The sequence below is a fragment of the Heterocephalus glaber genome, unplaced genomic scaffold (assembly GCF_053883595.1).
Source record: "Heterocephalus glaber isolate CG9 unplaced genomic scaffold, H.glaber_assembly_v1.0 deba00001760, whole genome shotgun sequence".
In the NCBI taxonomy this organism is placed as follows: Eukaryota; Metazoa; Chordata; class Mammalia; order Rodentia; family Bathyergidae; genus Heterocephalus; species Heterocephalus glaber.
In genome coordinates this window covers 1,115,176-1,234,325 of record NW_028258457.1, presented here as the reverse complement: position 1 = coordinate 1,234,325, position 119,150 = coordinate 1,115,176, and the positions used below count along the sequence as shown (strand labels likewise).

The window sequence follows — 119,150 nt, the reverse complement described above, 5'->3', positions numbered from 1 at the left end:
GAGATCTCTCCTTTCTCGCCTTTTTATTTGGTAAGTCATTTAAAGTACATGGGAGTGGACTACAATTCCCATTAAGCTTTACGTGCAGCGCACGCGCAAGGACTACAGCCAGAGAGCGCGACAAATCTTTGGGTTAGATTGACATCTTTTTAGTCGAACCGACAGGCTGGTTTTACAGCCGTAAACCAATCCCGTACACAGAGATCCCACCTCTTTATTATTATAATATCCGCTGCTTCCTTGCGGGACTGACGGGCTTCGCTACCTTTAAGAGTCCAGTTTCGTTTGATGGACATTCCTATCGATGAATCAGAGCACCGGGAAATTAAGAGGGTGTTGAAAAGCGTGAATGGCGACCAATAGTATACCGGAAGGGCTTGGCGTCGTCCAATCAACTCTCCCAGCACCGCCAATCACCCAGAGCCACGCCCCTACGCGTGACGAAAGTAGGGTGGGTAGCAACAGTTGCCCCGGTGAGGGAAACGGAGGCGCCATAGCCACGGTAGTCGTGGCGACCAAGCAACCCGGCAACGCGAGTCAACAACAACAACCGGCCGACCGACCCCCACCCCCACCCCCACCCCCGGCTTGGCCTGGGGACCCTGGCACGTTCCGTTCCCCTCCCCACATCGCCACTGAGGCCTCCGAAAAGCCGTTCCGCGGACAGAAGCGGGTAGAAGCCAAGGTAACCGAGGCAGCCCGGGCGGCTGACGGGACCAGGGGAGGCAGTAGAGTCCAGGCGTTGGGTGTCGCTGTAATCCCAATCCAGGGGGAAGGGGCGAGCGGTCAAAATGGCGGCGGCGACTGTCGGGACCGTGGGGGAGGGGGCCGAGGCCCGGCGGGGCGACACCACCCGCCCCCCCAGCCCCGCGGCCCGTCCCCCGTAAGGGGCGGGCACTGGCAGGCGGCGGCGAGTGGAGGTCCTCAGGCCGGGGCGGGGGGCTTTTATATGTCGGGAAGTGCGAAGGGGCGGGCTTGGGGAGGCTGGGCCAATGGGAGTAAGAGGGACCAGTGGGCGGGACCAAATTGGTGGGCGGGATATCACCCACCCCGCCCCCGGGCGCCCTGGGGAACGGGGTGGGGCGGCCGCCACCTGGCCAACCGGATCCCTGTAGCGGTAGGAGGCTTCCTGTGCCGCGCATCCTTTCAGAGACCCGTAGTTGTCCCCAGGATTCAGCGCGTGGACCAATGCCTACCACGTTGGAGGCCTCAGTTTTCCACTCTGTAAAATGGGAAGAATCGTTGCTCTTTCTCCTTTTCTGCGTTTCTGGGACTTCTGATTCTGTCCAAGAATTTCGGTAGGGCTCCCTTCCTTACCTACTGCCTCGGAATGTGGTTTGATAGATTAAGTCTTAGCCCTGCCCTCCATTGCTACACCGTTTTTCTGGGAGGAGACGAAAGGGCCAAGTTTCACGGGAAACTAGGGTAACAGACGACTGGCCTTTCTTTGGCCTGGAGGAGTTAGTTTGCAGAAATCGAAGCACATGGCAGGGAGGGGCGATCTTAGGAGACAGATTTAGAGGAACTGAAACTTGATTGCTTCTCTCCGTGCCGCTGTCTTTATCCTAGTGTGGTTCCTGGTCTGAGGGGCTTATTCTTCCACTTCGGGACTTTTCTTAGCTGTCCCGCCCACTAAAGTCTCCCCTAATGCAGTGGGAGGCAGATGGCCCCTGAGGAAGTTTCATAGATTCCTTAAGCCACTGCTGTTGGCCAGACACGTTTTTGTGTCAGCTTCGTATCAACAGGGTCATATGTTGTGAGGAGGTACCAGGCTCCAGAGCCACGTGGCTGGAGCCAGTAGCACCCTAAGGGGAAGGGGAAGCTGTCCACATTTGTCAGCAGACAATGTGTGCAACTGCTTTTTGGCCCGACAAGTTCTGCCAGCTTGGGGAAGTCTTTTTTTAATTTTTTGAAATCTTTTAAACTTCTTTTGGGAAGCATTTTAGATATACATAATGATAACATTCATTACAGGGAATCTGTACCTGTGAATGATATATCTTGCTTCTTTTTTCCCCCATTACTCCCACTCCTTTCAACTCCGCTTCTCTTCCTTCTGTACAAAACCTTTGTTCCCACTTTTTCCTTCTGTTCTCTTTTTTGTCCCTTCCTTACTTTTTCCCTCTCCCCTCCTTTGTTCCCCTTCCCACTGGAACATTTTTTGGGGAAGTCTTTTGTTGTTTTTTTTTTAAGGTACCAGCCAGGGCAAGTCAGCTTTGCGTGCTCTGTCTGCTTTTGAGCTTGACATTGGTGTGCAAACTGCAGCCCGTCTCTTTTAAATCAGTTAACAAACTCCCAGGATAAGGATTGGTTCATGCTTTCCCCCAAGAATTTGAGATCAGGCTGGTGGGTGGCTGGGATCCCACCATGCACTAGGTCCTCTTGGAAGAGGGAAGCCAGGACTCCTCCAAAGTTAAAACAGGTGTTTATTCAGTTTCAATAAGAATCTATAAAACCAAATTACACCGGGTGTGGTGGTGCGTGCCTGTAATCTCAGCACTCAGGAGGCTGAGGTAGGAGGATTGCTGTGAGTTTGAGGCCAGGGTGGGCTACACAAGACCAGCCTGGAGTACATAGGGAGACCCTGTCTCAAAAAACTAAAAAACAAAACAATAAAAAACCCCAAAAAAACTAAGTTGCTAAGAAAGATCATCAGCTCTTATGAGGCAGGCCAACTATGAACCAAAAGGGATGGTACTGATTACCTTGATGACTGTCTCAGCCTCCACTCCCCACCAGTAATTTTTCCCAAGCTCACTGACCAGGGAAGGGACCCTGGTTTGGTTTACTGTTCTTGAGTAACCAGTTGCTTTCTAGCTGTGTGCTCTTAGGCGAGTTACCTAACTTCTCTGGGCCTGGTTGGTCTCCTCTAAACTAGGTGCAGGAATCATTTTAATCTCAAATTGCTGTGCAGTGGATCCCATGAAATAATGCACAGGGAGCATCAAACACAGTAATTGCTCAAACCATTTTAGCCTCTGTTGTCATTATAATGCTAGTCACTTCCTGCCCAGCCCTCAGAATTAACCGTTTGTCTTTATTTTTATGGTTTTGAATTGAGGGAGAGCCTTGTGGCTTTAAAGATTGCCTTGCTTGCTAGGCTTCAGTGTCGATGACAAGGATCCAGAAAGCTGGATACTGGGACTCCGATTTCTCTCTCTCTCTGCTTTTGTTTGTTTGTTTGTTGTTTGAGACAGGTCTCGGTATGTAGTGCAGGCTGGCCTTGAACTCAGTATGTAGCCCACCCTGGCCTCAAACTCACAGTGATTCTCCTGCCTCAGCCTGTGCACCATCACGGTGGGGAGGACTCCAGCCTCCGGGGGACAGCATCGGCTCCTCTTGCTGCTGGCTGACCTTGCTCTGGCTTTGGGAGGGAAGCCAGAAAGAGGACTCTTTCCTGGGTCTCAAGATGAACTTAAACTCAGCCTTGTGTTTCCCAGAAGGTGCACTCTATGGGAAACATTGGCCTGAGAAGGGGCTCTCTGCAGGCAAAGCTCTCCCCTTTCTCTGTCACACACCTAGTGTGGAGCAGGGAATGGCCAGCCAGACTCTTCCAGGACCACAGCCTTAGCTAAACAGCTGCACATCATCCCAGCACTTGGGAAGCTGAGGCGGGAGGGTCACTGTGAACTGGAGACCAGCCTGGGCTACGCAGTGAGTTCAAAGACATCCTGAACTATATAGCGACCTTGTCTCAAAAAAACAAAACCAAAAGAAAAGAGAGCAGCTGTACAACGCAGTCTTTCTGACCTAGTGAGGTTTCTCCACCTGGGCCTGGGCTCACGGTGCACCAGGTAGTATCATCCACCCTGTAGCACATGCCTGCTCCAGCTGGAGGCAGTAACTTTCTCACAGTGTCACCAGGTTGCCCTTTTGACACCCACCAGCCCCATGTTCTCCGCCAGTGCATCTCTGCGCATTGGGCTGTAAATAAGAGTTGAGTCCCCAAGGGCTGAGCGGGGCCTTAATGGTGAGTGCTCACCTAGCAGTGCAAGGTCCTGGGTGTTCTATCCCCAGCACTGGAAAAAAAAGAACACCAAAAAGAGTGGCATCCCCGTGCATGTTTGGCAGTGTTGCAGGGGCTAGGGTGGAGGACAGGCGTGGCAGGCCAGGCCTCTGTCCTTTCGAAGCTTACTTTTCCAGTTGGGGAGGGAAGAGCAGGTGTGAATAAGAGAGTAAACAAACAGGGAAATACACTGCTGAAAAGAAAATCAAACTGGACTGTGTGCCTGCCAGACGGGCAGGGTGCCCAAGACCAGGATGCAACATGCCAGCCGAGACCTGAGCAGTAAGAAGGAGCCAGCAGAGCAAGTGGGGCTGGCAGGCAAGAAGAAGCCGAGGTGCAAAGGCCCCAAGGCAGGAAGGGCCGGGGACATCTTGGGCCACGTGCTGGGACACCTGGAGTGTGAAAGGCAGGGATAGGTGGGCCAGGGCCTGCAGGACTTAGGGTCATGAGGAGGATGCCAGGTTTTCTTTCCTCACTGTGATGGGAGCTATGGTGGCTCTGGGCTGAGCTGTGACACCACGTCAGGAGCTGTTTTCAAAGGGCCTTGCAGTCTGTAGGCAGGAGCAGGGACCAGAGCTTCGGGACTGATGGCCTCTCTGACAGCACTGGGGATGGATGCAGAGAGAAGTACCCAGCCACAGGGTTATATTTTGGAGAAATGAACAATAAGTCTTATGAACTAATTAGAAACAGAGTGAGGGAAGCACATGTCATTGCATTTAAGTTTAGTGAACCCATTCTACAGATGAGGAGAGTGAGTTTTTTCCCACTTCCCTAGGAGGCCCTGACCATGATGGGAACCTTTTGGTTATAGAACCTGGCATCTATAACAGCTCAGCTAAGTACAGCCCCTTGCCTGTTTTTGTATATCTCTGACCTAAGAGTGATTTTTATATTTATAAATGATTGGAAACCTGGGCGTGGTAGTACACATCTGATTTCCCAGCACTTGGGAGGCTGACGCAGGAGGGTCTCTGCAAGTTTGGGGACAGCCTGGGCTGCATAATAGGTTCAAGCCTAGCCTGGATTACATAGTAAGATCCCATCTCAAAAAAAAAAATTTTGGAAAAGAAGAAAAGAATGCTATTTTGTGATATGAATCATATCTCATGACATGTGAATTTTTTTTTTTTGGTACCGGGGATCGAACTTGGGACCTTGCACTTGCGAGGCAGGCGGCGGAACCACTGAGCTAAATCCCCAGCCTGACATGTGAAAATTTTATAGAACTCAAATTTGTGTCTGGAAACAAAGTTTTACCAGCCTGCCCATTTGTTTACATGTTGTCTGTGGATTTGTTCATACCACATGGAAGAGTTCAGCACACATAACACACACGGTCTGCCCACTACACCAGACATACTTACCATCCAGCGCTTTTTGTCAATTTGCTAGCCTCCATCTGAAGTCATTGGTTCAGGCCTTCTCTAGAAACTAGCTGTTGGCTGTGGAGTGAGGTGCAGCCACTAGGGCTTTTCTTGGCAGATTCGTTGCCAGGGAACAAGCTTATCCAGCAGTTCTCTTGTTCTGTGTGCTCTGTGCTCAGATACCCCAGAACCCATGTGCTGTGTAGACAGACATGTGTGATTCAAGGTCTGTAAAGGGCACAGCAGCTCTCAGCCCATCACCACCTCCTGTCCATGCCCCTGAGCAAGAGGCTTGCAGCCTCCAGGCTTGGTGTACTTAGGAGACAGCACCAGCCAGGGTGGAGCTTTTAAAGCCCTTTGCCTAGTCAGGTATGGTGGTACATCCCAGCACTCTGGGAAGCTGAGGCAGGAGGATCATAAATTCAAGCCCAGCTTGGGCCACTTAGACCTTGTGTCAGAATTCAAAAAGAAGGGCTCAGTGTTGGAGACCCTGTGTTTGATCCCCAGCACTGCCAAAGAAAAAAAAAAAAAAGAAGAAGAAAAAGAAAAGGAAGGAAGGAGGGAGGGAGAGGCCCTTTCCTTGGGGGAAGGGAGAAGGCGGAGCCAGCTTTCCTAGGGCTGAGAAGGCCAGGGCCAGGCTCTCTCAAACAGTGGCCCCAGAACCACCATCTGGGGATTTGGGGGAGCATCTCAGACCGAACAGTGGGCCCCAGGAATCAGCTCCTAGATAACGACGAGGATTAAACTTGGGTTCCCATTCAGCACCTCCTGAGGGCTGCCCACCTCTGTGCACCCCAGGTATGGCCAGTGTGCCATGTACCTCGCCAGCACTGTCCCCTTGGTCACACAGAGACCCCAGCCCACAGGTTCCCAGCGAGGCCCTCCCCAAAAGCCACCCAGCCAGGAGGAGGCCATATTCAAGTTACACTTGGCCCTGCCCAGGGCTGGGTTCCCATCACCTACCTGCCACCTCTTGAGTTTGGCATCAAAGGCCAGAGCCCATGTCCCGGAGAGGAAGGGACAAAGAGGTAGGATGAACAGGGGAAACTCAGGGCAGCCCTGGAGCCTCCTGGGGTGCCCACTGCTTCCCAGCTGATGCCCTCCCTGGGGTGTGAGCTTGGGGTGGCACTGGGGTCTCCCCCACAGGCAGGACAGGGAGGTGCTGTCTGCTGATGGAGAGGAGTAGATGAGGACCATGCCTGGCATCCCGAGGTGGGCTGGGGCCCAAGAATGGGCATCTGGGGGCACAGTCCCCCCACCCCAGGGGTACGAGGAGGAGGCAACCAGCCCTGGGCTCTAGGCTCCTGGCTTGTCCTCGTCTCCCTTGGAAACCCTGCCCAGATCACCCTGGCCTGGAGGGCTGCCTGCTATGCTTAGCACACAGATGCCAGGGGTCAGCTGCCAGCCTCTGGGGCACAAGTGGGTCAGGGTGGTGGCCAGCTACAGACAAGGCACTCAGACTCAGGACCCCCAAAAGTGCAGGGCTTCAGTGTCTGTCACTGGTTTGTTCCACTGTCCCCCGCGTGCCCTGGAGCTGAGATGGGGCCTGTTAGTGCAGAAGCCCCCGAACTCCCTGCTGAGATGAGGACAAGGGGAGAAAGGCTGGCACTTGGCCATCACCCTGGGCAGGGAGCAAGGCCTTCCACAGGCAGAGAGCCACCCGCAGTCACTGTTCTGCCTGCCGACCTGACCGTCCCCACTGTGGGCTCACAGAGCTGCACCTGCCCCTGGGTAGAGGTCCCACAGCCTCTGAGGCCACAGGAGCCCCAGGGAGGGGGTGGACTCCCAACACCTTCTTGTGTCTGGCACCGCACTGGGAACAAGGCTGGCCCAGAACTCAGCCCAGATGGCGGTGGCCGCCAGGGAACAGCTTTCCCCCGCCAGCTTGCCTTTTCAGCCAGAGCTGACTCCCCTAGGACTCAGGATGCCGGGTTCAGATGGCTCTGCCACTTCCCTGCTGTGTGGCCCAGGGCAGGCACTGGACCTCTCTGAGCTGTGGCTCCTCCTCTGGCTACCCCAGCCCAAGCCCTACAGGGTTGCTGCCCAGTGTGCAATGCACAATGTCAACCAGCAGGAGAGACGACCTGGGGAGCTCAGTCTAGGAAGGGGGCAGAGGAGGGGCAGCCATGGCCTTTGAGCCTGACCTGTGAGACCTGGCCCATTTGTCCCTGGGCGAGGACACAGAGCCACCAGGTTGGCCCAGGGTCCCCCTGGCTCAGGATGCATGACCCCAGGCCTGTGGGGGTTCCCAAGTGCCAGGGGCTGGAAGGAGGGAGCAGAGAGGCTCAGCCTCTGTCTGTGCCCATGTCCCCTGCAGGTCACCTTTATCTGGCCGCCAGCCTCGGGATTTAATTAAGTTAGTGACAAACCCAAACGCATCTCCACAGAGCCAGAGCTGTCCCTGACTTCCTCTGCTTGTAGATTAATTCTTGTTTTTCCTTCTTTTTTTTTTTTTCCTTTCTTCTCCCCTCTCCTCTTTTTTCTTCCCAAGGAAGAGAAGAAAAAAAGTCTTATTTATTATCATTTTCCCCACTGTTGGCATGGCAACCCAGGCATACGTTACAGAGCTACAGGCAGCCTCGAAAGCATCGCAGCCACCTCAGGCCCCACCCCAGGCCCAGCCCCAGCCGCCACCCCCACCACCCCCAGCAGCACCCCAGCCCTCCCAGCCGCCCACTGCTGCCACCACCCCCCAGCCCCAGTATGTCACCGAACTGCAGAGCCCCCAGCCGCAGGCACAGCCCCCAGGTGGCCAGAAGCAGTATGTGACTGAGCTCCCAACTGCCCCTGAGCCCTCGCAGCCAGCCGGAGCACCCACCTCGGCCCCCACGTCACAGCAATACATCGTGGTCACCGTCTCGGGTAAGTGAGCACGTGCACTCAGAGTGGGGGCTCAGGGGCAGCTCAGAGAGGAGTTCGTGGGAGGCCAGCATCCTGGGTGACCCCCACCCACTAGGCTTTTGGTGGTAATTTGGGGGCCTCTGGAGAAAGCGTAGTTAGGCTAAGCAGGAGGCCTGTGTGGCCCCCAAACTCTGTCCCACCAGGCAGCGGTTAGATGTGTTCTTATCTCTGTCGCCAGAAAGGAGGACTGGGTGATGGAGTTCATTTTACAAACAACTGGGGCAGCCAGGCTGATTCCCAGCCCCTTGGCCTCCCTGCCATGGTTTCCCCACCGGTAAGGGGTCATCGTAGCCTTTCACTCTCAGGGTTGTGCGCACTCCCAGCTGGTCCCATCCAAGGCCTTAAGAGAGACTGGCTGGGGCCCCCAAAGTGTTCCTTCTTCCAGGAAAGCAGCCCTGTCCTTTCTGACGGTTGGCTGGGTGAGGGCCACTTCTACCTCCCTGTGGAAATGGCCAAGAAGGTGGGTCATGTGTTCCCAGGGTGCTGTGACCCTCGATGGGTCTCCTGCCAAGCTCCTCCGGAGGATGTGGCAGGGAGGGGGCTCTGAGCGTGGGCTGGGTGCCTTAGTGCTGTTGACAGAGCACTGTGACACGGAGCTGGCTCTAGAGCTGGTCACTGTAGTAGGTAAGGCTGCTGTCCTTGGCCATGAGCAGGTGAGGTGGCCAGCTCCTGCTCAGGGGCATCCTGTCAGGGTGTGGCTAGGACAGCCTGGGTTAGGTTGGGGACCACGGGTCCACAGAGTGTCAAATACACAGCCCTCAGTGTAGTCCCGGGGGCCCAGAATACATGTGGCCGAGGCCCCCGGGGCTTCTGCCAGTGTCTACATGGGAGGTCCAGGGTTCCTGGGCACAGCTGGGGGCAGGGACACCCAGGGGCCCAGGGAGTTGGCTCTGATTGTGGGCTGGCACAAAAGCCAAGCACAGCACATCTAACCTTTGTTCACGTGGCCTGGCCTGGTGAGGTCAGGCCAGGGATGAGGATAGGATCGTCAGGCTCCTCTCGCCCCTCATCTGTGCCTCACCTCTGGCCCAGGCCTGCAGCTGACCTGCAGGGGACAAGGTTCCCACAGAGAGCCCAGCCGACCTGCCAGTCTGCCCACTCCCCCCAGGACTTGTCCTGCTGGCCCTCACCTCATCTCTCTGTCCCTCCTGCAAATCTTTCCCTCCAGACGATAAAGACCAAAGAACCCCTATGGAGGCGGAGGCAGGAAGAGCGCATGTGCAAGGCCAGTCCAGGCAACTTAGCAAGAGCTTGTCTCAAAATAAGAAATAAAAATGGGCTGGAGATGTAGCTGGGGTTTGATGCCCACTACCACCAAAAGAAAAAAGAATCAGCCCCTATTTAAACCAGAACTCTCGCCTGCTTCTTTGCTTCCCTCTTCCCTCAGATTTCGCCTCTGAGTCCTCATCGAGCTCTGTCCTCAGCTACGTGTGCCCTTCTTTCCCATTACTGCACTGGGCCTCTCTCGGCCCCATCTTGTCAGACTCTCAGTCGCAGGGCCTCGGGCTGGTGCCTGGCTGTGGTCTCCTTCCCCTAAGATGCTGTCCTTGCAACTGCCTGGGGCTCCACCCACCCCCTGCTACCTCCCTCTGTCCCCTCCCCTCCCCTTCCAGACCTCAGTAGCAAGGGGGTGCATCCCAGAGTCTCCCAGAATCAGGCCTGGAGCCCCTCTCCTTCCAGGAGCTCCCTCGTGGTGGCCTCATCCTATGTCATAGCTTTTTTTTTTTTTGGTACCGGCGATCGAACTCGGGTCCTTGCGCCTGCAAGGCAGGCGGCAGAACCACTGAGCTAAATCCCCGGTCCTGTATCATAGCTTTTGATGGCCACCTTGATGTCTCCACCCTGAGCCCCAGGGCCCCATGTCCAGCAGCACAGCCTGAGGAATCCTGAACTCCCTCTCCCCTCCTTTGCGATGTGCCCTTCTCCTTCCAGGCCCAGGGGCAGCCCTGACCCCTGTCTTCCTCCAGCCCCATGGACCCAGCTGTCCACTCTGCCCCTTCCAGCAGCGGAGCCACTGTCTACACAGGTCAGTACAGTCTTCTCAGGTCCTGCTCAGCCCAGTGACTCTGGGGCCAGTGTGCCTTAGAACCTCTGCCTTGTCCACCATGAGAGAACCGGTCCCTTGCCTCGCCCTCCGTAAAACAAGGGCTTAAAAGCTCCCCATAACTGCAGTACAGTGTCATACGCCTGTTCTTCAGCAGGCTGAGGCAGGAGGATGGCACTTGTGGCAAGCCTGGGCTATAGCGAGAGACCTAGTCTTACAAAAGTAAAAAAGTTGGCAGTGATGGGGCGCTCCCAGGTTGCAGCCCAGGCACCACAAAAGGAGGGAAAAGAAGCTCCCTGTGGCCTGGACCCTCTCTCACAAATGCTGAGCCTTACCCTACTCGGCCCCAGGTTTCCCACAGCTCTGCAAATCACCAGGCCCTGGCCCTCCTCCTGGCCTTGGCACACCCTGTGCCCGATGCCCAGGGCTCCCTGCCCAGCCCCCTGCCTCTTGGCACTTATCCCCTGCCCTCCTCAGAGGCCACTTCCCTGGCCTACCCACTCCTCACCACTTGGTGTTCACTGTCTTCTCCTTTCACCTTTCTCTCTCTCTCTCTTTTTTTGGTAGCACTGGAGATTGAACTCAGGTCCTTCACACCAAGCTCCACTCCAAGTCCCTTTTTATTTTTTATTTTGAGATATAGTCTCACTTAGTCACTGAGTTGCCCAGGCTTTGCTCAAATTTGTGATCTTCCTACTTCAGCCTCCCAGAGTGGTGGGATGATAGGCCTGCACCACAGCACCGGGCTTGACTTACTCTCTTGACACTCATCGCCACCGGAGGGATGATGCTGATGCCTGTCCGTGTTACCCGTGGGCCAGGGCTTGGTCTCTCGAAGCTCTGTGGGTGGCCAGTGAGTGTGGGCCTGGCCCAGAATAGCCCTGGGGAGAACACCTCCTATCCCCGTCACAGACCTGGGGCGTCCTGTTGGCCCTGGGCCTTTGGCGTGTGAGTTTCTCATGACTTAGGAGTGTGGGGTCTGGGGTAGGCAACCTTCTCCTGGCCCCCAAACACCTCAAGTCCGTCCTCTCTGCCTTGGCTCATGCTGCCCTTCTCTGCACGCCCCAGGGAGGCCCAGTGCTCAGAGATCAAGGCCACTGCATGGTTTCTGTGTCCCACAGACTCAGGCAGGATTCTCACTCCCTGTGGGCTACCATTGGGGTGGTGGCCACCATCCTGCCACCCTGGGGACATGCCATGGTGGGGGGCTCTGTACCCACCACGGTGGGCTGTAGCCAACCAGCTGTCCATGTAACTCCCAGGCCAGCTTCTCTGGCCCGGTGGTGGCTTTGACACCAGTCAAAGTGGCCCTCGGAAATTCATTTCCTTGCTAGTCAGGGTCGGTCCCTGGAAAGGCCACCAGGCAGCACTTCCTGGGTTTGTCCTGAGGAAGGAGAGGAGGGCTCGTGCCCTCCCAGCTTAGTGCCCCTCTATCTTGGACAGCCTGGGCCTTGTGCAATATCCCCCAGGGAAGGGAAACTGATACTGTAATGTGGTTAGGACAGGGAGGCACCTGGGTCAGTTGGAGCTGCCCAGGAGCCCTAGGAGTCCTGGGTCGGGTGCACCTGGACCTGGAGCCCCAGCCAAAGCAGGCAGATGGCATCATAAGGCCTGTCCAGCCTGGGCCCGGTGTGGCTTTGGAGGTGACAGGAAGGAAGCACAAGTTTCCCTGGTAAGGAACAATACTGATCCCTAACCCCATCCTCCGAGACCACCAGACTCTCATCCAAGTTGTAAGGCAGTGGAAGTTGCTGGGGCCCTGGTGGCTGCCATACCTCTCTACTCCCCTTGGCAGTCAGAGAAGGGTTGTATCTAGAGCAGGGAGGTGGAGTGTTTGTCAACACCCTATGTGGAGATGGGTAAACTGAGGTCCAAGTAGACAAGGAGACCTGGACCTGGCCAGGGCAGCAGGGGCCTAGAACACCTCCCACCTCCAGCGACTCCCTACCTTTTCCAGTGGAAGTGTTAGTAAATCTAGACAGGAAGTGAGGGGCAGTCTACACATCACAGCTGCCACCAGGTAAAAGACAGGAAATGGTCCCTGCTTCCTGCCTCGCACCTGGGCAGGCCCTTCTGTCCTCTGCGGGTGCCCCAGGATGACAGCCATAGACAGACAGGTGCTGTTGCTACCCAGCAGATGCCCCCTCTGCTTTCCCTCCCTGAAACAGCAAAGGTGACCCAGAAGTGACAAGGGACACACACAGACAGGAAGCCCTTCGTCCCAAGAGCAGACTCACCCACTCTTCCTCATGCTGGCCTCCAGAGCCACCAGAGAGACAGGAGATGGGGGACAGGACCACTTCCCAGCACAGCATGGTCCCTGGCCTCCCACTGCTAGGGCCTCACTCCAGAATGGGCCCTAGGTGGAGGAGTAAAGGCAGGTAACTGTGCCCCATGCCATCCAGGTGCATTGGGCCTCACATGACTCCAGGCTATCTTGGGTTTCTCCCTGAGGGCTGACTCCAGCCAGTTGAGGGAGGACTTCAGCTGGGTAGGAGTTAGTGCTCCCTGGAATTAGTGTACAGCAGCTGGCCAAGCGGGCCCAGAACTATCCCAGTGCCAGACCCACATGTAGCCACTTCCCTGACACCTCCTCCCTGTCCTCAACCCAAGTGCACTTGCACACTAATGTTCTCTGCCTTGCACTTGGCCTGAGGTCCTAGCCCTGCCCGAGGCTGTCCTCCTGCCAAGCCAAGGCCCTCTTCTGTGTCCCTTGTGCACCTGTGGCTGACCCACCCCAGGATGCTCTGAACTTGGGTTTTCCCTGTGTGAGTCTGCACCCGCTGCTCTTGGGTCTCAGCCCAGCAGGACCATGCCTTCTGGCCCACGGGCTCCCAGCTGGGTGACCTTGAGCAAATCCCTCCCCCTCTGATAGTCTCTTGCCTAATCTGAAAACAGGCAGGAAGGATGTTCCACTGGGCTATCCAGGATAGTCCCATGCAGCTGGAAGCAATATCAGCACCTCCAACACCACCACCTCGATCGAAGTCTTGCTGTGGGCAGGAAACCCCTCTAAGCCCCTCAGGGAAATTCCCCCAGGAAGCTGGGGCTGGGGCCTCAGCTCCTCCTGGCAGCCCAGCGAGAACAGGCATATGTCTGCCCCATCCAGCCTCAGCCTTAGAACTGCAAGGCACAGGGCAGGCCACAGAGAGGAGGCGAGACAGAGGGCATCCCTGCTGGGGTCAGGGTCTCCTGGCCAGTGCCTCTGGGGATGCTGTCCTTCCCTGCCCCCTTGCCACCCCTGCTAATCACTCAGCAAGATGTGCATGAAACCTGACCCGCACACACACCTGATAGCATCTCTGGGCACCAGCCTCCTGCTCCATGCAGCCCCCGCCCGGGGCTGCTTATCCCAGGGGGTGCACAGGAGCTGTGCCTGCGCTGGGGGATTAGCTCCCCAAGGTTGCGGGTATAAAGCCGCCTGTGCAAAGGTGGGCGGAAGCGAGGAGGACTAGCGGGCACCGTGGACGGACAGACGGTGGGCAGGGGAGCAGGCAGGAGGGCACCATGTTCTATGATTGCCTCTTCTTGGCTGCCTGCCAGCGTGAGTACCCACTGCCCAGCTGCAAGCCCTTTGTAGAAGACATGGGTTCCCAACACTGCTCCAGCCCACCAAAGATAGGATAGCTGGAAGGGGACATCTTGTTACAGGCCACTGAGCCTTTCTGGAGCCACTGCTCTGGCTGGGGAAGCGAAAGATCACACCCAGGAAGGAGGCCCAGCCCCTCGTCCTTCCTAGCTGCCAGGCCTCTTGGGCAGGGCCTGTCTGTTGGCTAAAGGCGTTCAGCTTACCACCTCATTGGTATCATCACTTCAGGACAAGGAGGGCTGGGGGGTGATTCCAGATGTTAGGGATCCTGGGTCTTCTCCCCTGCCCTGGGGACCCCTGATGGCATCTTTTAAGAGGCCAGGCCCTGTCTGAGGTCACCCTGTCCCCCAGCATCTGCTCCAGGTGGGCTGGGGCTCAGGGAGGAAGAGGTGGCTGGCAGAGCTGACCTAGCGACCCCTCCCCACAGAAGGTGCCATGCGGGCCAGCGAGACTGTGTCAGAGGCCAGCCCAGGTGCCACGGCCAGCCAGACCGGCGTCCCCACCCAGGTGGTGCAGCAGGTGCAGGGCACCCAGCAGGTAGGATGCAGCCCTCCCTGGGCAGCAGGCAGGGCGGGCATGTAGGGGGCCTCTCCTCCTTCCTGTCCCCCCTCCAGGGCAACCTGCTCACCTGTGCTTATCAAGATGCACAGAGAGGCCTGCCTGGCTCAGGGCCTGTGCCTTCTGCCCTCCAGCAGCTGCTGGTCCAGAGCGTGCAGGCCAAGCCAGGCCATGTGTCCCCGCTCCAGCTCACCAACATCCAGGTGCCCCAGCAGGTAAGGCTTGGACTCTGGGCCACACCCCTACCTAGGCTAGGGAACCAAAGCCCCTGAGGCTGCTTTGATGTCTTTTTTGGGTTTGGGGGGGGGGTTGGCAGTACTAGGAGTTGAACCAGGGGCTTTCTTTACACTGAGCTACATCTTTAGTCCTTTAATTTTAATTTTCTATTTAGTTTTTACTTTGAGATAGTGTCTTGCTAAATCACTGAGTTCCCTAGACTGGGCTCAGACTTGCAGTCCTCCTGCCTCAGCTCCCAGAGTACTGGGATTAAGGTGTATGCCATCGAGCCTGGCTTGGATGTGTCCTTGCCATAATTGAGGACACAACTCCATCCAGTGACTTCCTCTCCTTGAGGCTCTCTAGACACAAAACCTGTCTGTGCCACTTCCTGGCCCCAGGACTTGGACAAGAGCTCTTGTTCCCCTAGCCTGGGTGTCGCCTGTGGTGAAGTGGGTTAATGACTGTGCTGCACAAGACCTGATGGGGGTGAGCTCCAAGAATGCAGCCTGGCACCCAGCTGTCTAGGTGATGATGCCCCTCTTCTGCCCGGCTCCAGGTTCTCCCCACACAGCGTCTGGTGGTACAGAGTGCGGCACCTGGCAGCAAGGGCAGCCAGGTCTCCTTGACAGTGCACGGAACTCAGCAGGTGCACTCGCCCCCAGAGGTAGGTGGGGCCTGCTGGACACCCACCCTGTCCTCTGGTCCTCTGTGGGGTCTGTCTGTTCCCCCATAGCACACTGGGAGCTGCCTGCCCAGCCCACTCCTGAGTCCCCTGCCCTGGTCCAGGAGGCAGGGATGACTTGCCTGCCTGCCTGCTTGGTAAGCACTCCAGCCAAGCAGTTGAGAGCCTTGGTCCCAGAGGAGGGGGCAGCTCCACCCCAGGCCTAGGTAGTGGTCAGTTCCAACTCAGGGAGCTGCATCCTGGATACAGAGTGGGTGGATCCCTCCCTGGGAGCCCTGGGCCACGCAGTGGACTCTGGGAACCCACAGACAGCAGCGAGAGTGTTGGAGGCAGGTGGGCCACAGCTGTCCTGGAGCACAGGGGTGGGGTTAGTGGCCCCAGGTCAGCATGAACCCCACTGAGTGAACACAGAGTGCTGAGCTGCACCTGGTGGGAGCCAGCGGGACCTCATACTGCTGTTGTCATCACTATAGACTCTGAGCATCTGCCCGGGAAGAGCTTAGCGGGGTTCTCTCAGCGCTGCCCCCAGCCTGCCCCCTCATCTCAGGCAGCTCTCCTCTGACGATGGGGTAGCATGAGGCCCCTGAGCCACCTCTGGGCCTGGGGGTGACCAGGCTATTGCCAGAAACAGGCATTTGGCCTGTTACCAGCCTAGGTGGTTGGGACAGGGCCTCCAGCCAGCCCTGATTTGGATCTGCCTCTCCTTTCTTGCAGCGGTCACCGGTGCAGGCCAACAGCTCCTCCAGCAAGACGGCCGGGACCCCCTCGGGCACAGTGCCACAGCCGCTGCAGGTCCATGGCATCCAGCAGAGCGTCTCTGTATCCCAAGAGGTGCCTGGCCAGGGTGGGCTATGGCTGAGGCAGAGGGGCTGGGCCAGGTGGCCTCTGGTTGGTTCAAGTGGAACAGATGGGTCCAACCCCTGCCTGCCACCCAGGCCCCTGGCAGCCTCTCCACTTGGGTTGCCAGGGTGGGGGCTGCTGTGGGGAGGAAGTGCAGACCCCAGGGAAGGGCTGGATACAGAGTTGGCCCTGAAGCTGCCTGTAGAACCCACTGTGGCTGCTGCAGGCTGGCATGCTGGGAGAAAACCCCCAGGTCAGGACACAGTGTACCCCAAGAGTAGAGGGAGCTGGCACTCTAAACCCTCAGCCAGTGCCCAGAGCAGGTTAAGAGGAAAGGGCTGTCCTCGCCCTGGTTGTTAACTGCTCAAGTTGGGGGATTCCTGGTCCCTCAGAGAACCAGATGGAGCCAGGCACGGTAGCATGTGGCTGTAGTCCCAGCTACTGGGGAGGCCAAGACAGGAAGATTATTGGATCCAGCCTGGGCAACATAACCATAGACACTTCCCAAAAGGAACACAGAAATCCCATCCCAGAGGATCCATAAATGTTGTCTACCCAGGGCCAGAGCCCCTCAGAACCTCACAGTTGGGTCCAGTTCAAGTCAGGCCACTGTGCCCTTAGGAGAGCCCGGCATCCCTGCTGGATCATTGCAGTGAGGACTGTTGCCCCAGAAGTGTGGGTACCCAAGATAACTCATGGCACACCCCTGCCAGTTCTCTGTACTCTTGCCGGAGCCTGGAGGGGAGGGCGTGGCTCTGGCAGCTCAGCACCTGGAAGTAGGTGCAGGGACCCTGAAGGCCCCCTGTGCTGCTCTCTCTTGGTGGGGAAGGGCAGCCTTTTTCCTGGAGAGCTGTTCTGGAACTGAGGACAGGTGCTTATGTGGGGCTTACTGCCGCCACTGTTGCAGTGGTTACTGTAGCGCCACCCTTATGCTCCTTTCCTTTCCAGAGGTCGGTGGTCCAGGCCACCCCACAGGCGCCCAAAGCAAGCCCGGTGCAGCAGCTGAGTGTCCAGGGGCTCCAGCCAGTCCACGTGGTCCAAGAGGTGTGTGTCTCTCATGACCCCACAGGCGAGCTGGGGCTGGGGGTAGGGAAGGATTACAGCCCCCATCCGGAGGTCCCTGGAGGCTGAGCCAGGTAGAGTTCAGCCTCATACTGTGGGCTGCTGGCCTGGACATGGCTCCTCCCCTCTGGCAGCACTTGGGAGCCCAGGGCCCAGGCTTTTTTGAGACCTGGGTTCAATCCCACTGCTTTCTGGCTGGGAGGGTCATGTCCTCCCTCCCTCCCTGCCTCTCTCCTTCCTTAGACATCAGGTGGGATCTCCGTCTGGGATGGGCCGGAGACTGCTTGGTGACCCCCTAGTGTCTCTGTTTGTCCTCCAGAGCTCAGGCAGGCAGTGCCCCGCTAGGAAGGCAGATCAGCGAGCGCTCCGCGGCAAGTTCCGCACCAGGCTTCGGGCAGAGCTGGTGGGCGTGCTGCCCCCACGCCTGCTCCTGCCGCCGCCGCAGAGGGTGGTGCTCGAGCCGCTGCCCGGGCTCCTGGCCCAGGCTGGCCCCGACCAGAGTCAGGATTCAGAAAGTCCCCCAGGTGCTAGTGTTGGCCATGGCCGCCACGGCCCTCAAAGTAGGTGGCGGATGCAGGGGGGGCCCGTCCCCAGCCACCCGGTCCAGGGCTCTGACTCCGCCCCTGCAGAAGGGTGGGGGTGGAGTTGGGGTATGCAGCCCCGCCCCTAGGAACCAGCCATCTCAGGCTCCGCCCACAACACAAGGAGTCTGGTGTCCAGGCCCCGCCCCTGTGTCCTATCTATCATTCCAGGCTCCACCCCTGTCATCCTGTGCCAGGTATCTAAGCCTTGCCCCTGGGCTCTGTCCCGTCAGGCCCCAGTCTGCTGGCTGACCCACAGAGGCCTGCACCATCCTTACCTGATAGCTCTTCCTCACTCCCAAGCCCCAGCTGAGGACCCCAGGCCTGATCAGGAGAACCCCGCAGTGACCCTGCCAGGCCCGGGGAGAGCCAGGGGACTCGGCCTGACTCCGGCCACCCTTCCTCCTGCCCAGGTGCAGCAGCTCCAGCAGGTGCCCGTGCCACATGTGTACTCCAGCCAAGTACAGTATGTGGAGGGTGGCGACGCCAGCTACACGGCCAGTGCCATGTAAGTGGGGCATGCAGGGCCTCTCCCCACCCCCACCCCCACCCCACCCCCATCGTAAAGCCTCAGGCATCACCCACGGAGCAGCCAGAAGCCCCAAGGAATGGTGAAGAGGACACTTACGGCTGGGAAAGGCACCCAGCATAGTTTAGGGCTTTGCAATCACATGGGCCTGGGGTTTTTTTTGGTGGGGGGGATATAGATAGATAGGTAGACAGATGTTTAAATTTTTACAAGATAAAATTAGAGGGCCAGGGATTTAGCTCAGTGGTTCTGGTGCTTGCCTCAAAAGTGCAAGGTCCCAAGTTCGATCCCTGGTACCAAAAAAAAAAAAAAAAAAAAAAGGTAAAATTAGATTTCTACACAATAGGAAATGTTAAACAGTGGAAAAGCAGCTCTTTCACTGGAGGGGACACTATGACCCGTTTCCTCCCAACAACGCTCTGAAAATAGAAACTATCCCCTTTCTTCGTTCAGAAATAGAGGCTGTGTACTCCATCCCGTATTTCTCCTCCCAGCCATGGATCGCTCAGATTTCCTGTTAGTCCCCATGACCCCTGTCCCTCTCTCTAACTACTGTGTGATGATACTGCCTGGCCCAATGTGGTGACACACAAGTGGTCCCTGCCCTGGTCCTGCACACTAACCTCCCAGGGTGAAGTAATGCCAAGGCCCATGCCACTGTGCCTGTCCATCCTCCCAGCAGAGATTCTAGCATGGTGGTTGCTACTGTTTTAGTTTCTAGAATTTCCACTTTGTTGTGTGTCTAATTTTTTTCTTTCATCCCTGCCACCTGTCCTTGTGGGCACAGTGCTGGAGTTGGATTAGCTCAGAGAATGGCTCTGTCTTTGGGTCAGGACGCTCTGACTGACCCTGAGGAGTGTGGTCCTGGCATCCGAATTGTCACTGATTCATTTCCAAAGAGGCCTCACCCCCCCAGGGACACAGCTGAATCAGAGCCCAGCTGGCTTCTTCTGCCATCCCTGGAGCTTCCACCTATGCCCTCTGTGGCTGTCCCGTAGGAGGGCACACATTTAGGTTGTCATTTCTGGCCAGTTCTTTATTCCCTGAGGTTCTTCAGGGCCAGTGTTGCTGTCGGTTGTATTTTCTGTTCCTCCCTCTTGGTGGACTATTACAGGGTTCCCAACCCTTGGCCTGTGTGGGCCCAACCCTGGCCCAAACCACACCACCCCTGGGCCTCCATTCTTGGCTTTATCCAGGGTACATCCACAGACACTCTTATTTGTTCATTTAGCAAATAACCTACTGAACAACCTTTCTATTTTGTTTTTTATGTGGCACTGGGCAACATGTGCTACTTTCCCATGCCAGGCAGGCGCTCGCTGCAGAGGGACACCCAGCTTGAGTCTCCGGTTTTGAGATAGGAGTTGCATCCTGGGCCCTGTGGAGGGGCGAGCTGGCTCTGGCACTGGCCGTGGGAGAAGAGGGTGTGTGCTCAGGTCATCTACTCGGGTCACGTGCTCTTGGTGTCACTGCATATGGTGGAGGATGCCTTGATGGTCCCCAGTCAGATCCTGGTACCCAGTGAGCAGATCATGTAACCGTGCCTCCAGGTATCCCACCAGGTCCCCTTCAAGTCCGTCCCTCACCCTCACCTTCTCGTTCAGGGATCTGCTCCAGGGGTTCTTCCTGCACAGTGACCAGCACACAATAGGCTTGTTCGTCCGCGCATGTGTGACCACCTTTGGTTGTTGGGGATGGGCCTTGCACATGCTAGGCAAGCACCCTGTCACTGAGCTGCACCCCTAGCCCTTTTTAGTTTATTTATTTATTTATTTATTTATTTATTTATTCTTTTGGTGTGGGGATCAAACTCAGGACCTTGGACTTTTGACACAGGTGGCGGCACCACTGAGCTAAATCCCTGGCCCTTTTAGTTTTTATTTTGAGGCAGGGTCTCACTAAATTGCCCAGGCTGTCTTCAACTTTGCGATCCTCCTGCCTCAGCCTCTGGAATGTAGCTAGGATTGCAGGCATGCAAGATGGCAGGATTGTTTGTTTTTCTTTTTGTTTTGTGGTGCTAGGGATCAAGCCCAGGGTTATAAATATCTTCTTCGGTTGGGTTTTTGACCGGGGGAAGTATAGCCTATCACAAGTTACCCAACCCTTCCATCTTAGTCTCCTGGCAAGGAGAAGGGAAAAAGTGACTCCTGTGCCACAGGGCTGCATTGATTATTCCATGAAAAGTTGCCCATGAAGCCACCCAGGCTCAATACCACACTCTTGTCATCCTAGCACTTGGGAGGCTGAGGCAGGAAGATCACTACTAGTTTGAGGGCAATTTAGGCTTCATAGTGAATTCAAGGCCTGGGCTACATAGCGAGACCCTGTCTCAAAAAAACAGAAAAGGGCCGGGGATTTAGCTCAGTGGTGCTGCCGCCTGCCTTGCAAGCGCAAGGTCCCAAGTTCGATCCCTGGCACCAAAAACAAACAAAACAAAAACAACAAAAAAGAAAAGAAAGAGAAAAGTTGCCCATCAAGCACCTAGGTGGGTACCAGATCTGTTGAAGGCAAACGGAAGCTGCCCGAAGGGCAGGGCTGCCCCGTCGCCCTAGCTGTCCCCTCCCTGCAGGACTCGCGAAAGTCTCACACCTGGGCCACTCTGTTCTTTCTGCCCTGACTGTTGGCCCACCACTCTTCTCTCCCCCAGCCGCTCCAGCACGTACCCGTACCCCGAGACGCCGCTGTACACACAGACAGGGGGCACCAGCTACTATGAGGCCGCGGGCACGACTGCCCAGGTTAGCACACCCGCCACCTCACAGACGGGGGCCAGCAGCGCTTCTGTGCCCATGTATGCATCCGGCAGCCCAATCGTCGCCAGCTCGACCAGCAGTGCTGGTGGGGCCAGCAGTGGTGGTGGAGGCAGTGGTGGCAGCGGGGGAGGCACTGGCAATGGCAGTGGCAGCGGGAATGGCAGTGGCAGCAGCGGCGGAGCGGGCACCTACGTGATCCAAGGCGGCTACATGCTGGGCAGCACCAGCCAGTCTTATTCCCACACCACCCGTGCCTCACCAGCCACCGTAAGTGCCCAGCCGAGCCCCAGAGCAGGCAGTAGGGAGGTGGGTGGCAAATAGTGGGGACCAGAAGCTAGTGCCTGGTAGTGGTCACTGGCCACCACCAGCAAGAGCCCATGAAACCCAGCTCTCAGTACTCACAGGCAGATAGGATGAAACCCTAACTGTGGCCTTCTGCAGGTAGCCTAGCCTCTCCGAGCACCTTCTGATTTTTATGAAGCTTTTGCAATAGTGCCTGAGATATGTCGTTTAATCTGGTTGTAACTGACGGGAGAGGAGGGATGGTAAACAGAGCAGGCACTGAACGCCCTCCTTCTGGACTGGAGCAGCTAGGGAATCACCTGGGGCCCCTGAGTTCCAGTTCCTCTCAGGCCATGGCCAACATGTGGCCCAGGAGTGGGTCAGGACACGAGTTCTAGGTGGCACCCTGACAGTGATTGACCTAGCTTCTGCCCTTTTGTTTTTTCTTTTTTTTTTTTTTTGTCTGGTTTATAAAATACCAATCGTGACCCACCTAGCTTATTTCATGCTATTGCAGGGTCCTCACCTGCTCAGAAGCACGCTGCACCAGCTAGGTGATAGGGCATTCTCCAGTAAGGAACACAGGTGCTCTCTGGGCTGCTCCGGGTAGCTTTGAGCCCTTCGGATTGGCTGGGGCACTCAGTGACTGAGGGTTTTTAAAAAATTATTTGTTTGGAAATAATTATAGATTCACAAGAAACTTCTGCAGAAAAGTCACTGAGATGCTTGTGGACCCTTCATCCAGGTCTCCTGCCTGGTCCTTTTCCACACCTCTAGCACCTCAGGCAGGCCAGGAGACTGATGCTGTCCCACACGCCTGTGACTTCTGTGTCCACTGTGTGGTGGCTCTTGAGAGACTATTGCCACCATCAGGGTGCAGAACCAAGGCTGGGCCAGTGTTGGGTGGCGCGTGGTTCCCTGGCATGTGCGAGGCCTGGGTTCCTTCTTCAGCACTGGAAAAAGTGGAGCTTATCCCTCTCCTTCCTGTCACCCCACCCAACCCCGCAGTCACTACTTCCCATCTCTGTGATGTTATCCTTTCAGGAATGTTCTACAGCTGGGCACGGTGTCACATGCCTGTAATCCCACCCCTCGGGAAGCTGAGGCAGGAGCATTGCTGAGAGTTTAAGGCCAGCCTGGACTACATAGCAAAACCCTGTCTCAAAAAAAAAGAAGTTTTGGGCTGGGGATTTAGCTCAGTGGTTTCACCGCCTGCTTCACAAGCACAAGGACCCTAGTTCAATCCCTGGTACCAAAAAAAAAAAAAAAAGAAGAAGAAGTTCTACAGATAGGCTCACATCCTTGATCTTGGGAGATTTTTTTTTTCCACTCTGCATAAATTAACATACTTTTCTCTTTTGGTACTGGACATGGAACCCAGATTCTTCACACTGAGCTACAGCTCCAGCCCAGGCTGGGCTTGAACTTGTGATCCTCCTGCCTCAGCCTCCCAGAGTTCCAGGATTACTGGCGAGCACCACCACTTCTGGGTGTAAATTTGTATTTAAATAGCTGTGTGGTGGCCAGCGCATCTCTAAAAAATTGTGCACAATATGGGCGGGCATGGGTACTTTTCCCAGGGAGGATGGGATACAACATGTACCCTGTGCAGTGACCATCCCCATGGGAAGTGGCTACAATGTTGGTGGCGCTTTGCTGCCCCCCCCACCTCCTGCCCCCCAGGTCCAGTGGCTCCTGGACAACTATGAGACGGCGGAGGGCGTGAGCCTGCCACGCAGCACCCTCTACTGCCACTACCTGCTGCACTGCCAGGAGCAGAAGCTGGAGCCCGTTAACGCTGCCTCCTTCGGCAAGCTCATCCGCTCTGTCTTTATGGGTCTGCGGACGCGCCGCCTTGGCACCAGGTGCGCAACCCACCCTTGACCTCTTGGCCCAACCCCAACCCCAGGCTGTCCTGGCTTTAGCTCCTCTGATGCGCCCCATGCTCTTACCCTAGGGGCTTTGTGCAGAACGTACCTTCTGCCTGTGCTCTTTCCCTGGCTCCTCCGTCCTTGCCACCCCGCCTTCCTACTCTGGTTAGTTTTTCTCCTTAGCATCTAGCACCCACTCCCCAGCTCACCTTTCATGTTGCTTATCCCTCTTCTGCTCTGTATGGAACAGACTTACCCTGATGCTGTCAGGGCTGCACAGTTGGTGCTTAATCAGGGCCTGTGGGTCAGTGGCTTCTACCTTCTCACCTTCCATGAATCCCAGCCCCTCCTCCCCCTTTCAACTCCCAGTTCTGGTTCCCAGTGGTGTCACCACCTTGTTCATTCATTCATTCATGCATCACCTTGGGCAAAGTCCTGGATCTCCATGGGCCTGGCTTCCTCATCTGCCCACTGGGATAATATTAGGAGCACCCTTCACAGGGGAGGCTTAGGCAGAATGGTTTCCTGTGCCTGCTCCTCACTAGAATTGGGGTGTGCAGTAGAGCAGCCCCTGGCTTCTCCTTCAGCTCCCTCCCAGGGAAGCGGTGTGGAGTGAGGCCTCAGGACCCTGCCTGGCCCTTACCCCCACTTTCCCCCAGGGGCAACTCCAAGTACCACTACTATGGCCTGCGAATCAAGGCTAGCTCACCCCTGCTGCGGCTCATGGAGGACCAGCAACACATGGCCATGCGGGGTCAGCCCTTTTCCCCGAAGCAGAGGTAGGGGCAGTGCGGAGTGGAGTGCCCTGGGCCGTGCCTCCACTCCAGTCTGCTGCTAGCTGCCCCTTCCCCTGCAGGCTCAAGCCCATCCAGAAGATGGAGGGCATGACCAATGGTGTGGCCGTGGGGCAGCAGCAGCCTGCAGGGCTGTCAGACATCAGCGCGCAGGTCCAACAGTACCAGCAGTTCCTGGGTGAGCACCAGCCAGAGAGGTTGCACAGGGGTGGCTCGCCGGAGAGGTGGACAGGACAGCACTATCTGAGCATAGGGACATTTCCTTCCCCCCTGCCTCTTCAGGGTGGCTTCCTCCTGGAGCTTGCCTGCTGTGTGGCCCATAGGTTCCTGAGGCACTGAGGGAGGTGGGGGGTGGGATGTGACACTTGGAGTAGAACCAAAGGTGTGGGGGTGACTCTCCAGGGCTGGGTCCACCTCAGGGCCTGTAGGGTCTGCACAGTGTCCCTGAGAACCCTGGGCCTTGGGGGCTAAGTTGCCTCTACCCACTGTCCCACCTCCCCAGGGCTGGCCCAGGGCCACCATGTAGCAAGTGAACCAGGGTGATATTCTGTGTCATGGGTGGGTCATGGGGCCTCCCAGGGCCTCATCACCCCCTCTACACTTGGGAAACCTATGCTGGGTGGGATCCCATGGGCAGACTAGGTGTGGCAGGCGGGTGGAGGACGAAAGCTTCATGGTGCCCCCACCCCCAGATGCATCCCGTAGCCTCCCTGACTTCACGGAGCTCGACCTCCAGGGCAAAGTGCTTCCCGAGGGTGTTGGACCAGGGGACATCAAGGCTTTCCAGGTCCTGTACCGGGAACACTGTGAGGTAGGATGGGCAGGCAGGCCAGGGAGTGGGCAGGCAGGGCTCGGCCCTGCTAGGGTAGGCCCAAGCAGCTGCCCCTTGGTCCTGAGTGCATGGCTTCCCCTCCAGGCCATCGTGGATGTCATGGTAAACCTGCAGTTCACACTGGTGGAAACGCTGTGGAAGACCTTCTGGAGGTACAACCTCAGCCAGCCCAGCGAGGCACCACCATTGGCCGTGTGAGTCCACAGGGCACCTGCACCACCTTGGCCATCCATGGGGCCACATGCCCTTGACCCCTGAGTGTGCATGTATATCCACTGATGCTGAGAGCACTGTGCCTGCCCTGGAGGGCAGTGCAGGGTCCCCACTTGAGCTCTGGGGCCTTGGGCCCACAGGAGGTGGGAGTAGCATCCTGACTCCCTAGTGGCAGTGTGTGTTGGGTGCCTGGCCCTTCTGACTCTGGGTGCAGGACCATGGAGCCCCCCTGTGACCGTGGGATTTGGGGCACACCCCCAGGCACGATGAGGCTGAGAAGCGGCTGCCCAAGGCCAGCCTGGTGCTCCTCTCCAAGTTTGAGCCCGTGCTCCAGTGGACCAAGCACTGTGACAACGTGTTATACCAGGGCCTGGTGGAGATCCTCATCCCTGACGTGCTGCGGCCCATCCCCAGTGAGTGCTCGGCCACCCCTCCGCCCCCATATATTACCATCCACCCTGATCCCCTCCCCTCCCCGCCCCCCCCCGCTGCCCACAGGTGCCTTGACCCAAGCGATCCGGAACTTTGCCAAGAGTCTGGAGAGCTGGCTCACCCACGCCATGGTGAACATCCCCGAGGAGATGCTGCGGGTAAAGGTGAGGCCAGAGGGTGGCACCTCCCACAAGTCCCTGATGACAGGCCTGGATGACAGGCCTGCGCCTGGGTGGGTGGGAGGGAGCTGCAGAGAGGAGAGGGCTCAGATGTTGTCTGGCAGAGCAAGTTCCTTGGTGCCCATTTCTGAAATGCAGCCCTGTGCCAACCTGCATTGTCTTTATAGGTGTTCAGCAATAGATAAAACTTTTGTTAACAAGATGACATCTATAAGGAAATAGAGTAACAGCCCTGCCCTTCTATCCTGCTGCATTCTACCTAGATGTGAGGGCTTCATTGGGTTTGTTTTGTTTTGTTTTTGTTTTTGTTTTTTGGCAGTGCTGGAACCCAGGGCCTCATGCATGCTAGGCAAATGCTCTACCCCAGTCTGGAATGGGTGGGTAGGACACAGGGCAGACAGGTGAGGGAGAGAAGTTTAATACAGAAGGGCTAGCAAGACTCATGGATTCATTTGTTCATTCAGTATGTGTTTATTGAGCACCTAATGGATATCCAGCATGGTTCTTAGTGCTGGAAGCACAATAATGAACAAGAGGAACAAAATCCATGCCCTCATGCAGCTGACACTTAAGGGTACAATAATAGAAACAATATAGAAGTTCATCAAAGAAGTGCCCTCCATATGTTCTATTCTTTTGTTGAAAGTAATAATAGTAGGGGCCAGGGATGTAGCTCAGTGGTTCCGGCGCCTGCCTGGTAAGCGCAAGGTCCTGAGTTCGATCCCCAGTACCCGCCTCCCAAAAAAGTAATAATAGTGCCAGGCAGGTATGGTGGCACACACCTGTCATCCGAGCACTCTGGGAGGCTGAGACAGGAGGATCCAAGTTCCACCCCATCCTGGACAACTTAGCTTCTTAGGGAGAGCCTGTCTTAAAAAAAATAATAATGTAAAATAAAGGCTGGGGATGTAGGTCAGCCCAGAGGCGCTAGGTTCAACCCAAATGATCATAAAGTTGTGGGCTGGGTGTGGCTCAGTGGTAGAGCCCCTGCCTGGTATGTTCGTGGCTGAGTTTGGTCCCCAACACCACAAAAACAACAACAGTGCTGGTCAGAGCACAGCAAATGGAGTTTTTGATGCATCTGTTAAGTGGATGCCCCGCATTTGACAAGCCGAACCCCTTGGCCTCCCAAGCAAAGCACCAGGGTGCAACCTTGCTGTTTTAAGAAAAGGCACTGTGGGGCTGGGGACTTAGGCTCAGCGGTTCTGCCGCCTGCCTCTTAAGTGCAAGGACCCGAGTTCGATCCCCAATACCAAAAGAAAGGGGGGGACTGAGGCTTGGGAAGGCTGCAGTGGCGGGGTGGGGCCGGGCGAGTGGTTCCACCCCCGCAGCCTTGTGCCCTCTGTGGTCTGGTGCAGGTGGCGGCGGCAGGTGCCTTCGCGCAGACCCTGCGGCGCTACACGTCACTCAACCACCTGGCGCAAGCAGCGCGTGCCGTGCTGCAGAACACCGCGCAAATCAACCAGATGCTCAGCGACCTCAACCGCGTGGACTTTGCCAACGTGCAGGTGACCAGGGCGGGCCCGGAAGGGCAGGACGCAGCGCCGGGTGGGACGGAGCCAGAGCCTGAGGCAGGGCCCTGCCCATCGTCCCCAGGAGCAGGCCTCATGGGTGTGCCGCTGCGAGGACCGCGTGGTGCAGCGCCTGGAGCAGGACTTCAAGGTGACACTGCAGCAGCAGAACTCCCTAGAACAGTGGGCTGCCTGGCTGGACGGCGTCGTCAGCCAGGTGCTCAAGCCCTACCAGGGCAGCTCCGGCTTCCCCAAGGCCGCCAAACTCTTCCTCCTCAAGTGGTCCTTCTACAGGTTTGTGCCGGCACCAGAGGAGGCCCCGCCCCCACGGGGGAGTGGGCCCGTGGTGGAGCCGAAAAGAGCACCTCCTCCCGGGAGTGGGCGGGGGAAGATAAGGCCACGCCCATAGGGCCATTGCTGGAATCGGCTCCCCCCCAAGAGTGGGTGGGGACAGAAGGCCCCGCCTCTCCACAACTGGCGGCTAGGGAGGAGCAAAGCTCCTCCTCCAGGTAGGTAGGAGATGCTCTAGAAGGCCCCACCCCTGGAGGATTCAACCCTCTGCATTCCACGATGGTGCCCCAGGGAAACCAGTGGGGCTTCCCTCGGCCCCAGGACTAACGGCTCTCCCTCTCCCTCGGCGCTTGTAGCTCCATGGTGATCCGGGACCTGACCCTGCGCAGCGCTGCCAGCTTCGGCTCCTTCCACCTCATCCGGCTGCTGTACGACGAGTACATGTACTATTTGATCGAGCACCGCGTGGCGCAGGCCAAGGGGGAGACCCCGATTGCTGTCATGGGCGAGGTGCGTGGGGCCATGGGCGCAGGGGGCGCGGCGCTGCTGGCGGCGGGCCCTCATCTGTGCTCTTGTCCCCACAGTTTGCCAACCTGGCCACCTCGCTGAACCCCTTGGATGCAGACAAAGGTAGGCAAGTCACGTCCCCAGTAGGGCTGGGCCCAGGGGCGGCGGCAGGGCTGGGGTGTGGGCGCCGGCCATGTGCTGAGCGGCCTGGTCCGTGTGCCCCAGACGAAGAGGAGGAGGAGGAGGAGGAGAGCGAGGACGAGCTGCCACAGGACATCGCGCTGGCAGCCGGCGGCGAGTCGCCCGCGCTGGGCCCTGAGTCGCTGGAGCCGCCGGCCAAGCTGGCGCGCACGGATGCGCGCGGCCTCTTCGTGCAGGCGCTGCCGTCCAGTTAAGCTGCCCGTGGGTGCCCATGCCATCAGGCGGCACAATCATGGGGCCGGGGCCGCCGCCGCTGCAAACTGACCCGATCCACGTGCCTTAAGGAACCCCGGTGCCCAGGCAGCCCGCCGGCCCGCCCCGCCCCGCCGGCTCCGGGCAGTAGGCAGGTCCCTCCCCACGAAACGTTAACTTATTCTGCTCGCCGCCGGCTTTGCACAGCTGCCCGGGCTCCCCACTCTGGCGGGCGGCGCAGGGGCACAGCCCGGGACCCCTCCCCAGCACCCCACTGCTTCTCCCCCTTGGTATAAGTGCAATTAAAGCTGTGGGCGTCGCGTCTTCTCCAGAGCTGAGCCCTGACTCTGACTCGCTCCCTGGCCCTGCAACCTGAGAGGGCGGCCGGCCGGCCTCGGCCTCCCAGTCCAAAGCAGCAGGGCTGTGGGGTGGAAGCGCCCTGCCCGGCTTAGAGAAGCTCAGCCGGAGACTCTCCTGCTCCCCGTGGACCCTGACTATTGTGCGATTTGTGAGCCGCGTGAGCGGAGTTGGTAACTTGTTGGGTTTTTTTCCAACCATCATGGCCTTATCTGTTCCAGTTTTCTCAAGTGTTTTCAACCTGTGAGATAGATGTTTATGGCAAAAAAAGAAAAAAAAAAAATCACAAAAAACAGGAAAATCTAACCTATTGTATAAAAAAATCACTATTTTGTGTGCTCCGCGTGTTACAGCTTTTGGGGTGGCCCTGCCCACTTCCCCGATACCCATGGGGCCTCCCTCTCCCAGCGGTGAAAGTGTCCACGAGTGTGGTAGTTTAGTGTGCCAAGCTGTTTTCTACCTTTTTGTAGTCTTTCTTAAAACAATAAATTCCGCTGTGATAATTGTCTACTGCTACCTCGCCGGACTTTGTGCAGGGTTTGGCCCTGTGACACAATGATGGCACCTCAGGTGGGTTTGGAAATAAAGCATTTATTACATGAAGAGGGACAAAGTGGGGTGCTCATGGGCTCCCCACCACCTGCAGCGCGGTGAGGCTGGGTGGGCAGGGCAGGGGAAGCCAGGACTTATTCATCTCCCCGAGGGTCCCACTGGCAGCAGTGCCCAGGAAAGGGGCAAATGCAGACTAGGTCCGGGCCCACGGCAGGAAGGGGGGCACTCCAGGCTGGGGGGGCAGGGCTCCCCCTCTGCCCCTTCCCAACTTAAATACGCATAAATAAAAAAAGCGTCCAGACTCTCCGGCTGCTGGGCTGACTGCCCAGCCCTTCCTGCAGCCCAACACTACTGTCAACGTCTTGGGCCACCAGTCGGGCAGAGGCCGGCACAGGGGCGGCCAGCTCCAGCTGCGGAGGTAGTTGGCGTCAGTGTCTGGGCAGCTGGGCCCTCACAGCACGATCCATGTGTACCGCTCACTGTCCGCCAGCACCTTCAGCGAGCATCCTGTGGGGAAGGAGACCTGGCCATGAGCCACTGCCTCACTAGCCACAAAGAATCAAGGGACAGGCAGTTTGAGAAGGGGGCGCCCTGACAGCCTCCACCTCAGCCCCCAAGAATATCTCCTGGCTCTGGAGCCCCCTCACGCCACCAGGTTCCCAAGCCCTACCTTTGTGCAGTGACTCGTTGGTCATCCTGTTGACATAGCGGCCGCTGCTCTCAGGCACCAGCCACTTCATGACCATGTCCACGCAGCCCTTGCGATATGAGCTCCAGACACTGCCACTGAGGGGGCTGGGCAGTGAGTGGCTCTGGTGGCCCTGCTGTCCCCGCCCATCCCTCCCCTGCCTGCCTCACCTCGTCTGCCCCTTGACCTCGGTGAGGTCACCCACGCTGACTGTCTCAAAGATGCCCGTGTTGAGGTCCCATGCCACCTTGAGGCTGGTGTGATAGGTCTTTGGTCTGCAGCAGGGCGGGAGGGAGACAAGACAAGGGAGATGCTAACAGGTCCAGCACAGAGACCTAGGCTGCACCAATGGTGGGGTCTGTCACAGAAAGTCCCCGCCCACTCACCGGAGCTGGCCCTCCTCCGTGGGGGACGGGAAGGCCAGCAGCAGCAGGCCAATGTTGATGAGGACGTGGTTGGTCTCTGGGCAGACCTGGGTATGCACAGAAACAGCTGTGGAGGGTGACCCCCAGCTTGGGAGGGTGATCCCCAACTTTGATAGCTCTGCCCACCCAACCTCCCCACCTCCAGAATGACGATGTCATAGTCACTGAAAGAGCAGAACTGGTGGCCCCACGTGGCATCGTGGCGGATGACCTCGTTGATGACGTACTCAAAGTCCAGTGTGAGTTGCTCCACCGTCAGGTACTGGCTCTGGGCAAGGCAGACGGCAAGGGACAATGTTGCTACCACCACCACAGGCCCAACACCCTCACCTTCCCAGCATCCCACATACCTGGATGGCGGTTCGCTCCCGCATGGGACGAAGGTTTCGGCCTCGGAGGTCAGTTACCACAAAGGGCAAGGAGATCTTGTCGTCCTCGAACTCTGGGGAGGCAGAGGGTGGCATGTGGGGGAGGTGGGGGTCCCAGGGCCTCGGCAGCCCAGCCCCAGGCCCTGCCCACTCCCTCACCATCCTCAGGCTCTGCCCCTTCACTGGCCTCCAGCACGTAGTACAGCTTGGTGTAGTTGACATAGCCAGGCTCCAGGGCAGGTGCTGCGGCAGGACTGTCCCTGGGTGCTGCCTCACCACAGAGGCCCGGGAGCTCTGAGGACAGCCGGCACCGGCTGCCTGAGGGCCCAGGGCAGGGAGGAAGCCGGGTGTCCTCAGAAGTCCCGCCCTTTGCCTCCTTGGCCCTGCGGAAGATGTCAGCCACAAACTCCTTGGCTCTGGCGATGGCAGGTGAGGGCTCAGAGGCCCCTGAGGGACAGGCTGGGGCAGCCTCTGGGCAGAGGTTGGGGAGGGTGGGGGGTGTCTCAGGGCTGCAGGGTCCCGGGGGGCTGGACGGGGGCAGCGGAGAGGCTGTGTGGTCATACAGGATCTGACAGAAGCCACTGTCACCTGCAACAGGAGGGACAGAGACTCAATACCGGGCTTCAGGGCAGAACGCTCTCCTGACCTGCATCACTGCCCCCATGGAGGCCTAGCATCCACCTCACTGAGACCTTTCTAGACTTGCAGACCCTGAGATCCGTGTGAAGCACCAGGATGGGAGGGCAACACACATGTGTGCACAGACACGTCCATACAAACAGGCACAGACACATTTATCCGACCCCCTTTTTTCTGTTGTTCTGGGGATTGAACCCAGGGCCCGCACATCAAGCTACATCCCCAGCCCTTTTTTAATTTTTTACTTTGAGCTGGGTCTCACTAGGCACACCAGGCAAAGTCACTAAGTTGCCCTGGCTAGGCTGGAACTCCAGATCCTCCTGCTTCAGCCTACCAGAGTTCCGGGATGACAGGTGTGTGCTGCCACACCCAGCTCAAACCTCATCCTTGTATATCTGTTGTGTGCCACAGGGAGGACACAGGCATGGGGGAGACTCACAGAGACCCCACCCGTGGACAGCTGTCAAGCGGCAGAGAGGATTTATGAAAGCCCCATCGGTAAGCTGGAGCGTTTACCACCCAGCCAGTGTTTTGCCAGCCCAGGGCCTCTAACTCTCCACCTGTCCAGAGACCAGACCCCTGCGGAGCGCTGGGCCCCCACAGCAGCCTGAGAGGGGCCTGTGTTTGAGGCTCAGGGAGGAACCTGACAAACTCACTGAGTCACACCACAGGGTCATGTGATGTGGGCTCCTGCCCATAGCGCACTGGAACTGTGCAGGGGGCAAGGGACAAGGGCTGAGAGGGCTGAGGAGGAAGCAGCCCTCTGCGAAGAGTAGTCCCCTGGGGTAGGAGTTAAACATCAGTGACCAGGACTACCCTTGTCCAGACCTGGAACTGAATCATCTGACAGACTTTCCTGACACAAACCACGGCCTCAAGGGCAGGGCCTCCTCCTACTGAGGCCTGGCACAAAGGGGCTTGCTTGTTCTCAGGCTCAGTTACATACACTGGCCCTGCCCTTCATTCCTCCTTCCCCAGAAGCACCCATCTTAACGGGTATTTACATGGATACATTTTGCTGGGTATGGCAGTACACACCTGTAACCCAGCTACTTGGGAGGCTGAGACAGGAGGACTGCAACTTCAAGGCCAGAGCAGGGAACTTAACCAACTCAGTGAGATCGTCTCAAAGCAGAAAGTAAAAAGGCCTGCGGGTGTAGCTCAGTATGAAGGCCCTGGATTCAATCCCCAGTACCACCGAAAAAAAAAAAGGGTATGTTTTGATGTGACGGAATTCTCACAAAATTAAAATGTACATTTAACATCTATGTGGCTGTGTCTGGTTACGGATTTGCCACCCGCTCTGTGGTGTGCCCTATGGGACTCCTGCTGGTGACCAAAGGGATACCATGGCCACCTACCTCCCCGGTCCTCAAGGAAGGACGCCAGGTGGCCCTAACTCTCCTTCCTCAGCTGAGACTCAGAGGGAAGCTCCCAGAGAAGGGCCCAGGTGCAGGGCAGAGCTGCTGGTCACAATAAGCCACCATGGCCATGCAGCCCCAGGACCTCACCCCAGCCAGTGGCATCAACCTGGTTCCTCACACATCACTCTGTCGAAGGACATCTTGTGATTTTCACTGGCATTTCTCAGATACCAGAGATGTGTAAGAGCAATGTGTCCATTTATTGTTCCCTAAGACAGCCACTCGATGCATAATGACACTTCCTCAGTGAGGGATACTTATGCGGCAGGGTCCGCCATGTATGGCCCAGCAGGTGTGTGGGAGGCTGCTCAGTACCGTCAGCCCACAATGGACTCTCAGAACACGAACCACGAGTACTGCATTAGCTTTTCTTTCTTCCTTCCTTCCTCCCCTGCTTCTTCCTTTCCTTCTTCAGTGCTGGGGATAAATCCCAGGGCTTCATACATGCTACGCAAGTGTGCTACCACTGAGCTGCACCCCAGCCTCTAGCATCTGTCTTTTTTTCTGCGGTACTGGGAAATTGAACCCAGGGCCTTTGGACGGAGTTAAATCCTATCTCCAGCCCCTTTGTATTTTTAATTTTGAGACAAGGTCTTACTAAGTTACTCCCTAGGTAATTGGGGTTTGAACTTGCCATCCTCTTCCTCAGCCTCCCAGAGTGCTGGGATTACAGGTGTGCACCACTGTGCCCAGCTTGCACCTCTAACCCATTTCTTGTTTGCCCTGAAAATTCTCCCGCAATGTTTTTAGGTGCAGTGTTTGTTCACCCTGAGATAACTTGTGGATTGCAGTCCTAACCCTACCCTCAAAACTTCCCCATGAAATATCTCACTTTTATTATCATTTTCACATTGCTCCAGTATATGGATAGTCTTTGGAAACAAAAGGCATTGTTCTATTTATAGCATTCTGTTTCTAGTAGCAGCATTTCCATTTACAAAATATCGTAATTTTCAATACACACAACTTCTCAGTCACTGAAAATTAAATGGACACAGCAGCAAGCTGCTCTGTTTTCTTCTAAAAATGGGAAATGGGCTTAAACGGGAGTATTGCTCTGTTCTTTCAGCCAGGTCACTGCTAGCCACATGTGGCTATATGAACTAAAAGTAACTACAATGACATAAAATTAGAACTTCGGTTCCTGGGTCATATGAGCCCCCTTGCAGTGCCCACTGGAAGTCTCGGGGGACCCACAGCTAGGGGACAGAGTGTTCCCAGGGACAGGCGTAGGCCAGGCCTACCTGCTGCATGCACGGAGACGGCGCAGGCCACCAGGGAGTAGCTGGTGTTCAACAGCACCACCTGGTCTTTCTTGAGCTGAAAGGCAGGCTGGAAGGTGGGGAACGGGTAGACCACCTGGTACTTGGTGTGCAGCATGAAGCCATGTCGCAGGCACTGTGCACTTGGGTCCCCTGGGTGCGCCCGGCTGGCGTCCTGACAGGCAGCACAGCGGCCAGGTGGTGGCACAGCCACGGTACTGATGTAGATGTCACGGTGGTTCTCATCACTCATCATCATCATGTTCATGAGCATGCCGTTGGGTGAGCGGGTGCTGGGGGCCAGTACAGCCTGCTTAGCCACCCCTGGCCTGGCCAGCCCCCTTCCATACCTCCCCTGCCCTTCTGTCCCCCGCCTCACTTGAAGCCAAAGACGATGACCTTGGAGGCATCACTGGGCCATTCACACACGGTTAGGTACAGGTCACTGTAGATCTCCTCATCCTGGAAGAGCCGCACCTGCCGGACCTGAGTGGCCCATTCAGGGGTAGGGGTCGGGGTCAGGGTCAGGGTCAGGGTCAGGAGGGACCCAAGCCAGCAGAGCACCCTGAAGCCTTCCCCCAGCACAGGCAGGCAGCATCCCTCATAGTACGAAAGCCAGCCCCGACACAGCAAAGCCAATGGGAGCCCTGCAGGTGGAGGGGCTATGGTAGGAAATAGGGACCTAAGCCCCGCTCCCCTGGGTGGAATCCTACACTGCTGTGGCCTCCAGTGTGAACAGAGGTAACAGCACCCAGCTGAGGTGGGGTGAGAGGTCAAGGGTCAAGGCTAAAGCCAGGGCAGCACCCTATGTGGTTCTCCCAGAACTGTCTGCTACTTAATTCAAAAGAGGGTATCACAGACTTCTTTCATTTTGGGCAGTACTTAGGGTTGAACCCAGGGACTTCACACTGAGCTCCATCTTCAGTCCTTTTTTCTATTTTATTTTGAGACCAGGTCTTGCTAAGTCACTAGTTTGCCCAGGCTGGGTTAAAACTTGCCATCCTCCTGCTTCAGCTTCCCAGATAGCACAGGCTTTCAATGCCAAGTTGAATCTAATGAAATTGCTACTATTTACCCATCTGGCAACGTCACATGGTTCAATTTAACAGCCTGGGATATCTGGGATATTCCACCCAAGGAAAGGTCTGAGGTTTGGGGGGCGGGGGGGTTGGCTGTGGCCTGCTTGGGTCTACTGTAAGCCTTGGGAGGGCCTGGCCCTACCAGCTTCAGCTTGCTGTGTACGTTGAACTCCCACCAGTAGAGGTGGTAGATGTAGAAGGAGAAGTCGTCATCCCCGCTGCTGCTGGTGTAGGACAGCACATAGCGGCCGCACTTGGAAAAGCCCAGGAAGATGTGCCTGTGGGACACAGAGCAGGGCCAGGTCAGGGCAAGCCCGAGGCCCCTGCCCCGCCACCACATAGCTGCCCTGGCCTTACCCTGCGTAAAGGAAATCCTCGTCCACGATGTTCTTGAGTGACACACAGACCCTCGGCGGCAGCTTCCGGAAGAGGCGAGGCGAGAGCTGCCCACTGATCTGGGAAAGGGTGGCTGGGCTCCTCAGGCACCCATCCTGGTGCAGCCCCAAGCCCCTTACCACGAAGAGAGGGACAGCAGCACACACCAGGGAGCCAGCCCCACACATAAGCCAGCTCCCTGGCCACCATCAAGGCCCCACTGGCCCCAGCTATGGCAGGGGAAACAAGTGGGACAGACAGGGGACACGGAGTCCAGGTAGGCTCCCTCCACCAGGGACCCACACACTGCAGCCTCAGGTTCCCTCAGGCCCAAGCCCGGGGTCACTTCCCCCAGGACGGTGCCTCAGTCACCCTGGCCCATACTGGGCCACCCGAGTCTCTTTCTGAAAGCTGCCATGGGCCACTATGCTGTGAATGTCCTCTACCCAAAGGAGGGTGGGATGAGGGCCATGTTCTCACCTGTTGCTAACCCCCAGCCTACATGGGGATCCCTTGGGGCAAGTCTGCTCTTAGCTGGGACTCTATTGTGCTCCCAGCCAGCGACTGAATTACTGCCTGGTCCTCTCTTCTCAAATTTCACCTTCCAACAGACTCCTACATCCCAAACATGCCACCATAGGACCTCCCCTGATGGGACATTCTAGGGTACCAGGGCCACCCTGTCTGATGGGAAACAGTCCTGTCCTGAGGACTCCCTGAGGGGACAGGGCCGCCTGCCCTCAGGAACATCCCAGTCTGATGAGGACACAGCCCTGTCGAGGAGCCCTGATTGATGGGAGAGACAATCCTTGCCCAGCCAGCTCCCAGGCTGAGGGCGGAACCACTGCCCAGCCCAAGGAGCTCCAGGCTGAGGGCGGACTACTCCGTAGATCCCAGTCTATTGCGGGAGGCTCAGCCCTGCCCTCACAGGGCTGCTGGCCTCGCGGAGCAGGCTCGATCCCCGTCCAAGGAAACAGTCTTGCCCCAGCTGCTCCCCTGCTACCAGCAGATTCCGACCCCTACTCCCACGTAGAGTTCCCCACCGGTCGGGGGAGACACCCGCGGGATCTGGGTCTGATGGGGAAGACACAGCCTGTATCGGGGACGACCTGGACCTATCAGGAGAGGACCCTTCCATTCAATATAGAGGTGGCGGCCCGGGACCAGAACCTCCTAGCTAAGGGGCGGTCGGAGAAGCCACAAGCTGGTGGAAAGGCTACATCGCCGAGGGGCCAGGGGAGCAGGGCTCTGAAAGCCTGGTCCAAACCCGGATCGCGACCCTCCTCCGGATCCGCCAGCGGCTCCGGGGGGGGGGGGGGACCCTCGCCTTGAGCCCGCTCCCCGGGTCCCCGCGCCGGCCCCTCCTACCCAGCCCAGTCCCCGTGGCCGGGCACGGACCGCGGTAACAGCCCCGGCCCAGCCCCGCCCTGCCCCCTCCCCAACCCCTTTCCTGGGCCCCGCCCCCAACCCCTCACCCCGCAAATGCCCGCCCTCCCTCCTCCACCTCCCGCGTTCCTCCTCCCACTCTCCGGCGCGCTCCTCCCAGACTCTAGCCCTCACCTTGACCCGCTCCAGCTGCTTGAGGACGTGCTCCCGCCGCCGCCCGGCTGCTCGCTTCCCCCCGGCTCCCCCGGGGCCGCCACCGCCGCTCCCGGCCCCGCTGTTCCGCTCCGATTTCGAGCTGGGCGCCATTTTCACCCCCTCCCTCCACTTCCGGAGCAACCGGCCCCTTCGCCCCACCCCCACTGACGCCTGATTGGCCCTTTTTCGGGACGGCCGCCCGCCGGTTGGGCGAAGGCCTGCGCTCAGAACCGCTTCCCGCTACACTTGTCCATCAAAGCCATCACGACTCTTGATTGGTAGAGATGGTAATGGCCCCCGCCATCCATCGCCTTATTCCCGCCTCCATTAAGGATGAACCAGTTATAAGCTCCATTTGCTCTCCTGTTCCAAATATCTTTGACCCGATAGGCGAAGATTCCTGTCTGTCTCAGTGTCATCACACCCTCCTGTGGCTGGTGGGTTTCCATGGAGACTGCAGGCGGTCCAGGAGGGCCAGAATCACCAGCCAGGGCTGCCCAGGCCCGGTGAGCAGAGGCCCGAAGAGCCTCCCTGGGCGGCCAGGCTGGGGCAAGGAAAGGGATTTGAAATAACAACAACAACAACGTTTTAAAAACGGGATTCTATTTAAACATCTTTCAGAGGGTAGGCTAGTGCGAAGACGATAGCTTCGATAAGGTATCGCTTAACAAGGGCGTCACATGCTTCTGAGTTTATAATGTCTATGTGTGCGGCCCCCTGTTCTGCCTATTATTCTAATGGTGGGAATAAAAACAACTGTGGAATGTTGGCTTTGTGCATCGACGTGTGCAGCAGTCTTGTAGATAGAGCCTTTATTTTACATGTGAAACTGAAGTTTAAACTGCAGATTTTTTTTTTTTTTTTTTTTTGGTACCGAGGACCGAACTTGGGACCTTGCACTTGCGAGGTAGGCGGCAGAACCACTGAGCTAAATCCCCAGCCCTAAACTGTAGCTCTTCTGACGACCTGACATTTATGTAGCAAAGATGCTGTTGATGCACAGTGTGGTGTTCAATGGGCCTAGACTCTTGTTCTATTCAAAGAATTGGATGGAGACAACCAATGAACATACCAGTTTAATGTTTACTAAACAAAAGGAGAGGAAAGAAAAAAAGAAGAAAGAAACGATGTGTCCTGTACACAGGACAGGCCACTGCAAGAACAAGAGGGCAGTGGTGAGGAAGCCAGAGGGCCCTGTCTTATATATCATGTAGGCGCCTCACTGGCCACAGGCACTGTTACCTGGCACATAGTTGGACCTGGACCAGGGCAGGAATGAGCAAGAGGAAAAATAAGCAAAGAGGCCTGGGAACATAGCAGTGTGGTAAAGAGTTATTTAAAATTCAAGGCCCTGGGTTCCATCCCCAGCAACAAAGAGCAAAAAACTTTAAAAAAAAATCAAAACAAGGTGTAATGGTACATGCCTACAATCCCAGCACTATGGGAGGCTGCGGCAGGAGGACTGCAAATTTGAGCCCAGCCTGGACAACTTAGCAACTTAGCAAGACTCTGTCTCAAAATTTAAAAAGGGCTGGGGCTGTAGCTCACTGTGAAAGTGTGAGGCTTAGGTTCCATCCCCAGTACTGGGGGGGGGGGGGGAGCAAAAGAAACAGATGAATAGTTAGAGAGAGGAGGGAGCTTAGGGCTCTCATAGATAAGTAAAGTACTTAGATTTTACTCTTAAGCATAAAGTGAAGTTTTTTGGAGGTTTTCAAAGGAAAATGAGATTTCTGGGAAGATGGCAGAGTGGTGAACAGTAGGGAAACAGCCTCTCTGCGATTTGGAGTCTGGATGCTGGAATAGAGAGATGTGAGGAAGAGAAGGAGGAAGTGGATCCCTGGGATCTATCAAGGATCTGAATCAAGAATTGAAGCCCACAAGGAGAGAGACTTCAAAGAAGAAGGAGGCAGCAAGTGGCACTCTCTCCCTGAGCCCTCACTCACTGTGGGAAGAGCAACTCCAACCTGCAGACACACTGTGTCTATTGGTGACTCCAGAGGCCTCCACAAAGAAACATACCAGTGGAACAGAGCAGTGGATGCAGTGGACTGCGTGGCTGGTGAGTTATTCAGGTTCAGATGTCCCCTAAGAGAGGGTGATTGGCTGCTAGCCATCTTGAAGAGGGTCCAACTCAGCTCTGAACTCAGCAGCTATGGGCTGACTGCATCAGGGTGAGACGGACCAGAGTTTGGGTAGGCAGGAGGTCAAGGAGCCAAGTTCAAGCCGTCAGGGGGCACACAGTGCTTCAAGCTGATCAAAACGGCTTCCAGCTTCACAGCCAGAAACTAGCCTAAGCTACAGAACTAAAGATGCAGGCTTGCTGGGATTACCCATTACCCTGCTATAAATCTGCAGCTGCCTTGTTAGGATTAATCAACATATATCTGGGCTTTGTCTGCCCACTTTGTCTACCAGTGACAACAGAGATATGCCTTGAAGTGGACTTTTTTCCTCTTATTTTCTTCTTTTTTTCTTTTCTTGTTTTTGTTTTGTTTTGTTCTTCTTTTTATATAAGTGTGAACATTGTTTCTAGTTTTTTGTTTTGGTTTGGTTTGGGTTTTTTTGTAGTACTGGGGATTGACCTCAGGACCTTGCACTTGGGAGGCAGGTGCAATGCCACTTATTTCTAGTTTTTGTTGCTGTTGTTACTGTTGTTGTTCTGTTCTATTCTTGTTTTTATTTCTTCATTCTATATTTCCTTCCTGTCATCTTCACCAGTTTCCCAAAGTTTGTATGATCTTCCTTTGTTCTCCAGCCTTGCTTCTAATCTCTTCCTGTTCTTCTATTCCTCTATTTTTTCCACCTAACCTCTTATAAATTTTCTCCCCCTAGTGTAAAATCACCATATTGAGGCCGTATTTACTGTATACATTTTCTGGTTTGTTTCAGATTTTGTTATATAACCAAAAAGCTAGCTCATAGGGTTTAAGGTGGCAAATTAGTGCTGACAAGATTTGTCATTTTTCTAGGCTGTATTTGATGCTATTGTTGTTGCTGATTGTACTGCTTTAGCCAAGGTGACATAATTGTGCTAATCAATTGTTCTTCCTGGTATGCCAAGACTGAGATTGCCTAAGGGTCATAAACAATACTATAGGCCAGTGCCAAAGAACCAGGGCCTAGGCCAAATAGGCAGCAACTTCTCATTCCCAATAAATTAAAGAGGGTGCTGGGGATGTAGCTCAGCAGTGCAGCACTGCCTGGCAAGCACAAGGTCCTGAGTTTGATCCCCCCACTTAAAAAACCCCAATAAATTAAAGGGGTAGGATCTTGCAACAGACTCAAAACCCAAGAGCTAGCTACACCTAGAAGATATCTCTGAGAAATAGTAATTTCCTAGGGGTTGTGAATACCAGCAATAAAGCTACTCACCATAAGCAATTTACAAGCAACCTTAGCCAACCTTATCCAAAAAAGGAAAGAAAAGACTCAAACCATGCAAGTAGGAATGAAAAAGGTGAAATCACAACAGATCCTGTAGAAATCCAGAAGATCATCACTAATGACTTTGAGAACCTGTATTCTAATAAGATGGAAAATACAGAAGAAATGGACAGATTTCTAGATAGATATGAATTACCAAAGCTGAATCAAGAAGATATAAAAATTCTAAATAAACCAATATTAGTCAATGAAATTGAAGATCTAATTAAAAACCTACCAACAAAGGAAAGCCCAGGCCCTGATGGATGCACTGCTGACTTCTACAAGAAATTTAGAGAAGACCTAATGATGCTCTTCTCAAACTCTTTAGTGAAATTGAAAGGGAAGCAATACTCCCAAATTCATTCCTGGAAGCAATCATTACCCTGATACCCAAACCAGAGAAGAATCCAACCAAAAAAGAGAATTACAGGCTAATCTTCCTAATGAACATAAAAGCAATAATCCTCAATAAGATACTGGCAAACAGAATGCAGCAACTCATCAAGAAGATTAGAGGAAAATGATGGCAACTGATGTGAGATTGAAAATATCATTGTAATCCCAGAATTTAAATACCAGCGAGTCCATACTGATACAAGTAACTGACTGAATACATCAGCAGGGGAAGGAGGGACCAAGACACCTTATAGAAGATACCCAGTGAGTAAAATGTACAAGGAATGAGGAGACTAGGAAACCATCATTAGAGCCCCACATGGGGCTTTCTTACAGGAATGAATTTGGGAGTATTGCTTCCCTTTCAGTTTCATTAAAGAGTTTGTGAAGTAGCAGCATTAGGTCTAATCTAAATTTCTTGTAGAAGTCAGCAGTACATCCATCAGGGCCTGGGTTTTTCTTTGTTGGTAGGTTTTTTTTGTTTTGTTTTTTGGTGTTTTTTTGGTACCAGGGATCGAACTTGGGACCTGGTGCTTGCGAGGCAGGCGCTGGAACCACTGAGCTAAATCCCCGGCCTGGTAAGTTTTTAATTAGTAGTCTCAGCTACTCTGGAGGCTGAGGCAGGAAGATCACTGGAGCCCAAAAGTTTCAAGCCAGACTGGGGAGCATATTGAGATCTTGTCTCAAAAAGAGAGAAAGGGAGGGTCGGGGATTTAGCTCACTGGTTCCGCCGTCTGCCTCAAAAGTGCAAGGACCCAAGTTTGATCCCAGGTACCAAAAAACAAGAGAGAGAGGGGGGGGGGGAGAAGTAAAGGAAGTAAAGAAATCAGGAAAGGAAAGGAAAGGAGAACAGAGGAGAAGTGAATTGTTAGGTAGGCAGGACAGTAATAAAGGTAGTAGGCAATACCTGGGCATGCTAAAATTAGTGTATGAAACTTTAAGGAGAAACAGGACTATGCCTATCCTCTTAAATTGCCTCTTCCAAAACATTAGTAATTATTAAAAATGTTAAACATATACCCACCAATTGTTTCATATTTGTTATCATCGATCTGATTTTACCTCTCTTACACTGTCCCCCAATCCTACAGCTCAAATTGATCTTTCTCTCTTTCTCTCTCTTTTTTGTTTGTTTTCAGACACATTCTCACTGTGTAGTTCAGGCTGGCTTTGAACTCATTTTGTAGTCCAGGCTGGCCTTGAACTCATGATGATTCCCCTGCCTCAGCCTCCTGAACGATGGGATTACAGGTGTGAGTTACCACAGTGAGTGGCTCAAATTCATCTTGAGAAAACATCGGATGTTTTTCTTGTTTTGAGAACATTCCATAAACTACATGAGCAGTGTGTTTCCAAGGTGTCAAAGACATGAAAAATAAGGAAAAATACAGAAACTGTCACCAGTCACAGAGAGTAAGGAAATATGACAGCGAACTGATGTCCTGGCTGAGGTCTTGTACCAGAACAAGGACATCAGAGGGAAAAATGGTGAGACTGAAATTAAGTACTGGGCCTGGTGGCACATGTCTGTAATCCCAGCACTCAGGAGGCTGAGTCAGGAGGATCACCATGAGTCAGAGGCCAGCCTGGTATACATAACAAGACCCTGTCTCAAAATCCCAAATGAATCAAAACAAAAACTTCCCTTGTGACTCCAGATGTAGCGGTGGTGGCAGGCGTTCTCCAAACTGTTTTGTGTTCTTATAAGGAAACAGCAGGTGCTGGATGGCTTTGTGAAGGAAAGGGATTAGCTCAGGGTTCTGAAGGTTCAGGGCCAGCCCTTCTCGCTGGCAGAGTTACCAGGGGGTCAGGGTGTCACCAGGCAAGAAACAGGTAGTGTGCACATGCGGTTCTGCTCCCTGCCTCCTTACAAAGCCAGCTGTACCTTCTAGGCCTCATCTGATCTGTCACTGCCCAAAGGCCGTGCCTTGAACATCATTGGCTGGATTAAGTTCCCACCCCTTTACTACATCACAACAGGGATTAAATTTCAACACATGAAGTTTTGGGAAACACTCAAACCGTATCCAGACCACAGTATAAACTAAGTATGTAATTCTTTGTTTTTTTCTGGGTTTGGGGGCGGTATTATTGGAGGGCGGCTGGCAGTACTAAAGATTGAACCCAAGGCCTCTGTGCTGAACTCTGTGCTGATCCCCAGCCTTTTATTTTTTATTCAAGATAGGGTCTCCCTAAGTCACTAAGTTCCTCAGGCCAGGTTTGAATGGACAGTCCCCCTGCCTCAGCCTCCAAGAGGGCTGACATGACTGGCATGCAGCGCCACCATGCCTGGCTGTCTTGTGCTTTCTCACCCTCCAATGACTGGTGTCCTCTGAGATGAAGGTAAGACACATCAGCACACAAGGGGTGACAGCCATGTGACAGTGATGAAGAGAAGACGCGCTGTGTCTATGAGCCGTGGAAGGCCAAGGAGCCGGCCGCCAATGTGCTTTAGTTTGGCTCTTGAATGTCCCCTGAGACATTTAGGCCCTGTGACCAAACACCTGAAAAAACAACTGAGGGGAGGAAGGACTGATTTTGCTAATTTTGGCTCACGGTTTCAAAGGTCTTATCCTCTGGCTGGGTCCCGAGGGAGGCAGACATCAGGCTACAGGGGTGTGGGAAGGGGATCTGCTCACCTCTTGGCAATCAGGAAGCAGAGAAAGAAATAGGCAGAGAGGAAGGAGCTAGGGACCAGAGAATGTCCCCAAGACCACATGTCCTAGCCCACTACCTTCAGTTCCTCCATCTCCCAGTGGTGGCATCAAATTATGACCTCACCAATGGAATGGCTCTATGCTCTGAGAAAGTCCCTACACCCTAGTCTTCTCTCTAGGCCCACCTCTGTGGGGATCCAGCCCTTGATACACGAGTCTCTGGAGGACACTTCATTCATATCTAAACTGTATCCATGTGTTAAAGACTTGGTCCTCAACCAAATATAGTGGTACACACCTGTAATCCTAGCGCCAAGGAGGCTGAGGCAAGAGGATCACTGCTAGTTCAAAGTTACATAGAAAACCCGGTTTTAAACAAACAAAAAAAGATTAAAGGGGCCAGGGATTTAGCTCAGTGGTTCTGGCGCTTGCCTTGTAATTGCAAGGTCCTGAGTTCGATTCCCGGTACCAAAAAAACAAAACCAAAACCAAAAAAAGATTAAAGACTTGGTCCTGAGGACGGCACTATTGGGAACTGGTGGAACCTTTCAGCTTGGGGTCCAGAGGGGGTCCTTTTTTTTTTTGGTACCAGAGATCGAACTCGGGTCCTTGCGCTTTAGAGGCCGGCAGCAGCCATTGGGGGGTCTTTAGATCAGGGGAGCTGCCATGGAAGGGAACAGCAGGGCCCCACCCCCTCCTCTTTCTCTCTTTTGCTTCCGGGTCACAAGGGGAGCCCTTCTATTCCCCCACGGGCTCCCACCTTGGTGAGCTGCCTTCCAGAGACCTAGAAATTGATCACTGACCATAACCTAAAAATCTATGAGCCAAGTAGCCCTTTCCTTTTTCCTTTCATTCTTTCCTTTTTTTTTTTTTTTCAGTACTGGGTATTGAACCCAGGATCTTTACACTGAGATCCATCCCAGCCTTTTTAAATTATTTTTTATTTTGAGACAGGGTCTCGCCCAGGTTGGATTTGCAATCTTCCTGCCTCAGCCTCCCCAAATCCTGGAGGCCTGCACTACCATGCCCAGATTTTTGTTTTTTGTTTTTGAGACAGGGTCTCACCATGTAGTCTAGGCTGACCTCAACCTCAGAATCCTCCAGCCTCAGCTTCCCAAGTGCTGAGATTTCAGATGTGCATCACTGCACCCAACCAAAACCTTTCCTTATTATAAATTGATGATCTCAGACATTTTGTTGGAGGGATAGAAAGTGAATTTACACCAGAAACTGCCAGAGAGGCATGGAACAAATTATTCCTCAAAGCCACCAGAAATGACCAACCCTGCCAATACCTTGATGTTGGACTTCTGGCCTCTAGAATTGTGAAAATAAATTTCTGCATTTTAAGCCCCTGAGCCTGTAGTAATCTATTATGGCAGCCATGAGAAAGGAATAAAATGACTGTCAGACTAATGAATTCCACAAGAGACAAGGAAAGACTGAGAGACTGTCACAGGCCAGAGGAGACCAAGATGGGCTGAAGTTGTTTTGTTCAAAGAGCTCCTGGGCCAGAAGAATCATCTGTGATGGGCCGAGGATTTAGCTCAGTGGCACTGCACCTGCCTTGCGAGTGCAAGGTCTTGAGTTCGATCCCTGGTAAAAAAAAAAAGGGGGGGGGGCCTGTGGGAGCTCATTTGACCTTTCCACCACATGAAGACACACGAATATGCAGTCACCGTCTATGCACCAGGTTGCAGCTGCATCAGACAGCACATCCTAGAATCCACCAGGCCCTCTAAGACACCCAGCACTAAGATCCAGCTGGGTGTGGTGGTGCTCACTTGCTATCCCAGCACGAAGGGAGGCTGAGGTAGGGAGGATCACCAGTTCCAGCACAGCCTTCCCATTGAACTACATCTACAACCCCTCAAAATTTTTACTTTTGAGACGGGGTCTCGCTAAATTGTCCAAGCTAGAATAACTTTGTGATCCTCTTGCTTAAGCCTCCCAGAGTGCTGGTATGACAGGCGTGTACCACCACACCTGGCTCTTTCCCCACTCTTCAGAGACAACAGGGCACAGAAATGTATCGCATTGATGCCTTCTGGTCATGGATCACAGTCCCAAAGACAATTGTAAGCACCTTCTTTTTTTTTTTTTTGGCTTTTTTGAGACAGGGTCTCACTATATAATTCAGGCTGGCCTTAAACTCACTGTGTGGCCCAGGCTGACCTCAAACTCGTGACAGTCCTCCTGCCTCAGCCTCTGGAGTGCTAGGATTACAGGCGTTCACCACCATGCCCAGTTTAAGCACCCACTCTTCACGTGCATGTGTGTTGGTTTACAAATGACGCAAGCACACATGTGCCCTTAGACCGCACTGTGTACCATGTGAATCACAGACCATACATGGAAAATAGACCCGAGACAGGATGACACAAGCAAATAGAACTAGAAATTACAATTTTCCCCCATACCACTAACTTTTTTTGTTGTTTTTTGTATTTTTGCAGTGCTGGAGATGGAACTCAGGGATTTGCACATACTAGGCAAGCAGTCTACACTAGGCTGCAGGCCCAGCCCTTTTTATTTTTTACTTTGAGACAAAGTCTTGCCGAGTTGCCCAGGCTGGGCTCAAACTGGCAATCCTGCCTCAGCCTCTGGAGTAGCTGAGATTACAGGTCTGGGCTATCATGCTCAACACTGAACCTCGGTTTTTCTATCAATACACTTTCTTCACTTAGTTTTGTTTTTTGAGAGTAGTCCAGGCTGGCCTCGAACTCACAATGATCCTCCTGCCTCAGGGGCACCATGTAACCAGTGTTGGCCAAGGAGATGATGAGTTTCACTAGCAGACCCAAGCAACAAGCAGTTCCTTTGTGAGTCTGGTGCCTTTTTCACTATCCCAGCAGCCTTGGGGACTGCAGTTCTGCACGACTCAGTAACACAAGTGCAGCTCAATGGGAGGAATCACAACTTTCCATAGTCCAACAGGGTCACCGTGGAGGGAAGCAGCTCATTATATGTTTCAAAGTAGCTAGCAGAAGCCAGGTGTGGTGGCACACACCTCTAATTCTAGCACTCAGGAGGCTGAGGTAGGAGGATCTCTATAAGTTTAAGGCCAGCCTGGGCTATATAGTGAGACCCTGCCTCAAAAAAAAAAAAAAAAAAAGTGCTTAGATGGAGCTCAGAGCTCGGTGCGAGTTTCATTTTCAGCACTAAATACACATGCAAAATTTTATTTTATTATTATTTTTTGACTTATCATTTCAGCACTGTGGGAGGCCGAGGGAGGAGGATTGCAAGTTCAAGGCAGCCTGGCCAACTTAGTGAGACCCTGTTTCAAAAAAATAAAAGGGGCCAGGTGTGGTGGTGCATGCCTGTAATCCCAGCACTCAAGAGGCTGAGGCAGGAGGATTGACACAAGTTTGAGGCCAGCTTGGACTACATAGCAAGTTCAAGTCCAGCCTAAGCTACATGGTGAGACCTTGTCTCAAACAACCAAAAAGGAACAAAAAATAAAAGGGCCGAGGATGTTGCTCGGTGCAAAGATATGTTCGATTCCCAGAGTAATAAAAAAAAAAAGAATAAACTGATGTCAATCTCATGTGTCTGGTGTTAGGAGTTGTGTTCAGCCATCTCATATTATTTAAAGTAAGGATCCCTCCTTCACCAAAGGGGTAAAAAGGAAGTGCTCAAAATGCTAGTCGGTTCAAGGGTGGCATGTCCTTTTTTGGTGCTGAGGACCCACTTTGCTTTTATCTTGTTTCTTCACCATTCAAGGCCTCTATTCCCAAAGCAATGTCCAAATGGGTGCTGGAGTTCAGCAATCACATCTACCATTCAATAGCAGGAAGTAGAAAGGCATCCCTTTTCCCTCAAAGTTGTGCATACCACTTCTGCCTACACCTGGTCAGCTAGAACTTAGTCATTTGGCCACATTTCGCTAAAATGGAGGCTGGGGAAATGCAGTTCTTTTTCCAGGAAGCCATATGTCCAGGTAAATATCAGTAATTTAGGGAGTGGACCAGATTGTTAAGAAATTATCAGCCACATGCAGGTGTAATATGTACTAATGCTGGTGACAGCAGGCTCTGCTGGACATTGGGGTTATATTGGTGGCCTGTCCTTCATCAGTGTCTTTGTAGAGAATGCCCTGCAGGAGCCTGACACACTGGCACATGCCTATAATCTCAGCACTGGAGAAGTCAAATCCAGCCTAAGAAAGAGAACCATTTCCTGTTGGGCTGGGAAGGACAGGGCTGGGCAGTGTGAAGGGCGGGTCATGTGCTGCCAGGAGATAAGGCCTGCTGCTTATTTACCAGTGAGTCATGAGGCTCCTAGCCAATCAGCACATTCTTCTATCCCTGGGTGAACATGTGTCCAGAGCTAAGCCAATGAGATTCAAGCTTGGGACTTTCTGCTGAAGTGGGAGTTGTCTGCAGTTTAGGCTGGGTTATTGCAGGGCACAGGGACACCTTAGAGTCCAGAGCTAGAGAGAGAAGCCACCTGGAGAGCATCATTTGAGTTCCTGGTTGCATCTGTGCTTGAAGGACACATTCCACTGCCTTTTCCAGTCAAGCAACAATGAGTGACCTTCGCATTGGCTGGTTCCCTCAGGCTCTCCTCCTGCACAGTTGAAAGAGCCTGCCAGAAACCCAAACCGTCCTTCCCAATTCGTCCTGATGCTTCCTGGGGTCAGGACTAGTGCAGGGGGTCCATCACTCTACTAAGGCCAAGGTGCCCCTGCCCACTGCCCAAGCCAGTGGCCGCTGGTCCCATGGGGAGAGCTTGGTTGGGCTGTGTTGTTCCTTTATGGCCAGATCTAAAAGCTGTCTCCTGTCCTAGCCTATAAGGAGGTTGGTCACCCAGTCCTGGAACAAGTGAGAAAATGATCTTTCCTCCTCTGTAGATGATGCAAGGGTTAAAACAGAGGCTCTCCATTATTATCTCCACATCTTGGAGTCTTTTTGGTTTGTTTTGTGGTGCTGGGGATGGAACCCAGGGGAGCTCTACCACAGCCCCTTTTATTTTGAGACAGGATCTCACTAGGTTGCCAGGCTGGCCTTGAACGTGGAACCCTCTTGCCTCAGCCTCCTGAGAATGCAGGACTATGAGTGTGCGCAAACACTCTGTGAAATAATTCACTGTTTATTGTTGTGCTTTCCCTTCAGGCATCACCAAACCCACAGCAGTTTTCTGAGATTAGCACATTCAAACTCATCTCAAACTCTGCTTCTGGGAGACTCCAGCCTCCTTCACACACTAGCCTGGGCCCAGTCTTGCACCTTCCCTCACTGCCTCAGCTACTGCCAAGCTGAGCCCTCAATGCAGATGCCATTCTTAGGACTTGCTGTCAGGCATGGCAGTGCACTCCTGTAACCCCAGCACTCTGGGAGGCTGAGGCAGAAGGATCACAAGTTGGAGCCCAGCCTGGGAAATTTAGTGACTTAGCAAAACCCTGTCTCAAAACAAAAAACAAACAAGCAAAAAATACTCGGGGATGTAGTTCAGTGTGAAGACCCTGGGTTCAGTCCCCAGTACAACATCAAACTACAAAACCTTTCCACCCAACTCCCTTGTTTGGCTTCCGCCAGCCCTTCGAGGCAGGGTTTTTCTGTTACCCCTGTTTCCCAGGTGGGAAACTTGAGGTCCAGACAGGCAAATGAGTTGGCCTCAGTCATCCTACCGGTAGCGGGGGCTACAGCAGGCACCCAGTCCTGCCCCATGGTGACGTCAGAGATATGTGGCCTTGGGTCCTCATGTGTTATCTCTTTAAAGTTTACATCCCTTCTGGGAGGGAAGGTGGCCATTACTCCACCTTATAGAGAGGGGAACTGAGGCCCAGAGAGGAGGGGAGCCCAGGCTCAAACCAGGCAGGGTGGCACAGAGCCCTTCCCGAAACCACCAGGCTGGTGGCCCCTCTGTGTCATTTTCTCTCAGCAGCTGTGGCTGCTGGGCACTGGGTGTCTGGCTGCCAATGAGGCCATCTGGAGAGAGGAGGAGGGGCCACATGGTGACCTGACCGAGGGCCCCAGGCTGAGCCCAGGCCTCCCTGACCCCAGCTGCTGGCCTCTGCTCCTTGGGGAGCGTCCCAAGCTCCAGAGCCCCTCTCTGTTCCCATCCCTGGGTCTGCGGTCAGCCGGTCGGCCCAAATACCAGACAGGGCAAATCTCAGCTTTGCCTCCAACATTCCTGGTTCCCACAGCCCGGCCAGGCTGGCTGAGGTTACAGAAGCAGAGCTGGGGCGGTGGGGGGAGGCCTAGGGCGACTGAGAGGATGGGCTGGCTTGGCCTCACCACCCCATCCGGCCGCCCACTGCCTTCCCCAGGGCGGGGAAGGGGGTGGGCCAGCTCCCTGGAGCCCAGGAGAAGGGTGTGTGTGGAGGCGGTGACAGCGCTGAGATGGAAGGAGGTGACCGCCTGGCTTGCATTTGGGTGAGAAGGCAGAGCAGGCCTGGCAATGGTAAGGTGGGCAGGGAGGGTCCAAGGGTGGGGCCTGCCTGCTGCCCACTGCACCCCTCCCTGATGGGGGATGCTCTGGTAGCCATGGTGACCCTGTGCCCGGCCAGGCACACACTGAGCCTTCCCTCCACCCCCAGCAGCTGAGCTTACTGTTGCTGCTGCTGCTGCCGCCAGGGCCCCTGCCTGTTCCTGGCATGGAGGACCCCGACTTTCCCCACCCGGGAGAGAGCTCGCAGCCCCCACCCCGGGCCTGTCCCTGGCGCTGCTCCTGTCCCCAGGCTGACGTGGTAGACTGTGCTGGGCTGGACCTGCATGAGTTCCCGGATAATATTACCAGGGAGACCCGGTACCTCTCCCTGCAGGTGGGGCTGAGTAGAGGGGGATCCAGGAGTGACAGGGAGTGGAGGGGGAGGAGTGTAGGAAGTGAGGGGTGGGGGTGCCCACGTGTGGGAGGTGGCCATGGCCAGTGACAGAAATTGGTAAGTGTACGCCTGTCATCCCAACACTCTGGGAGGCTGAAGCAGGAGGATCACAAGTTCAAGCCCAGCCTGGGCAACTCAGCGACTTAGTGACTCTCAAAATAAAAAAAAAAGACAGGGCTGGGGCTGGAGCTCAATGTGAAGGACCAGGGTTCAATTCCCAAGAGTGAAAAAAAATTACAAAAAAAAGAAGTTGGCCTTGCTGTCAGTTTGCAGGTGGGAAGGGAAGGAGTTGGGGGTGAAGATACTAGGTGTGGGAAGGGCTAAGGTTTGGGGTCAACATCGTGGGGTCGTGGAATTGTTTGGGGTCAGTAGGTTTGGGGGTGATTGTTGGGATGTGGGGGATCGATGTATTGGTAGTTGAGGGTTTGGGGCTGATTGTGAGTGATATGGTGTTCAGTCAAGGTGTCAGTGTGCGGGAGGTGACTTAGGGTCAGTGTGGTGAGGCATTTGTACTCTGAAAAGGGAAAGGGAAGCCCAGGGAGCTGGTGGGCAGAGCCCAAGTTCAGACCAGGCAGCTGGCACTGTTGCTAATGGGGGTTTGTGGAGAGGCAGTGTTTCAGAGGAGACAGGGTTTTGTTTTGTTTTGCGTGAGGTACTGGGGATTGAACCCAGAGCCTTTGCCCTGAGCTACATCCTCACCCCTTTTTTTAATTTTTCATTTTGAGACAGGGTTTTGCTAAGTGGCTAAGTTTCCCAGATTGAGTTTGAACTAACTTGTGATCCTCTTGCCTCAGCCTCCCAGAGTGCTGGGATTACAGGCGGCAGTTGCTGTGCCTAGCTAGAGGGTTGTTTTGAGTCGACTGTGCAGTGACAGGGTGTTGTTGAGCTTCAGTGCTTGCCAGTCCCAAGGCTGTCTGGGGCCAGGGTGATGGGATGTTTGGGATGAATGTGGGGTGCTGGGAACGATGGGGAATCCAGCACTGAGGCCCAGGTCTGTGTTCCTGGTGAAAGGTCATCAGGGTCAGGGTGTGACTATCCCCTTCCCTCTAGAACAACCAGCTCCGGGAGCTCCCCTACAATGAGCTGTCCCACCTCAGTGCCCTGCGCACACTCAATCTACACAACAACTTCATCTCTTCCGAGGGTGAGGGCCTGGGGCAGGTGTGTGGGGTGCACGAGGTCCCCTCTACCCTCTGTGTCCCAGGCTTCGGGCAGCTCTGTGGTTCCCAGCAGCAGCCTCTCCTGAGGACAGAAACCTGGGCTGTGGCGGCTGTAGCTCTGAGGAGGGACGGGGCGAAGCACCTCCTTAGGGGCCCAGCTCGAAGCCCTCCAGACCCCTCCCCATACCCACACACCGGGTCCCTCACGGCTGCTGCCCCGCCCCCAGGCCTGCCTGATGAGGCCTTCGAGTCCCTGGGGCAGCTACAGCACCTCTACGTGGCCCACAACCAGGTGAGCCTGTGCCCCCTGTGTACCCCAGGAGGTAGGGGGCTGACATGGCACAGGACTGGCGCTGTTGCTCCCACAGCTCTCAGTGGCCCCCCAGTTCCTGCCACGCTCCCTCCGTGTGGCTGATCTGGCCGCCAATCAAGTGACAGAGATCTTCTCGCTCACCTTTGGGGAGAAGCCCGCCCTCAGGTAGCTCTGGCTCCTACCCTCAACTGTCTGGGGGACCAGGGGGTCACTGAACCTACCCTGGGAGGTGTTGGGAGGGCTGGCCCTGCCCTGGGCAGTGCAGATCTGCACTGGGGGCCGGGGGCTGACAGGGTCCTGTGTGGGGTGGAGAACTCTCAAGCCTGGCTCTAATGCAGGACCCAGGTGTGGCCAGGGAGGGTGGGGCAGCGGGGGCTGGTGGCCGCAGCCTGGGTGCCCTCAGGTCCGTGTACCTCCACAACAACCAGCTGGGCAACGCCGGCCTCCCACCCGACGCCTTCCAAGGCTCTGAGGCCATCACCACCCTCAGCCTCTCCAGCAACCGGCTCAGCTACCTGCCACCCAGCCTGCCCACCTCGCTGGAGCGGCTGCACCTACAGGTACCCACCTTGGACACCCATCCTGTGCCCCAGGCTCTCCCAGGAGGTCCCTTTCCCTTGCCTCCCATCCTTCTGGCACCCCCAGCATTCCAGCAGCAAGAGCTACCTTTCTCAGAAACCCTACTACCTTCCTGGAGGCGAGCTCACTCAGGAGCCATCTGTGCCTTCCTACTGCCCTCTGTTCCAGACCCTCCACATCACTGTCTTCTCTTTTCTCCAGAACAACCTCATTTCCAAGGTGCCCCGAGGAGCCCTGAGCCGCCAGACCCAGCTCCGTGAGTTGTACCTTCAGCACAACCAACTGACAGACAGTGGCCTGGATGCCACTACCTTCAGGTAGTGGGCACAGTTGAAGCTGGGCACTTAATCTGGCTGTGACCATCTTCACCTCCTCCTCTGCATGACGCCTAACAGGCCTTGTTTGTTGAGTGCCTGCATCATACCAAGCTCAACCTGGCACCTGGCAGGGTCTGTGTCCCCTACCAGTCTGCACTGAGGTTTTATGTCACTGGCTACTGAATTCAAGGGTGCTCTACCATTGAGCTACATTCCTAGCCAATTTTATTTTTTTGAGGCAGAGTATCACTAAATTCCCCAGGTGGTACTTGAATTGAGATCCTCCTGCTTCTGCCTTTCTCATGCATTGAGGGTTTTTTTTTTAATCCAGCGTGATAGCTGCCACATGCATTTCTATTTGACCTAGAATTCGTTTGTGGTGACACACACACACAGCTAACCTTCCGGCTGGAGCCTGCCCTGAGCACCCTAAGTTTACCTCCCATCCTGCTCTCAGGCATCACCCCAGCTGAATTGTCTCAGGACCCCTCCCTGTGAGACCTGGCAGCTCCTCTCTCTGGACACCTAGCCTGACGCCCATCTTCTCTCCTGGCAGCAAGCTGCACAGCCTGGAGTACCTGGATTTGTCACACAACCGACTGACCATGGTGCCCGCTGGCCTGCCCAAGACCTTGACCATTCTGCACTTGGGGCGCAACCGCATCCGGCAGGTGGAGGCGGCCCGGCTGCGCGGGGCCAGGGGCCTGCGGTACCTGCTGCTGCAGCACAATGAGCTGGGGGCCACAGGGCTGCCGGCCAGGGCGCTGCGCCCTCTGCGGAACCTGCATGCACTACACCTCTATGGGAACCAGCTGGAACATGTGCCCCCCGCACTGCCACGCCGCCTGTGGGCCTTGCTGATGCCCCACAACCACGTGGCTGCGCTGGGTGCCCGTGACCTGGCCTCCACACCAGGCCTAGCCGAGCTCAACCTGGCCTACAACCGGCTGACCAGTGCCCGCCTGCACCACCGGGCCTTCCACCGCCTGTGCGCCCTGCGCTGCCTCGACCTGGCCGGCAATCAGCTGACCCAGGTGCCCGCGGGCCTGCCTGGAGGCCTGCGCACCCTGCGCCTGCAGTGCAACCAGCTGCACACCCTGGAGCCCGAGTCACTGGCTGGGCTGGGTGAGCTGCAGGAGCTCAGACTGGCGCACAACCGGCTGCGCATCGGTGACATCGGGCCCGGCACGTGGCATGAGCTGCAGGCCCTCCAGGTCAGGAGTTCCCAGGCTGTCCCCACGGCCTCTGCCCACTGTCCCTCCCTCCGATATCTCGCTGCTCCCCAGTGCCTCCATTCCACGGAGAGGGTTTGTAGGTGGCACCATCCTAGCACAGGAAGCAGCTCCCACCCCTCACCCACCCTGGACAGCCTGGCTAGACAGCAAGCCGTCAAGGGCAGGGACATAAGCCAGGGTGTCAGGGTATGGGAGGTCGAGGAGAGCCCTCCTCTGTGACCTATCCAGTCGGGTGAGAACAGGCCTGCCCTGGAAAGAGACTCTGTGCCGTGAAGGGATTTGGCAACTGGGGAGGGGGAGGAGGAAGAGGAGGATGAAAAAGAGGAAGGGGAGGAGGGAGAGGACTTGGCAGTTCAAGTCCCATAATCCTAGTACAGTACTCTAGGAGACCGAGGCAGGAGATTTGCAAGTCTGAGCCCAGCCTGATCAGTTTACTAACTTAGCAAGGTAACTCTCCGATTTTAAAAGGCGGACCAGGAAGGTTCAGTGTTAAGGTCTTGGACTCAATCCCTAGTATGGAAAAAAAAAAAAAAACGGTTAGAGAGGTGGCTGCACTCTGGGGAGCGGGAGGAGTCTTGGGGGCTGGCTGTGCTGGGATGGGCACACGCTGTCTCCCCCACCACCAGGTACTGGACCTGAGCCACAACGAGCTGTCCTTTGTGCCCCCTGATCTGCCTGAGGCCCTGGAGGAGCTGCATCTGCAGGGCAACCGTGTCGGCCACGTGGGACCCGAAGCCTTCCTCAGCACACCACGCCTGCGTGTCCTCATCCTCAGGTGGGGGACTTGCCTCAGGGGCGTGACCAAGGTGTGAGGGCGGGGCACACCCACTGACCCACGCCCACGCCCCTCTGTGCAGGGGCAACCGGCTGCACATGACCAGCATAGCGGAGGAGGCCTTCCTGGGCCTCCCACACCTGCGCGTGGTGGACACGGCTGACAATCTCGAACAGGTCCTGGTCCGGCTGCCATCCACTACCCAGCATCGGCCCCGGGCAGGGGGCTCCTGAGCCTGCAGAACAGCCCCAAGCCCTAGGGCTCAGTGGGGCATGGACTGACGGGGGACAGTGGGGCTCTGGGGCTGCCGCCGCCGAGGGAGAGATGGAGCCAGAGACAATAAAGCCTACCCCTTTCTAGCACTCACCTGGGACCAGCGCCCTTCTCGGGGTTCTGCCCTCTGCCACCTCCCCACACCTTGGAGTCAAACCGGTGAAACAGGCTCTGGATGCCAAGGAGAGCAAGGAGCTGGGTCCAGCATTCCTCTCCAGTGCAGGACTGGACTGGATTCTGAGGTTCTGAGACACGTGGTCACCAAGCAACGTGATCTATGATCCAGCCTCAGAAGCAACCCCCACAATGCCCAAGGCCCCCTGCTGAATCTGTGTACAGACCCCGGCAGCATCCCACAGCGCATGTGCGGCACAAGTCCTCATCCCACCCGCCCCTCCCTGGGGGCTTGGGGTTAAGGCGAGCCCTGTGTGGCCACTGCAGCCCAGAGAGAGAAATAGGACAGAGCTGAACTGGGCGTGACCTCGCTGTTTATTCCATGTCCTGGCCTGTGCAGTCCCAGATGCCAGCCTCAGCAGCTTCTTTGGGGTATGGAGGGCTGTAGGGTTAAGGCCAGAAAGGGACAGGAAGTAAAGTGCTTGCAGAGGCCCTTGGGGCTTGGTCCCTGCCACCCTCCTGCTCAGGGGCAGCAAGGTGGGCACCCAGGGATGTGCAAACAGAACTCTGGCATGGGTGAGGGGTAGAGTCCTTGGGGCCCTGCCAGGGAGGTCTGGCTGGGCTGTGGTCCTGGAGAGGATGAGTCCAGAACCGATTGTCCACTGATTGTCCACTTGTCTTGGGTTGGTGGCCTGTGAGATCCTATGGTTGTCCAGCTGCCCACCCTGCCGGGCCCTCACCTGCGGAGCCGCTGCAGCTAGAAACGATATGGGGCAGGGGTCAGGGGCCGAGACCGTAGCAGAACCCACTGCCCACCTCCAGGCAGCTCACCTCACTCTCAACCAGGTTCCGCCGGTAGAGCGCCTCCTTCGCGGCCTCCTGGGGAGACAGAGAGGTCACAGTGGTCAGCAGGGCATCCCCACCGGCCACTCCATCCCACCCTGTTGCCCCAGGGGCCCCCACTTACCCTGCTGCCATCATTGCCCAGGCGCCGGGCGGCCTCTGTGTAGAACTGCAGCTGCCGCTCCAGCTGGGCCGTGTACTCTGGGGTGGGGGTAGGAAACAAGGCTGCTGCCCTCCACACTGGCTGGCCCAGCCTCTGCCCCTTGGATCCGTCTTGAGCCCCTGACAATCTAGATGCCCATCCCCGAGGCCCTAACTTTCTGGATGCCTGTCCCCAGGCACCTAAACTTCTAGATGCCTGTCCTAAGCCCCTGATCTTCTAGATGTCCATCCCCAAACCCCTACCTCTCCGGATGCCAGCTCCCCCCTGCTCTAGCTGGGCCCTCTGCCACTGGCTGCGCTGCACGACGTCTTGGTACTGCTGGGCCACCTCCGGGGGCACTGGCCGACGCGCCTGCCTTAGAGCCAGGATCTAGGGACACAGAGAGGGGTGTGAGCTCCTGGTCCAGGGGCGCAGACACCTAGGCCCACTGTGCCAAGCCCAGTTGGGGGGGCACCCACCTTCCGCTCCAGCCGCTCCTGGTCAAAGGCCAGTACACTGAGGCTGTGCAGGGGCCGGGCTGACCTGTGGGGTGGCAAGAGAGATGCGGGACAGCACGGACTCCCCCTGCCTGACCTCATTATTCAACGGACATGCTGGGTACTGAGACACAGGGAAAACAAGTGAGGTCCACCCCAGTGTTGCAGAGGCCACAGCCTGGGGGGTGGTGCTGGCTGCATACCCAGGCCACCGTGATGCCTGGGGTGGTCAGGAAGTGCTTCCTGGAGGAGGTGACAGCCAACCTGGGATCCAGAGGACAAGGAGGGAAGGGGAGAGGGGCAGAGGGAGTCAGAACACAGAGAAGCCAGGAGGGCAATGAAAACTAGATGTAGCCATGAATCAACAAGAGGGAGCGAGGAAAGAGAAGTCTGGATAGATTGACAATGGTTAGATCACAAAAGATCTTAAAGATCAAGCTGAAAAGTTTAAACTGGATCCTCCAGGAGAAGGGCGCAGGACAAGTCTGGGAGTAGGATAGGGCCACAGTCCAGTTTGTGCCTGACGGGAAACTGTCCTGGAAGGGCTGTGAGACAGAGAGGGAATCCCCTCCCGTGGCTTGACCCAGCCTCCTACCTGTTCCCTGCCTCCCTAGAAGGCGCAGGCATAGGAGGTCCTTTTCCTTTGGGCGCAGCAACCTGCTTCAGAGGAGAGACCCAGGCCTGTGAGTATTGGGTCGGCACCGTGCTCCCTCCCTGGGCAGGCAGCAGGCACTCACCGTGGGCACAGCTGCAGGCAGGGGGTCTATGACCAGCCACCTCTCTGTGGTGGTCTCCAGCTGCTGGGCTGTCAGCGGCTCCCGGATCCTCACCATCACCTCCAGCCGCCCCCCTGTGGGCCGGCGACCATCCAGGACCTGGGTGGGGAGCAACAGGAGTCCTGGGCATCCAGGAGCCCAGGAGTGGCTGGGTCAGCAGGGAGGGTAGGGTCTGCTCACCTCCAGGATCTCGTGGACCTCGCACGCCGTCTCCAGCATGTCCAGCTTCAGCTGCGCTGTCCCCAGCACCCGGTCAGTCTTGAACAGCCCCCTGGGGGCGTGGGGCACAGTGGTTGGTCTGGGCGGCCCTGCGACCAACCCCCACCTGCGCCTGCGGCCCTGCTCACCCCTTGTGGACCACTTCGAACTTGATGCCCTTGGTCTGCAGGGCCCTGCGGAAGCCTCGGTGGCTGCGACTGATGCAGAGTTTGAACTGCTCCTTGAACTCTAGGCGGCAGCAAGGAGGAAAGACAGTGGGGTCAGGCCTGCTCACAGGCTCCTTCCCTGCTGCGGGGCCATGTGGGGTGCCCCTGCCCCACTCACCAGGGGAGTCTGTGTTCTTGATCACGCTGGTCTTGTCTTTCTGAGCTTCCTCCTGTGTCGCCAGAGGCAGGATATAGCAGAGCCCAGCACATGGCCTGGGATCCCATCCTGGCCCGCCCTCCTTGGCTCCCCACGTACCACGTTGGGGTAGGGGAAGTCGAAGCGCACGAAGACATCCAGGTCACCAGGGGACAGTCCTACGGGCAAGCCAAGGTCAGAGCTGAGCGGAGGGAGGGAGTCTCCAAGGGCCCCCCCATTGCCTCCCCGCCACCTCACCTGGGGGTGTGGGCAGGTTGATGCCCTTCACGATGAACAGGAGCATGTCGTTGCTGCTGAGTTCTGGGAAGATCCTGCAGGGCGGGCAGGAAGGAAACAGAGCCCTCAGCCCCACCCCACCTGCCTTCCCACCCTCCTTGGGCATACGCATAGAACCCTCCCTGGCCTCTAGGCTTTCGAATCAGATAGACAAGAGTTCTGTGTTCAGGTCCGCCACTGCTGAGCTTCTGGGTCCTTTCTTCAAAGGTGGTTTTTGTATTTTTCTTTCTTTTTTTGGGGGGGGTCCTTTCTTCAATGTGGACACATTTCATACCTACCATGCACTGCCCAATAGGCTTGCTGCTGTAAGCATTTCCCACTCTGGCTTTTTTTCAGTACTAGGGACTGAACCCAGGGGCATTCTACCACTAAGCCACATCCTCAGCCTTTTTTATTTTTTGGTTTAAGACAGGGCCTCACTAAGTTACCCAGGTTGGCCTTGAACTTGTGATCCTCCTGCCTCAGCCTCCTGAGTACCTGGGATTACAGGCATGTGCCACTGCACCTGGCAGGAATCTCCTTTTCTTTAGCAATATTTCTTGAGTTCCCTACTATTCACTGATCACTGGTCTTGCTGCTGGGACTTTCCTTTCATTGGACAATCTTTCTTGAGAACCTATCATGGGCTGGCTGGTACCTTAACGACTATGGGACTTCCCATAATATTCCTACAAACACAGGCCAGTGCTCTTGCCAATGTGAAGGGGCCTTCTTGAGCACCTACTGTGCGCTTGGCAGTGTCTTAGCTGTTGTACAAACTTCCTTTCCCTTAATATCTTGAGTCCTATTAAGTGCTAGCCAGAGCCCTCACTGCTGGGGGACCTTCCTTTCATTTGACTATTTTTCTTTTTTTCTTGGAGACAGGGTCTTGCTATAGAGTTTAGGCTGGACTTGAACTCACTATGTAGCCCCGAGGCTTCTAACTCGAGGTAATCCTCCCACCTCAGTCTTCCAAGTGCTGGGATTACAGGTGTCACCCACACATGGCTCTTGACAGTATTTCTTCAGCATCTCCACTGTCATAACCAGTGCCAGGGCTGCTGTAGGACCTCCCTTCACTTAATATTCCTTGAGTCCTACTAAGCACCAGCCAGTGCCCAGCTAATGGGGACAGAGAGTGAACCGAAAGACCCAAGCCTGTGCTTGGGAACTGCTACTGCTGCAAAGACAGATGCCCACCAAATGCACAGATGGGAAAACTGCAACTCTGACAAGAATTCAAATAGTGCAGGGTGCATAGGAGGGAGTGCTTTACACAGTGGTCACGGAGGGCCCCTCAGGAGGTGACAGCATAAGTGACACCCAAAGACAGACTTGCCACAGGAGCCCTGGAACAGAAGGCCTGGGCAGAGGAAGCAGCAGATACAAAGGCCCTGAGTGGCAGAGGTCTGCATCACAGCAGGGAAAAGAGAGAGCCCTGTGCCTAGGGGGCCAAGGAAAGTGAGGTAAGCGGGGAAGGAAGAAGGGGCAGGAGCCAGGATGAGATGTGTGGGTCATCCTAAGTGGGGCAGGAGTCTCTGAAGGCCCAGCTGCTGTACCCAGTCTCATGTAGAGACACCATCCTGATCCTCAGGGCATGGGACACCTTAGCAGGAGCCAGGCCCAGTGACCACCAGTGACGTGCATCGCCAGTCCCAGTGGGGTTACTGGGCCACTGGAACTAGATATATCCTCACCCTCACCACATCTTCTCTGTTGCATTTCCAGATGTCTGTGCCCAGCCCACTGTGACCTGTGGCTTGCACCTCATGCCCACCTCAGGGCCTTTGCACATTCTGTGCTCCCAGCATCCTCCCAACTTTCTAGCAGAGGCAGATCCTGCACACTTCCAGGAGCATGGAACCCCAGGGAGTACCAGTGTCTTACTTGATGACACTGAAAGTTCTCTGCTCGAAGCGGGCGACAGGGGTGGGCAGACCTCGGGTGAAGGCCTGCTTCAGGGTGTCCATGCTCCGCCTGCAGTCCTCTGCCAGCTTCTCGAACCTGAAAGGAGGGTGGCTCAGATCCTGGCATAAGGGTGGGCTAGGGGCACACAGGCAGGTGGGGTGGGGCCCTTACTTGCTGGTCTCAGAGATGTTCCCCAGGTGGGTGAACTGGTTCGAGTGGTTCAGACACATCTGTGGGATGGACAGCAGGCAGTGAGGCCAGGCATCGGGCTGGAGCCCGGGGATGGTGGCTGACGCAGCTGGGCCTCACCTCATGCTGCTGCCTGAGCAGCTTAGTCAGCTCCCCATAGCGTCGGGCAGCCTCCTGTGACAGGCCTGGGCCGGGCCGCTGGACCAGGGCAAAGTCATCCTTGTTTATGGGGGCGGGCGGGACCTGGGGAGGATGAGATTGGTTGGGAGGGCCCTGCACATGGCTCTGCAAAGATGCCACTATCCTCTGTACTTGGGCCTTCCACTGTGCGACATAGCAAGCCGCCTATCGGCCAGCTGTGCCATCTTTATGGAACCCCTCCTGTGCGTGCAGGCTGTGTTCCAGGGCTGGGCATGCAGCAGGGAATAAGAGATGCAAATCCTTGTGGGGCTGACATTCTCTTGAGCTAAACAGGCAACATCCTTAAGAAATAAGTAAACCAATAAGAAGTGGTGGCACCTGTAATCCTAGCACTGTTGGAGGCTGAGGCAGGAGGATCACAAGACTGAGTCTAGCCTGAGCAATTTAACAACTCAAACTAAAAAGAATTTTAGGGCCAGGGATTTAGCTCAGTGGTTCTGCTGCCTGCCTTGCAAGTGCAAGGACCTGAGTTCGATCCCTGGTACAAAAAAAAAAAATACTAAAAAGAATTTTAAAAAGGACTGGGGATGTAGCTCAGTGCGAAGGCAATTCCCAGTAGCACAGAACAAACAAACAAAAACCCAAGTAAGCTGTATGACATAGTAGGAAGTGATCAATACTATGGAGAAAGAAAAGATGGGGAGGGAAGGCAGAAGGTTCTGGGTTAAAGGGAGGGATTTTTTTTGGGGGGGGGCGGTCCCGATATATTGTTCTGGCTGGCCTTGAACTCACTATGCAGTCCAGGCTGGCCTCAAACTTGAGGTGATCTCATGCCTCAGCCTCCCAAGTGTTGGGATTACAAGTGTGTGCCACCACATCCAGTGGGAGGGATCTTAGGAGGCTGGAGCAGGGCTCACGAAAATGGCATGAGTGGAGACTGAAGGAAAGGGGAAGTGAGACAAGCAGGCATCTGGGGGACAGTGTTTCGGGGTTAGAATAACATGTGCAAAAAGCCTTGCAAGTCTCCATATGCAGAGAGGAGGTCGCATGACATGGGGAGAGGGAAGAGGAGATGAACAAAGGGGACAAAAGGGAGGTGATAGGGCAAATTATGCAGGGCCTCATGGGCCATAATGATAGGCCTGCATTGTGTGATTTTGGGGTCTTCCTAGCTAGAATGTCTGCTCTGTGCAGGTGGGAGTTTTATCTGTTTTTCTCAAGGCTACATCCTCTGTGCCCAGCTCAGACAGGGCTGGACATCCAGTACATGCTCCATGAATGCTTTCTACTGGTCTGTCATTCCATCACACAAGGAGTCCAGGCTGATCTGTGAGGTGCAGGTCACTGTCACTACTTCCCCAAGAAAAAAAGTGATGTTCTGGGTGAATGGTACAGCCCAAACTTGCAGAATCAGTTAAATGTCCTCCCACATTGCATCCTCTTCCCTGGTAATGGGTTTCTGGCTGGGTACACAGCAGCCCAGCAATAGTCTACATTGTCCCAGGCTCCTTTGCAGCTAGGTATGGTAACTTAGTTCTGGCCAATGAGAGGCAACCAAAAGTGATGTCACTTCCTTTAAAGGGAACTGGTCTGCACTTTTCTTTCTCACTCCTTCCCAAGGGCTGGAGCAGATACAGCAGTGATCTGCTTGGATCATGTGGGCAAGGACCACCCCTTAGGAAGGGCAGAGCCATGCAATGGAAGGAACCTGGGCCCTGAAAGACCTCCCATTGCAGAGCACAGCCTGCCAAGTGCTATATGAAAGAAACATGCATGTCTGTCTCCTTTTTGCTGTCTTAGGAGGGCCTACTTGTTACAGTGGCTTAGCCTAAGCCTGACTGATACACCCCAGGTCCACCTGACCTGGAGGGCTCACCTTGGCAATGTCCACAGGCAGCCCATTGCGGGAGGCCTCCAGCATGGGCTCCAGCCCCTTGGCCTGGCGCAGGTGCATCTTGGCACCTTCTACATCATTCTTCTGCTTGGCATGCAGCGCGGCCTGCAACAGCTGCTTCTTGCGGCCCTCCAGGAAGGCCAGCTGCTGCTGGGCTGTGGGCAGAGGGGCCTCTGCAGGGGCTGCCCCGGCTATCACACCAGGACGGTAGGCAACATGGGTGGGAGGAGACACTCACCTCTGGTGGACGTGCCCTTAGGGGCTGCTTTGGCTGCTGGGGCTGCCCCGGTATGGGGGGCCCTTGAGGGCAGGGCCTTGGCCTGGGCTGTGGGGGCTGCAGGGCTGTTGAGCTGCAGAGGGACAGAGAATCCAGGGCTCTCCCTGGGCCTGCACTGACCCCCTCCTCAGGTCAGAGTGCACCGTAACAAGGACCACCTCAGTGGAGACCCCTACATCCACTGTCGCTGATTCTTGTAACAGCTCTGGAGGAAGGACTGGCCCTATGTCTGCTTTCCGGACCAGAGCACTGGGGCTCAGGCAGATGCCCTTCCTGTGGCCTGTGGCCCAGAAGTGCAGGGCTGGATGTGTGGCTGGTTCTCCCCAGCTTAAGTGTGGACTTTCAAGACCCTATGTCGCCACCCTCTAGGCCCCTGCCTTAGCCCAGGCCCAGCTGCTCCCACCTTTTTAGATGCCTCGTCGTCATCATCATCCTCTGGCCCTTCATCCTGGTTGGCCAGCTTCATGGCGGTCTCCAGGACCCCGACCAGGCTCTGCTGGGTAGCCTCAGGGGCCTCTAGGCCCTGGATGGGGGGAAAGCCTGGGAGGCGGTTGGGGTGAGGTCAAACCAGCAGCAACCACACAGGGAGGCACAGTTGCTTTCCACCTAGGCGTCCTGAGCCCTGAGTCTACTTTGAACCCAGAGACAGGCTGGCTGGTGGTCCGAGGTCAGTCCTAGGCTATTCCCCACCACCCTCCAGCTTCTTGAGGCTTCTCTCTTTGGGTCTCAGGCCTTGACTAGACTCTTTAACACACAAGTCCTGGGGTGGCCTCTGTGAGGACCCTGGCCTGGACAGATCCCGGGAGTCATGGAAGTCCAAGAGCAAAGAGAAAAATGCTCATGGGGGACACTGAGGCAGCTCTGAGGCCCTGAAGACAGCTCCCAACCCACCTAGGGGCTAGTGGAGGCTGAGTGTCTGGAAAGCCAAGGCCTGATGACTGGGAAGGGGTAAATCAAACAAAGAATGGAGAGAGATGGCAATGGGCAGACAGATTTTCCAGAAACTAACCTACTTGCCAGGCGTGGTGGTGCACACCTGTAATCTCAGCCACTGGGAGGCTGAAACAGGACTGTGAGGGCAAGGCTAACCCAGGCAGCTTAGAGAAGCTCTGTCTCAGAATGAAATCTCACAAGAGGGCTGGAGGTGCAGCTCAGAGGTACAGTGCTTGCCCAGCAGGTGTGAAGCCCTGGGTTCCATCTCCATTGTCACAAGCCAAAGAACAACAAAAACCCCACTAACTTTGAGTGTCTGCCAATTTTCCTGGTGTAAAGACTTCCATCATGATGGAGTTAGTGCTATAGGCTGTGTGACAAACTTGCAAAATCCCTGCCTGTGTAGTGTGGGTGGCCTGCCCTGCACCATGAGCAGGATCGGTTCCCCAGAGGCCCCAAGGCTGGTGCACAGGTGTATAGGGGCGTGGCCCATGGGGGTGGGGGGACACAGGGGCAGGGCCTACCTGGGGGCACAGGCAGCTCCGCCACCTCCACTGCTCGGCCAGCTTTGTGGGCCCGGATGGCATCTTGGTATTGCTGCGGGGCACATGGGTGTCAAGGTGACAGGGGCAAGGTCTCAGGGTCCCCCACATTGGCCCCACACACACCTTGACAATGCGCTCGTGCATTCGCGCCTTCCGCTGGTCACCCTTGGCCTTGGCTTGGGCTGCAGCCACCTGGTACCGCTCCATGCGCTGCTCCAGTGCCTCCAGGAAGGTTCTCGGGGCTGGGGGAACCTCTGGGTCAGAAGGGGCAGGGTTGGGTTGGGTCCAGGAAAGGGGATTTGGTGCTCCCCAGCCTGTTTATCCCAGAGGGCTTTGGTAGCTCACCTGGCATGGCGGGGGCCGTGGGAAGAGCTGGAGGCTGCAGTGTTTGGGATGGTAGCTCTGGAGTCAGCTGGTCTGGGGTCAAAGAGGTCCAGGGTGATGAGGGGCTTGCCTGACCAGTCTGGCTTGCAGGGGACCTTGGGCCTAGCCCATGGGCAGCAGTGGGGGCAGGAGGGGTGCTCACCAGGTGGAGGGGGCAGGCAGGACAGGTCCACAGGCTCCCCTCGGCTCAGGGCCTCCAGGACAGCATCAAAGCTCTAGAAGAGGGAGGAGAGCAGGGCACGGGGAGCTGCAGCTGAGGGGCCAGGACCTCAAAAGCAGCAACCCCACACTGTCCTTCCCCTTCCACCACTGCTGGGGATGGAACCCAGGGGCTTCACGTTGTGCTACATCCCCGGCCTTTTTCAACTCTCTATTCTGAGATAGGGTCTCATTGAGTTGCCTGGAGTGGGCTCCAACTTTCCATCCTCCCGCCTCAATCTACCAGCATGCTGGGATTGCATGTGTGTGTCACGACTCCTGGCTTCCCTGTGTCATCTTATTCCATCTGCTTTTGACACTTATGCCCTTTTGCAGAGGAGGTAAACTGAGGCTCCAAGAGGTAAGGTGAACAAGAGCTAGGGAGTGGCTGAACTGGGATTCAACCTTGGGTCTGCCCGCCTCGATGTTGGCGGCACTGTGCCCACTCCTCAGCCCTGTCCCTCAGTCTGGACACACCTTGGCCACGCGGAAGTGTCTGGTGGCAGCCACGGTATCTCCCTGCTGCTTGGCGTGGAGGGCAGCCAGTTTGTAATCCCGCTGGCGGCTCTGTAACTGGGCCAGCAGACCAGAGCCACAGGGACCTGGGAGGGAGAATGAGGTACAAGGAACCACACAAACCATTTCTGCCTGGGTCTCATCAAGCCAGTTCTGAGCCCATTTTTAAATTAATAGATTGATTGACTGATTTATAGTTATTTTGAGACAGAGTCTCACTACATAGTGCAGCTGACTTTGAACTAAGTAGCCCAGGCTGTGTGAACTCACAGTGATCTCCTGCCTCAGCCTCTTGAGTGCTGGGATTAGAGGTGTGTGCCACCATGCCTGGCCTGAGTCCATTTTAGAGATGCAAAAACTAAGGCTGGTGGTGCAGCTCAGTAGTGAGCACTGGCCTAGCATGCGTGAGGCCCTGGGTTCCATCCCCAGCACCATAAAAACAAACAAACAAACAAACAAACAAACAAAAAGTAAAAAGAAAAAGTAAAACCTGAGGCTGAGAGTGAGGAGGCTGCCTTCTTAAGATTACACAGCTATGGGCCGGGGATTTAGCTCAGTGGTTCCGCTGCCTGCCTTGCAAGCGCAAGGACCCGAGTTTGATCCCCGGTACCAAAAAAAAAAGATTACACAGCTTGGGGCCGGGGATTTAGCTCAGTAGTTCCAGTGCTGGCCTCACAAGCGCAAGGTCCCGAGTTCGATCCCCGGTACCAAAAAAAAAAAAAAATTACACAGCTTGAAGGTGGTGCTGTATGGACTCATCCCCAGGCCTGGAAGGCTGTGAGCCACTGTTGTTTTGATCCCAGGATTCCCGAAAACTTTACGGATACTTACATATCTTCAAGTTGACATTTGTCATTTTTCATCTTAAGATTAAAAAGTGGTTGAGGCTGTCACTCGGAGTGTCTTCCAAATATTGGTATTTTAAAGAGAACTGTTAAACCACTCTTTTGTGGTTGGGGGGTGCCTTTTTTTGGGTTGTAGGGCTGGAACTCAGGGCTGGGTATATGCTAAGCACATGCTCTACCACTGGGCCACACACCCTGAAGCCGGGGCTTTCACACCGAGCTACATTCTCCCCCGCTTTTTTTAGGTTTTCATTTTTTTTGTACTGGGGATCAAACTTGGAACCTTGTGCTTGCGAGGCAGGCGGTGGAACCACTGAGCTAAATCCCCAGCCGTAGGTTTTCATTTTGCGACAGGGTCTCACTAAGATGCTAAGGCTTGAACTTGCACTCCTCCTGCTTCAGCCTCCCAGAGTGCTGGGATGACAGGTGGGCACCATCACAACTAATTAAAGTATTTTAACTTTAAACTTTTTTTTTTTTTTCCGGTACCAGGGATCAAACTCAGGACTTTGAGCTTGCCAGGCAGGTGGCACACTACTGAGCTACATCCCCGGCTTTTAAACTTTGAACTGTAGAAAAAAAAAGTTATATAATCAACTTTTAACTTAGTAGCCTGTTATTTGGATTTTTTTGTTTTTGCTTTTTTTTTGTACCAGGGATCAAACTCAGGACCTTGCACTTGCAAGGCAGCAGCGGTACCACTGAGCTAAACATCCCTGGCCCAATAGCCTGTTTTAAATTTTTTTCTGGTGATTTGAAACTCACCAACATTCTCTCCTTATTTTGTTTTATTTTATAAGCTACAGTAAAATATATATAACATAAGTCACATCATCTTAACCGTTTCTGAGTGTAAAATTCAGTGGCATTAACTACATCCACGTCGCTGTGTAGCCGTCACCACCATCCATCTCCACGATTTTCTCACCTTCCCCCAACAGCACCTCTGTCCCCCTCTGCACAGCCTCCCTGTCCCTTCTCCTGCCCTAGCACCCACCATTCTACCTTCTGCCTCTATAACTGAGCTCTAGGCCACCTCCTATAAACAGAATCACGTAGTGATACTACCCTTTATGACTAGCTTATTTCACCCACTACACTATCCCCAGGTTCACTTATGTTATAGCATTTGCCCAAATTTCCTTCCTTTTGAAGGCTAAGTAATATTCCATGGCATGGATGGACCATATTTTGTGCACCCTTCCCACAGATAGCCTGTGTCATCCTGGCCCTGTTCACCACCTACCTGGGGCCAACTGGGGCTTAGCAGAGCCCAAGGACGAAGCAGGGGTGGCAGACAGGGAGCCCTCCAGGTTGGCCCTGGGATCTGAGGCTGGTAGGTTGGCAGGGCTGGGCGGGGGAGGTTCGGGGTTGTGGCTGGTCGCTGGGCCCTTCCCTACAGCCACAGGTGGTGGGATGTCCTCCTCATTGATGGTGTTGCCCTTTTGCACAGAGGCCAGCAGGTTTTCCAGTGTCTGGGACAAGAGAAAAGGGTGAATTTGGTAGAGGCCGGGGCATGGCATCTGTGCTGGGTTCTTAGCCCTGTGCCCACCACTCACTTTCAGCCCCCGGTCGTAGCGCCGCATCTTGGCACTGTCCCCAGCCTGCTGGGCACTTTCCATCGCCAGCTGGTAGAGGGTCAGCCTCTCCTGCAAAGTGGCCTCCAACCCAGGGTGGGGGGCTGAGGGCTTCGGCTGCAGGAGGGGCGGGAAGACAGTCGGGGCAGTGACATGGGCCATGCCTGCTGCCCCTGCCCAGCACTACTGTGTGTCACCCCCGGGCCAGCCACCCCCACCCCAGCAGGGCCAAAACTGTGGTCTCTGTGGGGGAAACTGGGGCTCTCAGGTGTCATGTCACCTGCCTGAGATCACACGGCTGAAAGTGGACAGGAGTGACCCTCGAACCCTAGGCCGTCTCTGGGGCTGTACCTGGGCCATGGGTGGCGGGGGGTCCGAGGCCTTCTGCTCCGCTCCGAGGACCTCATTTAACTCTGCCTGTGGGTGGGACATACGGCCGGAGTGGGACATGAGAGCCTGCCAGATGGAGACAATGGGACGAGAGGCTGCCCCTTCCCGGAGTGCTCACCAGCAGGTCATCATCGGCCTCTATGTCATCCTCATCTGTTCCTTCCTCCTCCTCCTCATCTGGGTCCTGCATGCACAACCTGGCCATCTTCTCAATGGCCTCCATGGGGAGGGGACCTGGTGGCAAGGGGAGGGTCCAGCTAGAACAGCATCCTGCCAGTAGACCCACCTCCCATCCGCCCAGCAGGGCCCTTCCTCACCCTTCCATAGCACCCCACTGTCCCAAGTGCTCCCTGCATGGTGTCACCCCCACCCTGCCTGCCCAGACTCCTCTAGTCCTATCCAGCCTCAGCTCTGCAGCTGGATGACCTGCTTTCTCACTGAGCATCTCTGGGCAAGTTGCTTTAGCTCTTTGGGCTTCAGTTTCCCACTTCGTTGCACGGGGATAACCTTGTTTTATGTGTAGCTCTGTTTAAAGACACCTTTAGCCTGTAACCTCAGCACTGGGAAGGCTGAGGCAAGAGAATCAGTGTGAGTTCGAGGCCAGACTGGGCTACACAGGGGGTTCAAGACCAGACTATATTATATAGCGAGCCCCTGTCTCAAGGAACCAAAAAGAGGGGGAAAAAAGGCATCTTATTTAATATATACCGTTGATGCATTAACAGTGTATTCTCAGCCAGCGTACCGTGAACAGGGAAATCACCAACAAAGAGCACAAAAATGAGAAACTGTGGCAGTAAACCGACAGGGAAAAGGACCCTGGTTTATTTTATTTTATTTTATTTTATTTTATTTTATTTTATTTTATTTTTTTGGTACCAGGGATCGAACTCAGGTCCTTGCACTTGCACAGCAGGAGGCGAAACCACTGAGCTAAATTCCTGGCCCAGGACCCTGGTTTATAACACAAGAGCTGAAACAGGAAGGCAGTGTCACCTGGTGCCACCCACCTCATGCCACTCAAACTTCACCATTTTAAGTTCTGTGCATGACCACAAATCACTGTAAGTACTGATTTGGGAGTTACAAGGAAATTCTTGCAAGTAGGCAAATTCATAAATGTGAAATTCACAAATAACAAGGGGTTGACCATATTAGCTATAATGTTTAAACGCTTCATTTGGCCTCTGGCTCTGAGTACACTCAACTACTGTAGAGTCTTCCACTCCCTGGCACCCACCATAGGGCCTTGGCACCTTCCACAACCCCTTCTAGGGTTCCCAACGCATAACCTGCCCTCTGTGTCTTGGATCATTCCTTCAAGAATCCTGCCCTGACACACAGGCCCTCCACGGCTCTGTACTTCCGCCATGCCAGGCCTCATCACAGAATGGCAGGTTGCACATTGGGACTGAAGACAGCATGAATTCATCATGTGTCAGGCAGCCTCGGAAGTACTTTATGAATCCTAGATTAACTCCTGTGATATAAGCAGTTATTAGTCCCACTTTAAAATTGTATTTATTTAAGACAAAGTCTCACTATGTAGCTCAGATTGGACTTGAATTCACTATGTAGCCCAGGCTGGCCTCAAACTTGTGGAGATCCTCCTGCCTCAGCCTTCCAAGTGATGGAATTACAAGCATGTGCCACCATGCTAGGCTTATTATTTGAATTTTACAGATGGGAAAACCAAGGTCAACACAGGTGATAAGATGAACAAGTGGCAGAGCTGGGATTCAAACCCTCAGTCTGTGTCCAGAGTTAACTGCTGACCCTCTCAGCCGAACTATGGGCTCTTGAAAGGCAGAGACTTTCTGTTTTCCTTCTCCTTTCTACCTAGTGTCCAGCTCTGAGACTAGCCCATGGTCAGAAATCTAAAAACATTCAGAAGTCCATTAAACATCTCACCTTTGCCTTTGAGCTTCCCCAGGGCTGCAGGCTGGCTACCCACCAAGGTCAAGAACTCAGCCTCCAGTTCCTCATTGTTAACTCCATCCTCGGGGATCATCAGGCCATCTGGGGAGAAGTCAACCAGCAGCCCAAGCTGTGGGAACAGTATGGGTCCAGTTAGACCTTATAACGTACCATGAATATGGCCAGAGGCAGCCATAATGGATCCCAAGTCCCCAGTGGAAGGAAGGAACCAAAGTCTCCTGGAACAAGCTGTTTCCCTGGGGAATGCCAGGAGGCTGGATCAAGCCAAGAATACAACAGGTGCCCCAACATGGGGCTGGCCCTTTGGCACAGATTAAATGAGGCAAAAGGCAAGCAGAGAGACTCAGCTCCCTACTGGGAGCCTGCACCTAAGATGTACTGCTAGCTAAATTCACTGGGGAAAGCAGGCCCACACCTGCCTAAGCCAGAGCCAGTCTGCACACTTGGGCTTTTCCTCCCAGCACCCTCTATGGCCCGTGGCCCAGCAGGAAGGTGGGGCATCAAGTGCAATTAAGAGTCCCCAACAACATGTAGAAGTTGAAAGTAGGTCATGGCTGTGTTGATCTACCTTCCTCATGATGTGATAATATTAAGTCGAACTATGTGAAATTGTAGTCAGGTGTCCAAGGTGATAAGGCCAAGAGGGAACACATAAGTCTCATATCTGAGCACTAAGCTATACTGTAGGCTCCCTTCATCAAAGCTACAAGGGAAGGAACCGAGCCACAGTCCTCTGGGCTTATGGATGCAGGCTTGGATTTCCTCTGGTCAGGTTGTTAATCCCTATGACCTTGGGCTGATGTCTTCACCTCTCTTGAGGCTCAGTGTCTTCATGTGTACAGTGGGAATAAGATCGGAATTGGCCCTGCCAATCCAAGGGTCTAATTGCTACCATTCCCTTCCTGTAGCTGCTGCGACAACAGGTGGCCCTGGAAAGGGGGCGGGACGCCAGGAGCTGGGGAGGCGGGCAGGACCCCTTGGCCGCACCTAGGGGAGCAAGGCTCACTTAGGGGGCGGAGATTTGGCGTCGCGGGGGGGGGGGGGGGCTTCCCCGAGCGTGTATACGAGGGTGGGGAGGAGCTCCCCGTGGGTCCGTGAGGGCGCACACTCACCTGGCGGGCGGCAGCGGCGCCTCGGCCTGGGGGTCCCGGGGGTCCCTTCCTCTTGTGCATTTTCCAGCCTGGATGCCCGGACCACCGGCCCCCGGCGCCTGGCCTTGCCCTACCTCTTCACCCTGAGACTGTCGCCGCACACACACCCCTCCCGAGTCCTGGGCCCCCCTTCAGTGTCCCGCGCCCGTCAACCCTGCGCCCTTGTTTCCCGGGGCGGCCGCCCGACTTCCGTCTCGGCCTTTAGGCGCTGCCGCACCGGAGCGCGCCACCCACCCTTGGACTCGCCGGGCCCGCCTCGTCGAAACTACATCTCCCGACAGGCGGTGCGTGGGAGCGCATGCGCCTGGTGGAGGTGCGACGGGCGCTGCCAAGGGTTGCGCGAAAAGGAAATGGAGCATGCGCAGGTGTGAGCGGCCCGACCTGGTATTGCGCGTGCGCGGGGCGGGAGGTCCTGGTGCGCGGAAAAGAGGCCGGTTGCGTGTAGGTGTGAGGGGCCCAGGTGTTCCGAGATTCTCACAGCGCGTGGCCGCGCACTGCCTCGGGCCTTGGTTGGGCTTTTGGGCCGGGGAATCCGCACTTTTCGGTGGCCATAGTGTTAGTGTGGGGCTGGTCACTAGGACCTGGGTCCGCAGTTATGGGCTTCTAGAGGTCACCACGGTCCTCGAGGACCAGTGTTACCATTTTCTGGAAGAAAGAAAAAAGTAATAGTAATTTACAGTAATTTAAGCGACTTATTCCTCAGCAGATCCATGCAAACCTCATTCCTGCTAAGGACAGAGGGACTTGGACGACTTCTGTGGGCCAGGTCGGTTGGGGCTCCTCTGGTCCCCAAGGCAGGAAGAACCCAGCCACTGGAGACCCCCGTCTCCCAAAGGCCCGGGCACCCCCAGTGGATCCTGAGGTCCCCAAGTAGCTTCTCAAAAGGAGTCCTCACATGTCCCCAGAAGGACCCAGGACACCCCAGCCTGGGGAAGGGGTCATCCCCTGGCCTGCACCCTGACTCAGCAACCGAGCCGGGGTCCCCAGGGTGGCCCACAGTATGGAGGGATGTGCCCTGTGTCCTGTCTTGTGTCCCTGGGTCCACTGACCCCTGGGGGCAGCCACACGGAGCTGGCGCAGGAGGTGATGCTTCTGTCCTCAGCCAAGGCCGCTGACAGGGACAGGGACTGCTTCTCGTAATAGAGATTCTGTTGTTTTCAGATTTCTCCAGGGAGAGATAGAATGAGTAAGAGGAAGAAACTTCGGACCGCAGGTATTTGGTTATTTAAGTTGACATTTTTTCTTTCCTTTTTTTTGATGATGTGGATGGAACTGGAGGCCTCTCTTAGGCTTAGGCAGTGGCTTTATCATGGAGCTGGACCCCTAGCCTCAAGTTGGTACTTTTTTTATTGTTATTTTTTAAAGAGACAGGGTCTCACTATGCTGGCTCAGGTTGGCCTTGAACTTCTGGGCTCCAGTGATCTTCCTGCCTCACCTTCCTGAGTAAGACAGGCACAAGCTGACTTAGGTCGGCGCTTATCTATTGCTGTGTCTGCTCATAGGAGGGATGTGGGCTTATATGTTGTAGAAATGCTGACATGACTGCCTCAATGTCCCTAAAAGAAAATGAAGATTTATTTATTTTTATTTTTTTTTGGTACCGGTGATCGAACTCGGGTCCTTGCACTCATGAGACAGGCCGCGGAACAACTGAGCTAAATCCCCCGGCCCCCAAAATGAAGATTTAATACAGGCTACTAGAAAAAATAGAAATTATAGACAAGGGCATGCAGTGAAAAGTGGAAGTTTTTCTTTCACCAGCCTCTGGTGGGGTCCCAGATGCACACTCGCAGGAACCATCCTATAGTAGATCTTGATGAGCTTCAAGGCAGTCTGCTGTGTGGCTAAGTGTTTCATTCTAGAGCCAAAAATTTTTGTTTATCCCAACTCAGCTCACTTTTTTTTTCTTTTGCAATATTGGGGATCGATTCCAGGGCCTTTGTACTTCCCTAGCCAATTTTTATTTTTTATCTTGAGAAAGTATTTCAAGTTCCTAAATTACCTAGGCTGGAGTTCAACTTGGCATCCACCTACCTCCGCCTCCTAGAGTGCTGGGATTCCCAGTGTGTGCCACCCCCATCGGGTGGATGTAATTTTTTCCCCAGATATTTTCTGTCTGTGGTTGGGTACATCTGTGGATAGGAACCCATTTACACAGAGAGCTGGTCAAATGTAGAGCAAGTGTTTTTATCAGAAAATGGAATGTTCACATACGGTAATCTGCACCTTGCATTTTTTACTTGTTAGTGTATCGCAATCAGTTTTATTTGTTAATGTACTGTATGTGTAGAATTTCTTGAGGACCAGGCTACAGCTCAGTGGTGAGTGCTTGCCTAGCATGTGCAAGGCCCTGGATTCCACCCCCAGCCCTGCCAAAAAAAATCTTGAACACCTAGTATTTCCTAGGGTGATTCAATGGTTTCCCTCTATGTCATCCTCTAAGGTAATTTAAATGCCTTAAAGAAGTAGAAATAATTTCTTTACTGGCGGGGGTGTGGAGAGAAAGGAACCCTTCTCCATTGTTGGTGGGAGTGCAGACTGGTGCAACCACTGTGGAAATCCGTATGGAGATACCTCAAAAAACCAGGTCCCATTTGATCCAGCTATTCCCCTCCTGGGAATCTTCCCAAAAGAATTAAAAGAATCATACCACAGCGATATATGTGCACCCATGTTTATAGTGGCACAGTTTGTAATAGCTAAAGCTTGGAAACAGCCCAGGTGCCCATCAACTGGAAACTGGATAAAGAAGATGTGGTTTTTTTATAAAATGAAGTATTACTCAGCCATAAAAAATGAGAAACTAGAGTCATTTATAGCTAAATGGATGCATATCGAGGCCGTACTCTTAAGTGAAATAAATAGGACACACATGAGTAAATACTGAATAGTATCTCTAGTGTGAGAAACTGAAAGTAAATAAGGATGAAAATGATTAAAACTAATAATTGATAATTTGAAATAGGAAAAGGTCCAAAGGTGGAGGGGTGGTGGGAGGGGAAGGGGAAGAAAGGAAAGGAAAAATTATGAGAAAGAAAAAAAATGGAAAGAAAGTCTATGTAAATAGGGAAGGTTGGTGGGGGTGAAGGGTGCATAGGTAATGGGGAAAAAATAAGAACTAAGATACATCATGTTCAGGTACAAACACCCAATGATAAATGGAAATGTATTGCATACCTAAAACGTACCAATTAATATATAAATAAAAAGAAATAACTTCTTTACTTAGCAAGTAATGGATTTAAAGTGCTGCTTCTGTTTTCTCTAAGATATGGAACAGAAGAAATAACCGATTAAACATGTTTTGTGCAGAGGTGAGGAACAGGCTGCCTGAGATGCAGGATGGGCTGGAGATAGCCAGGCCCACTCATGACAGGTCTTCTGGGGCCTCTCTTGGCGGCAGGCCCCCAGCTTGGCGGATTGTGGGCTGGCCCTTGACCGCTCTGTGGGTCCACAGATGGGCTAGAAGGAGGCCTTTTCCTTCCTTGTCTTTAGCCTTTGGTGTTGAACACAAGGTTCTGCCTTATTTTTCCCTAAATTAGTCCTATGGGGACAGATCACAGGAAGGAAATGGGCACTCTGCTGTGTCGATATTTTTATTTGATACAAATAACCCTGACCCTGACCCTGACCCTGACCCTAACCCTAAAACCCTAACAACCCTAACCCTAACCCTAACCCTAACCCGCCAAGCAAGCTAGTGTTTGGGGATCAATCTTAAGGAGCCAAGTAAACAGAGCTGCTCCTTTCTTTTTGTCTTTTTCTAGCAGACCACCAGGTGGAAAGCTGTTGCATAAGAAGGGCCTGGGATTTAACTCAGTGGTTCTGGCGCCTGCCTTGCAAGTGAAAGGTTTAGAGTTCAGATCCCCGGTACCACCGGAAAAAAAAAAAAAAAAAAGATCCACGGAGCACTGCCTGGGAGCACAGTGCTTGTTGGCTGTAGGCTGTCAGGCAGAGCAAGGGTAAATAAAGGGTGCAGGAGCCTTGGTTCCAGCCCTGGAGCCACTCGAGGTCCATTTTAGGGGGAAGGAAGATGCTTCTCATGAAGACAACTAGCCAAGTAGTCACTGGTTGGGGACAGTTCTAAGTGGGCACACAGGAACGGAGCAGTCAGAATTGGAAATGACCAAGGGCTGGAGGTATAGCTCAGCTGCCATCCCTGCTACTCCAGAGGCTGAGGCAGTAGGATCGGAAGTTTGAGGCCATCCTGGCCAACTTAGTGAGACCCTGTCTCAAAATAAATAAAAAGGGCTTTGGGAGTATAGCACAGTGGTAGAGTGCTTACCTAGCATGTGTGAGAGCCTGGTTCTATCTCAGTGCACACACAAACACACAGATGTTTTAAGTTCATACAAGGCTAAGGTTGGACAGAATCTAAGAATTTCTTAGACTGAACCCCAGGAAGTCACTGTCTTGGATTATTCGTCTTTTTTTCCCCCTGCCTAGTCAGAAGCCCAGTCCACAGCAGGTACTCCATAAATGCGCCGGGACTCTTCAATCTGTGGGTGTGGCATTGAAATGGAGCCCAGCCTTGGTTCTGTGACCTCAGCCTTCTTCTGTAAGATGGTATCAGAGCTTCTTTACCTCGAAGTTTCATTGAAACCTACACAAATTGTTGGGCATGGTGGTGCATGCCTGTAATCCCAGCACTTGGGAGGCTGAGGCCAGAGGATTGCTGCAAGATCAAGGCCAGCCTGGGCTACATAGTGAGACCCTGTCTCAAAAATCCAAAAAGAAAAAAAAACACAAGTTGAGACAGGGTCTCACTATGTAGTTCAGGCTGGCCTTAAACTCACTATGGAGCCCAGGCTGGCTTCAAACTCATGGTTATCATCCTGCCTCAGCCTCCTGAGTTCTAGGATTACAGGCATGTGTCAACCCCCACTATCCCCTCCCAATTTGTTCTTGAACACAGGAGTAGGTTGAGCCAGGACTAGGGGCATCTCCCAAGCCAACCATGATTGTATTTTCTGAATAAGAGGGTTTCTTTCATTCAACAAATAGCTATCAAGAAGCCCCTTTGGGGCCGGGGATTTAGCTCAGTGGTTTTGATGCCTGCTGCACAAGCGCAAGGACCTGAGTTCAATACCCAGTGCCAAAAAAAAAAGAACCCCCTTTATTTTATTTTTACTTTTTTTGCAGTCCTGTTGATGGAACCCAGGACCCTGCACACACTAGCCAAGCACTCACTACTGAGCCATACCCTGACCCTAATAGCCACCTTGAGGCTTTTCAGTGGTGGGCAAGGGACTGAGGAATACTAGGGACTGAGTGGCAGCCAAGGCAGCCCCTCTGTGCCCTGTACCTCTCTGTCCCGCTGTCCCAGTATGGCTGTTCTGCTTGTGTCTCAGGAAACAGACATGATGCATGATTTGTGTTGTCTGCACCTGGTGATGGTGTTTTCTGTGTCCATTTCTGTGGTCATCTGTGCACCGAAGCACCAGCAGTTTCCTCGATGTCTCTTAGAGCAAGAGAGCAAGAGGAGCCCCCCTTGCACGAAGCCTGTGATCACGAGGGACACAGGAGCTGATCCCAAACCTCCAAGTCTTCCCCAAAAAACATGACATGATTAGGGGAGAACCAGGGCTGGGATGACGAGACTGTAGAGAAGCCAAGGACACCTCTCATCATACCTGCCATGCACCTCTTGCCACACCTGGCCACTTCGGGATTCTGGCTCAGTCCTGGCACAGGTCAGGAGCCTTGAAGTCTGTGGCCATGTAAGTAAATAGATCTCCCCTCGGCTGCCACATGAGCATTAGAGCGGGTCCCAGGCCAGAGAGGATCATGCCTCCTCAGCCACACCAGTGGCCCCGCCCTGTCCGGCTATCAGCCTGTATGGCAGAGCATGCACCCCATACCCCCACCCCTTCATCTCTGTCTCCAAACCAGGCCAAGGAATCCATCCCCCCAAACCTCCCAAGAACCCAAGGCCTGGAGACTCCAACGGGGGCTCCCGAAGTTCCAAGCTGGGCACCTTGCAGCACCCCAATGAGTCAGAAGACATCTCGACACCCACTACCCCTACAGAGCTCAGCGGGCAGGAGCCAGGGCCAGCTGTCTCCAGGTGGGTGGTTTAGGCATCCCAGTGGGCCTCCCATGCCATAGTGAACACCGTGCAGCCCTCCTGGGCTCAGGGCCATGGGCCTGCTACTCTGGGCTTTCCTCACTGGGAGAAAGATTGTGATTTTAACCATGGGCCCAGATAACATTGAGTTATTCAAGGTTCCAGAGTGCAACTTGATACTCTGCTGGTCAAATCTCTACCCTTTTGCATTCTTAACAAAAAAAGGGATGAGCCCCTGGCTGTGGTGGTGCAACCCCATAATGCCAGCACTCTGGAAGGCTGGGGCAGGAGAGTTGTCAGGTTTGGGCCAGCCTAGACAGTTTAGCAACTTGGTGAGACCCTGCCTCAAAACGAGAACCATAGGGCTGGGGATTTAGCTCAGTGATTTTGCCGCCTGCTGCGCAAGCGCAAGGACCCAAGTTCGATCCCCGGTACCAAAAAAAACAAAAACAAAAATGAAAACCATAAAAAAGAGCCAAGATAGAGCTCAGTGTGAAGGCCCTGAGTTCAGTTCCCAGTTTTCCAGGGATTTAACTCAGTGGCACTGTGCCTGCCTTACAGGCACAAGGTCCTGAGTTCAATCCCCGGTACCGTAAAAACAAAAACAAACAATTACGTTTTCCAAAAAAAGAGAAAAGAAATACAGTGTTTAACAGGCAATGTACAATAAGTGCTTTATCAATATTAGCTCATCAAATCATGGCATAAGTATTTGTTTATTTGTTTTTTGGTGCTGGGATAGGACCCAGAGGATGTGCTGGGCAAGTGCTCTACGCATGAGCTCCACCCCCAACCAGGGGGTGAGTGTGGTGAAGTAGCTGAGTGTCGTGGTGCATGCCTATGATCCTAGCACTTGGGAGGCTGAGGCATGAGGATCGCTGTGAATTTGAGGCCAGCCTGGGCTCCATAGTGAGTTCAAGTCCAGCCTGACCTATATATAGCAAGACCCTGTATCAAAAAACAAGTAATAACAGTAACAAAAAATGCAAAGCGACAGTGTAGGAGGACCCAGATGCCTCTCTATGTGTCTTTCTCCACCCAGCTTCTCTGAGGAGACGGCAGCTGCCTCCCTCCTGGAGCAACTAGAAAAAGAGGCCTCCTTCTTTCCCGATTCCCAGGTGAGCTACTCCATGGCCTGCTGTGTGTCTGGGAGACACTGGAAGCATGGGTTCTGTGTGTACCCTTTGAGGGCAGATGCTGGCCTGCAGGGTGGAGCTGGTTGAGGCAGGTGTCTGAGGCTGCAGGAGAGAAGTGGCTCAGGCTTACTTTTTCTGAGACATTCTTCTTTATCCTTACTGGTTTGTTCTCATGTCCCATTCACAGACCTCACTTGGGAGATTTGTCCCTCAGTTTGCAAAACCCGGGAAAATAGTGACAAGAAAAGCAAAGACAATGGAAGAGGATACCGAGAGGAGGGCTGTTAGCCTGGTAAGACCCCTAACGTGGGCCTCACTGAGCCCCGTGCACAAGCAGCCTCTGCACCCAGTTTAACCTTAGCTGTCTGTGGCAACAGGCTGGGGCCTCACGCACATAGGGAAGAGCTCTACCACTGACCTACACCCCCAGCTCGTTTTATTTTGAGACAAGTTCTGAGTTGCCCAGGCTGGCTCTAACTTGTGATCTTCCTGCCTCAGCCTCCCCAGTCACTGAGATTACAGTGTGCATCACTGCACCAGGGCCGAGTCCCCCATTTTCAGTGCACTGTTGTCCAGACACCTGTGGAGTGTGCCCCGGATGCTGCTCTGGCAGCCCACATGGGGACAGTAGAACCCTGAAAGGTAGCCATCACTCTGTCCCTGACCTCTGCTTTTCAGGGGCCTTTGTGCCAGTTGGGTGCCCTTGCCATTGTGAACTACAGGGGTCACAATGTCCCTGAGAGTGGGCAGTAATGCCATGCACTGGGAACACCCCAGATAGCCTTCAAGGGGTGCACGGTCAAATGAATCATGGTTCTTCTGTGCCCTGGGCCAGGACTCAGTAATAAAAAGCAACAAAGCATTAGTAACACAAAAAATGTGGAGGTCAGATGAGTGGTTGCCAGGGTCAGAGGCAGGGTGGGCAGGGCACATGAGGGGACAGGTGAAGCTGGACAAGGTCCATGGGGTGGCTGTGGTAATGGAGATGCAGCCCTCCAGGGGGAAGAGGAGCTCATGGAGTGGCCACACAGATCTGGGCTGGTGGCCCCAGGAGGTCTGCATCTGTACCACTTCTTACCACAACATGAATCTGCAGCTATCACACAATAGAAAAGTGTAATTTAACAAAAGGAGGATGTTTGTTCGAGAATTGAAGCTGTGTGGAAGAGACTAACAGGGAAATGTTGTGTGTATTTTAACACAGTTTCTTTCTTTTTTATTTTATGTTATGCTGTGCTGAGGTGAGGATGGACCCTAGGGCCTCATGTGTGCTAGGCAAGCGCCTTATCCCTGAGCTGCATCCCAGCAGTGTACCCTCCCTCCCGTCTCCTGCCCTCTCCTCCCCCCACTTTTTTTTGGCTGTGCTGGACATGGAACTGAGGGAGCCCTGAGCTACAACCTTAGCCCTTTTTTATTTTTTATTTGGAGACAGGGTCCCGCTAAATTGCCCAAGCTAACCTTGAATTTACAATCCTCCTGCCTTAGCCTCTTAAGTAGTTGGGGTTACACCCCACCTGGCTCAGTTATTTTTTTTAGTGGTTTATTTTATTTAAATTGGTATTTCCATCATCTCAACATGTGATTGCTATTTACTTATCTAATGGTTCTGGGGATGGAAATGTTTCCTCTACCACTGAGCTGCACCTCGAGCCCCCACCACCTGGATTTTTGCATCCCCGATCTTGCCAAAGTGCTTGGTGCCCAAAAGGAGTAGAACCTGGTGGCAGGAGAGTTTCAGTACATCCATTTCCACTTCTGGTTCCTCCTCCAGCAGCAGCTCAGAGCTCTGCTGAGTGCTGGTGCTGGTGCCCTTGGAGGTGCATAGTGTGGTACAGGGTCTTCGTCTTGGGACAGGTGAGGTACCAGCCAGAGAAGCATTCAGAGGACTTATGCTAGAGGCCCCAGGACTGAGTTTCTCTCTCTGCACAGGAAGCCCTGCCCAACCCCAGTGCCCCATGGCAGCTGGAGGGATCCCTGGGACCAAGAGCTCAGATGCCAGCAGATAACCCCCACTTGGAGCAGAGCGGCCAGAAACCCGGGACACCTGTGCCCGGAGAAGGGACAGGATCCTGTAACTCAGAGATGGCCAGCCAGGACCCAGTGTCAGAGCAAGGGACCAGCACATCAGATGGCGGGAACCTGTGGAGCAGTGGGCCTGAGAGGTCTCAGGTGCCAAATGATCTTGCCCCCAAAAGGAATCATCCCTGCAGTGGTGCTGAAGGGATGAAGCCAGCACGAGGAGCTCCCCAGGAGGGAGGTGCCCAGAATGGGACCCCAGAAGAAGGAGGTGGCATCACCAACGGCCTTGTGTCCGCTCCCACCTTGGCCACACTGTGCGTGAAGACCTTCCCTACACCACAGGACCTCCCAGACCCCAGAGAGACACCCACAGGGGCAGGCAGGCAGGCAGAGTGCAGCTGTGGTGGCCCAGTATGTGCCTGCCTGGGGAGTGCTGTCATGGAGAACACGAGCACAGATGCCCCTGAGACAGAACAGAGGACCCTGAGGGTGGCCGGGCCAGGTGTGCAGCCTGACACCCAGCCTCCTGCCTCTCCTGGAAAGCACACCCTGCAGGGCTGCAGGTCTCTGGCTGAGGAGACCACAGGGGACAGGGGGGAGGCAGAGCCAGAACATGAGCCCCCCAGTGACACCCTAAGGAACCCTGAAGCCTTTTGGGCTGTGGTTCTGGGAAACCAAGAGCCTACACGAGATGCTAAAAACCCTGGCAACCCAGTGCCAGATGTGGGCCCAGGCGTTCATCAGCCTGGCCCTGCTGCCCATGTCCTGCCTTCATTGGCACAGCTTGGAGACAGACAAGTAGCAGAGTCAGGCAGTCAGTGCCTTGAAGGAGGCTGCACTGGGCTCAGCCTGGCCCTCTGTGCCTTATGTCCTCCGGAGCACAGGGCTGCTACCAATGGCCCTCTCTGGGAGGCCAGGGCCCAACAGGGCAGCCTGGAAGCCCCCACAGACCCACCAGGCCCACTCCAGCACTCTCTGGACTCTTTGAGTCAGGCCGGGTGGCCAGAGTCCTTGACCATGGAGCTTGACTTCCTGCCCGACAGCCAGCTTCGGGATGCCCTGGATGCCCCTGATTTGGAAGCCCCACTTGAGCAGGTAAGAGCTTCCCTGTAGCAATGATGGACCATCCCACAGCAGGTGCCAAACAGCTGTGAGCCCTGTCCCTATGCTGCCCACTGTGTAGGAAAGATGGGGCTCACATGTGGCAATCCAGGGATCCTACACACAAGTGGCTGGGATGACAGGTGCGTGCTACTGCACCTGGGTGAGTTACAGCTTTGGTGGGTGTTCCATCTGTTTTTCCAGAAAGGACACAGCTGCCTTTCTGTAAAGGGTCCAAAATGTATGGCTGCCAAGGGGCCCCGGATAGTAACAGATGACTTTGCCACTCTGAGGCCTCCCCTGCCAAAACCAGAGCCCCTGAGGGTGCCAGCACCTGGCAACTTTGTGCCCACCTGCTGCACCTTCCTACTCTCTGGCTCCAGGCTCCTCAAGAAATATTGAGGGGAGGAGACTAACAAGGTGACCTGAAGAAGCAAGCTAGTCTCACAGCTGGCCTGGGGAGGGGACTTCATTCCTAACCTGGAAGAGGCTTTGTCCCCTATCTGGACATGGAAATGCAGGCCTGTCATCCTAGTACTTTGGGAAGCTGAGGCAAGAGGATCATGAGTTCATGTCCCTCCTGAGCAACTTCGTGAGACCCTGTATCAAAATAAAATAATAAAGGGGTTGGGGTGTTGCTCAGTGATAGAGTGGGTGTCTTGAATGCCTGTGGCCCTGGGCTCCCTCCCCAGTGCTTCCCACACACAGACCCTTCACCCTGCTTCAGGTTCAGTTGGGGGCCTGAGATGATTCTTTGATGGGCACACAGAAGTAATTGTGTTTCTCTGCCAACATCGGAAAGGGCCTTGCTTCCTTCAGAGGCTGCCTGGACGCTGTCTGCCCTGGCCACTGAGTCTGTGCCAGGCACTTGCTTCACCTGTCAGGGCAGGTGGCAGCCTAATGACAGCCCTGTCCCCTGGGCCAATGTGTGACACACCTGGCTGTTGGCACACCTGAGCCCAGGAGAGGATTCCTGCTGTGCCCTGGGAGGTAGAGGTGGCCTTCCCACAAGTGGGTGGCATGGAAAGAGTGCCTGCCCAAGGGGAGGCGGCTGGCTGGCTGTCCCAAATTGGCTGCTCCTGGTGGCCTCAGCCACCCATCCTGGAACACGAGCCCAATGCTTCCAGACATTGGCCACTGTCTCTCTGGCTGTATACTGGCTGTCCCTGTCAAGGCTATTTTTTTACTTATTACAGAGCTGTGGCTGAAACCCAGGACCTCACACATGCTAGGCAAGTGCTCTGCCACTGAGCTACACCCCCAGCCTGCTGGTTGAGATGCTTTTAAAAAATTCATTCAGTGAATATTACTATTATTTTGATGGTTCTGGGAATTGAACCCGGGGCCTTCACACTGAACTACATGCCCAGCTCTTTTTTAATTTTTTATTTTGAGACAGGGTCTTGCTAAGTCACTAAGTTTCCAGGCTGGGCTTAAATTAAGCTTGCAACCCTCCTGCCTCAGCCTCCCAGACTGGTGGGATGACAGGTGTGCGCCACTGTGCCTGGCTTGCATGCATATTATGGAGTGCCTGCTTTGTGACAGCAGTGAACAGATTCTGGGCATTCACAACATCCCCATTCCCGAGTGTGGCCTCATTGGGAGCTTTGTGTATACTGTCATTCCTTCTCCTAGAGAGGTTTTCCTAAGGCACAGTCCCACAGTTTCACGAAGGCAAACAGTTTCATCCTGCGCACCTCTGAAGAAACAGCCAGCTAGGAACTGGGGCACTTGCCTAGCACATGTGAGGTCCCAGGTTCCATCCCAGCACTGCAGAAAAAGGAAGGGAGGGAGGATGAAAAGAGAGAAAGAAAGAAAACCAGCCAGGCCAGTGTGGGCCGAGGCAGACAGTCGAGTGGTCAGACCCCACTGGCAGCCCCAGCCAGCATGGTGCCTGCACCTGCTCGCTTAACACTGGGTGTTCCTGAGCAAGTCTGGGCAACCTAGCCAACGAGCAGGTTCCTGTGGGAAGGGAAGGCTGCAGGGACTCTTTTGAATGCACCTGAAGCAGACAGTGAGTGACCTCACCATGGTGTCACCATGCAGTCACCCATTCCCCATTCAGACCACCACGACCTCCTCACAGTAGTCTGGTGCTGTGTCCTGCTGCTCCATGCACACCCTTAGTTATGCACAAGGTGATCAGCACTCTGCAGGTGCAAATGAGACCCCGCGTTCCATCCCTAGCACTGAAAGGAAAGCTGATTCCCAGGTCCCTCCTGGGTCCTTGTTACCCACTGGTCATCTATAGCCAGGGTCCTTGGCACTTTCAGTGTCACAGCCACAGTCACTGGATATGGGACATGGGGCTGTATGTGCAAGCACAGAGTGGCCCCCCATCGGGTCCCAGTCTTTCCTGCACACTGGCATTTGGGGACAGATCTTTTTCTGCTTGGGGACTTCTCCTGGGCTGCAGCAGCACCCAGGCCTCCGCCCTCCTGGTTGTGAGCCCCGGAGCATGTGGGGTATCCCCCAGGGCACGCAGGCACCCCCATGTTAGTTACCTTGGGTTCACAGTCTCTTCATCCCGTAGCCTAGTCAGTGGCTGTGTTCAAGGACATCTTCAGAACAGGCCCCTTGCCAGGCATGGTTGTACTGTGGGAGGCTGAGGCAGGAGAATCAAGTTCTAGCCCAGCCCAGGTAACTTAGTAACAGTGAGATCTTGTCTCAAAATTTTAAAAAAAGAGGGCCAGGGATTTGGCTCAGTGGTGCCACGCCTTCCTCAAGGTCCTGACTTTGATCCCCGGTACTGGAAAAAAAAATTTTTTTTAAGTGTTTTTTTTTGTTTTTTTTTTAAAGGGCTGGAGGAGGGCTGGAGATTTAGCTCAGTGGTTCCACCACCAGCCTCAGAAACGCAAGGTCCTGAGTTTGATTCCCCAGTACCAAAAAAAAAAAGGGCTGGAGGTGTAGCTCTGAGGGAAAGCCCTTGCTTCAATCCCCACTACTGTGTTACCAAAAAAAGGTGATAACAGGCCCCACAGCAGTCTTTAGGGACTCAGAACTCAATGAGTCCCCACTCCCATCAGTGTACGCCAATTTGGAGGACAGGGCCCAAGGCCTGGGCCAGACCTCAAGAGAAGTGGAGCAGCTGGCCTAGCTGTCGCAGGTCCCCTGTGTCCGCCTCTGTGTCCCCAGTGCAGCTAAGGCAAAGACTGCCGCCTCTGTTGCCTGAGCTTCCTCTCTGGCCCAGCTAGGCCACTCACCCCTTGTGCTCTCTCCCTCTAGGATGCTTCCACAGAGAATGAGTCAGGCCTCTGTTGGCCTTGCCCCAGCCTCAGTGCTGGTGGGGGAAACCGAGTCCCAGTGGTGGAGGCCCAGCCAAGGTAGGCGTGGGGTGGGAGCATGCGCCCTAGTTCTCCCTGCTGGCTTCCCAGTCCTCATCCAACAGAGCAGCAGAGCCTGGATTTCCAACTGCCCAAGACCTCCTGTGCCCCAGAGTGGGGACAGGTAACCAGCAATCTGTACCCAGACCAAGAGCCCCAGTGCCCAGGACGCGGCCCCCCACCTGCGGGTGGTTCTGGGAAGAGGGGGAGTCCTAAGAAGAAGGCCTGTGCTATCTCTGAACCCTATGAAGCAGGAAGGGAGATAGTGCCAATGCTGTAGGCTGAGGTAACTTGGGGCCGCACTCAGCTCTGGCCCTGGGCAGGCGTTCCAGTGACCCTGACCTGACCTATCACCTGTCCTGGCTGCTGGCTGTACACAGCAGTGGGCCCCTCCTCTCTCCATCTCTGCGCATGCACGTGCATGCCTTCCTGGCCCAACAGTCTCCATGGTGCGCCCCCCCCCCCATCTGCCCCCCCCCGACTCTGCCACTGGGGCCAGCACAGGACTGGCAGCATCCTCCCCATTGCGTGCACTTGAACCTGCCCTACTTATCAATTATTCATGGCCAGGTTTCTTTTTTCCTTCTGGCCAGTGTGGAGCAGGGGTTGGGGCACAGCCTTGGCCTCCTTTGTACCCTTCCCCTTCTCTTTTTCTTCCTCTCCACAGCAGCAGAGCAGCCACACCCCAGCCCCTGCCCTTGTCCACTCTGCACCTAGTTCCCGTGGTGCCATTCTGTCCCTGGAACACTTCCACGCAGCTTTCAGGTGCAGCAGGCAGTTTGGGCACAGTGGTTCCTCCACATCTGAGCAGAATGGGCTGATGTCACATCTCATTCTCCCAGCAGCCTCTTTGTGCCACTCTGCTGGCCTTGCATGTCCAGGAGCCCTGGGGAGGGAAAAGCTTAGGGCCTGACAGGTGGCTGAGGCGGAACAGAACACGCATGTGGCCTAGCCCCGGGGCAGCCAGTGCCTCTTGGTGACCAGGCTGGGTGTGGCAGAACCAAGATCTCTGTAAGGACCACCAGTCTGCACAAGGGCAGCTGACTGGGCCACCTGACCCATGATGCAGCAGAGGCATGACGACAGCAGCTGGTGGGGGAGAGGTTAAAATCCAGCCACGATAAGCAAGGCCTCAGCAGCCAAGGGGCAGAATGTGAAGAGGAGGCTATGTGGAGTAGTTGTGGCGAGAGGGGATGGGTCCCTGCAGTGTGGGCGGGTGATGCCAGTTTGGCCCTCCCAGCCCCTGGTGGTATGTGGAGGGTGGGCTGCAGGGATAGGAGCTGAGGGGTCTGGAGGGGCCAGAGCAGTGGGGAGCTGTGGATTCTCGATGAGCTCTGGCCTTGGGGGTTGGCAAATCCCACATCTGAAAAGCATGAGGGCTCAGGTTGGGGAAACCCTGGCAGTGGTGGGAGGCCAGCTTGCTCCCTTCCCTCCCTCAGGATAGAAGACGCCTCAGACACGGTGCACGGCCTCATTGTGGAGCTGTCGAACCTGAAGTAAGGGCTGGGCTTGGTCCACAGGGTGCAGCAGAGAGCATAGAGCCCTGGAGGCAGGTGGGAAGGCCCAGGGGTTCATGGAGAAACTGAGGAAGGACTCCTGCATGTGGGCATCAAGGGTCAGGAGCTCCCTTACAGAACTAGACAGTGGTTGGGTAACGGGAGATCACGTGCATGGGCAGTGGTGGTGTGCATGTGGAGGCCTCGGTGACCGACCTGCCTGACAGCATGTGCATGTTATGTCCCCACAGCCGGCTGATTATGAGCGCCCACCGTGACCTAGAAGCCTTCAAGCGCCTTAGCTCCAGAAAGGCCCGGCCTTTGCCCTGGCCACCAAAGGGGGCTGGGGCCGTGTCCCGGGGTGAACAGCCCTGGAGGGATCTGTAAGTCTCTCTGCCACCCTGTTCTTCTGTCTGCTCCCACCTAGTGTTTTGTTTCCAAGATGCTCCAGGGGTTCCTAGCAACCTCCCCATCAGCTGGAAATTCGCCTTGCAAGGACACACAGCCCCAGGTGGGGTGGGGTCTCCTGTGGGGGGCATGTGTAGGCAACACCCTGAAGCCCCACAGAGACAGTGAGCACTCCATAAAGTCAGTGACTCTTGAATCTGAGGTTTATCTAATTTGTTAAAGGTTAGATTTGGAATTTCTCTCCTGGAGGAGCACAGGGTCCTCTTTGTTGATTGTATCTTCCTGTCTGCCACTTTCCATTTTATTTCTTCCAGGAAGACCAGTAATAAAAAGTGACACTGTCAGGAGGTCTGTGTTCTCCCCTCCCTTGGCTTTCTGCCAGATCTCTCCCCACTGTCTATGCCTAACCTACTTCCTCTTCTTCCAGCCTCATATTTTGGGGCCTGCATGGCATCCCCAGGGGCTGTGGAGGGTGCTGTCCTGAGCCCCCAAAGGGGTGGCACACATCCAGCTGCCCACAGCTACCCATGGCTGGCACCCTGCAGGAGCCAGTGCTAGGGTAGCCCATCCTGCCTCGGACAAGCTGTCTCCAGACTTCAGTCAGCAAGGAGGGGGACCTTGGCTCTGCCACTCCTCTGCCTGTGGTTCGCACACCCAAGTCTCTTCTTACCCCTGAGACCTAGTACAGGAGGGCCCTGGGCCATGCCTTAGTGTCCCCCAGGCCTAGGTCCTAATCCCAGTCACTCTAGCTATGAAGTGCAGTCTCCAGGTGGTTACAAGGCCTCTGAGGCCAGAAAGCAGCCCCCCTTCCTTCTGACCCCTTGGGCCTGGGCCCAGCTAGGGGTCTATCCCCCCGACCCCAGAGCCTGTCGTCCTCCTCCTGGGAGCTCAAGTCCCCTTCAAGTCAGGAAGCTAGAAGGGCCCTTGAAGTCCAATTCCTGTCCCCTCTGCTCAAACCCTGGGACTCTATGAGCTGGATGGAGCCCAGACCCCCCAGGCCAGTTCAGGGCTGAACTGAGGCGCTGGCTCTCAGGACCAATGTGGTCCTGGAGGGGCAGGCAGGGACATAGGGACCCCCCAAGGGGAGTCCCCTAGGGAAACTGGGTCCTCCCCAGGGCCTCTGCTACCGGACTTCACACCACACACATCCCATTCATTCCCGGGTCCGTGTTCTTCAGGTCTCTGAAGTGCCACCGGAGACCCCACTGCCCTTGAGACCCACGCTGATATAACTACTCCCCGAGGGACCCCCTTAGGGAAGGAAAACAGGTTTGGGTCTGTCTCCCGACTCCCCCAAAAGCAAGCCCCCCACCCCCGTACAGTTTGCAGAGTGAAGACAAAAAAGGCTTCCCGCTGTTAACCTTGTGAGGAGTGGCGCTCAGTCTTCTGGGTTTTTTTTTTTTTTACCTCTCCTGTTTCTTGACACCCCAGGTTAACCTGAAATTCAAAGAGCGAGCGGCACTGGTAGGGCTGGGTAGAGGAATCCCCGCTTCCCAGCTCCTCTGCTCTCAAGGGCGCGTACTAGAAAGGCGAATACCACGTCCCAAGCCTGCGCCGTTAGAGGCGATGTTTATTCAGCGCTGAGTAGGTGGAGCCTAAGCGCCACACGCTGCAGGGGTCCTGCGAAGGGCTGGGGGCGTGTCCTCGGGAACCAGGGCGGGATCGGAGGCGTGTCCCCCGAGGGGCGGGTCTCCCAAAGGCCCGCCTCCGCCGAGGTCCCTGTGATGGAGGCAGCATTCTGTCCCCGCCCCGGACTCCTAGGCGGACGTGGTGGGACCGCAGGCGGAAGGCGAAGGTGCAGCCACCTTCCCAGCACCTTTGGAACCTGGAGGAGAAAAGCAGTGGGGACCATCTTACAAGGCGATGACTCCGCGCTTCCGGAATACCGCAGTTCCACCTGGGGGCTGCCAGGCTCGGGCGCCACCTAGGGGCTACTTCTGAGATAGTGTTTCTGTGATACTCCTGGACCAGGGCGGCCGCCCGGGACCCAAAGCCCGAACCAAAGCACAGAACTTCCAACTCTGAGTGCCATGCTGCCCCCTCGTGGCCGCCGGGCTCTGGGGACCCCGCTAGGGAGAAGCTACCAAGACCGCGGCCTCCAGCTGTCTGACTACGGGGTGACGGCTGCCCACCCCAACCCAGGCCCCGGAGGGAGAGCAAGAGTTCCTGTGCCCGCAAATACAAGGGGAAAAGGGCGCCGGGCGTGGGGGTGGGCGCCTAGGATCCCAGCACTTGGGGAAGCTGAGGCAGGACGATGGCAAGTTTCAGCCCAGCAACTTAGTGAGACCCTGTCCCTCCCTCATAAAGGAGGGGGTTCGATGCCCAGCACTGCAAAAACAAAACAAAACAAAACTCTTCTACAAAGCTGGAGGGTTAGGGTGGAGGGGCCATCCCGATCCAGGCTCCATCCCCAGGAGCTCCCAGGCTGACAAGGGGAGGCAGCGCCCACCTGCTCTGCGCTGTGGGCTGACTTCCTCGAAGGCCACTGAATTCCCTAGAACACATTCTCTTTTAAAACTCCACATATCTGAGCTCTGTCGCACCTGTAGTAACAACAACCACTGCAGCTCTTTCTCGGAGTTGTGGGAAATGCAGACGCCCAGGCTCCACCCAGGCCCAGTGGGTGGAGTCTGTATTTGCTGAACATTTTAGGGCAATGAACCCCCACGTAGAGCTGGAGCAGTGGGAGGGAAGTCGACTCCAGCTGTGCTAAATGGAAAACAGTGCAGCCCACCGTGTCCCTAGCCCACTCCTCCCTCCCCTCCTTTCTATTTTGGGCTCCTCCTTTGCAAGGGTCTGCACCCTCAGCTGAGGCCCAGAACACTACTCAGCCCTCCTCCTATACACTCTGTGGCTCCCTAGTGCCTAAGTCTACCCCCCACCATCCAGCATTGGGGATAGACCCAATGCCTTGCCACTAAGCTACATCCCCAGCCCTTTCTAGTTTTTACTTTGAGACAGTCTTAAATTCCTAAGGTGCCCCAGGCTGGCTTGAATTTGTGACCCTCCTGCCTCAGTGTCCCAGAATGCTGGGATTACAGGTATGTGCCACCAGGCCTAAATCTAAACCCTTTAAAAGAATCGACCCCCCCCCCCGACCTACAAGCCTCCTTCTTGTCCCTAAACTCTCCCACCACCTAGGCACACACACTTCAGACCAGACACACTGAACTTCTCCACGTTCTGGGCCAGTGCCACAATCAGCTCTCTGATAACTCTACTAGGCTGCAGGAGGCACCTCCTCCAGGAAGCCCTCCCAGACTCTGTCTCCTGAACCAGATGCATCCTCTAGACACCCCATTTAGCACCCAGCACCTGATTTCCACTGTCACTCTCTCATCCACCTTTCCACTGACACAGCCAGCCCATGAAACTATTTGGCCAATGAGCTAACAGATGAAGTCAGTGCAGAGAGGCTGGGCAACTTCTCTCGGTCCATGCAGCTAGCTCCTAACTGCTAGTGCAATCTGGTCCCTCTGTACCTGTGGCGGAGGGCACCGCTATGCCTGCCCCATGACCTCCTGGCAGATTGACCCCACGTCTGGAAGAGGACGGCATTATCCCGCTGGGCCCAAAGAGGGACAGTGGCTTGCTAAGACCACACAGAAGATGCCAGGTTCCAGATTCTCTGCTGTGGCAACATTTCTAGATGCTGTTTTATTTTTTTTTTTTGTCTTTTTCTTTTTTTTAAGACAGGGTCTACTCACTATGTTCTAGTTGGGCTCGAACTCAGGCAATCCTCTGCCTCAGCCTCCTGAGCACTGGGATTACAGGTGTCCAGCACCATGCCCAGTCTAGATGCTGTTTTAAGCTCCACACAATGTCCCCCTAAGCCCTATGGGGTGAGTGCTGCAGTTATTGCAGAGGTACCAAGGGGCTCCACCACTAGCCTGAGACAAGTCCCTTCCACATCCGTCCCCAGCCACCTGCACTGCACCTGCTATTACTGCTGGTGCTGCTGCTCCTGCCCCACCTCCTCCTGCTCGGCGGTGGTGGCTGGTGTCCTGCATCCTCGCCTTGTCGGGCCGGGACACCCTCTTGCCAGCTGAGTTGCGAGTGGTGTAGCTGTAGACAGAGGTGTAGCCCTGGCCAGTGAGCGGGCAGAAGCGGCGGGTGTGGGCGCGCTCCCGAGTGGCCCCACACTGGGGACACACGTAGTCACGCAGGATGGGGCACAGCACCCTGCCCGCCTCGTCCTTCAGCACATGGGACTGGTAGATGGCCCTCGACTCGCCGTTGTGCTTGCAGAAGGAGCATAGGCGCTCGGGGGCAGCTGGGGGTTCTGAGCTCAGTTTCTGGTCCTCTGGTTCAGGAGCTGTGGTCACTGGAAGCTCAGGCTGGGGGTCCACCCTGGCCTCAGGCTCCTCTTCCCCATGTAGAGCCCCAATGAGGCCTGCAAGCCCCAGGTAGTCTGTCCACAGGTCAAAAGTCCCCATAGCTGGTGCACAAGTGCCAGGCAAGGGCAGAGGGCAGAAAGCCTGCCTGGCCCAGGCTTCCTGCTCAGCCCCAGCTCCCACTCTTCCTCCTCTCCTCCCAAGCCCTGGGGCCTGAGAGTCTGGGCTGCTCCTCTCCTTTTACCTCTGAGAGTGCTGGGAGGGGAGGAGGGGTTGGGGGAGGCTCCTAAGGTTGCAGGGGGCTGTGCCAGGGCCACAGGGAGTCCTTGGGGGCCTAGGTGACAGGATGGTTGCAGGGGGCACCCACAACCTGCACACACCAGCCAGGTCATTTGGGGGCTGCTCCTAGTGGGAGGCCTCCCCTCCAGCCTCCCCCCGGGTGATGGGCCAGGTGATGGCTGAGATCTCTGCCCTAAAGACAGGGCTGAGGTTACCAGCAACTTAGTAATTTCTTTCTTCCCCTGGGCTCTTGGGGTGAGGCAGTGTAGCTCTCTAGAAGGAAAGAGGGTGTCCCCTGACTCTCATAGAGCGGGGACAGGGCCGACCTCTCTCCTGGAGTGTTCACACCTCCTTGTCTCCGCATAAGCCCACCAGGCTGAGGGGATTTATAAAGACAAGACTGTCCCAGGAGGCCCAAGGCCAGGGCTGGGATCCAGGGAGGAGGGGGTGAGATGGAAATCCCTGGGGCAGGAGGAGTGGGATAGCTGGGGTGCAGTTCCACAGGTTCCTCTGATGGGGGACCCCCACCACCTGCAGCTCTTTGATCCTTTCCAATCAAAGGAGACCTCAGGGGTGAGGTCAGAAGGTGAGGTGTTTCCAGGAGTGACATAGCTGTGACACAGACCTCCGGGCACCCAGATCAGCAAAGCTGAAGCCTACAAGCCAAGACCTGGGCCCACCTGGAAGAAGTCGTGATGTCTCCACACTCCATCCATCCACCTATCCATCCGTCCATCCACTTATCTATCCATCCTTGCACCCACCCACCCCATCTGTCATTCACTCATCCATCATCCATCTGTCATGCCCTCATCCATCCACCCATCCTTCATCCATTCATCCATCCATCATCCACTCATCTATCCAGAGTACATTCATAATTCATTCACCTAGCTGTCCATTCAGCCATCCAAGAAAACTTTATTGAGCAAAACTCACCATGCCCTTTCAGAAAGGGGTTTTCAGCCTTTGGGTCCCCAGTCTGTGATTCCCCCACACCCAACCCTCCAGCATCTATTCCCTGATCCAATCTGTGTACATCAAAATCACAGATGCCAAACGGGTTGATGGCACACGCTTGTCTTTCCACCCAGCACTCTAACAGGCTGAGACAGGAGGATTACAAGTTGGAACCGCAGCCTAGGTAACTTAAGGACCTAGCAAGATCCTGTTTCAAAATAAAAAGTAAAACAAGAGCTGAAGATGCAGCTCAGTGTGAAAGCCATGGGTTCAACTCCCAGTACTGGAAAAACTTGCAGACCACCAGTCTCTTCTTCCCAGAGTTGACTGTCTGGGGCAGAGTCTGGGTGGGGCCTATTCCCCTTCTCATGCCCCCAAGGCTGTGTATGGCCCAGCCACAGTGACATTCATCCCCCGGTGGGTCTGGCCTTGGTCCTCACAACCCACCGACAACAATGAATGTTGATTGTGACCTTCACTGTGGCCTAAGGGGCGGGGTGTGTCGGGGGACAGACTGGTTACCCCAGATCTGGAAGGTGGGGCTCAGGACAGGAGGACGGCAGTTCCAGGCCTCGGGGTCCACTCAACGGTCGATGGTTTGCCTGAGTCCTCCAAACTCACCGACAGGTTGAATGTTCCCCCAAACCCTTTGCAGCATCTCAGGGACCTGAAGAGGGGTGCAGCTGGGGGCAGGGACCCAGGCTGGGTGATGGGGACCAGAGAGGGGTTACAGTTCCTTGATTCAGTAAGACAGCAAGCAGTTATGACTTGCCAACTGCATGCCACTACATCTGGGACAAGCAAGAGAGACAGTGACAGGCAGTATTCTGGTATTGGAAGGAACCCCCCCACCTCCTGTGCAGCCGCACCCCCCATCCCCCCACACCCAGTTTAGGAGTCTGAGACTACAGAGTCTAAGGAGGAGAGAGGGAGGAGAGATTTTCCAGAGGCCCCAGGATGTCTGGCAACCGTCCTGCTCTGGCCTTGGGACATGGAGGTACTGGGAGATAAACAAGTCATTTTAATACAATGTAATCCTTTCCTGCAGCCCTGATAAACAAGCTATTTTAATACAATGTAGTGCTTTCTAGGTTTTCACCTGTGCTGGGCAAGGTTGTTTATGAATACCTAGCAACTACCCGGAGAGATCGAGAGATCGTTGGAGAGTCCCCTCTTTGGAGAGTCCCCGATTGGACTGGGAGGACCAGAGAGGCCACCCTGGGTGATGAGGTTAGCCTGACCCTCTGATGTGGTGGGTGCACCACACCGTCCTCCGTGGATTTCAGATTCAGTCCTACTCCAGGGGCTGAGTCCCCACTCCCCATCCACATCCCCAAGTCTTCTGGCTAGCCAGGCCGTGCCAAGGTCTGGGGACTCCTGAAGCCAAGGGTCATATTTCCTGGTGGCAGAGTGAGCGCTTGGATGGCAAAATAATAAAAACCCTAGTCCCTGTCACTGCACCAAAAGGGCACACTGAGCCCCAAAGAAAGCTCCTGGAGTGATCGATCCCAAGCGGATCAGGAACCTCAGGTGTGATGACCTTGGGTTAACCCCACAATGCCTCTCTGCAGCCTGGTGGCACCAACCTGCCCAGCACGGGCTCTTCAAACACCGTAGCCCTGACGTGGCCCTGGAGACGTGCCACCAACCGAGGCCCCTCCCCAGCTTGTGAGCCACCCACTTAGTCCAGTACTGTTCCCAGGACGCTCCCTCCAGTTCCCCCATAGGCTTGCATGGGGGTGGCCCCCAAACTCAACCCCCATAAAACCAGGTGGGGGGGCTATAAGGGAAAAACCACTCTGGTCACATGAGATGGGGGTGCGGGTGTCTTAAGGACACCCCCTCTCCTTTGGGGTGCTGGCTCTCCTCACGGGGTTTTGACTTTGCCCTGTAGAGCGATCAAGGCCCGGCACGCACGAGGTTCACCCACACCTGGGGACGTCAGAGGGCAAAGGGTCTGGCAGGTCAGAAGGCGGGGCGGGGGCTTGGCCGAGGGGCGGAGCTTAGGGCTGAGGGCGGGGCCTGGGCCCAGACTCTGCTTGGGTGGGTGTGGCTTGAGCGAGGGCGGTCCGGGTCCCGCCCAGTCTGCCTGTCTCTTTGTCCGCCTGTGTTGCACAGGCTTCCCGCCCTCCGCATCTGTCTGGGTCTGCCTGTCTCTTTGTCCCCGGGGTCGAAGTCTGAGTCTGACTGTGCCTTCCTGTGACTGATCGGGCTCCCGCGCTGCGCGTGCGCCTGTCTCCTGCTGTTGGAATCAGCTGGGAGCGTCTGGCCCTGCACTCCCGACCTTCCCCGGTACCTGGTGACTGTCGTTGCCTGTCACCCACCCCTCACCCCTTCTCTGAACTCTTTGTGGGGACCTGGGGGGCTCTGGGGGCTCCTGGGCTGGGGTCAGATCCTACCTAGACTCTGCAGTGCCTGGGAGGGAGGTGGGGTTCTGTCTCCTCTCACTCCCACTCGTGGGCCCTGGTGCAGGGCTGAGGCGGCTTTCAGAACCCCACTGGGGACCCCTCACCCCATCCCATGGCAACTGGGAAGGCTGGCCTGCTGCATCTCTTCATACTCAAGTCCCGTACTATCTGTGTGTACCAGAGTGCAGATATCTGTGTGTGTGTGCGCGCACAGCCATGCAACAGCTGGGGACAGGAGATGGGAAGAGTTGTCAGGACTTGGAAGACAAAGAGCCCATTCTAAGGGTGCAGTCACTGGAAGAGCCCCATGGGTGTCTCCACGGGGTCACACTGGTAATGGAGGCTGTGACACCTGTGTGGCCCCATAGGTCCCCACCCTTCCCTCCCAGTCCAGCTCCCAGGCTTCCTTTTCAGCTGTTAGGTCTGTCATGCCGGCCCTCTAACAAGGGGCTCAAGGGGCTTGTCTGGCCCATCGAGTCTTGGGTGGCTGTGGGCTGGGAGCCGCAACTTCCTTCCCCGCCCATCAGGTCTGAGGGCAGGGCTGGAGGGGGTGAGGAGGATTCTGCTTCTCATGGGTGGAAGCTGGGGGCCATGAAGGACCTGGGTTAAAGGGAAATCCAACCAGGCAGTGTCTCACTGCTGTAACCCTAGCACTCTGGGAAGCTGAGGCAGGAGGACTCCCAAGTTCCAGTCCAGCCTGGGCAACTTAGTGACTTAGCAAGACGCTGTCTCACAAAAAAAGATTAAAAAGGGCTGGAGGGCCAGGGATTTAGCTCAGTGGTTTCACCACCTGCTGCACAAGTGCAAGGACCTGAGTTCGATCCCTGGTACAAAAAAGGGGGGGGGGGCTGGAGATGTACCTTAGTGTGAAGGCCCTAGGTTCAATCCCCAGTACCAGAAAAAAAAAGTGGTGAGATCTGGACCCTTCCCCTGAGGCTCCTGGTGCAGGGTGATCCTAGCTCCAGATCAAGCTGGGCTCCATCTGCCTGTGCATGTATCAGTGGGGAACTCTGTCTGAGGTGCTCTGCTGGGGTATTTGGGATTTTGTGGGTGTCTGCCAGTGCAGGTGGGTGTACTCTATAGTAGGTGGCTGTCTCTCTGCCAGGTGTGTGTGTGGATGTGTGCATGTGGGCTTCTGTTTGTGTGTGCATGTCAGTGTGCTGTGGGTGTCTGTCAGGCTAATTGTGTGTAATCGCAGGTTGATGTGTGAGCCAGCGTAGTAGATGTCTGGCATCTATTGTTGTCACTGTGTTTGACAGTAATCTGTGTGTCAGCCATGGATGGTGTTGCTCTGGTCCTACTCCCCACTAAAATGTCAGCTCTGAGGAGCCTGGCTTTTGCCATCATTCACAGCTCTATTCCTAGTGTTAAAACTGCCTGGCACTGGGGCCAGGATGTATCTCAGTGGTGCCGTGCCTGCCTGGCAAGTGAAAGGTCCTGAGTTCAATTCCCAGAACCAGAAAAAAAAAATGCCTGGCACAGAGCAGATGCAGAATAAACAAGTATTCTACTCAGAAGGCTGAGACAAGGGGCCGGGGATTTAGCTCAGTGGTTTCGCCGCCTGCTGTGCAAGCGCAAGGACCCAAGTTTGATCCCCGGCACCAAAAAAAAAAAAGGCTGAGCCAGGAGGATCACCAAGATGGAGGTCATCCTGGGCAATGTAACAACTTAGCAAGACTCTGTCTCAAAATAATACAAAGGGCTGGCGATGTAGCTCAGTGGTAGAGCACTTGCCTAGCACGTGCAAGGGCCTCCGTTCCAGCCCCAGTACTGCCAAAAAAAAAAAAAAGTATTGTGCTGTGGCTAGCTAGGTGACAAATCTATATCCAGGTGCTGCTTCCCTGAGGGGAACACATGCCAGTGTGCCCGTGGTATGTCTGTGTGCATGCCAGTACTGCCATAGGGTCCAAGTGTCTGGATGCAGTCAAATGTTAGGGTAGGTGCCCACAGGTGTAGGCCCCTGAGGGGTTCCTTTATGGGTGACAGTGTCACTGTGGATTCTGGGAGTCCACTGTACCGTGGACAGCTATTAGAGTGTTCTGCTTTGTGTTCCTGGGGGCTTCGTATGTGTGTATGTCAAGATCCCAGTGACTGCTGGGCATGGAGGCACACACCTGGAATCCCAGCACTGGGGAGGCTGAGGCAGGAAGACTGCTGGGAGTTCAAGGCCAGTCTGGTGAGACCCTATCTCCAAAACAGAAACAAAGAGGATCCCAGTGACCTGCTGTCACATGCTGGCATCTCTGTAGGCCTGAGGGGGAGGAGATGTCCTTGCTTTTGAAGGCACATGAATGTGTCTGTGTGTGTCTGAGTTGTGTGGATGATGGTGTCCCTGTGTACCTGTGTTGGCACCTTAGAGGTCTGTAGTTGTCATTGTTACTCTGGGCGATAGTATGTGGGTGACCATATGACTGCGGGCATCCAAGTGTCTGAGTTCTCTGCTCAAGGCTGCCCCACACTGTGCTGCTATGGGTGGAGGCCGCCTTTTGCAGTGTGGCAGTATTTTTAGGGCGTTGTGAGCCTGGACATCCCAGCCCTTGTAAGTGATGTGTGTGCCCACGTGGCCATGTCACTGTGGGTGACCATGTGTGCACGTGTGTGTATCAGCCCTCCTTGGGGTGACAGAAGAATTCATAGGGACAGTATGTGCCTGTGTAGAGTGTGTAGCTCTGGGGGGTCTTCTCTCTGACTGGAGCTTTGCAAGTGAATCTGTGAGTAGCGGGGGATGGGTAGGCAAGGAGATGGGGGCCAGAAGCGGGGCTTATTCCTCGGCCCAGTAACCAATGCGGTGTCCTCCCCCCCAGCGCCCGCTCCAGGGCGAGGTCCCTGTGGAAGGCGCCTAGTCGCTGGAAAAGGGTTTCTAAGGGGTGCCCTGGCCCATTTTTCCTTTTCAGGGCCAGTTTTGGAGGGCGGGCAGCTGTTCACAAAGCCTCAGGTTCGGTCCTACCCTGCAGTAGTCGCCTTAGTGACAGCCTGGGGACAGCCAGGCCCGAGCGCCGTGAACTTGGCTGGGGGCGCGCGCGCGGGCCGGGCCTCTCCCCGCCCTGCGCCCCCAGAACAAAGCACGCGGCCGCCCGAGCTGGGGGGCCTGGAGTCGGGGTCGGGAGTCCCGGGCTCCGCTGCGCCCACGACTCCGTCCCCAAGCGTGCCCCGCGGGCCGCTCCAGCCGCCTGTTCTCGGAGGGCAGGCTGGGGACCCGGAGGCCTGGTCGCTCGGAGAGCCCGGTCCCCCCGCGGTCCCCTCCTTCCCGTCCCCTCCCCGGGCCGCAACAATGGGGGGCGGGGCGCGGGCCGAGCAGGTGCGCGGGGGACCCCGCCCCGCCCGTCCGCCCCCGGCCCCGCTCACCTCGCCGCCCCGCGCGCGGCTCCCGCTCCTCTCCACGCCGCGCCCGGAAAAGCCCCGAGCGGCGCCGGCGCGGAAACTGCATCTCGGCGGCTCCGGGGCGCGGGCGGGGCGGGCTCAGCGCCGGCTCGGACCCGGGCGCGGCGGCTCCCGCCTGTCTCGGATCCGCCGCGCCCGCTCCCCCCGCCCGTTGGTCGTGCACTCCCCGGCCTGCAGCCCCGCGCCCCGGACGCACGCGGGAACACCTGCGGGACACGGGGGACAAGGGCGCGGGCGGGGACCCAGACGCACGCGCGCGGAGGACGGGGGTGCAGGGGCTCTGAGACGCCACCCGTGGGGCGGGGGCGCGGCGGGACATGCGGGCCCTGGGCGCCAGCCACTCGCGGAGAGATGCCTGGGAGGCCCAGGGACAGGAGGGATCTGCACAACTGGAGCCCAGGGGCGCAGACACAAGTCACAGTGACGGGGCACGGCCCGACGCACAGAGTTCACAGCCACACAAACGCACACGGAGCCACCCCAGGCCCACACTGGCCAGAAGCAAAGGATTAGGTTCACAGAACTGCCCCAAAGTCCCCGGAGGGTCCCAAGAGCACCAGGGGGACCCTGGGACCAGTGGACATAGGCCCGACACAGGATGTGGGGGCTCTCAGAATCCTCCAGAGATGCACACCCAGACCCCCAGGCACCCACCCACCCCCAGACCTGGGACAGGCCTGGCTGCAAGAGGGAACCCACCAGTCCCCCCTTCTCCCCCTCTCCAGCCTCATAGGGGATGGAGAGAACGCGTAAGTTCCGCTCAGTCCCAGGCTCTGCCTCTCATGGAGGCATAGTCTTGCCCTACCTGGCCCTAAGTCTCCCCTCCCTTTAGCCCCTCCTGCCTCAGTTTCTCCCCACTTCTGACCTCCCAATTAGAAAGCTGAGCTCTAGCTGGCCCAGAGAGATGGTTGTTCCCAGGTGCCAAGAAATTAGTGGGATCCAGTCTTGCTCCATCCTTAGCACCCCCGAACAGGATGAGTCCTTGGGTTGGGGTGAGGGGCACACATACAAGCAAAGAGGGCACTATATAACTCAGGCTGGCCTTGAACTCGCAGGGATCCTCCTGCCTCACCCTCCCGAATGCTGGGTGACAGCATGCAACACCACACCAGGCTGTTGATGTCCCTCTTTCATCCTGTCTCCAGTGCTAACTAGAAAAGGAGAGGCTCTGGAATACATGAGATTCATTCTCATCCACAGACACATAAAAGCCTCATTTTCCATTCTATTTGGGTGCAAGGTAGCCAGCCCCCTCATCTTTCTTTTGGATTCTTTCCTAGTGCCAGGAAGATTGACATTGTCTCAGCCTTTCCCAGAGAGCCAGTCAAGGGAATCTTGTCCTTAGTACGGACCGGACCAGAGAGGGCCAGCGTCTAGCCCAGGGTGGCACAGCCAGGCAGCTTCATAGCTGGCTTTTGCCAGGCCTTTCGGCTCTCTGACCATCTGAGGCCTCGCTTGCCTGCAGGTGCCTATAGCCACCAGTAGGGAGCAGCAGAGGCCCGAGCCCTCCCGTCGGGGACCGGGTTGGGCTCCCCAATACACCCCCTAGGTGGGTCTGCCACGCCTGTACGAGAGGCCCCACCAGGCAAGAGTCCGAATACCGCCCCCTAGCGCTCGTCCCGCAGCGCCCTGCCCGCCGGTCACTTCGCGTCTCGCTCTAGTCCTTAGTGGTGCAGGGCGGCAGCCCTGCTTTCTTGAGCCGGGCCATCTTGGGAAAGCGGGGTCCTGTCCCCTGCCCCGGTGGCCCGTCCACCCACAGACCCTCACGCCACCTTCTCTGAGCGACCTCGGAGCCCGCCTGCCCAGGATGGGAGCAGCGTGGGGAAGTCCCAGCGCCGGCCTCCTGGTTCCTCGGGGCGTGGGAACTGCCCCCCCACTCCCCGGCCTGGGGCCACTGCCAGTGCTGACTCATGAGGCTGTGACTCATAGCCTCCTCCTGGTCCTCTCCCTGGAGACTTCCCGCCCCAGCCACCGGGGTACCCCAATGTGAGCAGCTGTGTCAGCGCAGAGCCTGTCACCAGAGTTCCCCAAGGCTGCAGCTACTGGACACTAGGAGGGCTGGTTAAGGTCTTGGGTGGTGCCCATGTCTCCCCACGTGTACTTGTCGCTCGTGCTCCTCGGGACCAGCCAGGAGAGCCAGGCATGGTAGCACACGCCTGTCATCCCAGCACTTGGGAGGCTGTGGTAGGAGGAACTTTGTGAGTCTCAGGCCGGCCTGGGCTCTCAGCTCGTTCCCTTCATGACAGAGCAGCGCTAGTCTTTCTGCCCATCTTCTCTGCCTCCTGAAATGCCAGCTGCAGCCCGGCTCGGTGGATGCCTGTGATTCCAGCGCTCTGGGAGGCTGAGGCAGAAAGATTCCAAGCTCAAGGGCAACCTGGGCAATTTAGCAAGATCCTGTCAAAGAATCTCAAAGTAAAATACAAAAAGGGCTAGAGGTGGGGCTAGGGATTTAGCTGAGTGATTACCTGCCTGCCTCGAAAGCCCAAGGTCCTCAGTTTGATCCCTGGTACAAAAAAAAAAGGGCTAGGGGTAGCTCAGGGGAAAGGCCCTGGGTCCAGTTCCCCAGGGGAAGGAAAAAAGAGACAGCTCCTGCCATCCGTTCCATCCTGAGGGCCTCCCTCAAGGCCGGCTGGTCCTGTCTCCTGGAGAAGTCCCGTCCTCCTGGGCCTTCCTACTCCCAGCAGTCTGTTCTCCTTGCAGCCGCCAGAGGGCAGCTGTGAGCCCGAAGTCCTTTTCCTTCTCTGCCCAGAAGCATTAGTTGTTTCTACTTGTTTCTCTTCTGCATTCCCCCGTGTCCTGTTCTCCCCACTGGAAACCTTATGTGACCTTCTGCCCTGTCCCCTTCCTGCCCTCCCCTGCTCTGTTCCTCTCCGTTCCTCCCTCTGCTCCTCACACCCAGCCAGCATAGTCCAGCCCCAGGGCCTTTGCACGACTGCCATTCCAGAAGGGACTTCTCCCCACAAGTGCCTAGGGTTCCAAGGTCACTGTCACCGTGACAGCACCCTGGGGCCTTTCTTTCCAATTGCTGGCTTCTCCTTACTTTCTCCTGCTGTGTTTTCCCCCAAAGCCTTGTCACCTTTGAATACACTGGATGTTATGCCATTCTTTGTCTCCTCGACTCAGGTGTCAAATCCAGGACAGAACTTTCTTTTCTTTCTTCCTCCCTCCCGCTTCCCTACCCCACCCCTCCTCGTCCATCCTCCTCCCCCTCCTTCATTTGTACTGGAGATTTAGGGATTGAATCTAGGCCCTTTGCACTGAACTGCATCCCCAGCCCTTTGAGAGAGGGTCTCACTAAGTCTACACATTGCCTGGGCTGGGCTTGAGCCTGGGATCCTCCTGCCTCAGCCTCCCAGAGTCCTGGGATTATAGGCGAGCTCCACTGCCCCCGGTTTGGGACCAGAACTGTAGTTTTCATTACTGCTGGGACACCTGGAACACAGCAGATGTGACGCCTGCCTGCTGCCATCTGCTGGGGGTGGGGTGGGGGACAGTCATGGAGCTGGTGGGTTACACGACAGGTTTCAGCACTGAGAGCCAAAAATGGGGGGGTTCAGGAGAGGGACAGGGCCCAGCCTGGAGGATTGGGAGCAACCTGAGAGGGCTTCTTAAGGAGGGGAGGTTATGCTACCCCTTGATAGCCAGTGAGGAGTTTGAATTTAAAGTAAAATGAAGCCAGGCATGGTAGCGAATACCTGTAATCCCAGCATTCAGAAGGCTGAGGCAGGAGGGTCACTGTGAGTTTGAAGCTAGCCTGGGCTACATAGTGAGTTCAAGGCCAGCCTGAGCTACATAGCAAGACCTTGTCTCCAAAAAACCAAAAATAAAAATAAAGTAAAATGAGAAGGCATCTTTTTAGGAAGCTGAGGCAGGAAGATTGAAGGTTCAAGCTTGGCCTGGGTAACTTAGGGAGACACTGTCTCATAATAAAAACAGACTGAGGATGTAGCTCATTGTGAAGTACCTGGGTTCAACCCCTAGTACTACAATGAATAAATGAAGTTCCACTTTTTCCTTTTCTTTTCATGTGGCCCCTAAACTTCTGGTGAGTCACACAGTGCCCACATGTGTGCCCAGCATGTTTCTTAGACACTGCTTCTGCCACCATCCCTCCCATTACGCCTCAAGTGGCCTCTGGATCATACCACGACACCAGCAGCCACGTTAGGTCCCCTTTCTCAGCAGTTGCTGTCCCCAACCTCTCTGTAGAATCTGTCACCTTTGTACATTTCCCCTCGGCTGAAGGATGCCACATCCTACTGCCTTCTCTCTTCCTCAGTTATTTGTGAGATAAATTCCACCTGTCTTCCCTGGGGATGTCATGTTGTGGTTGTTGTCTTTTTTGTTTGTTTTGTTTCGTTGTTTTGAGACAGGGTCTCACATGTGTAGCTCGGGCTGGCACTGACTTCAGAACAATCCTCCTGGCTCAGCCTCCCAGGTCCTGAGATTACAGGTGTGTGCCGCCACACTTGGCTCAGTGTGTGAATTATATCTCAATAAAGATTTTATTTTAAAATAGTTCATTTAATGGAGTACTACTCTGCTATAAAGGATAAACTTGAGGCATTCATAGGTAAATGGACACACCTTGAAACCATAACGTTAAGTGAAATAAATCAGACATGCAAGCTTCAATACTGCAGGTTTCTCTTATATGAGAAACCTAAAGTATAAATAATGAGCAGACTAGGGCCAGGGATTTAGCTCAGTGGTTCCAGGACCTGCCTTGCAAGCACAAGGACCCGAGTTCGATCTCTGGTACAAAAAAAAAAAAAAAAATGAGCAGAATAAAAGGTAATAGGAAGTAGGGAGATCTTTTTCAAATGGGAAGGGGAACAAGAGACAGAGTGGGGGAGGAAGGGAAGGGAAAGGGATGAAAAGAAGAGAAGAATGAAAATAGAGTTTTTGCAAAGGGAAGGGAACAAGAGATGAGGGAACAGGGAGAGAGGAGCTGAAAAAAGAATTGAGCCAGGGATTTAGCTTAGTGGTTCTAGTGCCTGCCACAAAAGCGCAAGGTCCCAAGTTCGATCCCCAGTACCACAAAAACAAACAAACAAACAAACAAAAAAAACGCTGCACTTTTGGCTGGGGATTTAGCCCAGTGGTTCCGTCGCCTGCCTCACAAGCGCAAGGACCGGAGTTCGATCCCCAGTACCAAAAGAAAAAAGAATCGAGATGTTATGCACACATTACCAACTCCCCACAAGGGACAAAATCACTATGTACTATAAACATGCACTAATAAACAATTTAATCTTTACCAGTTGTGGTGATGCACACCTGTAATCTCAGCTCTCTGAGAGGCTGAGGCAGGAGGATCCCACATTTGAGCCCAGCCTGGGTAATTGAACAACACAGACAGACCCTGTCTCAAAATAAAAAACAAAAAGGGCCAGGGTGCAGCTCAGTGAGAAGGCCTGGGTACATGCAGTCCTCAGTGCTACAAAGAGTAAAGAAATAGTTTCATCTTGATTACTAATTTTTCAGGGCTGGGCATTTAGCTCAGTGGTTCTGGCACCTGCCTCAAAAGAGCAAGGTCCCGAAAAAGAATAGATTGATTACTGACTTTCTGAGTGTCCCTTCGATTTTTCGACCTTACGGATGTGCCCAGCTCTCCCCTTCTGGGTTCTGACCCCGCCCCAAACTGAGGAGGCCACGGGGAGGGGTCCCAGATCTGGGGTGCACTCCAGCACCTTTTCTTCCTGCCCGCTGTCCTGCGCTCTGAAGGAGGCCTCTTTCTACAATGTCTCCGGGGTGGCCTGACTCAGTTTGCCCGCGTGTGCCTGTGACCCCCACCAGTGCCCCATTGACTCTGCTGGCCTGGAGCCCCCTCCCGGGGTACGCAGGGATGTGGAGGGCGGCTTTTCACAGACGTGGCGGAAACAGGCTGGCGCCTGCAGGCCCAGACCAGGCTCCGGGGAACCCGGGGGCCTCGGTGCCCGGCCCACCCCAGCGGGCGGCGGGAGGGAGGGGGAGGGGCGCGCAGCTCAAAGCGCCTTTGTGGAGCTGCAAGGACGCGGGGGATCCGCCCAGCGTGACTCACGGCTCATTGCTGGGCGGTGACTCACGCAGGCCCCGCCGGGCAGCAGGTGCCGCCTGCCTCAGCCTCCAAGTGGGGGCCTCCGCGGCCACCCCGTGCCACCCACCCCAGGGCCGCGGCCCTCACCCTTCTTTGGGGTTGCCCATATGCGGTTCTTCCACAGGGCAGCAGACAGGGGCGCTGAGGTGGCTGGCCTCCGGCCTCTCCCTCTGGATGCCTAGAATCCCTGTTTGCCTGTTTTTGCTATGTCCCCTTAACAGACGGGGCAACCAAGGCTTGGGGAGATTGCAGGGTTAGCACAAAGGCGAGGTAGCGCAAACCTGTCATCCCAGCACTCTGGGAGGCTGAGGCAGGAGAATCGCAAGTTCATGTCCAACCTGGGCAACTTAGGAACTTAGCAAGACTGTGGCTCAAAATTTAAAAATAAAAAAAGAAGGTCGGGACGTAGCTCAGTGTGAAGACCTGGGTTCAAAAACAAAAACACATACACACGCACACACACACATACACAAAACAAAAACAAAAAAGAGACCTTAAGTGGCACTGAGTCCTAATGCCAGCTGCCCTTGTATTCACCAGTAGGGAGTGCCTGCAACCTGCAAAGACGCTTCCATTGACTGCTGGGTAAACTGAGGCACGAACTCGGAAGCCCAGACCAAGAGGGAGTAGCCGGGATTCCCAGGGCACCCGACACGGGCCCGACTCGCCGCTTCCCCAAGCCCCGTGGGGGTGGGATGGGGTGGGGTAGGTGGGGGTGGGGCGCTCGGCCTCCAGCCAGCCGCCAGCGCCGCCCGCCTGCCGTCACGCCGCGCTGAGTCACTGACGCTCCGCCCCCGTCAACAAACAGCGCGTTACCTGGCTACGGGCAGCGCTGCCTCGGACAAGGGTTCGAGTCCCCCGCCAGGCTGAGCGGAGTCCCCAGACTAGGGATTCAAGTCTATGCCATTTCCCTAGATGGATTTGGGGAGCAGCCTGGGGCTGTAATAGGGGGTCAGGAGGGCTGGATGTCGTGGTTACGGTGACTTTTGGCTTTTTGCTGTGTGGTCTGGGCCCCTCCCCCCAAGTAGCTAACACTTAATGAGTAAGTCTGTCTATGTTCCAAACCCTGTTCTCGCACCTGTGTATCTTATGTCATGGATTTTGTGTTTGCCAGAGCCCTCGAATGGTTCCCAGGTCAGGTAACTGAGTCACAGAATGTCAACTTCCTCTGCCAGAGGAGGCCAAGTCCGGGGTAGGGTGACACGGATGCCCAAGTCCCTCTCTAAGGGCGCAACCCCCTCCTGGTGGCAGTCAGATTTGAGAGGTCTCTTCCCAGAGGGGGCACGCATGCCAAGCCCATGCTGGAGCTTGGGTGGGAAGGCCTGGGGGCCTGGGGCTCCTTGGGGCTATGCCCTCCAGAGCTGTGCCAACCCCTTCCTGACTGCCGTGCCCCTGAGGTCCCCAAGGGCCAGGACCTCCTCTCACTCGGGATGTCCCAGCACCCCCTAATGGTCCCCTCACCTGGTATCCCTGTGCTGCACTAGAGTGTCTGCCTCTGGAATGTTTAAGAAATACAACCAGGGTGTGGGAGGAGTCTGAAGCAGGAGGATCTCCACGAGTTTGAGAACAGCGTTGGCTATGTAGTTCCAGGCCAGCCTGAGCTACATAGTGAGGTGAACAAAATTCCAAAAGGCAAAAGAAGAAGAAAAGAAATCAAATGTTCAGGTGCTCAGGTGCCGCTCACTGATACAGTGCCTATGTAGCCTGCTGGAAGACTGAGGTTCCATCCACAGCAACATCCCCCAAAAGTTCAATTTACTCAAATTATGAAATCAATGCCTCAAATGCAGGAGGTAAGAGGTGTCCTGGGTTCCTGAAGAGTAAAACGCAGAGGGCACAGTGGGGAGGTGTGAAAGGATTCTTGGAGAATGCTGAGTCCGATTGTAGTGACCCACACTTGTAATCTCAGCATTTTGGGAGGCTGAGGCAGGAGGATCTCAAGTTCAGGATCCCAGCCTGGGAAACTTAGTGACTTAGGGACACTCTATCTGGGCACACATATATATGTAAAAATAAAATTTTAAAAAGGACTGAGCATGAATCCTGTTACCAGAAAAAATCTGAAAAAAATAAAAAGGATTCTGGAAGGACAGTCAGGAGTTTGCAAGGCAAAAGTGAGCATAAAGAAGCAGAAGCAGGTGGGAGGATACCCCCTTCAGAGACTACGGATGGGCAGAAGGGCCAAGGTGTGATCCTGGCAGTGTGGCTGGTGGAGTGTATTCAGGCCAGAGGATGGGGGAATGGGGATATGGTTGGCAGATTTAACCACAACAAAAAAAAGGCCATCCAGATACATTTAAATTTGAGATGCAGAACAAGTAAACTTTTTTAGTAAGAGAATTTTAAAATTATCATTATGTTCCAGATATTGCATGAGACTCATTTATACTTTTAAAAAGATCTGTTGTGTATCTGAAGTAAAATGGAACTTGTTCTGTTTTTTTGTTTGTTTTTGGGTTTTTTGAGACAGGATCTCACTATGTAGCCTAGGCTGGATTCAAACTTGAGGCAATCCTCCTGCCTCAGCCTCCTGAGTGCTAGGATTAAAGGCATGCACTACCATGCCCAACTTGGTTCTGTATTTAATGTGGTAGCTGCACTTGGAGGGATTCTCAGGGGTTCCCTGGGATGGAAAAGGATAAAAATGGAGCAAGTACATTTTTCCTTTGTTTTTGGTAGTGCTGGGGATGGAGTCCAGGGCCTTGCATGAGCTAAGCAAGTACTCACCACTGAGGTGAGACCCCAGACTGAGCAGATGTGCTTTGAAGTGGGTACTACTTATCATTTTCCATTTTACAGATAGATAAACTGAGGAGGCTTTTGGGGAACTTGTCTAAATGTTAAGTGCGTGACTGTGCATTGGAACCTGGCCTGCCAGCAGTCCGAGCTGCAGCTCCTCTTCCCGGGGGTGCAGCTGGGACCCTATGGTGTCGCCTCCCGTGCTCCTAGTGAGCTCTCCCTATACCATGGCTTGAGCTCACGCCTCCCCTTCTCCTGGCCCTGCCTGGCCGAGGCTCCGCGTCTACGGCAGCGGGTATGGGGGGGGGGGGAGCGGGTTATTTTTACCCCGCTCCAGGCCGCCAGGCGACAGGAAGTGCGAGGCCGCCAGATGTGGGAGTCCGGCAGCTGGGAGGCGCCGCAGCTGGGCCGGGGGCGGGGCGGGGCGAGCGAGCTGGGCTCTGGGGTCCCCCTCTGCTCCCTCCAAGGACACCTTGCCCACCTCCCAGCTCAGGGTGGCCTCGCTGTCCCTATCTGTGTCCCCGCTCCCTCGGGGCTTCAGGGTTCTCGGGTATTAGGCCGGAAAGGGCGAGCCTGGGGGACCCCCCGGGTCCTCGCAAAGTTGGGGTGAAGGACGAAGACAGCCCGGCTGCCCCACCTGCACCGCCATTGTTTACCCGGCGGCTGAGTCCTAGGAAACTTAAGCCGCCCGCGTTAATTTTATTTGGGAACTTCGACCGGTTTCCACAGCAACCCCCAGTGACGTCAGAGGGGCTGGGGCCCGAAATTCCCGGCAAAAGGGGGGGGGATAGGATGAAGAGGGGAGACCCCCAGAAGGGGTTCTCCTTAACCCTCCACATGCCAGGCCCAGGCCGCAGAGGGCAGGCCCCTGGGACACTTTTGGGACGGCCCCTGTCCCAGCTCTGGAGAGGTGCCAGGTTAGGGTGGCCGGCCAGGCCTTGATGTCATCTGTGCTGGCTGAGTCAGGCCCAGGGTGGGGGCTGGGCCAGGCTGGGGGGGGGGGCGCTGTTCCTGTGCCCCTAGTGACCCTGGGTCCGGTCTTTGGGATGTGAGGTGCCTGGCTGGGGTTCCCCCCAGAGCCCCGGTCCCTTCCAGCCCTCTGAACCCTAGGTAGGAGGCAAAGTCTTGGCCATGGCTCTGGACACTGGTTTGTGGCAGCTGGATGGCCACCATCATGTCCTTCCCCGGATGTGGGCAGTGGCAGTGCCTGGCGAGGGGGTAGGGACTCAGGGATCCTGTACAGCCCACAACACAGCCAGTTGCCAGGGTGACGGGAGGCAGGGGGCCCTGCCTAGGACAGCGCCAGCCGCCAGCCGCCAGCCAGCCGGGGATGGGTGGGGCGGGGCCACCCTGACCACAGTGACGTGGGACTTCCTCGGCAGGCCTGTTTGATGTCTCTGTGTGCAGCGTTGCCATGGGGCCAGGCAGGCGCCCTGCGTGTGAGCCAGGGTGCCCTGTGGGGCCGCCGCCTTGGCAGGATCCCTTACCTGGTCCCCCACACACCTGGTCTGGCTGGCGTGTGTGCCTGATCTGCCTCTGAAGTGCATTTTGGAGACTTGCAACCATGGCCAACAGAGCTATGTTACAGATAAAGAAACTGATGCTCACAGAGGTGGGAGCACTTGGCCAGAGACATCCAGCCTGAGAGTTGGGGAGCAAGAGTGGAAACTTCAGTTTTCCTCCACTCCACACCCATCTCCTGACCCTCATCAAACTGGGCTTTGCACTGTATCTCAAATAGTGTACACATGTGCCCCAGGGCCTTTGCACTGGCTGTTCTGGATACCTCCTGGATACCTGTTCCTCCCTTGCCTGCATTTGTTCCACCTAACCCCAACCCTAGCTCTCCCATCCCCCCATTTCCCCAGCCTTTAGCTTCCAACACACTATATATTTTATACTCATGTAACTGCTGACCATGTGCATCCCCCCCCCCCGCAGATGTTCACCCCAGGAGTTTCTTTCTTGTCCCCTGTGTGTTCCAAGTGCCCAGAACCGCACATAGCACACAGCAGGTACTCAGTGGACATCAGTAGAATCAACAAATAGGTGTGCACGTGCCTATGTGTGCCCTGTGCCACTTGGCCACTTGACCTGGACTTACCCTGGCCCTGGCTCCTCCCCCTTTCCCTGATAGGACACAAAAATCAATAGGCCACTTTGGCAAGCTCTGAGCTGGGTGGCTGTGGTCCCCGGGGAGCTGCAGCTGGGGCCTTGTGGGGGCAAATGTGAGGGCAAATGTGAGGGGATCCAAAGGGCTGGGGGCTCTGGGAGTCCCCACAAGCTGGTGCTGGGGGAGGGTTCCAGAGGGCCAGGGTAGGGCACCTGAGGGGAGAGACTCATGCAGGACATATGTCATTATAACTTGATCACTTTCAGCCAGGCACAGTGGTGCATGCCTGTCATCCCAGCATGCAGAAGGCTGAAGGAGAGGACTGCCTCAAGTTCGAGGCCAGCCTGGGCTACACAAGGAGACCATGTCTCCCTCTCTCTCTCTCTCTCTCTCACACACACACACACACACACACAGAGTCACCTTCCACTTCTGGGTGACCAATGTTTATTTTTGCTGTATTCCTGTGTGGGTCCTCAGGAGAATCCCAGACTCACCCCAGAAACTCCATCCTCAGGAGGCCAACTTCCCACCTTCCGGCCCTGCCCAGAGCTGGGGAATTCTGTGCCACCCCAAATCCTCTTCCCAGGGGCCCCATGGGCGGAAGGCTCTGCCCCAACCTGCCGAATCCTGCAGCCCCGGCCAGCCTCCACCTCGGGCCCCGGGGAAGAAAGCTGGGGAGCCCCCAGGCCTAGGCCCCACAATGGCAGGTGGGGGTGGCTTTTGCAGGAAGACCCCACATGGGAGAGACAAAAGGGGGACCCTGGAGGAATTCTGAGAAGTGAGGTGACACAGAGGTGTCCAACCTGTCCCTCCAGTCCAGGTCCCTGCCCGGGCTTGCTGCCGAGCCACCCCCTCCCCAGCATCCTTGGGAAGGGCGGGGACCCTGGTTGCTCGAGGTGGGTGCCCAGGCCGGCGTTCGGGAAATGCGGGGGGTGGGGGGTGGGAACTCTCCCCACCTCAGTGCCCACCTAGCTCTGGATAGGGCCCTGCCGATTCCCCGTGGTACGATGCGCGGCCAGGTTGGTGGCCGGGGGTGTACCCGCCTTCGTGTCTTAGGAGGACAGAGTGGCAGCCGCTCGGGCCCAAGGAGCTGCTGGGCGCAGGGGGCACCCCGCCTGCCTGCCGCTGCTGTATGGAGTCCTGTTCCCGGCCCCCCACCTGGGCACAGGGCCAGGCCCCGAGGCAGGGCCTCGTCCTGGGAACAATGGCTCCGTGTTCCTCGTGGAGGGGAGGCCGGAGAATGAGGCAGAGGCAGGCGCACAGGGAAGGAAGGAAGGACTGCGCTCCCCAGGGGTACAGGGTGCTGGGATTTTCCTAGAGCTCCTGGGTAGGTGGATGGCAGGAAGCCTGGAGAGGGCAGAGCACCCGGGCCTAGGTATCCCGGGCAGGGAGGCAAAGTCTCCGGGACAGCAGGCGAAGGCTGGGCGGGATAAGAGGAGGGACTTCCTAAGCTGGCGTGGCGTGGGCGGAGGATCCCGGGACACAGACCCACGCGGATTGCGGATCACGGATCCGGACAAGGAGGGAGAAGTTGGGCCTAAACCGGCGAGCAGGCCGAGCTGGGGAACGGGCTGTGTGTGTGTGTATGTGCGTGTGTGTGTGTGTGTGTGTGTGTGTGTGTGCGCGCGCGCGCGCGGTGACGCCCCTCCCCGCCCCCCCGCCCCGCCCCCGGCGCCGCGAGGTTTTAAAGCCCGGGCCCTGCGGCCCGCAGCAAGTGGGGTGAGCGCCGCGTGCGTTTCGGGAGCCGGCCTGCTCCCTTCCCCCTTGGTAAGTCGAGCGCGGACCTGAGAGGGGGCCGGGGGACCCGGGGGTCTGCGCGCAGCGGCAGCGGCAACTTTTCCGCGCTGGACTCGCGGGCGGAGTGGGGACGCGCCTGGAGGGGTCCCCAACTCTTGGCAACGAGGGCGGCGCGGCGGGGAGTTGGGGGAAAGCCGGGAAGGGGCTTCTGGGGTGGTAGCGACAGAGTCCTGGGGCGCTACCTGCGGATGAGGGAAGGGCGGCCTGGCTCTGAACCATCCCCTCAGGCCCGCCCCAGGAGACCTATTGGGACTTGCTGGGAAGCGCAAAGAGAGAGGGTCCCTGCCTGCCTTGGAGTTTGGCTAGCTATGCACAGGGGTCCCACTGGGCCCCTATCTGGCTTTGGGCTAGAAGCACGGGGAAGGGACTCCCGGAGTTCTCTGGATGAGAGGGAAGTGGTGTCACTTGCAAGTTCTTGACAAGTTGGGGTGAGTGGAGGGAGACGGTTTCCTGTGGGTGGGGGCGATCTGGTGGGCCCTGGTGCAGCTGGGGTTCAGGGTGTCTCTGCCTCCTGGATGCGCCTGGCTCCCTCTAGGAGCAGCTCATGCAATGTTGGTAGGAAGGGGCCAGGTTTGGGGGTCTCCTGGAGGGCTGACTCTCTAGCCCTGTCAGCTCTGGGGACCCCATGCCCTTGCACTACAGGAGGTGGGTAAAATGACCTGGCTGAACCCCAGCTTCTCTGTGCCTGCCCCAGAGAGACTTCTGGTTCCAGCTTTGCTTGGATGTCCCAAGCCCCATCCCTGACCTTCCTGCCCAGCTCGGTTGGGGCCCAGGCCCAGGGCCTCCTGAATGCCTGGGAGGTGCCCTTGGCTGGCTGTCTCCTGTCCCCTTCCCAGCCCCCACCAGCTGCCCGCCGGTGACAGGGTGGTCTCATGTCCTTGGCAGTCTTGTCTGGGCCAGCCCAAGCTGGAAGGCAGTGCCCAACAGGTGCCTGGCTCAGAGGCGAGGTGATGTGGGACACGCCCTGTCCGCTCGCCCACATGCCCTGCTGGGCCAGCATGGGCACATGTGTTCCTGCACGGCCGTCCTGGGAAGGCACGGGCCCTGGGTCTGATGCCAGCTTGTCCTGCGCTTGCAGGGTTCCCTCTGGGAGCTCCCTCAAGACCCCAGCTAGTAGCAGATCTTGCCCACGGTCCTGGAGGGGCCCTAAAATATCTGCTGGCTGGGCCCCGGGCTGGCACGCAGAGTCCATGCGTGACAGGGCGTGTCCAGGGGTCGGGCCTGTCTGTGCTGGCCCAGCCTCTGTGTCTCCAATTCCTGCTTGCAGGGGAGAGAGCAAAGATGGATGTTCAGGGGTTCTCCCACGGACCCCACAAACATGCCACACCCTGCCTGATCGCAAGTGGGGCCCAGATGTTCAGATATTGTGTGTGGGCTGCAGCTTTGGGGCAGGTGCTGTGTATATGCATTCCTGGGGTGACAGTGCCAGTGCAAACCCTGGGGTAACCTGACTGCTCCCGAGGTCCATGTGGGGCTTATCCATCTTCAGGAGCTTTTTGAAATCTGCCCTGCACCTTGGGTGGGGCTCTGTCCACAGTGAATGATGCTGCTGGGAACCTTGGGTGGTCTTAGAAAACCTTCCTCCAACGCTTTTTTCAGGACTTTGTTATTTTTATTTTATTTTTTGGAGGTGGAGGTGAGACAGGTTTCACATGTAGCCCATGCTGGCCTAGAACTCAACTGTATAGCCCAGGCTGGTCTTGAACTCATGGCGATTCTCCTGCCTCAGTCTCCAGAGTTGCTGAGATTACAGGTGCGTGCCACCACACCTGGCTCCACTTTGGGTATTCCTTAGGCCAGGTACAGGCTGGTTGTGTGTGAGACTCACTGTGGGACCTCACTCCGGCTGGGGATCGCCCTGTCCTCTGCCTTATGCATCTAGAACTGGGGAGAGTTCCCATGTGAGAGGAGAGCAGCGTGCCCTGCGCTTCTCCCGCCCAGGCCCTGGACTCCAGACTTTTTGGGGCGCTCTGGTCCCTTTCTCCCCTGCTGTCTGGGGTCCTGGGCCGCTCACCTGGAGACGTATGCAAGGGTTTCGGGTGTGGGCGTGTGGGAATTCTTGGGTAGAGCAGGATGCGCCATGCTGGGCACAGCTGAGTCATACTCCAGTGGCGCCTTGCCCCAGGGTGCTGGGGCTGGCGCCACCCTGGGTGTGGTCACTGTGCTGTGGCCCGCGGCTGGGTGGTCTGGGATGTGGCAGGGTGGTGAGGGGCAGCAAAGCAGCTTCTGAGATGCTAATTCTTGCCATCCACAACTATGGGCAGATAACCTCCATAATGCCGTGGGGAGTCCAGGGACATCGAGCCACGCGTTTGGGGAATTTTGGGGTGTCATGAAAAGAGGACAGAGCCCATTAGAAAGCAGATACAGCTGGACATGGTGGTGCTCACCTGTCATCCCAGCACTCTGGGAGGCTGAGGCAGGAGGATCACAAGTTTGAGCTCAGCCTGGGCAACTTAGCGAGACCTTGCCTCAAAATAAAAAATAAAGGCCTGGGGATGGAGCACAATGTGAAGGCCCCTGGTTCAAACCCTAGTCTCTAAAAAAAAAAAAAAAAAGAAGAAGCCATTTACTCTCTTCTAGGCTTGTAGCCCCCAAACTCCAGGCTAGGGTTTAGAAATAGACTTCAGTGGCAGGTAGAGGTGGGTACACAATGGTGGGGTGTACCCCTCAGGGAAGGGCTTCCTGGGTGGATATGGGGGTGCCCCTCCAGGCTCTGTGATTGGCCAGGCCATGCCTTTGATCTCCCTATTTATAACAGATGATTCAGTGTGCTCTTACCCATCCTGAGCCTGCCCCCAGGGCCAGCCCTGGGTGGGCCATGGGACTCCCACTTGCAAGGGTGCCAACCCTCGGGACTGCCCAACCTCGTGGGGACAGACCTTATTGTTCCTGCCGGGGTAACTGGGGTGGAGGGTAGGGGGACTGGCGGTCAGGCGGCGCTGGGCTGGGAAGCCCCGGTTGGCGGCTGGCTCGGGGCCCGGCCCACCGAGCTTCTGTTAAGAGTCTGGCCCATTAGGCAAAGCGCTAGTGACAGGCTGGGCGGCGGCGGGCAGGGCGGGGCCAGCAGTCCTTGGTATTTTCCGATCCCAGCTGCTCTGTGAGGGTGGAAAGTATTTGGGGATCAGGCTTGGAGGCGGCAGCGGCGGTGGAGTCCCGGCGGAAGCCGTCCCTGATGCATTCCTGGGGCACGGGGCCCTGTGTGTGTCTGGTGCGTAGCCTCTGTCTGCGTTCTGGTGCACACTGGTGTCCCCATCCAGCCTGGAGACCACTCCGAGGCCCGGCACAGGGCCCCTGTCCTCCATCCCTGCAGATGCCATGAGCTTGGCTCTCTTGGGACCCGAGGGGGAGCCCGGGATTGGTAAAGGGGGCCCAGTGCTGGGGCACCTGTGTGGCTGTGGGCTCTCCACGCGGGACCAGACCTTTTGTGCCTGTGGGGATGGGGAGTGGCCTTGGCCCAGCTCTGGGCTCTGTGCAGGGGAAACCCCACAGGAAACAGGCCTGGCCAAATGGCCGCCCTTCCCGTTCTCGTCCCGGGACACGAATATGCTGTCTCACTTCCGGAGGCGGCTCGGGGAGGTTGGCTGCCCTGCGGGGCCAGGCTGCTCCCAGTTGGCACCCCCAGACCCTGAGGGGACAGGACCAGGGACCCCTGGGGAAGATGGGCCTGCGTGCATGTTTGTGGGGTGGATGGAGCACAGGACATCTCTCGCTGCCCGCTTCCCTTGGGGCTGGCCCCAGATCTGGACATGAAGGTCCTGCCTGTGTGGGATCCTTGTTTCCATCTTCTGGCCTCTTTGTGCTGGGTGGCAGTGAAAGTATCGCACTGTCCTGACGACACACGTTACTCATAGGATCCTCACTGCCAGCCACTTTCCATGTAGATAACTGGTATCTATTTGGTAACTGTTTTTCAGGGGCACTGAGGCTCAGAGAGTTTGAGTGACTTGCCCAGAGCTGCCCAGCTAGGAACCTGGGGGTGGGTTTCAAATTTGGCTGACTGACTCTTAAGTTTGGCTCTTCTAGCCACGGATCATGGCGAGTGCGGCCCTGGCAGACTTGTCCTTGGAAAGACCTGATCGTGGTTTAATGTTTTGCTCCAAATGTTGTGAAGTCCTCTTTTTACTTTTTGGTGGTGGTGGTGCTGAGGATGGAACCCAGGGCCTCGAACATGCTAAGCACGTGCTTTAGTGCTGGGCTGCACCCCAGCCCTGTGAAATTCTTTATTTATAGCCAGGAGTGGTGGCACACACCTATGATCCTAGTACTCGGGAGGCTGAGGCAGGAGGATCACTGCAGAGTTCAAGGCCAGCCTGGGAAACTTTGTGAGTTCAAAGCCTGGACTACACAGCGAGACCCTGTTTCACAAAAGAAAAATGAAAAAGAAACTCTTAATTTTGCTCATCTTTGTTCTGTACTGGGCCTCACAAATTTAGTGGCCCCCATACCTAGCTGACTGAGTGAGTGACAGACATCATGGTGAAAGCTCACTGGGTTACTCAGTAGCAGCTTTTGGCTCTGTTTCACAGATGGGGAAACTGAGGCTTCTAGGGCATCTGGGAAACTGCATTTGGGACTTGAACTCTGGTCTGGTGTTTGGGTAAGGAGGCCAGCTACTGGCAGCCTGGGTCCTGTGTGGAGGGGAAGTGGATGCATGCCTGAGGCCAATGTGGGGCTCGGTGCCTGTAGCCCCGCCCCGGGGGTGTGGGCAGGGGCCTGCCTGGTGGCTGAGGAGACGGCCACAGGGGGAGGCCGGGTGGTTTCCTTCTGCCCTTCAGGCTTCTAGGAAGTGGCGCCAGATGGGGTGAGGTCACTTCCTCACCCACCTGCCCGCCCCCCTCAGCTTCCTCTCTCCTCGTGTGGCCCCATTTGGTCGCCCGGGCATGGGGTGGGAGGCTGGGGGAGTGGGGAAAGGGCTGGAGCTGCCCTGGAGCTCCTGCAGCCGCCTGGCCTAGAAGGGCTCTGGGCATCTGTCGACACCTTGGGCTGGGACTGAGGTTGCTGCCAGGGGCCAGGAATTCAGGGAGGACCCAGAGAGGGCAGTGTCCCCAAATCATATCACCTCCTTTGCTCTCTCTTCCCTTCAGGTGCCAGCCTCTGGCCCCGCCCAGTGCCTCCCACCCTTTGCCATGGCCGGCTGGGGTTCCTGGGGATGGGATTTGCTGTCTCACAAATCACATTGCCAGGGATTTCCAACCGACCCTGAGCTCTGCCTCCGGGCCCACCACTGCCACTGAGGATGCCTGTCCATGCCTGGGGACGGGGTGTCGGAGAGGCCCTGCCACCGCCACCACCACTGCTGTAGCCGTCGCCAGGCCTGAGGAGCAGGGCTTAGCTGCTTGTGAGCAGAGTCCGCACCAAGTCGTGTTCACAGTGGCTAAGTTCCGTCCCCTGGGCCCCGCCTCCACCGCCCCACCTTTCTGCTGGTTGCCCAGTTCCCCGGGCTCTGCCTCCCGTGCCTACTGAGCTGAAACACAGTTGATTTGTGCAGACTGGCTCAGTTCAGCAGGAACAGGGGTCAAGCCCCCTGGAGCCTGGAGCGCACAGCCTGGCTGTCCTGACACGGCGACCAGACAGGCGCAGATGTGTCTGAAGGAGGGGACACGGGAGGACGGGGTGAGAGGGCTGGCCTGGGTCTAGGCATCTGCTGCAGGCCACCTCTCTTTTTTGTTTTTTGATACCATGGATGGAACTCGGGTCCTTGCACTTTCGCAGCAGGCAGTGAAACCACTGAGCTAAATCCCCAGCCCAAGGCCACCTCTCTTGGTCTGCACAGAGGGACCCTGTTGTCCCAACATGGCCATACCTCGAACAGGCTGAGCCGTTGTCCCAGGGTAGACAGGACAGAGGGTCCTTCCTTAAGCCAGCTGTGCTTCTCTGGGCCTAGCACCTCAGCTCCTCCCTGTTTTGATTCGTGAGATTGAGTCTCCCTGTGTAATCCAGGCTGGCTTTGAATTATGTAGCCAGGCAGTCCTCCTGCCTCAGCTTCCTGAGTGCTGGGATGACATGTGTGTGTCACCATGCCTGGCCCTGCCCCTCCTGTCCTAAGCCTAGCGGGGAGTGCTGAACCTTCCCAGCTGCCTGTTACCCAAGAGGAAGCTGCCTTAGGCCCCCTGACCGTTAAGTGCCAACTCACAGCTTCTGGAACTAGCTGGCCCGACTTGGCCGAGTGAGTGTGCCTGGGCCCCTCTCCCTGGCCCTGAGGGTTCTTAATGACACCCACTCCACGTGGGGTAGGGAACAGTTCCATGCGGCCCCAAGAGGGACATGATCAGGCCTCCCCTGTCCTGGGGTTGAGGTCATCCTGTCCTGCTCTCCTTGGTGGTCCTGGGCTTGGAAGAGGTGAATTGTGCCACTGTCCCCAAGTCAGATGGGAGGAAGCTCTTTGGGCCTGGAGGGAGGGTCCAGTGAAATGCCCAGACTGTCAGGGCTGGCCTGGTGTTGCCCAGGTAGGGGCAGACAGGAGCTTGGGTGGAGGGAGGGCAGCATTTGTATTGTGCCCCGCATGTGATGCCCAGTGAAATAAAAGTTGTCCCAGCTTCACTCCTGAGGCTCTGATGGTCCGTGATTTGCTCCTGTCTCTGTCCTTACAGTTACAGCTTTTTATTCTTTCCGATGCTGGGGGTGGAACTCCGGGCCTCGTGCGGGCTGGACCAGCGCTCACCACCGAGTTACCTTGCCGGCTACACATGCAGCCTTTGCATTCTGGAGCAGGGGCTCCAGATCTCACCGGCTCCCAACCCCCGCTCTGAGGGTGGCGGGAAAAGCCAGACTTGTTTTCCTGTGGACCAAGGGGGGCCCTGAGCTTGGAGAGGTGACTTTGAGGGATGTCCTGGGGTGACACTATTGTGGGAGGAACAAAAATGAGGGTTACTATGAATGATGACTGAGCCAAGAGGGAGGGAAGGGAGCCTGATCTAGGGATGGTGGGGGTGGATTGGGCCTCAGGACAAACTGGACCGGGAGACCACTGGACGTGAGGGTCCTGAGCTAATGGCATTTGGGGACCACTGGGACTTAACCTGGGCTGTGGGGAGAGATCTAGGGTGCCTGCTGTCTTAAGAATGCTGAAATTTTTTTCGAGACGGTCTTGATTGTAGGCTGGCTCGGAGTCTCGGCAAGCCTCCTGCCTCAGCCTCCGGAGTCCCAGGATGACAGGCGTTGCCACCACGCCCAGCTAGAAGGTGTATGCGTAAGGCGGAGGAGATTCCTGGTCCAAGGGGGAGATATTCAGGTGGCAGGGGACTAAGTGGCCCCCAGTCGGTAGGGATACCCGTGGGTAACGGGAGCAGTGAGGGCGCCCGAGCCCCACGAGGGGCACCAAGGCGGACCAACGGCAGAGTGGGAAGCCCGGATCGTCGCCCCACCCCGGCCCAGTCTAAGGCAGCCTGCGGGCGGGTCCAAGCCTCCGCAGCACGTACCTGCAGGAATGAGCGGGGCTGGAGGTAGGGCCGTCGCCGATTGGCCCCCTAGATCCCAGGGCGTCACTCGGAACCAATCGGCGTACCCAGCGCAGCCGGAGTCCCGCCCCCGATTGCTCGCGCTGCCACGGCACCCTCTAGCGCCCGACTGGCCCCTCAGCGCTGCGGTCCTCGCCTGCCTTGGCCCTGACAGTGACCGAGACACTCAGTTCACTGTCCATCTCCTCTCAGCGTAGGAGCCCTGGGGAGCCCTCTTCAAAGGTCCAAGAAGATGATGAGGGGCTACCCATGACTCTTGGGGCCCTCGCGACATTTGCTGCATTAAGAACCCAGACATGCCTTGGCCCACGCCCCCTTGCTTGCGTTCCTGAGCCACGCCCACCGGCGAACAGGGCTCTGCCCAGCCTAGCACCTGCAGGCCGCCCCAGCCCAGCCATTCAGACAAGCGCCCATGACCCATGTCCGGGGCTCCCCCTAGTGGCCACTCCCAACGCGCATTCCCAAGCACCGTGCAATTGGGCGCTGAGAAGCGGTGGAACCGTCAGGTCCTACATCAAGAATCCGTTGCTTCCTAGCTGGATACCTTTGCCTTAAACGTTGGGGCCTCTCCTGTGTCCTTCGTGAAATGGGGTTGATAAGAGTCAGGGGTGGTGGTGTAGGCCTATCATCCCAGGACTCCAGAGCCTGAGGTAGGAGGATCCCCTGGAGTTCAAGACCAGCCTGGGGTACGTAGTGAGTTCAAGACCAGCTTGGGGTCCATGGTGAGTTCAAGGCCAGACTGTACTACATAGCCAGACCCTGCCTCAAACACACACACACACACACACACACACACACACACACAC

General features: G+C 55.7%; 6 protein-coding genes and 1 long non-coding RNA gene across 35 annotated transcripts; 4 read left to right on the top strand and 3 right to left on the bottom strand.

Annotated features, from left to right (window-relative positions):
- The first annotated feature begins 448 nt into the window (after positions 1-448).
- On the top strand, positions 449-29,301 carry Rfx1 (regulatory factor X1). Of its 10 annotated transcripts, none has more exons than XM_087201394.1 (21): positions 449-685; positions 7,865-8,235; positions 14,335-14,444; positions 14,603-14,680; positions 15,241-15,348; positions 16,081-16,197; positions 17,155-17,250; positions 18,263-18,357; positions 21,026-21,398; positions 23,097-23,278; positions 23,944-24,063; positions 24,141-24,256; positions 24,771-24,889; positions 24,995-25,104; positions 25,385-25,536; positions 25,622-25,719; positions 27,093-27,242; positions 27,331-27,539; positions 27,893-28,046; positions 28,121-28,166; positions 28,269-29,301. In XM_087201394.1, the coding sequence occupies exons 2-21, from the start codon at positions 7,914-7,916 to the stop codon at positions 28,436-28,438; spliced, it is 2,925 nt and encodes a 974-aa protein (XP_087057520.1). In that variant the 5' UTR covers positions 449-685; positions 7,865-7,913; the 3' UTR covers positions 28,439-29,301. The 10 variants fall into 10 exon arrangements, 9 of the variants coding, with proteins under 9 accessions (XP_087057520.1, XP_012923849.1, XP_012923848.2 ...); XM_013068395.3 differs by having other exon boundaries at positions 453-685; positions 14,600-14,680; XM_013068394.3 differs by having other exon boundaries at positions 467-685; positions 7,869-8,235.
- A 67-nt stretch (positions 29,302-29,368) lies between these two features.
- Dcaf15 (DDB1 and CUL4 associated factor 15) lies at positions 29,369-37,333 on the bottom strand. The gene is made up of 12 exons (XM_087201407.1): positions 37,166-37,333; positions 35,588-35,685; positions 35,373-35,508; positions 34,531-34,637; positions 34,134-34,444; positions 30,986-31,414; positions 30,809-30,900; positions 30,598-30,726; positions 30,420-30,505; positions 30,204-30,308; positions 30,016-30,131; positions 29,369-29,852 (listed from the first exon to the last, which is right to left on the bottom strand). Exons 1-12 carry the CDS (start codon positions 37,295-37,297, stop codon positions 29,797-29,799), a joined length of 1,797 nt encoding a protein of 598 aa, XP_087057533.1. The 5' UTR covers positions 37,298-37,333; the 3' UTR covers positions 29,369-29,796.
- On the top strand, positions 37,330-55,486 carry Podnl1 (podocan like 1). Of its 5 annotated transcripts, XM_004872451.4 has the most exons (10): positions 37,330-50,073; positions 50,210-50,434; positions 51,545-51,638; positions 51,882-51,946; positions 52,023-52,132; positions 52,371-52,527; positions 52,748-52,863; positions 53,420-54,077; positions 54,725-54,873; positions 54,956-55,486. In XM_004872451.4, the coding sequence occupies exons 1-10, from the start codon at positions 50,071-50,073 to the stop codon at positions 55,104-55,106; spliced, it is 1,728 nt and encodes a 575-aa protein (XP_004872508.1). In that variant the 5' UTR covers positions 37,330-50,070; the 3' UTR covers positions 55,107-55,486. The 5 variants fall into 5 exon arrangements, with proteins under 5 accessions (XP_004872508.1, XP_087057528.1, XP_021105973.1 ...); XM_087201402.1 differs by having other exon boundaries at positions 52,396-52,863; XM_021250314.2 differs by having other exon boundaries at positions 51,545-51,946.
- A 126-nt stretch (positions 55,487-55,612) lies between these two features.
- On the bottom strand, positions 55,613-71,567 carry Cc2d1a (coiled-coil and C2 domain containing 1A). Of its 6 annotated transcripts, none has more exons than XM_004872455.4 (29): positions 71,476-71,567; positions 70,064-70,171; positions 68,271-68,386; positions 68,114-68,179; positions 67,745-67,879; positions 67,432-67,660; positions 65,302-65,426; positions 64,769-64,841; positions 64,588-64,659; positions 64,366-64,496; positions 64,222-64,294; positions 63,168-63,304; positions 62,726-62,837; positions 62,470-62,642; positions 60,573-60,695; positions 60,435-60,493; positions 60,243-60,359; positions 58,338-58,411; positions 58,200-58,258; positions 58,062-58,113; positions 57,866-57,965; positions 57,699-57,789; positions 57,480-57,617; positions 57,338-57,402; positions 56,725-56,788; positions 56,509-56,635; positions 56,228-56,304; positions 56,092-56,139; positions 55,613-56,017 (listed from the first exon to the last, which is right to left on the bottom strand). In XM_004872455.4, the coding sequence occupies exons 2-29, from the start codon at positions 70,161-70,163 to the stop codon at positions 55,997-55,999; spliced, it is 2,757 nt and encodes a 918-aa protein (XP_004872512.1). In that variant the 5' UTR covers positions 70,164-70,171; positions 71,476-71,567; the 3' UTR covers positions 55,613-55,996. The 6 variants fall into 6 exon arrangements, with proteins under 6 accessions (XP_004872512.1, XP_087057524.1, XP_004872509.1 ...); XM_087201398.1 differs by having other exon boundaries at positions 57,338-57,399; positions 71,476-71,566; XM_004872452.4 differs by lacking the exon at positions 71,476-71,567 and adding an exon at positions 71,203-71,382 and having other exon boundaries at positions 70,064-70,199.
- Brme1 (break repair meiotic recombinase recruitment factor 1) lies at positions 71,462-87,135 on the top strand. Of its 11 annotated transcripts, none has more exons than XR_002391643.2 (11): positions 71,462-71,606; positions 71,945-72,007; positions 72,403-72,454; positions 77,134-77,308; positions 78,351-78,426; positions 78,632-78,736; positions 80,374-81,558; positions 84,790-84,887; positions 85,558-85,652; positions 86,327-86,383; positions 86,635-86,762. XR_002391643.2 is itself a non-coding variant. In XM_087201404.1 (10 exons), exons 1-10 carry the CDS (start codon positions 71,592-71,594, stop codon positions 86,768-86,770), a joined length of 1,959 nt encoding a protein of 652 aa, XP_087057530.1. In that variant the 5' UTR covers positions 71,588-71,591; the 3' UTR covers positions 86,771-87,135. The 11 variants fall into 11 exon arrangements, 9 of the variants coding, with proteins under 9 accessions (XP_087057532.1, XP_087057531.1, XP_012923853.1 ...); XR_002391642.2 differs by having other exon boundaries at positions 85,555-85,652; XM_087201404.1 differs by lacking the exon at positions 85,558-85,652 and having other exon boundaries at positions 71,588-71,606; positions 71,948-72,007; positions 86,635-87,135.
- Positions 87,136-88,343: 1,208 nt separating this feature from the next.
- Nanos3 (nanos C2HC-type zinc finger 3) lies at positions 88,344-98,047 on the bottom strand. The gene is made up of 2 exons (XM_004872444.4): positions 90,729-98,047; positions 88,344-88,616 (listed from the first exon to the last, which is right to left on the bottom strand). Exons 1-2 carry the CDS (start codon positions 91,225-91,227, stop codon positions 88,549-88,551), a joined length of 567 nt encoding a protein of 188 aa, XP_004872501.1. The 5' UTR covers positions 91,228-98,047; the 3' UTR covers positions 88,344-88,548.
- Positions 98,048-110,805: 12,758 nt separating this feature from the next.
- On the top strand, positions 110,806-117,427 carry LOC106008480 (uncharacterized). Its single transcript, XR_015447463.1, has 2 exons — positions 110,806-110,854; positions 112,515-117,427. It is a non-coding gene; the product is annotated as an uncharacterized LOC106008480 (long non-coding RNA).
- The last annotated feature ends 1,723 nt before the right edge of the window (positions 117,428-119,150 follow it).

What these genes read in the sequence shown, in the direction of transcription:
- Rfx1 (XM_021250441.2), top strand. Translation starts at nt 1,189, where the DNA reads ATGCCTACCACGTTGGAGGCCTCAGTTTTCCACTCTGTAAAATGGGAA. An exon ending in AGGTGCACTCGCCCCCAGAG is followed by an intron (nt 15,349 to 16,080) that starts GTAGGTGGGGCC and finishes CCTTTCTTGCAG; the next exon opens with CGGTCACCGGTGCAGGCCAA. An exon ending in CAGTCCACGTGGTCCAAGAG is followed by an intron (nt 17,251 to 18,262) that starts GTGTGTGTCTCT and finishes CCTCCTGCCCAG; the next exon opens with GTGCAGCAGCTCCAGCAGGT.
- Dcaf15 (XM_087201407.1), bottom strand. Translation starts at nt 37,297, where the DNA reads ATGGCGCCCAGCTCGAAATCGGAGCGGAACAGCGGGGCCGGGAGCGGC. An exon ending in GAGGATTTCCTTTACGCAGG is followed by an intron (nt 35,509 to 35,587) that starts GTAAGGCCAGGG and finishes TGTGTCCCACAG; the next exon opens with GCACATCTTCCTGGGCTTTT. An exon ending in TACACAGCAAGCTGAAGCTG is followed by an intron (nt 34,638 to 35,372) that starts GTAGGGCCAGGC and finishes TGGGCCACTCAG; the next exon opens with GTCCGGCAGGTGCGGCTCTT.
- Podnl1 (XM_087201399.1), top strand. An exon ending in TCTACGTGGCCCACAACCAG is followed by an intron (nt 51,947 to 52,022) that starts GTGAGCCTGTGC and finishes TTGCTCCCACAG; the next exon opens with CTCTCAGTGGCCCCCCAGTT. An exon ending in CTGGATGCCACTACCTTCAG is followed by an intron (nt 52,864 to 53,419) that starts GTAGTGGGCACA and finishes CTCTCCTGGCAG; the next exon opens with CAAGCTGCACAGCCTGGAGT.
- Cc2d1a (XM_004872452.4), bottom strand. Translation starts at nt 71,262, where the DNA reads ATGCACAAGAGGAAGGGACCCCCGGGACCCCCAGGCCGAGGCGCCGCT. An exon ending in GCTACGACCGGGGGCTGAAA is followed by an intron (nt 67,661 to 67,744) that starts GTGAGTGGTGGG and finishes CTCTTGTCCCAG; the next exon opens with ACACTGGAAAACCTGCTGGC. An exon ending in CAACCTGCCCACACCCCCAG is followed by an intron (nt 58,259 to 58,337) that starts GTGAGGTGGCGG and finishes GCTTGCCCGTAG; the next exon opens with GACTGTCCCCTGGTGACCTG.
- Brme1 (XM_087201403.1), top strand. An exon ending in TGGAAGCCCCACTTGAGCAG is followed by an intron (nt 81,559 to 84,789) that starts GTAAGAGCTTCC and finishes CTCTCCCTCTAG; the next exon opens with GATGCTTCCACAGAGAATGA. An exon ending in GTGGAGCTGTCGAACCTGAA is followed by an intron (nt 86,384 to 86,634) that starts GTAAGGGCTGGG and finishes ATGTCCCCACAG; the next exon opens with CCGGCTGATTATGAGCGCCC.
- Nanos3 (XM_004872444.4), bottom strand. Translation starts at nt 91,227, where the DNA reads ATGGGGACTTTTGACCTGTGGACAGACTACCTGGGGCTTGCAGGCCTC. An exon ending in AGCACCAGCAGTAATAGCAG is followed by an intron (nt 88,617 to 90,728) that starts GTGCAGTGCAGG and finishes TTTCTCCTCCAG; the next exon opens with GTTCCAAAGGTGCTGGGAAG.